We start from the raw sequence: 139185 nt of genomic DNA on the forward strand, positions 1-139185 counted from the left end.
GGCCGGCGTGTGATGGTCTTGCTGCCCCTGGCTTACCCTCAGGTAAAGCCCAGCTCCATGCCCAACGGGAAATCCAAGGGCTAGAAGGCCACCGCCACCCCGTGGCCCTTTCATGCTATGTGGAGAGTACAAAGTAACTCCTAGAAGCCTAGGCCCTTCCACACAGCCTCATGCTTGGCCTCCCCTTCCTGAAGTGAGAATTTTAGAGCAAGGGGAACTTCTGGTTGCAATCTGAGGTAGAGGGGTGCCTGGGTGACTTCGTCCGTTAAGTGTCTGCCTTCGGCTCAGGTCATGATCCCAGGGTCCTGAGATCGAACCCCCGTCATCAGGCTCTTTTCTCGGCAGGGAGCCTGCTTCTCCCTCTCCCTCTGTCTGCCGCTCCCCCTGCTTGTGCTCTCTCTCTCTGTCAAATAAATAAATAACATCTTTAAAAAAAAAAGAAGAAGAAATCTGAGGTAGAAATAGGGGCAAGAAGATCTGGGGGGAAAGTCCAATGTCTGAGGACAGATAACAGGGGGCGCCTGGGTGGCTCAGTTGGTTAAGCGGGTTAAGCGTCTGCCTTTGGCTCAGGTCATGACCCTGGAGTCCTGGGATCGGCCCAGGCTGTCTCAGGGCTCTGTGCTCAGTGGGAAGTCTGCTTCTCCCTCTGCCTCTGTCCCTCCCCGGCTCAAGCTTTCTTTCTCAAATACATAAATAAAATCTTAAAAAAAAAAAACAAAAAACGGTGGCAACAGTTTGAGACCCGGCTGTGCTTTGCTTTCTGGCAACGGGAGGCCACAGACACTGAACTCTGTCTACCCGGCAGCCCCTGCAGCTCACTGGACGCACCCCATCCCTGCCAGTCCGTACAGGAGTTTGAGCGCACGCCCCCCGCCACCCTCCCCACAGACAGCCCAGCCTTCCGCCCTACCCCAGGGCAATCCCCCTGCCAGGGACCATTCCAGCCCAAGCAGGCCCTGCTCCCCCAGCCCTTGGTGACCTTCTCCGGTGACCCCGCCCCCAGCTGTGCTGGCGGCGGTGGGGGGGCAGGGAGCTGCCTCACCAGGGCACCTGAGGCAAGGTGGAGGTCCCCGGGGTCCCTCACTCTGCTGCCCATATGCAGCCTCCGCCCATCTGTCAACCCCGGAGTCCTCCCACAGAAAAAGTGGAGTCCAGGGCAGGGAGGGGCCTCCACATTTTATTAGGAATAGGGCAGAAGCAGAGGCTGGAAGCAGAGCAGCCGAGTTCTTAACGACAGATAAATTAACCGCAGTGCGGGGCTGGGGGGTGGGGACTGGGCCAGGCGCTTCAATATAAAAAAACAACAGAAAGACAGACAAACGGACCCCAAAGACATGGGGGCAGGGGAGGGCAGCACCATCCAGACAGCAGGGAGGGCCAGGGCAGACAGAGAGAGAAGGCAACTTGACCCTTCGCCCCCAAACTCCACCTGCACGGGGACTCTGGGCTGGTCCCGCGGGGCTCCAGGGCGGGGAGCAGCCAGGTTGGGCTGAGATGGCACAGCTGGGGGGCAGGAAGCCCAGCACCACAAGATGGCTCAGCCCGAAGGGGTAGCTGGGGGCCGGGACGCGGCGACCTTGAACCCCCAGGCCCTCGGAGGAAGAGCCTGACTCCAGGTGAGAGAAGGGACCAAGGGCGGGGTCTCTCCCTGAGCTGAGAGCGGTCATCTCCTCCACAGCAGCGGTGGGCAGTGGGGTGTGTCAGGGACCCCCTTCACCTTCTGATCCATCTGCCTCCTTGGTCCCTGCAGGGAGGGCCCCACTGGCCCCGAGGGATGGGGCACGAGGAGAGCTGGTCCAGTCGGTGGTCTCCAACTCCAGAGAGGGGCCGTAGTGCGGCGCAGCCCCTCAGCCCTGACTCCCACAGGAGGACAGCGAATCGTAGAGGGAGTCGCTGAGAGACTCTGAGGTCTCCAGACCTGGGGGGCCCCCACTGGCCACTCTCCCTTCCTCGCCCATGTCCGATGTGCTGGGCGTGCGGCTACCTCCAAACGCCGGGCCCTGGGGTGTGGGGGCTGGGCGGCCGGGCTCCAGGCTCCGCTTCCGGTCCACGGGCAGGGCCTGGGAAAGGAAGGGACGCTCAGGAGGAAGCTCCTTTCACCTCCCGGCCTGGCCTGAGAGGTGCTGGGCTCGGCCCCCCGATGGGGTGCTGCAGATGGGGCCCACCAAGGCAACTAGAGGCACCACCGAGCACGGTCCTACCAAGGTTCTGGGGAGGGCGAGAAACCCTTTCTCCGAGAGGGGTAGGAGAAGGGGCAGGTGGGTGGGCTGCCCAGAGGGGCATCCACGGGGCCAGACCCTTCAGCCTTCTCTAAGACACGGCTGTACCTCGTGGCAGGAACTGGTGTCCCCGTGTCATCCCTCCTGCCCTCCAGGCCTGTCCCCTTTCCCCTCTGGCCATACTCACCATGGGGGTCCTGGGCAGCCCCTCCAATTGTCGGGATGGGCATAGAAAAGGGTCAGTGGAGCTGCTGGCTGCCCTCGCGTTGGGGAAGGTCCAGTTCTTAGCCAGCTGGACAGGAGGGGGAGGGCCTGGGTCTTCACAGGGATCTGCATGGGGACAAGGGGAAGGTGGATGGTGATGGGTAGAGCTCCAGGGACGACCCACCCTGCTGCCCAGACACTCACCGTCAGGGCAGGTCTGATGGCTCCGGTGGCCCGGAGCGGCGGCGAGCAGTGCGGGGAAGGCTGGCATGCTAGGGTGCCGCCCGCTCACCAGCAGCTCCTCTATGCCTGGCAGCTCACGCTCCAGTGTGTGGGCGCGGCGGGGGACTTTGGTAAGGGGTGGGGGCCGAGCTGGGGGCACTCCGGGTGGGGGGTCCAGCCGTGGTGGCTTTGTCTTGGGAAGATTCTTGCTGGGGGTCCCATTGCTGCCATGGTCTGGGGGTGGAAAGGTCCCAATGCCACTGTCCAGGGTTCGAGTCAAGGAGCCACAGGCTGGGGAGGGGACGGTAAGTCAGGGACGTGAGGCCGCAGGTTCAGCCCCTCTGCCTTCTTCTTCCGGCTTCCTGCCCCAGCCCAGGCTCCCCACCTGGGCAGGGCCCCTCCTGGCCCAACAGGCTGTCATTCCTGCCAGTCCTCCCCCCAGCTCCCCTAGACTTGGAGGGATATGTGGGGGTGGGGGAGGCAGGACGGGTACCCAAGGGCAGGGAGGGCTTCAGTTCCGTGCAGCCCCCGTGCCTACCTGGTGCTTGGCCCCAAGATGGCACCCAGAGCCTGGCACCTGCTTCAGTGACAGGAAAGGAGTAAAGTAGGCAGGGGGTGCGGGGCAGGTCCCATCCTTGGCCCCTGACCCTGCTGACCTGTGAAATGTGAGGTGGGCACCGGCTCAGCCAGGCTGTCCTCTGAGGGCACCTCCTCCCGCCTTCCCGGCTCGCTGTTCGTCTGCGTGGGGTACAGAAGACCTCAGAATCCATTCCTTCTACCCCCACCCAGATCCCTCCCCAAGCTCTGTCATAGGACCCCTGGAGTATGGCTCTGAGCGCCTGCAGCCCACCAGCCCCCAGAGACCACGAGTACACCCAGCAGCTTCCACGCCCCAGGGAAGGAGACCCTCCAAGGGGTAGGAGATCCGGCAGGGCCACAGAGCCAGGCCCAGTACCTAGCTGCCAAGAACCTACCTTTCCAGGAGGTTTTCCACAGCCCTGAAGAGGCCCCACCAGGCCATTTCGAGGCCCACAGGCTGGCCAGGGGTTCTTGGGGTCAGAGGACACTGGCTGGAAATCGCCATACTCGGGTTTGGGCTCCCGCCAGCTCCTGGGCGGCAGCTCCTTGCCGTCCACCCTACAGCAGCGGTCAAGACGAAGGTGAAGGGGGGTCTGGGTGAGCCCACTCTGACCCCACTCCCTCCAGTGGTGCTGGGTCTAGTGAAACCCCCACCGCCCCCTGCCCCTGGGATAGGGGACACAGCCCCCGCGGCTGCTGCCATTGACTCCTCCTGATGCTGGGAACAGGCAGAGACTCCACGGAAAATCTCAGAAAAACGGCAGGGGCAGGGGAGATGGGACAAGTTCCCCAAAAGCCACACAGGGTCAAGCCTAGAGACCTCCTGATGCCATTGGCTAGTAGATGGCAACCTGGTCACCTCCTGGTCCACACATGCACACCCCGCCGGCCCCAGCTGAGCGCATCTGCTGTCCAAGCCCCGCCCCACCTGGTGCCCATCTGGCCTGGATGGAGCAACCCCAAGCCCGGACGGCCCCTTCTCTGAGCCTCAGCTCCCGCTGCGGAGTCTGTGGCAGGTGGCAGTGGGCCAGATGGGAAGGGGAGTCTCCCTGTGTTAGTCTGTAGGCTAACAGACCCCAGAGTAAAGACCTATATCCGCCCACCGTTAGGAACTCACAGGCCCTTAACTCCTGCACCCAGACAGCACTTCCCGTGCCTCGACTGACGCTGGAGACAATTTAGGAAAATGTGGGCTGTTAACTCTTCTTAAACGAGAAACTGGGTCTCAGCATGGGCAACATCAGACGGCCAGAGAGGAGGGAAGCTGGGGCACAAACCCCAGGCTTCCGATTCAAGACCCAACCTCTGCTCTGGGCCAGGCCAGACTCCCAGATGCTTTGGTGGCCTTTTACTTGCCCTCCAACCCTTTCTGCTCTCAGGAAAAGCAGTCCTAGCCCCAGATGGGCCCATGGAGGGAAAAGCGCCCCCCCGCCCCGCTACTGAGCACCTGCTGACAGGTCCCAGGCCCTCACCTGTTGAGAAGCTGCTGCATGAAGGTGTCCGCACCCTGGTACATGCCAGCCAGCTGGCCCTGCACCTGCCCCAGCCCTGTACTCGGTCCTGGTGCCGGTCCTCCGGGCCGTGGCCGGGCCCGGCTGCTCAGGTAGGCCTTCTCCTCCTCCAGGGCCCGGCGTAGGTCTTCCGCTTTAGCCATCAGCTTGGAGATGTTGAGGCTCTCGGCCTCCAGCTTCCGGGCCTCCGTCTTGACCTCCTTCCGGAGCGGGGAGCCCCCGCTGGCCCCTTCCTTGCTCTTGGCGGTCTCCGCGCGGCGGTTCAGCGCCGGCAGCTTGCTCTTCTTCAGGCCGAACCAGCTGGCAATGCTGCTGGCGTTGCGGTGCTTGGCCTCGGCGCCTGGTGCCCGCTCCTGGCCCTGGAGCCGCAGCACGTTCTCCTCAATGCCCTTCATGACCTTCTCCTCGATGGCCGAGTGTGGGGCCCGCCCCTCGGGGCCTTGGCTTGGCTCAGCGGGGCAAGGGGCGGGGGACGGAGGCTGGGCCGGAGTGCCGCCAGAGTCTGCCCAAGGTGGGCCCTTCCCCTTGTCAGGCTTAGGGGGCTCCTTGGTGGTCGGGGGAGCCACAGGTCGGGGTACCACCTTGGTGGGTGACTTGGAAGGTAGCTTCGTCGGGCTGCCATGGGGGCTCTTATTGGGCTTGCCAAGGCTGGGGGCGGAGGTTGGCACTTTGGCAGGGGTGCGGGGTACCTGGGGGCACAGGGCCCCTGCCAGCCGGCTCTTGGCCAGCTCCACTTTGGTGAGGCAGCTCCTTGGTGAGACGGGCTCCAGGTCCACCCGGGCCCCCATGGAGTGGGAGGAGTAGACTCGGGCCCCGGGGTCCCCTAGGAGCCCAGGTTCTTGCTGCTTCAGGCTGCTTGTGCCTAAGGCCACTGCCCCCCGCAGGGCCCCCTTGGCTTCTGGTCCCTCAGGAGGCCTGGTGGTGGGAGGCGCCACGTCTCCAGGGCTCTCCCCTGACCTTCCTGCTCCTCGGACCTTCTCAGTACCAGGCCTGGCTGGCACCCCGTTTTTCTCTGGCCCCTCGGGGCCAGTCTTCAGTTTCCCCAGGGCTGCCAGTCTGTCCCGCAGAGGGGTGTAGCCAGGATCCCCAGGTCGCCGCCCTGCCCCCTGGCTGGGCTTCTTGGATGAGCTGCTGGGGGTCCGGCGGCCAGGATGGGGAGACTCCGAGCCGGCTTTGTCCAAACTCTTCTCCTGGGCACTCCCATAGGAACAGGATTCTGGGAGGCAAGGGCTGGGGGGAGCTCCAGGACTTCTGAGGACCTCAGGGGCCCGTGGCACCTCCAGAGTCAATTGTGGGTAGGTGGGTACCTGCAGTGGGGATGGAGGTGGCTCTGGGGAAGGCCCCCTAAAGGTGCTCCGGGAGAGGTCCAGGATGTTCTCATAGCAGGGAGAGACCACGGGTCCCGGGGACAGCGTGGCAGACAAGGCTGGCTGGGGAGGTCTGAGCTGAGCAGAGTCCAGGGCTGCGGAGCAGGGGGAAGGGCTGGTGGGCAGGCCCTGTGCTCCCTCCGGGGACAGCTCTCCTCCACCCAGAGCCCTGCGGGCCAGCAGCGGGGATGGGCTGCCGTCAGAGCCACTGTTGCGACAGGGAATTCGGGAGTTCCGGGGAAGCTGGGGGCTGAGCTGGGGGCCTCCTGGGCTGGGGACCTTCTCCGAAGCTGGAGGCAGCTTTAGAAACTTGAGACCTCTGGCTGGAGAGGGTAGAAGGGGTCCCTGGGCTTCCCCAGGAGAAGGGGGGCCAGTTTGGAGCTTGCTTTTCACCTGAGATGAGGAGTAGGGGTGGCCAGGCCGCGAGCCCAGGGGGGCATCACCCGCACCCATGAACATGCTGAGGAAGGGGAGGGGCCCCTGGCCCTCTGAGGTAGCACCAAAGCCCGGCCTATGGGCCTCTGGGGTACCCCCACCCCAAGCGGCCTTGGGGAGGCCTTTGGACTTGGACAGCTGTGGGGGCCCCTGGTCTGGGGAAGATGGCTGCCCAGGACCTGGTTGGTCCCCGTTGAGCGGGCCCACAGCCCCGGCCAAGAAAGCCTGTAGGTAAGACTCTGTGTCCTCAAGGAGCTGGCCCAGGTTCAGCTGTTTGCGGGCCAGGGCCCCCAGCAGGGTGTCAGGGCTGGGCGCCTCGTTGGGGTCACCTGCCTCATCAGAGGAAGAGGAGGAGCTGCTGCCTGGGGCACAGGGTGGCCCAGAGCCAGTGCCTTGGGCCTGGGAGGAGCCCCTACTAGGACCCCAGGGTCGCCCAGCACCCTCTTCCTCCCCGGGGCCCCCCAAGAGGCGCTCCCAGTGTAGCAGGCCTCCCAGGCTACCAGGGCCTAGGAGCAGATAGGGGGCCCAGGAGGAGGGTTCAGGCTGAGGGGGGCCACACAGCTCGCCGTTGATGGGCTCTGGGGAGCCGGGACCCTCGCCTGGAGGCCGCCAAGGGGTGGCAGGCGAGCAAAGAAGCAAGGGGTCGGTCTCTTCCAGGGCTCTCAGCACCTCCAGGATCTGCGCTTTCTTTCGAAGGAACGGCGACAGGGCATCCAGTGCTGGGGGTGGGGCGGCCGGGGGTCCCGGGCCTCCTGGCCGCAGCTGCTGCTCCCAACACACCTTCAGGGAGAAACAACATGAGGAGGAGCCCACGTGCAGGCCCAGGACCCGAGCTGCACCAAACCGAGTATGTTAGGAACAGAGCCGGCCTGGTTTGTCCGAGTCCCCAGAAGCAATGAGCAGCTTCTCTGAGCTGACAGGACAGCTCAGCTTCCTCAAGTCACTGAGCTCTGGTTACCCCAACTCTTCCTCCTGGTGCACCTGGGGTGGGGTGGGGACCCCACCTCCCTTCCTGGTTATCCCAGCACCCCCGCCCCCACCATTCCCCATTACTATTTGGGTCAGCAGGGCTGACGCCACCTACAACCCTGATATCTATGTTTGCCCCAGGGGAGAGAGGCCTGTGCATTTTCCAGGCTCCAGAAAGAACACAGAGACTCAAGAAGGGGTTGCGATGTGGCCAAGTGCTAAGTCAGCCCCTGCCGGCAAGCCCAGGCCTTCTCAGGTCAGACAGCTGTCCTGCTGACCGGCTCCCCAGGGAGGAGGGAACTGCGATAACTCCACCGCCAGCTTCTCCCTGTTTCTGCCCAGCTCGTCCTTGGGCCCCGCTCGACTGGCACAGTGGTTAACGACATGGGCTCTGGAGCCAGACTACGTATGTTCAAGTCCCAGGTCTACCGCTCACCTAGTTTATGGACTTCAGCGTTTTTTCACCTAAGCTTCACGGCATCGTCTATACAATGGGATGGTAATTACGCTTAACCTCATAAAGGAAACCAGGGAAGCAAAAGAATAAATGAGTAACAGTTCTAGACTTGAATAAATGAGGATAGAGACCATTGTACATACAGGCCAAAAATTATTTAAAATCTATAAATGGGATCCAGGTGTGCAGCAGAGAGTGCACGCTCAGGAGATGTTAACCACAAGTCTACCGCTAACTAACTTAGCTGGCAAGGCTGGTGATCGGCAATGGGGTCCTGTTTCTCTCGGTCCAAGGCTGACCGCTTAGGGCTCATACCCGGACGAGGATCTGGGCACCGGGAAGCGGCCCTTCCTCTGGGACTCCTCAGAAACAGCAACGGATGCCCGACTGAGTAGCCAGCGAAGCCTCAGACCAGCGTGCCCAGCCCTCCTACCTCTCTCTGCCCAGCACAGTGCCCCAGAGGCAGCGAGGTGGTCAGTCCCTCGGCAGAGCTCAGGGAGGGAGAGGCCGGTGGCTCTGATGGCGGCTGGAGCGGCGTAAGGGGGATCTGCAGGGGAGAGGCAGAATTAGCACGGGGGCTGTCTGTCCCGGGTCCCCACCCCCTCACGAAGTTCGGCCTTCCCCTCCAGCACAGTTCTTCCAAGTCTGCTCCTTCAGGGACGTCTCTTGGCTTCCAGTGTGGCTTCCTCCACTGTCCCCACCACTCGGTCAGAGGAGCCTTGGGAGACCATGCATGGGTGGAATGAAGATGTGTGAGCCCAGGTGGCGGGAGATGGGACTGCTCTGGGGCTCTGGAGAAAGAAGAAGGTCCCTGGGGCAGAGGGCAGTGGGCAGTGGCAAGCCTAGTTTGGGTGCCCATGGCGGCTCTAGGACCACTCTGCTTCGTTGTGGGGGCCCCCTTCCCGATTACAGAGAGGGCCGGCCTCCAACAGCCCCTTCCTGTTCTGACTGCCTGTGACCCCAGCCTCACAGGGTTGACTGAGACTAATGGAAAAGCATTTGTTACTAGGCCCGAGAAAAGAGATGGCAGGACTTACCATCTCTGTCCCCCCCCAGCTGGTCTCTGAGGATGACAAAGGTATGACCATGGACTCACGGTCACTTCTCTCTCAGTCCCTGGAGAATGTCATTCCCATCTCTGAGGCACCTCGACTAGACAGCAGTCAGCTTTAACGTCCGGCCTCTGTGGCATTCTCCGTCTTCCGGCCCCGGCTACAGCCCACATCCTCAGTCCTCTGGCCTGGAAGCTGCTCGGCCTTTTGTCTCCCCGACCGGGTTCGCTGGCTTTACAAATCCCTTACCCATAAAGCAGAGGTATTTTTTTTTCTTTTTCATCTAAAGCATCTTTGTGCTCACAGCCTCCTGCCCGCTGCCGCAGGAGACAGGTCTGGGCCCCTCGGCCGGCTTCCGGGGCCCGGCCTGCTGCTGGTCCTTTCCTGACGCCGCCTCTGGTCCCCACTCGCTGCTCCTCCGCACGGCCTTCGTCCCAGCCCAGCCGAACAGCTCGCTTCTGCCGGGCTTTCCCTGCGGTTCCCTCCACAGGGCATCCCTTCTCCCCACCCCCAACTCTACGTTACATCGCCCGTGCAGCAAGGCCCAGGTCCGATGTCACCTCCTTCAGGCCACTCTGCTGGCCTCTCTCCCCTCTGGGCTCCCGGACGGTACTGTCACCCTGCTCCGTACTCTGGCTGCCTGCAGACCTGCCTGAGCTCAGAGCAGTCCGGCCTGCGGGTTCATGTGCCCCGCGCAGACCACAGCCCCGGCCAGTTCCATATACGTCTTGGCAAAGGCGCTGCTCACGGTAAGAGCTGCTTTAGCATTTGCTCAATGGAGCTTTCGTCCTAGCAAAGCACAACTCGAGAGTAACATTACTAATGATACATGGCTGCTAATTATTGACTACGACTCTGGGCCAAACACCATATATGATTTCATTTCATCCTCACGACAACGTGCAATATCTTAATCCTCACTTACAAGGAAAAAAACTGGGGTTCATAAGGTTACATAATTTGCCCAGGGTCACACAGCTAAGAATTAGCTAAGTTAGGGACCCAATCCAAGCGTATCTGAGGCCAAGGTTCACGCTCTATTATGTCACGGAACCGTCAGGAAAGACAGATCTGTTGCCCCAAACCCCCAAAGGTCCCAGATTTCATTTCAGTGATTTAAGGATGATCTACACCTGTTATCACGGGTCACCAAGAAAGGCACGGACAGGGTGAGCTTGGCTAGCGGGTTTAGGCCTCGGGGATTGCGGGGGGGGGACCTCGGCAGCAGGGACAGACCGAGGGCAGGAAGAGCCACAGTTACTGCCACCAGTTCAGACCCAGCTCTGCCCTGGCCTTGGGGACAGAGCCTCCCAGTGAGCCATGGAGCACCCTGCTTAAGGTGTGGGGGCCAAGAGCTGCCTGGTTTGCATGAGACAGACACACAAATTCAGGCGGATCCACACAGAAGGGTGCTTCTCTTCTTGTCAAGGTTGGGGGCGGGGTAGGATGTGCTGGCTGACCTCAGAACCCGAGGTTCACCTCAGGTCCCTGAAGCTGGTCCTGGTCCTCCCACCCCCGAATCTCACCCCACCCTCGGGGCTCCTGATGGAGTGACGGCAAGCGACATCTTTTCTGTTGTTGTTTTAGGTGGGCTCCACACCCAGTGTGGAGCCCAGTACAGAGTGTGAACTCACAACCTTGAGATCAAGACCTGAACTGAGATCAAGAGTCAGCCGCTTAACCAACTGAGCCACCCAGGCACCCCCCAAGTGACATCTTAACTGAGTTCAAGGTTCACTCCTAGTAGCCTTCTGCTTTTCCCGGGTAAGGCAGGTGTCAGGTCAACGATCAGGGACTAGCGTTAGAGGACGCGCCTGTGTCATTGAGCGAGCATGTGCAACTATGCACGCTCAGAGAATGACCGGGAGGGAAGTGCCTCTCCTGACCTCTCTGTGACACCCAGCACTGGGCGCCGTCCACCCAGCCCCGCCCCTGCCCCTGGCCAAGAAGAAGCAACACAGTGGCCAAAGGGTCCCCTTGGGAGCTTGAAATCATTGCAGTTTCATCCTCCACCCATCGCCCCACACAGGGCAGGAGCCAAGCAAGAACCTTCTCTGTCAACAAGAAGGGATGCCATCCAGCGGGGCAAGGAGCACCTGGGAGGTGGGGGAGAGCCAAGCTTGGGGGGACTCAGGGAGTCTTCCGCTCCCCATCTAAGGCTCAGATCTATCAGGTTAGATGGGCCTTCCCCAGATGGCCATAGCCCCCAGAATGGAGGGGAATGGCTGGAGGCCCGCTTCTTCAGGTGTTGGGAGCAAAGAAGGTGGTAATGCGGCCGGGGCTGGGAGCGGCAGGAAGCGGAGGTATGAGGACGGAAGGTGAATCGCTTGTGCCCACCTGAGGGAGGGAGCCTGTCGTCAGCTGGAGCTTCTGCTGAAACAGGGCGCTCAGCATCTGGTTCTGCCGTTCCAGGTCAAACACCCTCTTCTTCAGCTTGATGCACTCCTCCCGCAGGTCCTGCCACCCAGGGAGGCGGAGGGAGACAAGGAAGGATGGTGGGGAGGGGCGAGTGGTATGGCGTGGTGGGCGCTCCCGCTGGGCATGCCCTTCTCCTGCAGCCTCCTTCTAGGGGGGCTGAGCCTGCCTGTGTTTGTGGCTGTCACGTTTTCTGGGGATGGTAAATTCTCCAAAGTCTACCACCCCGGTGGGAGGTAAATCCTATTCCCTTTGGCATCTTTCCCATCCCTTGAGCCAACCCCCTGCCTCTTAGAAACCATACATCAAAGAAGGGCCCATATAAGGCAGAGGAAGACCTGGGGGTCAGAGTGGCTCAGAAGTCAAGAAGTTCCCACAGTACTTGAGTAAATATTTAGATGCCACCTTATGCTCACAATATTAACATTGCTATCAGGGCCTTCACAGTCTGGAGAAACCAGCCGGGGCCAGGATTAGGGAAGGATTCAAGCCCAAGTCAAATTTACCATGGCTCAGAGACCTGGCCTTACCCAGCCCACCTCTGCCTCCAGGTAGAATAGTGGGGACCTGTCCGAGGTGGGGAGGAGCCTTGCTGGAGGGCTGATAGGCCATTTCCACCAAGCTCCCTCCTCTAGCCCCTATGTGCGTAGGCTCACGGGTCCCCAGGAAGGGCTTTCCCTGTTGTACTCAGGGCCTCTCCACAGGGCATCTGGGCTCGGGGTGAGAATGCCTCCCGTGGCTGCTTACCTTCTGGTTTAGCAGGGCCTGTACCACATGGTTGGCAACCTGGGGACAGAGGGCCCGAGGCAGAGCTATCAACCCACCAGCCTCTGCCTGGAGCACTGACAACCCGTGCTCCTCCCCGCTTCCCCATACCCCCCTGCACCAGTCCCCTGGAGACCCCACAGACCTCATCTAGACAGCGCTCATAGGTCTCCCGCTGGTTTTCGTTGGCCTGGGCAAGCGCCGAGTTCTCTGCCTGCAGGAGGGAGAAAGAGGCCCAGCAAGGAGGCTATGGGATCATTCCTCCACCACGGCAAATTCCTTTTGGGGAAGGGGAGGCATGGAGTCTACTAGCTACACCTCTATCCCAGCTCTTGGATCTGGCTGGATTCCCCACGGGGAGGCCTACAGAGATGGATGGAAGGCAGCAGAAAGGCAAAGGTGAGATGGCTGGTTTTCTGTAAATCCCAACCTCAGTCGGAGAGGTTGGAGGGGCTGGGGAGACACATGGCCAGGAGGACCTAAGCTGGGAAGTGCCCAAAGTGATCCTTATTTCCCTGAGGGGAGGGCAGAGGAGGCTGGAGGGAGGAGGGTAGGGTCTTAAGAATACAGCGGAAGAGCCTAGTTGAGGAATCCTCGTCCTCGACCCTCAACTCCTAAGCCCTGGGTCATCTAAACCCTTCTTCCTGTGGCCTCTGTGACCATGCCTTTCCTAGACCGGCAAGGGCATGAAAGTGGGGAAGAAAAGGGGTAAAGAAGGGAGACATTTGGGGGCTAGGACAGCCCTGCCCTTGAGCATGCCTCCTGTCCCAAGCTGCCCCCCGCCCCTCCGGGTTGGAGAGCTCAGAGCAAAGAAAGGACTTCTCCGAGGAGCTCTGCTAGAGAATGTTCTGCTCCAGCCCGGTAAAGCGGATTGAGAGGAAGGTCCACCCACACCCACAAAGCCTACCCAAGCTCCCAAGGGCCCTGGCCGGCACCGCCACCCCCACCCTGCCTCGTGGCCCACCTCTAGCTCCCGAAGTCGGTGCAGGAGCTCCTGGCAGGTGCCCGGCTCCGTGCCGCTGTCACTACCCTCTCCCGGCCTTGGCTTTCCAGGACTCCCAGCGGGCTGGTCCATGGCCTCCGACATCAGGCCCTGGGAACAAGTGAGAGACGCCCTGGCAGGCTACTCCAGGGCACAGCAAGGAGGTGAGTGGAGGAGGAGGACAAAGACCAAACTCATCAGTATTCTGGAAGTCTAGTGTGACTGATGGGCCACGGATATTGTAACAACTCAGGGTCTGACTCCGGCTCTTCTGGTCCCAGGACAGACACACAGACACACTCTTCCCATTTTAAGAACGGAGACCATTGTTATAAACCTCAGTCATTGTGCTCACCCTACCACAGGTCACATACACACTGGCCAACCGCCAAGAAAGCTGAATTCTCTGCTGAGATCGGCCTCAAACCAGCACACTCGATTTACCCGGGCACAGTGGGAGGGAGCCTGCGTGCTCACCAGCTCCCTGTTCCCCGCCAGGCCCCAGAGGCCCAGTCTCTTGGTGCATGCTGTTCCCTCTGCGGGGGTCCCCTGACATCTCCCTGCTTTCCGCCCGGCCAGCTCCTTCCTACGCATCCTTCAGGGTTCCTGCTCCCAGTCCAGCTCAGGCACCCCCCCTGCACGGATCTGTAACCCCGTCCCGGGGAGCGTTGACCCCGTGAGGGCAAGTACTCTGCATTCACGTCACTGCCCAGACTCACACTCCTTGGTGGGCTACCTGGCATGTCAGGGACAGACTGATGACGAAACCGACTCGTTTGTCACTGCCCGAGAATGGAGCAGCCAGGGTTCTGTCCTGTATCATGACGTAGAGGTCACTGGACTATTGCCGTAGTTACTGGCTGTACCTGACGAGTCTTCAGCTGCTACTGGCATTTCAATTTCTCTGCTAGAGGAAAGTCCTCATTTCCTTCTTTTGCACAAATACTATAGAAATTTCCAGTAGATGGGAAAACCGTTCCTAACGTAAAACAGACTTAGCACTTTCAGACCAAGGAAGAGAGGAGCCCTCTAGCAGCTCACCGGCCAGGCATCTGAACGATCCCTCCCCTGCAGTGGGGCACAGGGGTGCCTCTCCCGCCCCCTTCCCTCCTCCTCCAGTCCCCCCACCAGCATGCACAGCCTCAGAGCCCCTCACCTGTCTCTGCCTCCTCGCTCAGGCTGGCACACTCACTCTAGCAGCCAGAATGGTCACCTCGCCTATGGAAAAAGAAGGAGATGTCAGCCATGCATTCCACAAGCAGTTATTGGGCTCCTGCTGTGTGCCAGGGACTGGGCCTTGGGGATGAACAAGCCAGAGAAAGCCCTGCCTTTAGGAAAGCTTCCATTCTATTGGGGGAAGCAGATCATACACAGATAAACCAATGGACATACGTCGGGTCCCAATAAGGCACCAAGAGGTGACACCAAAGCAGAAACCTCGGGGATGGCCAGATGCAATCCTGGCACGGGAAGAGCCCTGCAGGCCGAGAAAAGAGCCAGTGCAGAGGGCCGCACGCACATCACTCAGACACCAAACAGGAATGAGCGGCAACACATGAGGCTTTATGGTCCTTCTGGAACAGATGCCGGCTTCTTCGGTCCTCACAGCCACAAAGGGAATGAGGTGCTCTCCTCAACACCCATGCCTGAGATGAGGAAACCGAAGAGCAGGAAATCACTCGCCCAAAGCTGAGTGTGTCCTGTGTGCCAAGCAGTGCACTGGCCCCGCCCCCGATCCTCCTAACAGCTTCACGAGGGGGGCAGCAGCCTGGGTGAGGGTGCCGTAGCTGCAGGCAAAGGGTGCTGCCCGAGCCACACGGCTGGGTCACAAAGCACGCCGGACAGGCCTCCCTTTCCCCCTTCGTAGGCGGCCTCTGTACACACACAAGTTGTGCTGTAAGCCCCTTATAGTCCCAGGGCTCCTGGAGCTATGCAAACGGGACAGGTCAGGGTGAGAATCTGACTCTAGACAATCTGTTTCCTCACCGATACAGTGGCCACACGGATACTTAGCCCAAATGGTTGCTGCTGGATGAAATGAGACAATGTGTGTAGACGGTCTTGCATGAACTCAATAAACGGAGACTTTTCGTGATCACATCCCGACAGAGGCAAAGTCCTGCCTCATTGCCTGCTGCTGCTGTCTGTTCATCTGTAAGAACCCTGAGTCCCTGGCTCCCCCTGCGGGGTCTGGGCCGTAGGGGCACCCGCAGATCTGACGTGCCGCCCGCTCACCCCTCACCCCTCACCCCGCGTGCAGGGCCTCCCCTCCTGCTCCACCCCTTCCCGCCAGCTGCCCGCCCAGCCTTCACCCCAGAGGGAGAAAGGGACAATGGCAAACGGAGGGAACCTTCTCTCCCAGCGAGAGAGACCGTGTGCCCCTGTATGACAGCGGAAGGTGGCTTCTGAAGACGGCAGGAAAAGGAGAAACTTGTAATGCTTATTTTTAAACACCCCACAACAATCTCAAGTCCTTTGTTATTTTAACATCATGAAAAATGTATTGAGAATAACTTCATTTGCTCGTGACATTATCGTGTTTGATATTTTTAGAAATGGACGGGCTTGGAAAAAAATGAAAAAAATTCAGGAAATATCCTCCTTCCCACATACATAAATAGGGGTTAAAACCAAAAAAGGCCTCGGGTTACCTCCACCACTTGAGTTAAACCCCACCCCAGCACCCCAGCAGGCCCATCTCCCGCTCCGTCAGAGGCTCCCAGTGCCCCCAGGGTTCCCTAGCTTTCCCCTCAATCCCCTCACCCTTTCTCCCCTGCGGACACCTCCAGGGAGCAGCGGGGGATGGGAGAGACAAAGTTGAGGGTGAAGGAAAGCAGCTGGGTGAACACGGCAGTGTCCAGGGCCAGAAAGGGAGGAAGATAAAGACGGGGAAAAGCCCAAGTCTTTGTGTTCCCAACAGCGACAGCAAAAACCAAACTAAGGGTGAGGATGCTTTGGGAGAATACCTTCCTAAAAAAACAAAAATAAAAATACCTCCAGGAGGCCCAGACCGTGGGGACTGGCTGTGGATCACGGCTGTGGTTTCCTGCGTGTTGAGGAGGGTGGGGACCCGATACGCTCCCCCCCAGGAGCTGACTGCCACCACTCTCTCAATCTGAGCTTCTGTGGATCCCAGGGTGTGGAGGCCTGAGCCCCACTGTGACCTGGGGGAGACCCTCCAAGTGATAAGCCACCCAAAAGCAACAGCTCTGTCATGTGGGATGGTCTCAGCCTCCCCGGCTGGGCTTCGGAGAGGCTCCGGAAACGAAGACAGACTGTGACTCAACCTCACTTTGGGGAGAAGTTTTCTGCCCTCAGTCGAGGCCAACCCGGGACCAGAGGCCTTCTCTCCGTCTACAGGGCCACAAGCAGAGGACAGGAAGCTGGCAGCCCGGATTGCCTGAGTCACAGGGAAGAGGCCTGCATTTAAACTTGGCGCCCGGAGCAGTGCACGCTGTGAGCAGGACCGCAGTGGGAGTTCAAGATTTCTATGGCGAGAACACCTCCTGCAGCCTCACTCTCCTCTCGGGAACACGAGGAGATGCCACCACCGCCAGCTCCCAATCTGAGTCTATGAGGAATTCCACCCATCACAACCTGGGTTTTCGGCCTAAATCTCGTGGGGAAAAAACCCCACCCACGTTTGTTCCCCAGTGGCTGTCCCTGCTGGGTGTCAGTGGGGCCCCTCTCCTGGGGGCTGCACACCCTCCTCCCCCCTCAGCCCCACAGCCCCTACTCACAGCTTCTGGGCTCAGCCCCACCCCGGGCCCAGAAAAGCCCCAACCTGGGTTCTTCAGGATGACCCCACGCTGGTCCCACGACACACCCGGATGTCGGATGTGGGGTCTGGAACACATGATGCAGGCCACGGTGGGTAGAGACGGAGCTGCAGGAGGTGGGAGCTCCAACTTGAACTGGAGGCTTCTCCCGCCAGAACTGCCAACGGGCAGCCCCGCCCCCCACAAAGGCCTGATTCACAGGGAGGTGACCTCAGTGCCGAGGGGAGGGAGGGAGAGGAAGGGAGGAAGACCAGGGCCTCCCGGGCCCTTCTTCAGCGGGGAGTGGGGGGCAGTTTGCAGCTACCAGGGACAGGGAAGGGGGAGCAGCTGCCCAGGGGGCTCTGGGTAACGTGGGGACACGCTAAGTGACTCTGGTGACTCTCTTCAGCCTAGTCAGTCACAGGGCCCCAAAAGGGAGCGGACTGCCCAGGCCCTTCAGTCAGCCAGATCAAAGGAGTAAGGTCTGCAGTGTCCACCGTCTGCCCAGCCAGGGCACAGGCCAGACCCCTTCCTGAACTCCGGGTCCAGTCCTGGGAGGAAGGGACTAGAGAGGTGGCAGCAAGCCTGTCTTCCGCGCTCCCTCATCCCAGCTCTTAGCCAAGGGCTCTGGGCCCTGATGAGCCCCTCACTCACCAGCTGTTCCCCCCAGAGTCCTCGAGGGACAGAAGCCAAGGACCAGGAGGTGGGGGAGGGTGGGCAGCTGTGGGAAGGCAGAGATGGAAAAGCTCACTTTAATAACAGAATCATCCGTAACAACAACCGTTCCCCCGTGCTCCCCCCATCCCCCAGCTGCTTTCTGGAATCCCCGTCCACACCCAAGAGTCCACTTGTAAACAGCAACTTCTGCACCCATAACCAACACTGCTTTCCAGACGATATCAGCCCTGGGATGCTGTGGGCGTGGGGAGGGAATAAGGGGACTGGTGCCCCAGGGCATTCTTGGCCTGAAAGTAGCCACCTTAATCCCTGCCCAAAGCATCGTTTAGCCCTAAGAATTCCAACTGGTCTCCTCCCCCCTCAGGGAAAGAGGACAGACAAGAATTTCCTTCCCTCCTCCTGACAACTGGCCCCAAGACACAATAGCCCTACTGAGAGGCATGTGTCCATGGGGAAGGGGCCCCTGCGTCCCCTTCCAACTTCCTCTTCACAGGCACTGCAAGAACCTGCATGCCTTGGTGTGGGATCTTTCTGACCCACAGTAGGCTCAGTCCCCGGCCTCTCCAGACAGGCAGGAGGAACGACAGTTGTGTTGAGCCCCAAAGTCTTACAGGCCCCAGCGCCCCTCACCTCCCCTCTCCCTGCTCTTCCACGCTCCCAGTCCACAGCATAACCCAACCACAAAAAAAGCAGCTGCTGGTGGTGGGGAGAGGGAAGGGGCTCAGACACAGACACAATGGGTTTATTTATAGGGCCACATGGCCGGGGGCTCCATAGCCAAGAAGCCTCGTCCGTCCGGCACTCACCAAAGCCTAGCTGGGCCCATTCTAGCCAGAAGGAAGATTTAGAGTCTGGTCCCAACACTGCAATTTACTCGCTGTGTGGCTTTAGGCAAATCACTCAATCTCTCAGGGACGAGTTCCTTTGTGCCAAATAGAGGCTGTTCTAGAACAGTGGTTCTCAAAAATATGGTCCAGGCACCCTGACGTTCTTCCAAGGAATTCAGAGTTGAAACTATTTTCATAATACTACCGAGACATTATTTGCTTTCTTAACTCTCATTCTCTCATGAGTCTACAGTGGCATTTTCCAGAGACTACGTGATATGTGATATCACAACAGACTGACTATAGAAACAGATACGAGAATCCAGCTGTCTTTTATTAAGTCAGACATGACATATATGCCAGAACATATATGCCATTCTTTTCACTGTTTTTTTTGTCCTGGAAAATATGTAGTTACTTTTCATAAAATATGTTAATATATAATGGGTTTATTATTATTTTAAATTAATTAAATGTTTAAAACTCTCAGTTCTAATTTATATGATAGTAAATGTCAGGGCGCCTGGGTGGCTCAGTTGGTTAATGTCTGCCTTCAGCTCAGGTCATGATGGGGGGGGAATCCAGCCCCCTGCTCAGCGGGGAGCCTGCTTCTCTCCCTCTCCCTCTGCCGGGCCCCTACACTCATGCTATGGTACATATGCTTTCTCTCTCTCAAATAAATACATAAAACTAAATCTTTAAAAAAAAGAATAAAAAGAAATGCAGCTACCTCAACTGAGGAAATGAATTTTAAATTTAAATAACCACATGCAGCTTGTGGCTATTGTACTGGATGGTGCAATTCTAGAAGATCCCTGGGATTCCTCGACTTGAGCCTTCTAGGTCAGTGCTCTCTTTCCACGGAGCCCAGAGGCTGGGGATGGGACAGGACAGGACTTGACACTCACTTCTGTCCCCAGGCTTTCACTCACACTGTTTCGTATTCTCTCCTCAGCAAAGGTAAGCCGTCCCAGCCAGCTCATCAGTCCTGCCCGGCACCCCCACCAAGGTTTATGCTAGAGTTGCACCCACACCACTCCACTCTCCTCAACTGCCTGCCCTCCTTTCCCCAGAGCATTACAGCCAGCGGAGGGAAAACCCCTCAAATCTGCCACCGTCCTCCCCGCCCCATCAGAACCCTTGTACCTCCCGCTCTCCCCATCTCCTCCCGGTACAGCAGAGAGGCTGCCGTCTTCCCAGTCAAGGCCAGTCCCTGCCCCGGCCCGTCCCCACTTAGGTCTTCCTGAGGGGACCTTTCCCATCTGTCCCTAAAGCTTTTCAGGTGTCTTTCATCTGTAAACTAATTTCCCCCTGACACTTCCCCAGACTGAGCCGTGCCCCCTTCTGCCCTTCTAAGCCAAACTTCTAAAACAAAACACCCATCCTCACTTCTCACTCCTTCCTCAACCTGGTCCAACATAAGCAGTTAACTGCCACAAGGCTAAATCCAAACAAGATTTTTCCAGCCCCGTCGCCCTCTCAGGCACAAGTGCCTCTGGTGGCCACTTCCTCCTGGACTTCTTTAAGCTTCGAAACATAGTTCATATCCCCTATGACTCACCCATTTAAAGTGTGCAGTCTAGTGGTTCAGAGTGCAGTCACAGATCGATGCCACCGTGACATCTGCAGAACATTTTCAGTCCCCTTCGGTTAGCACCCCCAAGCCCTAGGCAAGCACTCATCTATTTTCTGTCTATAGATTTCCCTATTCTGGACCTTTCACAGGAATGGACTTGTAGAACAGGTGGTCTTCGTGACCAGCTTCCGTCACTTGTGTCACGTCTGCAAGGCTCATCCATGTTGAGGCACGGATCAGCACTGCGCTCCTTTTTATGGCCAAATAATATTCTTTTTTAATTTTTTTAATTTTATTTATTTTTTTATTTTTTTAAAGATTTTATTTATTTATATGACAGAGAGACAGCCAGCGAGAGAGGGAACACAAGCAGGGGAGAGGGAGAGGAAGAAGCAGGCTCCCAGTGGAGGAGCCCGATGTGGGGCTCGATCCCGGAACCCCGGGATCACGCCCCGAGCCGAAGGCAGACGCTTAACGACTGTGCTACCCAGGCGCCCCCCAAATAATATTCTGATAAATAACTGATGAGCACCAGTGCTTCTCTCGTCATCTACTGATGGACATTTGGGCTGTTGCCACTTTTCGGCTCTCGTGAGTAACGCTGCTATGAGCATTTGTGTGCAAGTTTTTGTGTGGACGTAGGCTTACACTTCTCTCGGGTGGACACCTAGGAGTGGGCTTGCTGGGTCACATGGTAACTGTAGGTCTACCTCTTGGAGGAACTGCCAAATTGTTTTTCAGAGTGAATGCCCCATTTTACAGTCCCGCCGACAGGGAATGAGGGTTTCCATTTCTCCATGTCCTCACCACTGGTTATGGTCCGATTTTCGAATTCTAGTCACCCGAGGAAGCGTGAAGTGATCCCTCATGATGGGCGTGATTTATATTTCCCAAATTAAGGGTGTTGAGCATCTTTTCATGTGCTTATTGGCTATTTGTCTAACTTCCCTGGAGAAATGTCTATTCAGATCCTTTGCCCATTTTTAATTGGATTATGTGGGGTTTTTTTAAATCAAGTTGTAAGGATTTTTTTTTATATATTTTGAATACAAGACTCTTATAAGATATATGACTCTGCAAATATTTTCTCCCATTCTGTAGGTTATCTTTTCACTTTCTTTTTTCTTTCCTTTTTTTTTTTTTAAAGATTTTATTTATTTGACAGAGAGAGACATAGCGAGAGATGGAACCACAGTAGGGGGAGTGGGAGAGGGAGATGCAGGCTTCCCACTGAGCAGGGAGCCCCGATGCGGGGCTTGATCCCAGAACCCTGGGATCGTGACCTGAGCCAAAGGCAGACGCTTAATGACTGAGCCATCCAGGCGCCCCTCACTTTCTTGATGGTGACCACCTTCTCCTGGATGACTTTTCCCTGGTCTGTGATGCTTCTCTTCCCCCCGCCCCAGGTATCTCGCACCTCTACTTCTGTGTGTGTGTGTGTGTGTGTGTGTGTGTATTTTAAAACTTTGTATGGTTTTGTATGGTTGTGTATATACATACACACACACTTTTAAAAAACACAGACATAGCACCATGTTCTCGCCGTTCTACATCTTTCTTTAGAAGAACAATTAAAAAAAAAAAAAACCCGAAACCAGAGACTTATTTGGATCTTCCCAGTTTTTCCACTGATGTCCTTTCCACTGATGTTCTATTCCAACATCTAATCCAGGATCCCACATTGTACTTAATCACCAAATCTCCTTATTCTCCTATGACTCATGATAGTTCCTCAGTAGTCTTTCATGACCTTGACATTCTGGAAGGGAACTGATCAGGTCAGTATTTTGGAGAGTGTTCCCTTATTGGGGTTTGTTTGACGTGTTCTCGAGTTAGACTGAGGTTATGAATTTTTGGAAAGAATACCACGGAGGTGATGTGCCCTTCTCAGTGCATTTTATCAGGGATTATCATGCTGAGATGTCTTATGACTGGTGAGGTTAACCTTGACCACCTGGTTAGGTGGTATCTACTAGTGGGTTTATCCACCAGTAACCAGTTTGGGGGGCAATACTTTGTGATCACGCAAACATCCTGTTTCTCCTTCAATTTTCACCTGCTGATTTTAGGATTCATCCATGGATCTTGCTTACAGCAATTACTGTAGTGTTTCAACGATGATTTTTGATTTGCCTCATTCTTTATACATTTATTAATTAGAAGTTTTCTGTAGGGAAGAGCTATCCCTTCACTGCCACTGATTTACTTAATCACACATTTATATTCGCATGAACCCATAGATATTTTATTCTTTGGATTAGAATCCAATATTACCATCACTCATTTCATTGCTTAAATTCCAGCTATGATCATTGCGAACTCTTTAAGGTTGGTTCCTCCTCTTTCCACATGCCTCCATTTAAAAAATTTATTTATGGGGCACCTGGCTGGCTCAGTCGGTTGGCCGTCTGCCTTTGGCTCAGGTCAAGATCCCAGGGTCCTGGGATCGAGTCCCACATCAGGCTCCTTGCTCAGCGGGGAGTCTGCTTCTCCCTCTACCCTTTGCCCTGCTCATGATCTCTCTCACTCTCTCTCTCTCTCTCTCAAATAAAATAAATAAAATCTTAACAAAAATGTATTTACTTTTGAACATCTGCTTGCTTCCTGGCACCATAAGATGTTCCAGACTTATCTTCTATTTTCCCTGCCACAATCACTTTCCCAAGGAGCTCCACCAGAGCAATCCTCTTTCTAAAACCGTACATCTGATTGTGTCCCTAGTGCCTCAGACCTTCCCATGACCTCTGACTGCTTTGGGGACAGACAGAGCCCTCTGCGCAGCCCTGAGGCCATGCCCTGGCCCCAGAGCAATTCTCCTGCAAAGCTGTCCCGACCGGACACTTTTTGAAGCGCCTCCTGCAGGAGCGGTATTTGCAACTGTAATGAGCCCTGTTCTTTCGTCCTCCCCCTTCATCCTCCCCCGTGAGGAAGAGAGGACTTCCCATGCGGTTAGGAGGGGAGCTCCCTGAAGAGGAGCCCTGCCTGCATTTCTGTGCTCCCCCACACTCCTGCCAGCGAAGCCCCGACCCGGGTCATCTCCTTTCCTTCCAGACAGTGTAAGACCAGAAAGAAAGGACGGTGGGCTCCTCAGCTTCTCTTACAGACCCCCAAGTGTCCCCCGCCCAAATGGCTCTGAGGGCCCAGAGGACAAACCATGCTGAGAGGTCAGCAAGGACATTTTCAGCTTTGTCCCTAATGTTGAGAGGACCTTATCCAAGCCCTCAACCCACTGCCAGGCCTCGGTGACTCCCTCTGGCAAATGGGACTACTCTATTCATTCTGCATATACTTCCAAACAGACCACTCGGTAGGGGGCGCACGGCTGGGTACTGGGGGGCAGTTCAGAGCGGGCTCAGCTCTTCTGACCTCTCGGGGCTTTCAGTCTAGTAGGGGACGTAACACATGCAGGTAACAGCTGTACTGTGAAGGAGGTGGAGAACTTTAAAAATCAGGAGAGGAATATTAAGCCGCAGCTGCAACAGATTTTCGGAACGTAAGGCATCGAGTGAACGGAGACGTCACAGATCGGGGGCGTTCGCGCACACGGGAATGGCAAGGGGGTCATTCTAGGCAAAAGGCAGGCATAAACAGAAGGAGGCAGAACTCTCTGGGTGTGTACGGAAACGCAATGACTCAGTGCAGCTGGGCTGAAGGGCATTTGAAGGTGAGTGTTTCCTGGTCCCCTGGCCCATGCCAGTCACTAACTCCTCTCTTATCTCCCGACCCAATAGCAGAGTCAGCATATTTTCAACACCCGGGGTGTAACCAGAGAGCCGTGCTGGATCCCACAGGAAGAGCTGAGGCAGGGAGGCTCCTCAGAGCCGTGGAGGCGACTGCTGAGTTGACGCCTGAAGCGTCAGCTCTCTGCTCTCGGATCCAAGAGGAAGAGGGCCTGGGAGGCCACACGGCCGGTGGGCGCTCAGGCTGCACCTGCAGGCTACACCTTCCCAGCCCCCATGCTCAGCCCCCGGTGCTCACCGCCCCCCAGCTTCCTAGCCTGGCCTCTTTCTTCAAAGGGAACAGGCTCTGGCCAGCCAGGTGCCCTCCACGTCCAGGCCGCTTCAGTGTTGACTCGGTGGTTGCCATATGGCCAGAGCACGGAGGTGACTTCCTAAGCCACCAGCTCTGGCAGGAAGCAAATAGCCTTCTCCGGGAACAGAAAGTAGCTCCGGCTCGCCCACAAGCCCTCGCTGGACTCTGTGCTTTCTGTGCCCACAAATGAAAGTGAGGCTTCCTGGATTCCGGTGCTGAGCGACCCTGGGTGAAGCCTAGCACCCATCTGGGACTCGGTTTTCCAATCCGTAAAGTGGGGTGAACTCTCTCTGACTTTTCCTGCAGGGCATAGAAGGATGAGCTCCTGTCTGGAAAGGGACTGCAGCTGGGAAGGCAGATCCCCTCGTGTGGGGTTGGGGGTTGAAGGTGAGGAGCTGGGCAGGGTTTTAGGGAGAAGCCCTTGGTTTTGATTCTGCCTTCCTCCTGCAGGGCCCACGGGCTTCCCAGGAGAGCAGGGGGGTGGGGAGTAGGGAGAGGAAGGGTCAGCAAAGCCAAGAGCTTTAGCTTTCTTCTGGTCCCAGGGACAGGAAGTGAGGTGCCGTCTAGAGAGGAAGTGAGAAGCAAACACCCCCCCAACTTCCCTTCGGCCTACAGGGGAAAGGAAGGCTCCAGCTTTAGGAGACTGCAGGCCCAGAGCTGGGGAGAGAAGGCGGTGGGGGTGGGGAGGAGGCATTAGCAGCACCATGTGGCAGAGAAGGGGTTTCTTGTCTTGGACATAATAAAACTCAAGGAGGGGGGCCGCCTGGGTGGCACAGCGGTTAAGTGTCTGCCTTCAGCTCAGGGCATGATCCCAGGGTTCTGGGATCGAGCCCCGCATCAGGCTCCCTGCTCCGCTGGTTGCCTGCTTCTCCCTCTCCCACTCCCCCTGCTTGTGCTCCCTCTCTCACTGGCTGTCTGTCAAATAAATAAAAAAATCTTTAAAAAAAAAATCTTAAAAAAAATAATAAAACTCAAGGGGCCCGGGACACCCCACAGACTGGGGAGGGGGGAGAAGAGAAGCCACAGAAGTCAAGTTGAAAAACCCAGCTTTCCAGGTCATGTGGCACTATATTTACAGTCCTGGCCCCAGCCTCCTGCCCCCAGCTTCATGCTGTGCCCTGCCTAGTGCCTCCCCCAATACATGCACACTCCCGCACAAGCCAAGGCGGCCGGGGCCTCTGGTTACTTGCTCTTACAGTATATGCCGTTTCTCTGTAGCCTGTATCATAGCTGCGGTTCTATAACTGCTGAATTATTTGATTAAGGGAGACTTTGGGGATCACCACTGTACCCCCAGAGTCTAGCACAACACCTGGCACAGAGGAACTGCTAAGAATGCCTCAGAGGCTGGTCTTGCCCTAAACCTTGGCATCTGAATGAAGTTTAGAATATGAAGGTGCACAAACCCTGCTCCTGGCCTGGGATTGACTGGGTGACCCTGGGGTGGGCAGTAAAGATCAGAAACCAGAGAACTGCCAGGTGGCAGGAGAAATCCATGCACACCCAGACACTGACAACAGGTAACAGAGGAAGACAGTATATGCTCTCTGCTCTTTTGGCTAAGGGAGAAAAAGAAGAATAGACATTTCTATTTGTTTCACGTAAAGACATTCTTGAGGGATATGTAAGAAACGAATAAGTGATTATCTGTGGAGGGAAAAGGGGGTGGAGGTGGGAGCATAATTTCTCAACATACACCTTCTTGTACCATTTTGATTTTCGGACTATATTTTTTAAAAAGTCTAGTGAAAGGGGTGCCTGGGGGGCTCAGTCGGTGAAGCGTCTGCCTTCAGCTCCAGTCGTGATCCCGGGGTCCTGGGATCGAGCCCCGTGTCGGGCTCCTTGCTCAGCGGGGAGCCTGCTTCTCCCTCTGCTTGTGCTCTCTTTGACAAATAAATAAAATCTTAAAAAAAAAAAGTCTAGCGAAAAAATAAAACATAAAACTTAAAAAAAAAAAGTCAGAAGGAACAACCACCTGCCCAGGTGATTTCTAAAGCCCCTCCCAGCTGGGGCTATCTAGTCTCTTCCCGTATTAGGAAGTAGGGACCAGGCCCTTGGGACAAGGGAGAGGTGAGGAGGTCTGGCTAGATGAGTGTGGGGGCTCTGGCCAAAGGACAACAGTCTTCGCTCCCTGTCTTCCCATAAAGCTCTCTCTGGGCCAGGAGAGAGGCCCCGCCACCGCCGGGCTGTGGTGCGGCACGGGAGCACCACCCTGCTCGGAAGTCGGTCAGGGCCACTTCCTCCTGGGTAAGAGCTGGGTTTGTTCTAGATCCTTTCAAAGGGCAGGGGCAGAGGTGGGTGGCTGAGCAACGGGAGAGTTAGGGGCAGGTGGGAGTAAGTTGGGGTAAATCACACCTGGAGGTTCCTGCAGCTGCTGCGGGCAGGTTCTGGGGGTGTCTCAACAGAGCCTCACACAAAAGGACCAATTACAGCCCCCACATCAAGCCAGCCGGGGGGTGAAATGAATCAGCCCAAAGGAACAATGACTGCTGAGAACCCTAGGGCCACACCCCAGGAGTTCTGGGGCCCCTCACTGTCCCATCTAGGAAAAACCTCATCATTCTTCTATCCGGAGGGTCGGCGGGGAGGGACAGTTTCAAGTCCTGCAGGAGAGTGAGAACTGCAGACCAGAGCCCCAAGCAGCGCCCACCACCACTCACGCCTTGCAGGCAGCAGCAGGAGAAGCGCAATGGGGTCGTCGCTCCTTTTAAAATATCTACATAGATGTGGATATAGAGATTGTTAAAAGCCTAGTGAGTACGGGAGAACTCCCAGAGCTCAAGGACTGCCGTAAGGTCCAGGGAGCTGTGCCTGACTGGGCTCTTCTCAGAGGCTACTGGACTTTTATAAAAATCAGTAATAATAGCAGTGATAATTCACCTTAATAACAGCCTGGCCTCCTCAGGCCTCTTTCATCGTGTAACTCCCAGAGCCGGGAAAACGGCAATTACTGAGCAGGTGCCACGCCCGGGGGATGATGTGTTATTAATCCATCAGCACAGCCTGGGAAACTGAGGCGCAGGGAGGATTGCCCCTCACAAGGAACTAAGGATATAGGATCTGCGGGCCGCTTGTCAGTGAGGAACTGAAGGCGGGGAGTCCGTACCTGCTGTGTTTTGGGAAGATGTTGAAGATGGGCTGGGGGGTGGGGCTCTCCTTTCAGAGTCAGCCAGGCCTGGGTTTGGGATGAAGGGGAGGAAGACCCCAGATGTGTCCCAAGCGCCCTCCCCAGGCTGGTGCAGGGCCTCTGATCGTGAGCGCATACACTCACTCTGCCAAAGTGCTGCCAAGCAGGCCAACAGCTGCTTTGAGCGTCCCCGCCATCTCTGCAACGCATGCAGGCACCACGGGGTAAGAGAGGGCGCAGCCTTCCAGAAAGCCCATGCCACAGGCACCGTCCATGTGAAGTGGGAACAGGGGGGATCTTGCAGCCGGGGGCGGGGGGTGGACCAGATCAAAAGCATGTCAAAAAGCAGGGAGACTACTTCTTAGGGACCCAAGCCCATCTCTGCAGCCCCCTTCCAACTCTGGCACTGATCTCAAAATAATGACATCCTTCTTATAGCAAGGGCAGGGGAGGGGACGCAAAAAGTCACAAAAGACTAACGATCTTTTCCCACCATGACCACGGAGGGAAGCAGCAGAGACTCACATGAGGATGGGAGGGTAAAGACAGAGGCACGGCCTGGGCAGAGCGATCCACAGTCTACTGTGTGCCTGGTACTGTGACAGATGCTGTAACAGACACAATCTCAGCTCTGGGAAAACCACAAGGGCCAAGCCAGGCAGCAACCAATGACCTTGTCCTCCAACCTTCCAGGGCAAGGCCTGGGGAAAAACAAGGGTGTTGTTCGCAGGGATCTGAAGTTATTTTTCTTCAAATGTTAGATCTGACCAGAGCCCCTGGGGAGGCCCTGCGATAACGCTCTGACCCTCCAAGGGTCCAGCTCTCCACACTCTCAGGTTCCAGAACTGCCCTTTCTGCTTTAAATTCGGCCAGGCCCTTCATGCCTGAGAAATTAAGGCAAAGGGGGACCGTGTAACACACCAGACCACAGTCAGGAGCCCCGCCACTGACACTCATCATTGTATGAATCACTTCCCCCTCTGGACTTCAGTTTCCCCATTTTTAACACGAGGGCGTTGGACTAGATGTCTCTAGGATTCCTTCCAGCCCATGACTCTATGTTGTTTTGATGTGGTGGCAGATCCCAGATTGATTTACATAAATTTGCATGTTCAATCAGAAATCCCAAACTCTGAGTATAGAAAATCCAATCAGTCCATTAGTGCAGCCAGACTGGGACTGGAGGAACCTGCCAGGTTTGGGTGAGGATCGTCAAAGCAGACTGTGGCAGTGGTGCTGAACTGGGGGAGGGGCTGGCGGAAGCAGGGCGAGAAGTGGTGTTTGTTCTGAGAGATGCAGTTCTGCTGACCCAGGGCCGATGGAGCCAGGGTCCCCTCCTCGGCTATCAGGCAAGGGTCCTTTCTCCTCCTGCTTCTAACGGGGCCTCTGGCTGGCCAGCCTCAGAGCCACACCCCAAGAGGAAACAGCAGCCTCTGCCTAGCAACAGCCGCATCCTTCACTCTGACAGGGACTCCACCATTAACCACTTTCTGGGAAACTGACCTCCCTGGGAGCTTCCATTTTCCATTCCAGGGGTTCCTCGCAGCGAGGAAGGTTTCCTTGGGGTCTAACCTAAATGCCTCCTGCTGCAGCTTCAGTCCATGGGCAGCAGGGCCCAGGGAAGGGGGCTCCCCAGGCACAGGAGAGCTGGCAAAGGGAAAAGCAATGCAGACAGTGTGTCCCACGTCCAACCAATCCCACAGCTTCTCTAACCACCACCTCCTCTAACATCCCCCCTGGCACCTGGGAGATCAAGGATGAAAACAAACAAGGAAAACGTGAAGGTCTTTGGCTCTTGGGCTAGAGAGCAAGTCCCAACCTGGAGAGCCTGACTCCTGAGAAACCATACCCCCAGGAGGGAAGGAGGACGGGAAAGGTGGGGCTGGGGCAGTTTCTCCCTGCTGCCAGGCTGCCTTGGAAGGGCCCAGGAAGCTGGATGGGCTGGGTGAGGGCAGCAGGGAAAACTCTTGAAGCCTACTGCCTGGGGATTGGCGGGGGGGGGGGGGGGTGAGTGCACAGGTGAGGTGAGTAGGGCCAGGGAGTGAGATGGGGAAGAGCAATGGGGCTCTCAACCTCTTTCCATAAGAGGGCGGATGAGTGTACTGTGCTCCCTGGCTCAGGTCCTAAAACAAGTCCCAACAGCTGAGATGCAAACTCTCTCCTGGGAATCTGCTTACCCGGCTGGCCCTTGGCTGCCTACCCTTCTCTCAACTCCTCCCCAAAGGCCCAACTCAAAGACTGGCCTGCCAGGATATCTCAGCAGAGGCCTTGATGGGTGGGCCAAACCCCAGCCAGCAAGAGTTCATACACCAAGCCACCAGGGGTGAGCAAGACAATAGCTATTCTTAGGCAGAATAAGGGAGTCTGCACCCCTGCAACCTTGGGTAACTATGATTTTGAACTGCATCACCCAACACCTACCTCCCCAGGCTAAGTCACACTGCCAGGGGACCTTTCTCCCTTTCAGAGTCACTTATCAATGGAACCACACAATGTCAAAAAGTGAAAGGGAATGTTAGAGCTTTCTAGTCCAACTGCTGAATTTTACAGATGAGGGAAAAGAGCCCCAGAAAGGCAGACTGTCTGGGCCAAAGTCACACAGCAAGCTGGGAGGAGCAGGGACCAGTGCTGCTGACTCCCAGTCCACAGTGACAGCAGCCTGGTCCTCACACACAGTGGTTTCTGCCTATTGTGGAAGAGCCTTCTTCCCCGCCACCCAGGCCATCTGCCTCTCCAGGTTCCCACTCTGTTCCAAAGACCTAAGCTGAAGAAAGCTGCCGGAGGGCCTGAACCACCTCATGCACAGACCGGACTTTGAAAACAAAGTTGAACTATATGTGAATATCTCCCCAGACAGGAATACACATGTTTCTCTGAAGCTGGAAACCCACTAAACCTAGGCTGATCCTAGAAAGACAGGGAACCAACATGAGTAGTGAATTTTGTATCTCCCTTCTTGCAAGACAGGGTCTGCAACAAGGCAACTAGGCTGGGTTCATTTTCCCCATTAAGTACAGACCATAGATTGGTTAGACATGGACTCCCTCTCTACTGTCTCCCAGTACCATCCCTATCCCAGGCATCCGCCTCCAGCCACTACCTCTGGCAGACAACTGTGCTTAGGCAGGAGGCAGGAGGACCTGAGGGGAGGGAATAAGAGGGCTTTGCCTTTACAGCCAGGAACCCATCAGTCGAAGACCCCTGGTTCCTCAGAAAGGCGAGCATCTAAGTAGCAGCTGGCAGCATGGGTGGATAGGGCTGAGAATCTGGAAAACCAGGCCTGCGGGAGGTGAGGGACCTCCGTGCCCTTGGGGCAGTGCCAGGGCTGGAGACTTAGGACCTTGAGCCCGGAACAAGGAGAAGGGGGCTGGGGTTCGGGGAGCCGCTTTTCGAGTCAGCCTAGGCCAGGGGAGTGTCGGGCACAGATACATTCTCTGCATTCTTCTGGCACCGCAGCCAGGACCCAGAGAGCCTTTTCTGCAGGCGCTGCCCTGGCCCCACACCCTACCCAGCCCTTCTCCCTCCCTCAGCCTCTCTTCAGTGTTCAGCCTGCCGGCCCCCGCCTCTTTCCTTCCCGCAGCCCCTCAAAGCTACCGAAGGATTGTTCCTAGAGACCCTGATCTCTCCGCCTCTCCCCATCTTCCCCACGCCCTACCGCCCCAGGCCACGGGGACTGCAAGGAGGGCGAAGAGGAGCCCAGGGCTGGTCTCCGCGCCTGCGCTTTGGGGAGAGCCTCCCCCCTCCCCCCCTGCGCAACAACCCGGCACCGCTAAGCGGCACCCGGACGGTGGGATGCGGGTGGGGTGGGGTGCGCAGCTGGGGCAAGGTCAGTGCTTTCAAAGAGGGAGGGAGACCGGCCCCCGGAACATCCCCCTGTCCCGAAAGTTTCCCTTCCGGGGCCATGGAGTGTGCGCGAGGAGGGCGCGGGGGGCGGGAGGGGGTGGGGTGGGGGTGGACAGAGTCGCAGCCGGACCCCCCCCCCCCCGCGCCGGGGACAGTGCGGCGGGAGGGAGGGGCAGGCAGCGAGGTCCGGGCAGGAAGGCGCGCCGCCCCCTCCGACCCAGGGCTGCCACGAGAGCCTTACCCTTCAAACCGCCCACCCCCAGCCCACAGCTTACAGCCCCTCCACTCGCCGCCCTTTAAATCCCAAGTAGGCCTGGAACTCACCGAAATCAGGTGTTGAGCTGGGCCAGGGCAGGCCGGATCCGCCGGGTCCATGGCCGCGGCTCGGGGGCGGGGGGCAGAAGAAGGGGGGTGCTGGGGCCGCCTCTTGATGTCAAGGCTTTAAAGGGGCCAGTGAGCCCCGCCCCTCGCCCAGACCCCGCCTCTCTTCTTCCGCGCAGCCAATCCACGTTCGTCTTGGATGCGCGCCCCTCCCAGCCCCCTCCAGATGTTCCCAGGACGAGAGCTAAGTCCGCCCGTCCGGAGAGCACCGCTTCCGCCCCAGTGGGAAGGACCTCCCCTCCCCCTATAGAGAAACGCTCTCCTCGGTTGCCGTCGGGTCGGGCTGGGTAAACCTCCCCGGTGCCGGGGTAGGGGGAGCCGCGGTGGGCCGAGCGGGGGTGGAATGAGGGGTATCTATAGCAGATAAAACTAAGTAGGTGCGCGCGGAGCCACGGGCATGCGCGTCTGCTTCTGTGGAGCTGGGCGTGCACGTGTGTATGTGGTTGTGAGCGTTAGTGTTTGTAATTTGTCTTCCTGCTTACGTGTTGGGTGTAAATCTATGGGAAGACGCTTGAGTGCCTCCTTGGCCTTAAATGCTCCCTCCTCACTTTTCCTCCTCCGGATCGGTATTGGGTCCTCCCAGTACTGTGGAAAACGGGGCGCTGGGAACAGGCTCCGCTGCTTTCAGAGTAGTGCTGATAGTTTCCTCATTGGAGGAGGTAAGGCTGAGCAGAGAAAAAAATATAACCTTGTTCTCAGCCACTTGCTGTCTTGGTGGGGACCTGCCCCGTTGAACTAACCGGGTGCTGAAAAGAAGAAAAGCAAACAGCCCACCTAGGCCCCTGCAGGGTCTCAGAGCTCCCTTCGGTATCAGTCTCATTGGCCCTTGATTAAATATTTGCCCTTGTCTGGATACCCTATAGTCTTCACAATCTGCATGGTAGTGACTGGCCCGTTAATGCAGGTTCTGAATGGGGTTCTGCAGAGAAATACAAAGGGATTCCTAGCCATTGTCTCTGCCCATTTTATTAAAACTGCTTCTATTGTGGGCGTACACTGAATGTATTAACGCATCATATTAGTGCAATAAAGGAACATAAAGCTGAGGGATCTTGGGTTGCTCAAATTGGCTAGGATTAATCAAGAGTTCCTCTCTGAAGGAGGTTCCTTAATTTAGAATGGGATTTGAAGGGCAGAGAGAACTTGAATAGATTCAGGCAGGGTAAGGACATAAACAGACTCAGGAAAGAGCAAATTAGCTGCCTGGGACAGTGAGCAGATCACCTTGGCTGGGTGGGGAGTGGAAGTAGTGGAAGAGGTTTTGTATGGAGGAGATCAGAATGAGGGTATGGATTTGACAGGATAAGTGATAAAGAACTCATTTTGGGGTCTTGAGCATAGAAATGAGTGCCTGAGGTCAGTTATTATACTGGAGCTAAAAGACCTCCTGATGGTTATTCCCACCAGCTCTCTCACCTTGGGTTTAAAACAAATTTTATTGATTGGTTTATCCTTAACATACAATAAAATGCACAGATCTTAGGTGTTCTATTTGGTGAATTTCAACAATAATATACACCTGTATAACACCCAAAACAAGATAGTGAGACATCACCCCAGAAAATTCCCTCATGCCCATTTGTATTTATTGTTAACTGCCCTGCACCTACCACCACCCACCCCCTGTAACCTCCTGAAGTCCATCACCAGAGTTTTGTCTGTTCTTGGATTTCACGTAAGTGTAATCAAATAGTATGCACTTTTTTCTGTCTATATTCTTTAGCTTAGTAATGTTTTTGACTAATGTCAATCTATTCTTTTTTAGTAACGAGTAACATTTCATTGTATGAATATACCACAATTCGTTTATCCATTCCCCAGTTGATGTATATTTGGGTGTTTCCAGTTTTGGGGCTATTAGAATAAGGCTGTTCTATTCTTGTGCAAATCTCTCCGTGAACATGTTTTCATTTCTGAGAAAGCTCACCTTATTTTTTTTAATTGAAATATTATTATTAAAATACAATATCATATTAGTTTCAGGTGTACAACATAGTGACTCAACATTTATATACATTGCAAAATGATCGCCATAAGTCTAGTTACCATGTGTCACCAAAGTTAATACAATATTATTGACCATATTCCCCATGTTGTAAAATACGTCCCCATGACTTATTTTATTAATTGGGAGTTTCAACCTCTTGATTCCCTTCACACATATTGCCCACCCTCCTACCCTCCTCTTTTCTGGCAACCATCAGTCTGTTCTCTGTATCTATATGTCTGGTTTTGTTTGTTTTTCAGATTCATATGTAAGTGAAATCATAGGGTATTTGTCTTTTTCTAACTTACTTCACTTAGCATAATACCCTCAAGGTCCATCCATATTGCTGCAAACGGCAGGATTTCATTCTGATTTATGGCTGAGTAGTATACCATCGTATGTACATATGTACTATACGTATATGTATGTATACACACACACCCCCACATCTTATTTATCCACTCATTTATTCATGGACACTTGGGTTGTTCCATATCTTGCCTATTGTATATAATGCTACAGTGAACATGGGGGTGTTTTGGTTTTCCTGGAATAAAAACCCAGAGTGGAATGGCTGGATCATATGCTAGTTCTTTTTAATTTCTTGAGTAACTTCCATACTGTTCTCCATAGTGGCTGCACCAATTTACATTCTCACCAACAGTGCACAAGTGTTCGCTTTTCTCCACATCTTTGTCAACACTTGTTATTTTTTTTTTTTAAGATTTAATTTAGTTATTTGAGAGAGAGAGAGCATGAGCAGGGGTAAGGGCAGAGGCTGAGGGACAAGCAGACTTCCCACTGAGTGGGGAGCCCAATGTGGGGATTGATCCCAGGACCGTGAGCTCATGACCTGAGCCAAAGGCAGACGCTTAACCGACTGAGCCACCCAGGTGCCCCAACACTTGTTATTTATTTTTTTTTTATAATAGCCATTCTGTGAGGTGATAGCTTATTGGCGTTTTGATGTGCATTTCCATGATGGTTAGGTGATATCCAGCATCTTTTCATGTGCTTGTTGGCCATTAGTATGTCTTCGGAAAAATGTCCACTCAGACCATCTGCCCATTTTATTTTTTAATTTTTTTTTTGCTCTGCCCCCTTCTGCCAATTTTAAATCAGATTTTTTGTTTTGGCTATTCTTTTTTTTAAGATTTTATTTATTTATTTGAGAGAGAGCACGAGTAGGGGGAGCAGCAGAGGGAACTGCAGAGGGAGAGAGAGAGAAGCTGACTCCCTGCTGAACAGGGAGCCTAACGCGGAACTCGATCTCAAGACCCCGAGACCACGACCCCAGCTGAAGGCAGACACTCAACCAACCGAGCCACCCAGGCGCCCCTGCTATTCTTTATATATTTTAGAAATTAGCCCCTTATCACATATATGATTTGCAAATATTTTCTTCCATTCAGCAAGTTGCCTTTTGTTTTTTCTGAGAGCTTGCTCTGCTGTGGAAAAAGGTTTTTAGTTTGATGTAGTCCCATTTGTTTATTTTTTTGCTTTTGTTGCCCTTGTCTGTGGAGTCAGATCCCAAAACATGTTGGTCAGACTGATGTCAGGGAACTCATTGCTTATGTTTTCTTTGGGGACTTTTATGGCTTCAGGTCTTACATTCAAGTCTTTAATCCATTTTGAGTTGATTTTTGTGTATGATGTTAAGATAGGGGTTATTTCATTCTTTTGCATAAAATCGCACAATTTACCAACACCATTTATTGAAGAGATGGTCTTTTCCCTCTTGTATATTCTTGCTTCCTTTGTTGTAGATTAATTGATCATATGTATGTGGATTTATTTCTAGGTTTTCAATTCTGTTCCATTGGCCTTTGTATCTGTTTTGTGCCAGTACCATTCAGTTTTGATTACTGCAGCTTTGTAGTATGGTTTGAAAGCAGGGAGGAGGGAGGGTGATGCTTCCAACTTTGTTCTTCTTTCTCAAAATTGCTTTGGCTATTGGGGTATTTTGTGGTTCCATACAAATTTTAGGATTATTTGTTCTATTTCTGTGAAAAATGTCATCGGTATTTTGATAGGGTTTGCATTGAATCTGTAGGTTGCTTTGGCTAATATGAGCATTTTAACAATATTAATTCTTCCAATCCATAGCAGGGTGTATCTTTCCATTTATTTGTGTCTTCTTCAATTTCATCTATGAGTTATAGTTTTCAGAGACTAGGTCTTCCACTTCCTCAGTTAAATTTATTGCTAGGTATTTTATTCTTTTTGATGTAATTGTGAATGAGATTGTTTTCTTAATTTTTCTTTCTGATAGTCTGTTATTAGCATTATAGAAACATAATAGATTTCTGTATATTAAGTGTGTCTCCTGCAACTTTACTGGATTTGTTTGTCATTTATCCTTTTTTTCTTTTTTAAGATTTTATTTATTTATTTGAGAGAGAGACAGAGAGAGCACGAGTGGAGGAGGGGCAGAGGCAGAAGGACAAGCAGACTCCCCCTGGGCATGCAGCCAGACAAGGGGCTTGATCCCAAGACCCCAAGACTACAAGAGACCACAACCAGAGGCAAAGTCAGATGCTTAACTGACTGAGCCATCCAGGTGCCCCATTAGTCATTTATTCTAATGTGTTTTTTGTTTGTTTTTGTTTAAAGATTTTACTTATTTGACAGAGAGAGAGAGAGCACAAGCAAGGGGAGCAGCAGGCAGAGGGAGAGGGAGAAGCAGGCTCCCTGCTGAGCGAGGAGCTGGATGCCAGCTGGATTCCAGGCTCCTGCGATCATGACCTGAGCGGCAGGCAGCCGCTTAACCGACTGAGCCACCATATTCTAATAGTTTTTTGGTGGAGTCTTTAGAGAGCTTGATGTTAGTGGCATTTCTGGAATCTTGCAGCATTGATTCTTAATTCATTCAGTCAGCCAATATTTATCAAATAGGGATCAGTGGGCTAGTCCTGGGTTTACACCAAAAATTAGACATGATCCTTTCCTCATAGGGCTTACAAATCCAGTAAGACTCCATGTATCTACTGCATTCCAAAAGCACAGGGTAGAAAAACCTTATAGTATGCAAAGCATTTCTAACTATTTTGGGATGTTTCCAAATAACTAAATTTTGGGAAATAAACAGACCATCTGGATTTTTTTTACCTTTCATTTAGATGTTTACCATTAAAAAAAAAAACACAGCCAGAACATTTGCACTTGTCAGCGCAAGTATCTGCCCTCCTTACTCAAAGGCTCTTGTACACTTGAAAGTTTAGGCATTCAGATTTTGGCAGATTCTCTAGACTTAATAAAGCTTCATTTTCACTGACAGGAGGTTAAAGAAGTATAACTACTATTACCCCATGATCGCTTTCTGTCTCTGATGGGGCTTAAGACGCTTTCATTCCTCAGTGGTATTAGTCACTTAAATTATTAAAAATTATATAGAAGTCCTATAGTTGGTTTTCTACCCTTGTAATATACCATTCATCATGTATTTTTTTTTTTTACAGATTTGTTTATTTATTTTAGAGAGAGAGGGAGAGGGAAGAGACTCTGAAGCAGACTCCCAACTGAGCTCAGAGCCTGACGTGGGGCTCAATTTTACAACCCTGAGATCATGAGCTGAGCTGAAACCAAAAGTTGGATGCTCAACTGACTGAGCCACCCAGGTGCCCCATCACATATTGTTCTTTATGAGTTGTCTGTGTTGTAAAACAGGTCTCTTAGGCTTTTAGTTGCTATAAGCTGCTGGTAATAAAACCGTTTGGTAGCAGAGTCTAATGGTGCACATGGTGCTGACGAGTGACCGGCAGATCACTGCTCACGTCAGTCCTTCGAATGGTTTTAAGCAGGGGGTTGGCATCATCAGAACTGCATTTTAGAAAGATTACTGTGGTTGCAATGTGGAGAACGGTTTAGGGAGAGGAAGATTAAAGTCAGAGAACAGGAAGTTTTTGTAGTAATTGAGGGGAAAAAATGGGAAATGATGGACTCCGTACTGGGAAAGTGAGTGGTGATGGAGAGGAGGTCACCTCAAGAAATAGAGTACCAGAGTCAGCAGGTCTTGGGACTGGAAGGGGAGGGAAGCAGAGAGCTAGGCCAAGACTTCTGGACTCGGTAACTTGCAGATGGTAGGGCCACTCACTGAATGGAAAACACTGGAGGAAGAGCAGTTTTGGGAGATGATATGCTCACTTCCAAACATGTTAACCTTGAAATGCCTGGGGGATGTCCCAGCGGAAATGTCTATCCAGGAGGTAAGAGCGTCCCAACGGTGGTGTCTCAGGAGGTTACAGATGTGCTGTGTATTTTCTCAACCCTCAGGGCAGCACGAACTTCCTGGGAAAGACAGCAGTCTTGGTAAGGTTTGTTGCCATGAAAATACTATCATGCTTTATATATGCCATGATATGGAAAAGGTTGGAAAGTATTAATGTAAAATGCTGTTGGATAAGTAATTCTAAAGCTCAGAAGAGAGATCTGGACTAGAGATAAGAGATTTGTGAGGCTTGAGAACATCAGAACATAGGTGGTAACTGAAGCCATGGAGTGGAGACCATGTGAGGAAAGAGCTACTGGAACAGAACCCTAAGGAACAGCAACATTAGAGAGGAGTCTCTACAGAAGGAGGAAGACAACTGGCTAAGTGCTGTCACCAGAGCCCAAGGGGTTTCCAAAAAAAAAAAAAAGTTCCTGATATTACTAACGTCAGGTTGGATCAGGACTGAGACATACCTGCTGACTTTAGCCACATCATTGGTGACTTTGGCAAAACCAAATTTTGAAGGGGTGAGAAAGATGTACAAAGTAAGGAATGGAGACAAGAAGTATTTAAAGCTTTTTCAAGAATTTTGACTACGCTGTGAGGGAAAAGTTAGGCAGGTGGGTGGGGATGAGAACTCTTTTAGAAAGCTATTTTTAGGGTCACCTGAGTGGCTCAGTCCTTAAACATCTGCCTTCGGCTCAGGGCGTGATCCCAGAGCCCTGGGATCGAGCCCTGGGATCGAGCCCCACATCAGGCTCCTCTGCTGGGAGCCTGCTTCTTCCTCTCCCACTCCCTCTGCCTGTGTTCCCTCTCTCGCTGGCTGTCTCTCTGTCAAATAAATAAATAAAATCTTTAAAAAAAAAAAAAAAGAAAGCTATTTTTAGAAAGATACTGCTTAAATTTTAAAACTTATTTAAAATTATTTTTAAAAAGCATTATGTACATATGGTTAACAAATCAAATAACACAAGAGCAATTATGTGCTCCATTTCCCACTTCTAATAATGAGCCATTTTAACTTTCTGGCTGATTCTTCAATATAACTAAATATGCTCATACTATTCTTTGATTTTTCATTTTTAGATGTTTTATTACCTCCTATGTATATATTCTTTTTAAAAGGTACAAAAGTGGAATCTTACCATTCATACTTTTCTGCACCTTACTTCTTGCACTTAAAATATCTCAGAGACCTTTCTATTTTAACAGATAGATCTATCTTGTTCTTTTTAACAATTGCATAGTAATCCATTTATGGCTGCACCATATTATTTGTTTCCTACTGATAGGCATTTAGATTATTGCCAGCTTCTCACTTTATCAGACAACTGTAATGGATAACATTGTACATACATCCTTGCATATGTATGTGAGTATATCCACAGAATAAATTCCTAGCCGTGGAATTCCTGGGTGTGTGCAGTGTACGTTTTGATAAATATTGACAAACTGCCTTCCTATGGTCATACTAATTTACCATTCCCACTAACAGGGTGTAAGAATACCTATCTTCCCACATTCTCACCATCACTGTTTAAAAAATTTGTGCTGAAATATTCTTGCATTATTTTTATTTGCATGTAACTAGTAAGATTAAACAAGTTTTCAGGTGTTTATCTGCCATTATCGTTTTTTGTGAATGTCTTTTTCTAAAAGACGTGTACGAGTTGTGTTATGATGAAATTCACCCTTCGTCTGTCACATGTATTGCAAATTGTTTTCCTAGTTGGTAGTGTGTCTTCTGACTTTACTGGGTTTTCTTTTTCCTTTGCCATAGGTAGTCAGATTTATCAGTCTTTTCCCTGATGGCTTTTATGCTTTTTTTAAAAAAGTACCTTTTTTTAAAACATTTTTCCTCTGGTATGTTTATGGGTTTTCTTTTTACTTTAAACATTTCATCCAAAATCTACTTAAATGTGAAGGCCACTGTTATTTCTCACTACTGCTCAGAATGACATCTCCATTATAGACCAGCTAGTCCTATCTGTTCTCAACGTACACAACACCCATTCCTTTGCACCTTTGCTGAAAGGTTCCCTTCTCCAGGCTCACAGGGCATGCTCCTTTCCCCGTGTCCATATTGCAAAAGCTATATTCCTTTCAGGAACAGCTCAAATCCCGTATCCTCTAGAAAGTCTTCCATGCCTATTGTAGCCCACAGAGATTTTTCCTTTGCTTAAAGCTCACATGATAACGTGCTGCCTGTTGGAGCCTCTCCTTTTCTCAACTTTAACATATTTGCTGAATGAAATAAAATCTAACCTTTGGAAGTCCAGTATTTTTTAATCTACTTTTCCCTACCCCACCTCCCGAAAGCAGCTAAAAGCACACTGGGTATATGAAAGGAATTTGATAAAATACTTCTTGATTTGCCACAAAAGTGTATACATTGGCCACATGTAGCTAATGAGCATCTGAAATATGGGGGGTCCAGATTGAGACGAGCTGCAAGTTAAAATACACATCAGATTTTGAAGATGGAAAAAAAAATAATGTAACATATATCTCATTAATAATTTGTATACTGACTAAATGTTGAAATGATCATTTTTTAAAATACTGGATTTACATATATATACATGTTATATGTATATACACGTACATATATATATTTTAAGTTAAAGTATATCCAGGACCGTTGTCTATTCTTTTTTTTTTTTTTTTAAGATTTTATTTATTTATTTGACAGAGATAGAGACAGCCAGCGAGAGAGGGAACACAAGCAGGGGGAGTGGGAGAGGAAGCAGGCTCATAGCAGAGGAGCCTGATGTGGGGCTCGATCCCACAACGCCGGGATCACGCCCTGAGCCGAAGGCAGACGCTTAACCGCTGTGCCACCCAGGCACCCCCCGTTGTCTATTCTTGTCCCTCAAGAAGGCTCATCATGCTTAGTGCTGGCTCCTAAATTATGCTGATTTGAGGATAAGTAAGATGATTTCTTAGAGCCGAAGATATTCTCAGTGTCTCCAAAGGCTCTCATAAGCCAGTATGCAATCAACACCTTCAGGGTTGCAGGGCCTCAACATTATGAACACTCTAGCTCTTCTTTGAAACTAACCGCTACAGACCTCAAATACAACGGTTCCTTGCAACAGATTAGGTAACTGCTCAGCCGACAGAAGAGGTCAGGTTCAGATGCTGAAGCATCTCCCAAAGGTTTTAGTGACTGAGGAGTCCTCAGTTAACCGTGTAGATGGAGCCCCTGCCTATCCCTTTGGTCACTGGGGCCATTTTCTGCCATCAAGGAGTTATTTGGGACAGGTGCCACTTGGCTTGTAGTCTAGTCTCATTGTAGTCCGAGCCCCTGTATTAGTTTCCTGTTCCTGTTCCTAACAAATTATTACAAACTTATTGGTTTAAAAACAACACAAATTTATTTTCTTACAGGGATGGAGGTCAGAAGTCTAAAATTAAGGTGTTGGCAGGGCTGCATTCCTTCTGGAGGCTTCGGGGGAGAATCCATTTCCTTGGCTTTTCTAACTGCATTTCTTGGCTCACAACCCTTCCTCACATCACTCCAGCCTCCTGCTTCTATCATTCTCTCTTCTGCTATGGTCAAATCTCCCTTTGCCTCCCTCTTATAAGGACACTTGTGATTACATTTAGGGTCCATCCTGATAATCCAGATTAATCTTTCAATTTCAAAATCTGTAACCCTTAATCTATATATCTACACATCTGTACACATCTACAAAGTCCCTTTTGCTATCCAAGGTAGCATTCACAAGTTCCAGAGATTGGGATGCAAACATCTTGGGGGACCATTATTCAACCTGCCACAGCCTTATATACATTTCTTTGCACTGCCCTGGTGAAGGCAGAGAGAACCAGCAGCAGAGTCACAAAGTTTCAAAGTATCCTTAAGATTTACAGAGAAGTAGGTAAAGTCACATCTGTAAACACTGTGATCACTCTGAGACCATCATGAACTGGCCTCATTTCCATTAGCAACAATCATTCCCTCCCAGCATTGCTTCCTTTAAAATGCTCTGTAGTGCCGAAGCTGAACTCATCATTACTTCCTTGTCCTAGAAAACAAATTATTAGAGATAGTGAGATGCATGTTTTCTACAGAGATGTTTTTCTCATGAGCCTTTAATCTAACAAACACAGTTGTAGTCTGTGGCATGCTTACAGAGTGTCACAGCACCTTGTTGTTGTTTAATACCTGTCCACCCTCCAATTCATTTGGGCATAAGAAAAGGAAGGTCTTGTGATTTCAGTTGTACCGATGAGTAAACTGAGGTTCAGAGAGGTTAAGTGACTTGAACAGGGTGGTCCTGCAATGAGTTACTGACATCTCGATTCCAAACCTGATTCTTTCCACTGCACTTGATCTCATGGGGCTGAGAAGGATGTGCCTGGTCTCTGGATCTTAATGCATCCTGGAGGTGACCTTGGCATCCCTACCCCCTAAGCATGAAACAGACTGAAACTCACTTTTAGGAGGTCCTAACTCAGGGATCAAAGTTTGGGGTAGATTGAGAATTTCGGGAATTCAGGGGCAGGTTAGGGTAGCTGGCAAGTCAAAGGTACAGTTAGAAGGTAGTTAGGACTGAGAGAGACTTAGGGGTGTCTATGTCTGCTCTATGTAGCCGCCACCTGGTTTTCCAAAACACTCAGGAGGGCCAGACCTGTTTAGACGGTAGGCAGCACCAGGGGTGCTACTGAGGTACTCAACCTAGAGTTAGGCCTGACTTCTCTGAGGGGATTTCTAAGAATATCTGGAATAGCCAAGAGTGGCCTGGCTACGTCTCCTATTCTCACGTTTGAACACATACCTTGAGGGAGCACCGTAACTCCAAAGCTCATGCTCTTTTACACTGGCTTCCTGGAGTCTCTTCCCAGTCTTGGATTTCTGTGGCATCTCGAGGCATGGTTGCTAAGGCCCAGCCTCTGCCACTGCACTGCCTAGGTTCAAACCCCAGCTCTGCTTTGGCTTTGTTATGTTGTCTGGCACATGGTGCTATATTATTATCTCTTTTTTCCCTTTTCTCCTGTTTCTAACCAGACCTCTTTTGGTTCCTCCTTCCCCCTTCACTCAATAACAGCTGGCAGCCCTCAGACCTAGGACCTGGTCCTCTCATCATATCTATGTATTTTTGGAATTTACTACTCTTTAAACCTCAATCACTGTATATGAACAGCTTCCAAATTTTTATATCTAGCCTTGCTGTCCTATACCAAACCACCAATAGCCCAGGCCTTGAAATGGACATTTATTTTTCATTTTTATTTTTTAAAATTTTATTTGAGAGAGAGACAGAGAACACGAACAGGGAGGGCAGAGTGAGAGGGAGGAGCCAACTCCCCACTGCCTACAGAGCCCAACATGGGGGCTCAGTCCCAGGACGCTGGGATCATGACCTGACCCGAAGTCAGATGCTTAACTGAGCCGCCCAGGCACCCCAAAATGGACTTTTTATTGCAAAGATATGTTTGAGAAAATATACCTCAAACTTCCATGCCAAAGGCTAAGCTTATCTCTCTCTCAGTTTTCTAATTTCTCCCCATTTCAGTTTCCTGGGCAATCTTCTGTCCAATCATAGATCTCCCTTTTCTTCTCAATTCAGGTACACTTCTCTTTTGTTCATTCATATATTAATTCAGCAAGTACTTCTCAGCTGCCTGCCACGTGTCAGCCATTGTGCTAGGCCTCAACGTACAAAGATAAGTTAGACTTGAGGACATCAGTCTTATGGTGCGGGGCCAGAGCCATATAAGTAATTATAGTATGATGAGATAAATACTGTAATAGAGGCTTCCACGCAAAGTCCTCACTAGATTGTAAGAACAAATGCAAAGTGCTACAGGGGTTGGGGGAAGATTTCTGACAAAATGTAACATCTGAGCCATCTTTTAGGACAAACAGTTCAACCAGGCTGCAAGGTCGTAGCGCTGGGGGAGAAAGAAGGGAAATAGAGGGAGTTTGTGCTACGTCTCAGAGGAATGAAAGGACATGGCAAGTCTGACAGGGTGGTAGGTGACTTCAGTGTGACTGGTGTGTGGAGGAAAAACATGAAGACCAGTGCCGTTCAACACACCTTTCTGTGGTGATGGAAATGGTCTAAATCTGTGCTAATAAGGCAGCCACTAGTCACATGTGGCTATTGAACACCTGCAATGTGGCTAGTATGACTGAGAAGCTGAACTTCAAATTTTATTTCATTTTACTTAATTTAAATAGCAAGTGGCTACTATTGAACAACATTGGTTTAGGCACTGGATAAAGGACAGGGCTCTAGGCACTACGAAACCACTGAAGGTTTTTAAGCATAATAACTAGCATAAGTAGATACTTGATGAAGGGAACACTGGCGGTAGGGTTTAGAGGATCGATGACTTAATACAGAAATACCTGGTAGGTACCAGCCACATGGAATAAATGGGACTTACGTGTTATTGGCAGAATTTACTGGACTTTGTCAATGTGGGGAACATAAATGAGGAACGACGGGTGGATGGCAACAACAGATAGGATTAGGTTTGGAATGAGGGTAATGAGTTTGCTTTGGGATATGCTGACTCTGAGGTGACTAAGAACTATCTAGGGCAATATGACTACGAAACAGGAAAAATATTAAGCTACAACTGTGGAGGTGGGGTCACCAGTATATTTGGGTATATTAGCCAGTATATTAGCATATAGGTGGTTGCTAAAGGCATGGGAGTGGAGGAACTCACCGAGGAAAAATATGTAGAAGAGGACTGGATGGACCCTAAGGAACCCTAAGCAATCGGTGCTCTATTTTGGTTTGCAACAGAGTCACCTGGGGTTTTTTTTTAACAAAAAACCGATTCCTCATTGTGAATGTATTTAATGCCACGGAATTGTACACTTAAAAACAGTTAAAATGGTAAATTTTATGTCATATACATTTTACCACAATAAAAAAAATACAGAAAACAAAATCTAATCAAACCAAACCGATTCCCAGGCCCCATTCCTAACCTGAATCACTGTTTCTGGAGATGAGTCCAGGACTCTCCAGGTAACTTAAGTTCAACTAAAATTTGAACTAACTGCTTCAAGAGTAGAGAACAACTAAGAGATAGGAAGAGAATAAAGGGAGAAGGGCATGGTGAGGAAACCAAGGAAGAGCAGTTCAAAGAAGGGGTCAATAGTACTGAATAGTGCCATGACCCAGGAGGAAGACTGAAGAAGAAGCCTCAGGATTTGGCATTCAGGGGTCATTCATAAATGGGAAATGAGAGAGCAGAGGCTGTGGGGTCTATTCTTTTAAAGGCTTTGCTCATGTTTGGTGAGGAGAGATTGAATAAACTTGAAGGGAGACTGAACAGAGGAAAAGCTGGTGGTCTTGAAGATGAGAGAGAACTGAGCATGTTGGCAGGTGGACAGGAAGGAGTTAATGAGGCCAAGGAGACACCAAGGGGATCCTCAATAAAGCAGTTGGGGAGAGGTAGTAGAGGTTGGGATCAGGAATTTGGGCAGAGGTTATTTGGGTGAAAGCTCACTGGGAAAGTTCAGAAGTAAAAAGGAGGGAAGATGAAGGGGTTTAAGACTGAGGGCAAGAAAAGACTTCCTGACACGCAAACAAGAATGGCACTGGTTGGTCATCTGCTTACTTTAATGGAGCAGGGATAGAGTCAAGAACCTGCAGAAGGGTAAAAGTCTTACAAGAGTCACTAGGATGAAAGTGATCAGGGGCAGGAATATAAAAAGATTGAAAAGTAGTACTGGAGTCTGAGATTGGAAATGGCACCAACCACATAATTATCCTGCGCAAAATAGAAAAATTGGTTTTCCTAAATGAGGGTTTAGGTTCCGTTCTCCTATCGCTTAGGGACTGAGCTAGTTTTTGCTCTCTCATGCATAAAGCTGAAATTCTCTAGCAGGAACTTTTACTAACTTCTCCATCAAGAGGTCCAACGTCTAACTGGTGGTTCAGACTCTCTTATTCCCTATTCCTCCTTCTATAACTTCAGAAAATAATAGGATCTTAAGGAATTTGAAGCTCATCAATCTAGTCTCCCTTCTTAGCTAGGTATATTTTGTTTTCTCATCTTCTCTCCACCAAACAAATCTTTCTCCATCTTCTACTTTCCCTTGGACTCAACTCACAGGTGTCAAAACCTGACAAACATCAGTGACACCTATCCCATAGCATTAATGCTAAAGTCATCCAATCGTAGACTGCATTTTATGCTGCTTCCCTGCACATAGTCCTGCCCCCGTACTGGCATGCTTTGGCAGAGAACGCTAACAAAAAAAGTCCTGAATTAACTTACTCTCTGGTATGTTTTCCATTTTGAGCTTGGGTGAGGTTCTTTTTCTCGAGCTGAAACCTCCCTGGATAGAGTGGTTAAAAGCAGAAGTTTCCTACGTATGCCAGAATCACAGGGCATTCTCAATCATACTCAAGTCACTTTTATTGTATATAATTATACAGTTCCACTTCATTAATTTCATTTGTACCAGCTGGCTATTGGGTTCATAATTTAAATCTTTTAAACATTTTATAAACGCTAGTCAGTGCATTTTGGCCAGTATCTGTTACCTGCTGTGCTGAGCCTGGGCATGTTGGAGATTTGACCTGCTCTGGAAAGATAAGATGTTTTTCTTATTAACCCTCTCCTTTAGCCACGCCAGTGACTCTTCATTCCAGATTGTATTGTGAGGTTTTGCCTGAAGGCAGGATGAGTAAGTCCAGAAAAAGCCTGAAGAAGCCAGATTAGATTCACATTGCCCATGGAACTGATACATTCTAAGGCTAGCCTGGCCTAAGTCTCTTAACCATTAAAAGCAGCCCCTTCCATATCCTAGAACCAGGACCACTTTGTCTAGGCCATCTCAATCTGGATAGTCCAGCTCATTGCTCCACAGACATATTCTCTTCCACGATCAACTCAAACAGTAGGAAATAGATACTGATTCTTTCAACTGCACGTCTTGGACATTTTGCCAAAAGCTTCCGCCACGTTTTGAGGCTGCCTTCCAATCATGAATTAAGGAAAATTAACTTAATTCTTAGTATAACACCCTTTCAATATCTCTTTCCTGGTCTTCCCACCCTCCCATCTCACTGTCTCCAGAATCTTAATCTGTTCCTTTCTTTCCCTTCCTCTGTCAGTAATTCAGGAATCGGATGAGTCTCTGGGGTTTGTTTTGCCCTGAAGAGCAGAAGACTTCGGTCCCAGCTGGTGTTGCCAAAGCAGCATACTAATTCCATGCCGTGGTCCTGGGTCAAGATCTGCACAATCTGTTTGGCCATATCACCTCGGATGGCAAGGGAACGGAAGTGGTCAAAATCATGAAGACCCAGCTTCCGGAGACGCCTTGCAGCTGCCCGGTAACACTTCCAGGGCTGTGGCTCCACAAGGAGGTAGCGGCAGAGGGAGGAAAGGTGGGCCAGGAACTCCCACAGGCCATGGTCCCCATGGTTCAGATGAATCCACATGGTTACTGACATGCAGAAGCCAATGTCAAAAACCGAACGTCCAAACTGGCTTAAGAAAGAGTTCAAGAGTACTTTCCGGGTCGTTTGATTCATAAAGTCCAGGGTGATAAAGGTCAGGGCATCGGGAAAAGGGCATTCTTTTTCAGCTCGCTCCACCAGGACTGGATCTATGTCGCAGCAGAGTAGATGGAGTTCTCTTGAGGCATCTGAGCAGGTCTCCCCATCACGTAGGGAAAGGAAGTGTTTGTATAGAGCCACACTCAGATCCTAGAGAAATCCAAAAGAGCTTTGTCATTGCAGCTCTCAACCAATGAATGGAAGAAAAACCTCTATCTCTTATCATCCCATTGGACTGTCACTTACTCTTGGCCGTATAGGATGTGAAGCTCCTAGACTAAGGAGATTGCCCAAGAAATTTTCCACAGAGCAGGTTCTCAGCGCCCTCCAGGGGTCTCAGGCTATAACGTGTCCTCTCTACACTTTCCTGACTTCGATGGTACATTGGGTTGTATGGTTGAAAGTTACAGCCAAATGAATGCAGCAACGGAGCTGAGAGCAATCTTTTCCAGCTTAAGTAATATGCTGGTAAACTCACTTTTTTCTCTTTTCTTTTTTAAGGTATCTCAGACCCCAGGGAGGAGGAAAGAGTTCCAAGGGCATAACCAGTGTTCCTTAACGGGAAGGTGAGGAACAGAGCAAGTGCCATCTTAGTAAAATATGCTTTTCAGACTTGTGGTTGGGTAAGTCTGGATTCCAAAGATTCCTCATTTAGCCTTCACTCTGCAGCTCAGTTTTACTACCTGGCTTATGCTTTCCCACCCGCTTGAGATTTATTCTGCTTCTGCATCCATTACTCCCAAAAGTCACTGCTGATCTTCCTTCTAGCCAAGTCTAATGATTTGTGATTTTCACCATCTCCGTAACTTTTTGACTCTTTAACAAGCCACCGTCTCCTTTCTCTAATGTTGACTTCTATAACCATTATAACCAATTCAGATTTGTGTTGTTCTAATCCATTTTTTCAAGGCATTTTTATGTATCATCTTGCTCTGTACAACAATCCTGTAAGGAAAATACTTATGCCCTTTGTGCAGGTGAAGAAAGTGTGGCTGGAAGTCACCTAATGTCCAATAACAGTAGCATGGATAAATGAATGGTATATTAAGATGGGATACTAAATAGCAGTTGCAAATGAAGGAATTCAGCTCAGCGTATCAACATGGATGACTCTCACAAATATACAATGCTGAGTAAAAAAGCAAGACACAAAACAAAATACACGGCAAGCTTCCATTTATATGAAGTTCAAAAATGGGTAAGATTCAGCTACGTTGTTTAGGGATACAAAAATAGTGAGCTATGAAGAAAAGCAAGTAAATGATAATAAAAGTCAGGCTAGCTGTTCCCTTTGGGTGGAGAGGGGGGATTATGAACAGGGGAAGTGATGTAAGGGACTCATGGGGCACTGACAATATTTTATTCTTGATCTGGACAATTGTCATAGAGGTGTCTACATTATAATAATTCATAAATTGTAAATTTAAGTTTTATGCACTCTTCTATATATGTGGCATAGTGCACAAAAAATTCTGTTATTTTAAAAATTATGATTCAGAGGCTAGTGATTTGTCCAATGTCACATAGTTAGTATATGGAATGATTTAGGCTACATTAGGTTCTTTCCTCTATACCAGGCTTCTCACATTTTAATATCCATATTAGCAAGTAATGATATGCATCTCACCTATGGATCTTATTAAAATAAGGATGCTGATTTAGTTGATTGGGGGGGGGGACTGAGATTCTGTATTTCCAGGGTTTTTTAAATTAAGTAAGTAAGTAAGTAAGTAGGCTCCATACCCAGCATGCAGCCCAATGTGGGGCTTGAACTCACAACTCTGAGATCAAGACCTGAACTGAGATCAAGAGTCGGACTCTTAGTGGTCGGAGTCACGCAGGCGCCCCCTGAGATTCTGTATTTCTAATAAGCGTCCAAGTCATACCTATGCTGTAGATCAAGGACCACATTTTGAATAGGAAGGTCCTATACTATGCTGCTTAATTTTCTCCCCATTTCTATACTTATTTCTTTGCTAACTCCCTCTTCCAATCTGATCTTGGGTATGCCAGTTTGACTACTCGTTTTGTCACATCAGTCCCTCCTCCACATCTCTTCAACCTCTCCATCCTCAATTCACCTTTCCCAGAATATCCTAGAAGCTTAAAAAAGAAAATACAGGGGTGCTGGGGTGGCTTAGTCAGTTAAGCGTCTGTCTTTGAATCAGTTCATAATCCCAGGGTCCTGGGATGGAGCCCCACATCTGGCTCCCTGCTCAGGGGGGGAGCCTGTTTCTCCCTCTCCCTCTGCCCGTCACTCCCCCCGCTTGTGCTCTCTCTCTCTGTCAAATATATAAAATCTTAAAAGAAAAAAAGAAAGTACAGACGCAAGGGCTCAATCACCCAAGATTCTGAATCAGTAGGTCTAAGAGTGGGGCCTGGGAGTTTTAGAAATGTAAATAAAGCACCCCACAAATTATGGTACATCCATACAATTTTGAAGCTGCTAAAAAAGAATGTAGGGACATGAGTGACCTCCAAATTATTAAGTGAAAAGGTGAAAAATACTGTGCTACTATGTATAAAGCTAAAAGAGGTGGAATATTTATACATACATAAATGCTCGAGTACACACAGGATGCATACCCAAGAAATGAAAAACAGCAGTTGCCACTGTGTAGGGGGAAAGAAGAACTTAGGGTCAGTAGCAACTTACTTTTTATTACATGCCTATGTTTACAATCATAGGGTCAGAATGCTCCTCTAGGATATGCTAGTAGTTACAGATAGGTGTCAGAGGGACATTCCATATTCTGGATGTGATTTCACTATAATCACTCTACGCCTAAGAATACATTGCGGTAAGAAGACGTGGCAATGCCTTCCTCCGCCAGAAGGAATCCACATTCTCTCTCTCAATCCTCTCCACTGTACTCAGTCAATTTTTAAGTATTGCTTTTTAAGTAAATATTCACTTGGCTCCAGGGTCCATCCTACACTATATGGCACACGAATCTTAATTCCAGACATGACTCCGTCACCCCGGCTCATCTCTCCCAGTAAACCAATCCCCACCCTACGCTCCCAAAGGTGGGTCTCCGGAAGCCCCTTCTCTGAAGCCAGGTCGCCAGCCACGCTGGACAGGAGGCAAGTGCCAGAAGCCCCAATACGGTGGCCCTTCCCACATGAGGTTTGGTCGTGAGGCGGCGAATGCACGGGAGGGGACGCAAAAATTTGGAACGGAGTTAAAAATTATTCTTCCCCAAGATTCCTAAGACAGGTGGTGGCGGGACCCTGGAGGTCCGGTAGCAGCAGCACGGGGTTGGCCACGCGACGCCTTTAAACTCATTTTGAAAAGTCGTGATGGGTGTGATGCCACGCCCAAACCAAAGCCCCAGCGAAAGAGGAGGAAGCCAACCGCCCGGCTCCCCGACCTCCGACCCCGCCTCCGTCACTCACCCCAGAGTTACACCCCACGTCGAGCCCCAGGATCGGCCTCGTTTCGGAACTCTGAGGAAAAAGCCGGCGAAGCAGCTCCGGGGGCAGGAGGCGGAGCCGTTGTTCTGGAGGATGGAAGCGGGAATAATGAGGGAAATTTCCAAATGGGGCTGCCCCGGGTTCCAGAATTCGCGGTGCCTCTTCCGTCGCGGCCTCTTCAACGCCCCCAGTGGCCTGTTCCGTGGACGCCGCCATTAGTCAGTCTGGCCTCTGGCTCCCAGCGGAACCGGAAGTCGGAAACCGGCTTGCGAGCGGCACGGGCGGCAGCGCGCCTGCGTTGAATGACAGAGGCAGGTGGGTTTGAAGGTTGGCGTCCACCCGGAGAGCACTGCCAGCAGGGTTTGCGTTGCTTTGTTGAACCCTCGCCACAGCCTAGGGGATGGTTAGTAATATTATCCCATTTTACAGGTAAGGAAACGAAGGCAGAGAGGTTACGTGACTTGCCCAAGCTGACATAGTTTCAACGTGAGCTATCCAAAAAAAGGAGTTTGTTGGGATGTTGGAAATCAATTTTGGTCCGGCTACTTTCCTTTACAAGTGCCTTAAGTGAGATCCAGAGGGTAGAAATTACTTACCCAGAGTCACGCAAGGAATCTGTGATATAGGAACTTGCACCCGGTTCATCCCACGGTTCCAGGAAAAGGTAGCCAGGAGCTACGGGTCACTTGAAGTGTCAGAAGACCAAGATGGTCCTGACTGCCAAGTGGGTCAGGTGGATAGGAGCAACTGTAAATTGTGAGCTCCTTGAGAGGCAAGGACCTTGCCTTAAGAGCCCGCACTCGAGAGTGCTTATCGGGTGCCAGACGCCTGGCTAGGACCACTACATATATTAATTTTTCCAATCCTCACATCAGTCCTGTGAGAAAAAGACCGTAGTTATCCCTTTTTTATATATGAGGACATCGGGGTGCAACCAATTTGTAACCTGCTCAAGGTCATGCAGTTAGAAATGATGGTACCAGGATTTGAACCTAGGCAGTCTGGTTCCAGAGGATGTGCTTGGAACCATTATGTTATTCTCAGCCTTGAATCCCCTATACCTACCATAATGCCCGGCCCAGAGATGCTCAATAAATATTTGTTGACTGAAATCTCAGTATCAATAAATGGTGCTGGGAAAACTGGCTATTCATATGCAAAATAATGAAAGTGGACACTTATCTTACACAAAAATCAGCTCAAAATGGATTAAGAACTTAAATATAACATCTGAAACTGTATGATAGCTAGAAAAAAAAAGAGGAAACAGATCTTGGCAATGACTGCATGGATATGACACCAAAAGCATAGACAACAAAAGCAAAAACAGACAAGTAAGACTACATCAAACTAAACACCTTATGTGCAGATGAAATCCATTGATAGAGTGAAAAGGTTACAGATGGGAGAAAATATTTGCAAACCATAAATCCGATAAGGAACTAATTTCCAAAGTATATAAGGAACTCCTATAACTCAATAGCAAAAGAACTAATAACAACTTAAAAATGGGCAAAGGATTTAAATAGTCGTTGCTCCAAAAGAAAGCATTCAAATGAGCAACAGGTATATAAAAAAGAAGCTCAATGTTACCAACCATCACAGAAATGTAAATCAAAACCACAATCAGATAACACCTCACGTGTTGGGATAGCCATTATAGAAGAACAAAAACAAAGGCAAGTGTCGGCAAGGATGTGGAGAAAGTGGAACCCTTGTACGCTGTCAGGAATGTAAAATGGTGCAACCTCTATGGAAATTCTTCCAAAAATTAAAAATAGAACTACCATATGACCCAGCAATCCCATATCTGGGTATTTATCCAAAAGAATTTAAATCAAGTTCTTGAGGAGATAGTAGCACTCCCATGTTCATTGTGACACTATCATAAGAGTCAAGATGTGGAAACAATTTAAATGTCCCCTGAACAGCTGAATAGGTAAAAGAAATGTGGTATTATATACAATGGAATAGTATTCATTTTAAGAAAGAAGGAAATCCTGCCATATGTGACAACATGGATGAACCTTGAGGACATTTTGCTAAGCGAAATAAGGCAGTCACGGAAGGCCAAATACTGCGTGACCCCGCTTATGTAAGATATCTAAAATAGTCAAATTCATAGAAACAAAGAATATAATGGTAGTTATTAGGGACTAGGGGGAGAGTGATAGGGGGAGTTGCTAATCAATGGCTGCAAGTTTCAGTTATGCAGGATGAATAAGGCCTAGAGATCTCTTGTACAATACTGTGCCTGTAGGTAACAATATTGTGCTGTACACTTAAAAATCTGGTAAGAGGGTAGATCTCATATTAAGTGTACTTACCACATGAAGTAAAATTTAGGAAGACAAAACCAAACTCAATAGAAGCTGCAAGTAGATGACTGAAGCCAGGTTTGTTTTGAGAAAATTAGAATGGAAGGAAGAAAGGAGCTGACCTGAAACAGGCAAAGTGGGATGGAGGTAGGCAAAATGTAGGCTGAGCCAGAGGTAGGAAAAAAACAGAGCTGGTAAAGAGAAACCAAGCGGTTAGCCCAGGTAGCAGTTTCCAGTTAGAAGCCAGGATGGCCCAGAATATCCAGCAGGTTCAGCCAGGGGTCAGCAGAGTTGTGTTGACCTCTCCCCACCTGTCCTGCCATCTTAAAGGGCCTCCTGCTACATGAAGCCAGTGGCTTGCTGAACTTCTAAGGGACTGAAGTATGAGCCTGCAGATAGCACTGTCAGAGGTTAAAATGGGCCCTGTCTCTTGTTCTCTCAGTTTGTACTTCATACTTCCATCTGTGCCTCATCTATTTGGGGACATAAGTTAATGACCAAAAGTCACAGTGGAATTGAGTAAACCACAGTACTCTGAACAACTTCCAGAAAAGGGTGGGGTTGGAACAGCGGCACTGGTACCCTTTCTCTCCCCGGTGTTTGTCTTTTTTTTTTTTTTTTTTAAGATTTTTATTTATTTGACAGAGAGACAGCCAGCAAGAGAGGAAACACAAGCAGAGGGGGTGGGAGAGGAAGAAGCAGGCTCCCAGCGGAGCAGGGAGCCCCATGCAGGGCTCGATCCCAGGACTCCAGGATCATGACTTGAGCCGAAGGCGGATGCTTAAGGACAGCCACCCAGGCGCCCCTCTCCCCAGCGTTGTGACAGATTTTGGTGAGCCGAACTTACCTCTTTTTGTCACTAGATGGTGCTAGCACAAACCCTTGGCCACCCTTAATTTTCAAGGAGCTGCCAATCACCTTGCTTTTGTAAACACCTTTTTGTTTGCTTTTTTAAACACAGTATATATTACTGCCAGTAAAGTGTTTGATTTCATTAAGGACATGGGCATGTTTTTGAGTTTTTGAAACCCTGTTCACCAGAAAAAGAAAAAAAGTCACCAGGCCTAGAAGGGGAGAGGCAGGCTCCTCCCAATCCTGGGATCCTTGAGAAGCAAAGATAGGGGTGGGTCTGGTAATGTTACGGGGGACCTAAAATACCTCAGAGATGAGCCCATAAAGAGGCATTTTAGTTTGATCCATTCTGGTGACTTTTTGAACCTGTGTCCATTTTTCATTTTTGGTTGGCCCAGACGATCTGACAGTACTCAGCTCCTGGGCTTGGGGCCTGAGGCACCAGCCCCAACACCTCAAATAACTATAGCAGGACCCAAGAGCATGCTCTACGCTGCAGTTGACCAGGTTTTGGGGAGGCTGATGCTTATACAGTTGTGGGGGTGGGTGTGCTTGGTGGGTGGGGGATGGGCTAGATGGAGGATGGGGACAAAGGACGGACTGATGGCCCTTGGGATGAGCCCTGGGTGTTGTATGTAAGCGATGAGTCACCGAATTCTACTCCAGAAACCACTATTGCATGGTATGTTAACTAACTAGAATTTAAATAAGAATTTTTTTTTAAATTACAAATATAAAGACATGTAAAAGTGAATATTTATTTACAGTGAGAAAATAAATCACAACAAATTACACGTTTTTAAAAGCTCTGGAATATTAGCTCATAGATGAAAGAAACCTAATCAAGTTTTTCCCCAATTTGCTAAGGAACTAAATTTACATGACATTGCCAATAACAAATTGTGAACCTTTGGGACGCCTGGGTGGCGCAGTTGTTAAGCGTCTGCCTTCGGCTCAGGATGTGATCCCAGTGTTCTGGGATTGAGCCCCACGTCAGGCTCCTCTGCTAAGAGCCTGCTTCTTCCTCTCCCACTCCCCCTGCTTGTGTTCCCTCTCTCGCTGGCTGTCTCTCTCTGTCAAATAAATAAATAAAATCTTTAAAAAAAACAAAAACAAATTGTGAACCTGAAAGAGACTTTTCTAAACGATCAAATAATTTGGGGGTGCAGCTGGTTAAGCATCCAGCTCTTGGTTTCGGCTCAGATCATGATCTCAGAGTCATGGGATCAAGCCCTGCATTGGGCTCCACACTCAGTGCAAAGTCGGCTTGGGTTTCTCTCTCCCTTTCCCTCCCTCCCCCCCCCCCCAATAAACAGATCTTTAAAAAAAATAAAGGGAAAATTTAATCTGCCATGCTAAGAAAAGACTGAATCATCTTTTTTGTCCTCTCTAAAAAATGGTATTATTAAATCATTGCCATATGAAGAAGCAATCAAAGAGTATGTAGCCAAAAATGTAAGAAAAAAGTAATATTCAAGTGTGACTGGCATTTAATTTGTCAAATTATTATGGGAGTTTTTGTGATATTTGTGGCATTTGTCGGCTTTTAAAATTTGTCCTGTACAAAGACTAATCTTAGATATACTCTTCAAATTGACATTTACTAGCCAATTAGTCTTTGAAAACCTCATTATAATTGGTATATTATGAATTTTTTATTATCTGCTTTGATATTGGTAATTTGTGTCATCAAAAAAATATAAAGATAGGAATTCTGAGAAATTGTATTTTGAAGAGTTCCCATCAAAAAAGAAAAGAATGTATAGTACATTTATAATGATATACTATTATATATATGTTATTGAGTATATTGCCAACAGGACAAAACTTATTTTGACTAGATGTCAATATGGACAGACTGCTTATATTTTTGCACAGCTGACAATTGGAAGAATTTTCTTCAGACTAGCTTCTGGCTTTGTACATCTTCTAAGCTTTATTTTCCTCCACTCTTGCACACTTCTAGTACCAGGTGCTAAATGTAGGACACGTTAGGATCTTGATTTGAACCCTGGTCTTGCACCTATAGGTCATAACATGAGGTGAGTCAGCACGTGGGTGAATAAGAGACTTCTAGAATTATTCCTTCAGCAGGTAAAAGCTCAACTATGCATGGAAGTAATTTTAAACCATGTGAATAGATCCTAAATGGAGTACATCTCCAACTAAACGTCCCCTTAGCTGGATTCCAAAAATGCCAGTAGCCATTCCAGTGCCATATAACACAAGGGCAAATGTGAAGGAAGGGACGTCAAAGTGGAAATTGAAGTTTTAACCACCCGCAGTTAAAACACCTTATTTTTTTCAAATTTTTGCAAAAACAATGACCTTTTAGACACACTTCTAGGGCCTTAGAAGTGTTCTATGTGTGAATGAGGACCCTGAAGCTTGAGCTTCAGTAGCTCCATGAAACATTCATCTCTGCCCTGCACAGAACATATACCCAAGAACAGTTAAAATGAGGAGGTGTGTATAGAATTGGAAATAATCCAAGTCAGGAACAACTGACATGTATAACGGTTTCTGTGGCTTCCTAAGGAACCTTGTGCAGCTGACGTCCTGGCCCGTGGTCTAGTCCATTTTACTCTCCCTTCCTTCCCTTTCAAATCATGTCTTAGAGCCTCTGCTCAGTCCCTGCTCTTCCACCCCACTCACTGCCTGCATCTGGGGATCACAGGGCCTCAGAACTGAGGGGTGAGCAGGAGTCTGTGTGTTTGGAAATATCAAATCTATTTTCTCACAGAAACAATGTTCCAACAAGGGACTCCTGCCTGGACTTTTGGAACCCAACCCATCTGTAAATGGAGAACTTACTCATTGTAGTTGAGAAATTCTACGATTAGTCCTTGCAGAATTTTAAACCACTTGTAAACAATAACCATACAATTTATAAATGGAGTGTTATAGCTGAAACGCAACCAAGAGAACCCCTATTTTGAACCCCTCATTTTCTGATGAGGAAACTGAGGTCCAGGAGGTAAAGGCAGTTTCTCCAAAGATGGAGCCAAATTAGGGCAGGCTAAATAACCCCCAAATCTCAGTGCCTTACCATAATAAAGGTTTATTTCTCCCTCGTTGTCCCAGTCCATTGTGGGTCAGTGGGGAAGTGGGGAAGGGCTTTAAATATACTAAAAAATATTACATTGTACATTTTAAATGGGTGAACTCTATGTTATGTAAATTATATCTTAATAAATCTGTTTAAAAAAGAAAAAAATTGTGGGGCCCCTGGGTGGCTCAGTCGTTGAGCGTCTGCCTTCGGCTCAGGGCGTGATCCCGGTGTTCTGGGATCGAGCCCCACATCAGGCTCCTCCGCTGGGAGCCTGCTTCTTCCTCTCCCACTTCCCCTTGCTTGTGTTCCCTCTCTCTCACTGGCTGTCTCTTTCTCTGTCAAATGAATAAATAAAAAAATCTTAAAAAAAAAAAATAAATAAATAAAAAAGAAAAAAATTGAACAAACACCATATGACCCAAGCCATCACACGTCTGGGCACTTATACTAGAGAAATGAAAATTTATATCCACACAAAACCTTTACATGAATGTTCATAGGGCTTTGTTTTTGGTTTTTTTTTTTTTTAAGATTTTATTTATTTGAGGGAGAGAGAGACAGAGAATGAATGGGGGAGGGGCAGAGGGAGAGGGAGAAGCAGACTCCACTGAGCAGGGAGCCCCATGTGGGGCTTGATCCCAGGACCCCAAGATCGTGACCTGAGCTGAAGGCAGACACTTAACCGACTGAGCCACCCAGGCACCCCTGGGCTTTATTTGTAATTGCCAACAATTGGAAACAGCCAAAGTGTCCTTTACTAGGTGAATGGTCGAATGAACTGTGGCCCAGCTGCAGCATGGACTGCTACTCAGCAATAAAAAAGAACGAACTGCTGATACGTGCAGCAGCTCAGATGGATGTCAAAGACATGATGCTGTGTGAAAAAAAATCCCGCCAAGATAAAAATTATATGATTCCATTATATAACATTTTCAAAAGGAAAGAAAACTATAGAAGATGGAAACCAGATTAGTGGTTGCCAGGGTTAGGAATGGTAGGGGTGGATGTGACCATAAAGGGATAGCTCAGGGAAGACTTCTGTGTCTTGATTGCAGTGTTACTTACGTGGCTGTACGTGTGTGATAAAATGTCACAGAACGGTATACACACACACCAATGTTAATGTCCCAGTTTGGGTAGTGCACTGTAATCATAAAAGTTGATTGAATGGGACCTCGCTGCACATAGAAGTATTTCAAAACGAAAAGGTTTTTTTTTTTTAAGATTTTCTTTATTTATTGGACAGACAGAAATTCTGAAGGAGAAGTTATTTCCAACCTTTCATTGGATACACAGTCAGATGATTCACTGTGAACGCAAAATGAAGACACTTCTAGACATGCGAGAGGCCGAAAGTACTATGTCCCATTAACGCTTTCTCAGGAAGTTGTTGGGAGAGGTTTTCCACCAAAACGAGTAGAAAACCTGAGAAAGGGAAGTTCGTGGAATCTAGAATGCTAGTTTCCAACAGAGGAGCACGAAGGGGACTCCCCAGGAGAGAGATGTGGGGAGATAGCTGCACAACATCGCTTCAGAGCAACCAGCGCAGGCTAGAGAGGTCAGAGGATGTGGAAAGACGATATGGTGTCAGCAAGATGAAATTGATAGAGCATCTAATATTTTTGAACATATTGGGAGGATACTTACCCACTTAAGGTGGTGAAGAAAAATAATTAATAAGGACGTAGGAAAGTAAATGTACAAACAACTAGCAACAATAACTGATTCATCTCCAGAAAAGCAAAACGTTGTGCAAGAAAGGAAAAGTAATCACCCTATACTACATAGTCCCGTGGTCGACAGGGCTTACAGTCTTAATATGTAAATATTCAGTGCTGATCAGTTCATAATTATTGATAGAACCAAAGCCGAAGAACCCAGGAAGTGGGTGGAAGAGGAAGAGGGTGTGTGTGTGTGTGTGTGTGTGTGTGTGTGTGTGTGTGTTTGCATGCCCTGATTTCCATCTCTCTCTCTCCCAGTTTGTTTTGAATACTTTCTGTTTTTCCCTCTGACTGCCCTTTTATTTTCTTCTTCAAGCTAATGTGTTTCCCATGCTTTCAATAATGTGCATATATTAGTTTTTATAGTCAGAAAGAAAAAAAACAACACAGATTATTACAAAGAAAAGGTCAGGAATGATGTTTCTAAGCATCCCCAGCTCCCCTTCTCAACGCACTATGAACTTAGCACCTGTAAATTTTTCTAAATGTTATTTGAACCTACGTACATTTTCAGCGTGTTCTGCTGCTTGGGCATAATGAGTTTCATAAGGTCACGGTGCTGTGCAAAGCATTCTTTCACAGAATCATAGAATCCTACCTTTTCATTTACCGTCTTTCAAATCCAAGGGGCTCCCTACAGTCAAGGGTTTTGTAAGGTGTGTTTAGGACAATGTGGCTGAGGCAAGGTCTGTGAAGGGAACAGAGGGTGGAGGCCTGGGGTGCTTTGGCATTAGTGGAGGCAGGGTCGCTGGTGAAGAAACTAGGAAGAGAAGGTGAAGAACCACCCCTCCTCCCCTGTTAAGGACATGAAGGGAAGACAGATCTGACTGTCAGGCTCCCTGGTGCCTAGAGAATGAAATCCAAAGTCCTTATATAGGGCTTCTGCAACATGAATATGCAAATGATTCACCTGAACCTCTTGTTAAAATGCAGGTTCTGATTCAGGAGGTCTGGGGTCTGCATTTCTTTCTTTCTTTCTTTTTCCCCCCTCTTTTTCTTTTAGAGAGAGAGAGAGAGTGTGTGTGTGTGTGTGTGTGTGCATGTGCTTGCATGAGTGTGAAGGGGGAGGGGCAGAGGGAGAGGAGAGAGAGAATCTCAAGCAGGCTCCACGCTCAGCATGGAGCCTGACCTGGGGCCCCCTCTCACTACTGCAAGATCACTTTCTGAGCCGAAATCAAGAGTCAGATGCTTAACCACTTAACTGACTAAGCCACCCAGGCAACCCTGAGGTCTGCATTTCTGACAGGCTCCCAGGGGATGCCAAGGTTGCTGGCCCATGGGCAATGTTTTGAGTGCCTAAGATGATCCATGAGGTCCGTTTCTTCAGCTTCATCTCCTCTACCCACTCCCAACCTTTGCAGCCATGCTGAACCACTCATAGTCCCTAGTGTTCGGGGTGGGAGCTCCATGTCCTTGCACAGGCTGTTCCCTGTGCTGGAATCTACCCTCCCCCTCTGCTGCCCCCGGCAATTCCTACTTTCCTGAGACCCAGCTCATGTGTGTCCTCTTTGGTGAGACATCACCACCCACTCTTCTTCAGAAAGAGTATTTCCCTCCCTCTACCTAGATATGTGTCTTTACTGCCTTTATCATACAAGATTGCAATTTTTTATTTATTCTGAACTTACTGAAGGAAGTGACCATGTCCTGTGTTTTGTATCGCCAGCATCTGACACAGTGCTGGCAGCTAAATAAATGTCACCTAACTGAATGAATGCTTGTTTTATGAAGAAGGAATAGGTTCTCAACAATGTACAGTTTTACAAAGAGGACCCCCCCCAAAAAAAGGCTAGGAAAGGATACTCAATGCACCAAGTAGGTGATACTTGGTAACTGTCATACTGCCAGTTTTCTTCCCATCTGCCTTCCCTTTCTCCGTTCCTTCTTTCCAATCATCCTTCCCTCTTTCTTTCCCTCTTTTTTCTGTTCTTCAAATTTTTTATTATTTTTAAATTTTTCTAAAAAAAGATTTTATTTATTTGAGAGAGAGAGAAAACACACAAGCAGGGGGAGTGGCCGGCAGAGGGAGAGGGAAAAGCAGGCTCCCTACCAAGCAGAGAGCCTGACACAGTGCCCCATCCCAGGACCCAGGGATCATGACCTGAGCTGAAGGCAGACGCTTAATCATCTGAGCCATCCAGGTGCCCCAATTCTTTGAATTTTAAAAAAAGATTTATTTATGTATTTGGGGGGGTGCAGAGGGAGAGGGAGAGGATCTTCAAGCGGACACCCTCCTGAGGGCAGAGCCTGACCTGGAGCTCTATCCCAGGACTCTGAGATCATGACCCTGAGATCCTGACCTGAGCCAAAATCAAGAGTCAACCGCTTAACTGACTAAGCCATCCAGGCATCAAAATTCAAAATTCTTTGAATTTTTTTTGAAGTATACTTCATTACACAAGTTATGTAATTTTTCAGTATAGAAAAAATAGATCTAGATAAACCACAAGAAAAAACCTGAACTCTTATTCACCACCTAGAGATAACCACAATTAACATTTTAATGGAGATCCATCTAGATTTTTTCTTATTCATAAGTATACATAAAATATATGTGTGTATCTATATATATCTAATATTTAACATTAAACAAATGAACTTTTAAAATATTACTCACTGAAATGCAACTGTGGGTATAGCCTCCTTTGGAGATAACCTCAAAAGCCCACATTTCAGAACATTTTTTTAAATTTTAGATCTTTTGTACTAAGTTTTTAATTTTAATTTCAGTATAGTTAAATACAGTGTTATATTAGTTTCAGGTGTACAATATAGCGATTCAACAACTCTACATTATTCTGGGCTCCTCATAAGTGTACTCTTTAATCCCCATCACCTATTCGTTTCAGAACATTTTTAAGGAATCTAAGCCAGTTAGCTTGTGGCATATCCCTCAATTTGGTTTTGTCTAGTGTTTTCTCGTAAGACTCAGGCTTTGAGATTTTTTTTGGTAGAAATTACAGGAGCAGAATGTGTCCTTGTTAGTACATCACATTAGAAGAGGCACATAGTGTCAATTTTTTGGCTCCCCCCCAGCCTCCCCCACCACCACACACACACCAGGCCTTTGTTCAAGCTGTTCCTTCTGTCTGAATGGCCCTCTTCTCTCTTGCCTGCTTGACTAAAATTTGCTCGTCCTTTAAGATCCAGCTCAAAGTTCTCAGAGAAGACTTTGCTAACTCTTCATCTAACTACAATAGTGTGGCTCTTACCACATGACCGTCACTTCCCTGTCATCTCCACACTGCTATGCTGACTTCCCTGGGGACAGGCTCTATGTCTTAAGGTGGTAGATCTGTCATTCATCAATCTCCTGGGAGCGATACTCTGATTTTCCCTTGGGGAAACATCCCTTCTTTGCCCTACCCCCATCCACGAGTGCAGCTCAGGGCTGAAGATATGACCTGGGACCAGTCGCTCAGTGCATTCCACCCCAGTGCCAGAGGGATTGGTCCAGTGACGAGCTAGCTTCTGGATCAAGGAGGGCCCATATGGGTCAACCAGGACTTCTGCCAGAATTGCTGGGCCAGAGAACTCATGGAATGCACACAATAGCCCTTCCATCACATTCCATTAGTCAAAGAACTGTGCTCGTTGTTTTAAACTGCTCCATTCCAACCTCTGGCCTCATGCCCCTCCCAAGATCCCCCAAAGTTTCATTCCCCTACAACATCAGGCTTAGGCCTGAGGTCCAGAATCACCTCTAAACCAAGTCTGTGTGCACGTGAGGCTCCTCAGGTTTGGTTCCTTAGGTAAGGCTGCTCTCAATCTGAGCTAAAGACAAGGTATTTACCTGCACCCACCTACACACACACACACACACACACACACACACACACACACACACACACACAGCATATAATAGCAGGACAGGCAAAGGTCCAAAGTCTTCTTCGTTTTGTATGATTTCTCTCCCTTTCAGGTTGAGCTGGTGGTACTTCTACCAATACAAGTCTTTTTTTTTTTTTTTTTAGATTTATTTATTTATTTGAGAGACAGAGAGAGGGAGAAAGCGAGAGAGCAGGGTGGGGGAGGGGTAGAGGGAGAAGAGACTCTCGAGCAGACTCCATGCTGAGCACAGAGCCTGACGTGGGCTCCATCTCATGACCCTGAGATCACGGCCTGAGCAGAAACCAAGAGTCGGAAGCTCAACCAACGGTGCCCCCGCAGTGCACCCTCCCCCAAAATACAAGTCTTAAAAACTCTGGTTTTTCCTCTGAATCTTACTGGGGCACAGTTACTAACTTCACTCGACAAGTTGCACTCATAAATCTAAGGCAAGGCCTCCTCTGTCCTGGGCCCTCAGTGAGGCTGCTGAGGGCCAGTATCTTTAAGATCTTGAGAAGCCCTAGTGGGGCTGTGCAAAAAACACCTTTAAGACTCTTAGGAGTACCTCTGTCTGTTGGGAAGATTCTATGAGGCACCATATTAGATCTTTCTGAGGTCTTAACAAAGAGCTTCGTAATCACACTTTTGGCCTCATCTTTACCAGGAGACCGTGTTTTCCTGATAGTGTCCTGGATATGATTTTTGCAATGGGGCCCTTTATTACTTTGAGAATTCTTTGCTGGCTCAAAAGACTGTCATGGGCTTTTTACGTCTCCTCCAAGTTCTGCTTAAAAACAGAACAATTCCTTCTTTACCTCTCCTCTCACTATCTGTTTCTTAGGATACAAAGCCAAGATAAGCCCGGTGACACTTGCAACATTCTGCCTGGAAATCTTAGCCAGATCCATCAGTTCATGAGGTACTTTTTCTGTTTTTCACATTAGTGCAGAGAAAAGTTTTGCCAGACTTTCTACCATGACTCAACAAGGGTCTTTGTTCCTCCAGGTTCCAAGTACATTTTCCTCAACTTTCCTTTGAACTTCCACCTGCAGTCTCCTTGAAGCCCTTCTAGTCTTCCCTAACAGACTCATTGAGGCCCGTCAGGCATCTTCTATCACCTGGAACGCCAAAGCAATGCCAGATGTTTTAAGTTTTGTTATGGCAGTGTCTCACTTCCGGAGACCAAATTCTATTCCAGTTATCCGTTGCTGCAAAGCAAACTACTTCAAACTTAGTGGCATAAAACAGCAACTATTTTATTATGCTCATGGGTCTTGGGGATTAGGAATGTGGACAAGGATGGTTTGTCCATGTTCCATGATATCTTGGGCCTGAACTGGGAAAACTCAAATGGCTGGGGGCTGGAATAGCTGAAGTTAGGAATCTACTTCCAGAATGGCCTCTTGCCTCCCATGGCTGCCTCTTGATGGGCACGGCTGGAAGACTGGACTCAGCTGGGTCTCTTGGCTGGAGCACATGGCCTCTTTCGTATGGAGAAAAAGGAGCTAACAAAGAGAGGGGCATAGAGCTATTGAAGGACAGCATAAAGCTCACTTCTTTTGGCAAGGTTTTCCCAAAAAAGAAAGCAGAGATCTTGGAGAGGATTTGAGGATAGTAGGCTGGGAAGAAAGGGTCTTAGCTTTGTGTGTACATGTGTTTGTGTGTGTGTGTATATAATCAGCAAGAGGGCAAACACTAGTTTGCTGGGAGTAGCCAGACCTGAGTGAAAGCAGATGGCATATTTATGAGCTGGGTTAGGTCAGCTCAGCTCTGTAATTTCTCCAACCTAATTTAGGAACCTGGGAATGCAAATGAAGAGCCTTGGTGTGAGGACCATCCCAGGGGTGAGGGTAGGGGGATGTGCTTGGAGGCCACCACTTAAAACAGTAGCTGCCAGAAGGGAATGGATGGTATAGTGGGTTGTACAGTGATATCCAAAAAGAGATGTATAAGTCCTAACACCCTGGTACCTGTGAATGTGACCTTTTTCAGAAATAGGGTCTTTGTAGATATAATTAAAGACCTGGATGGGGCGCCTGGGTAGTGCAGTCGTTAAAGCGTCTGCCTTCGGCTCAGGGCGTGATCCCGGCGTTCCGGGATCGAGTCCCACATCGGGCTCCTACGCTGGGAGCCTGCTTCTTCCTCTCTCACTCGCCTGCTGTGTTCCCTCTCTCGCTGGCTGTCTCTCTGTCACATAAATAAATAAAATCTTTAAAAAAAAAAAAAAAAAAGACCTGGAGGAGAGATCATCATCCTGTATTTAGGATGGGCCCTAAATCCGTGACAGGTAGCCTTATGAGAGAAAGGAGAGGGAGATTCAAGACACAGAGACACAGGGGAAAAGACTGTGTGAAGACAGAGGCTGAGACTGGAGGGCAGCCACAAGCCAAGGAACAGCAAGGGTTGCTAGCAGTCACCAGAAGCTGGAAGACAGGCATGGAATGGCTTCTCCCTCAGGGCCTCCAAGAGGAACCAACCCTACTGACCCCTTGATTTCAGGCTTCTAGCCTCCATAACTGTGTGAGAATAACTGATTTCTGCTGTTTTAAGCCACCAGTTTGTGGTAATGAAGAATGAATGGGCCGAAGGCAGAGTGGGGCTGAAGGGCTGGCAGGAAGCAGGAGGAGGGGAGGGAGCCCAGTGTTACCAACCCCGCCCCCCACCTCCTGCGTGGACTGCCCTCCCTCCCCTTCCACCAGTGCCCATGCCCAGCCTTTCATGCGCTTCAGACCCTGACTCAGAGACCCCCCGCCTTGCCACTGTTCCACATTTCCTCAGTACTTGCTTCCCTGCCAGGCCTGCTTTCAAGAGCATTTACTTGGGACCATGAACTAAGTGGCTGGGAGCTGTCATGCGTATTTTCTCTCCTGCAACACTGCTATCTTCTCCCTCTCCTATCTTTGTTATCTATGGAAGTGCTTTGTACACAGTGGGTGCCTAATACATGTTATTTATTCTCTCTTCAGAGTCCCCTGAATATTGCCCTGATCCTTCCCCTGCTGCGGCTGAATTTATACCAGAACCTTGTCACAGGCGAGGATAATGTCCCCCACTGTGTCAGTGTGGTGTGTCCCCCTCCCACACAGCACCCTCGGCCCCAAGTTCTCTGAAGGAACCAGGCAACGTAATAATCATCACCCCATGTGCCTTCTAATCCCACTCTCGTCTCTAACTTGTGTATAAACTTGGACAAGTCACTGCACTTCTGCTCCTCAGTTTCCTCTTAAGTAAAACAGAAAGATTGGAGAAGATCCATTCATTCCTCCATTTATCCAAAAACCACTTACTGATACTACTTGCCATAAGTCCTGTGAATTCAAGGGTGAACAAGACACAGTTCGTGCCTTCAAGGAGCTCAAATGTCATACATAGAAGCAGATAGGAGGAGAGGTTAAATGCAGCTGGGGTGGGAGAGGGCAGCAGGGCTCCGAGGAGGGGGTGGCCAGGGTACCTGGGGGAGGACAGAGAAAGGCTTCATAGGAGAGGCGACCCTTAAAGCTGCTCTCTATTGGGGATCTGTCCAGCTACAACATAGGCTTTCCTTCTAGGGACACAGATTTTGGGTCAAAATAAGGAAGATTCTTCTAACAAAACTACACACAAAGGCTTCCAGAAAGGCCCCCTGTTGGGAGGCACCTCCAGCCAGGATGTGACAGGTGCAAGCATTCGGAGACCTTCTGTAAAGGGTATATATTGGCAGGAAGACCAATGTTTGTTTGTTTTTTTTTTTTTCTTTTTTCTTCATTTGAGAGAGAGAGAGAGAGAAAGAGACCGCCGCATGCGTGAGTACGAGTTGGGGGAGGGACAGAGGGTGAGGGAGAGGGAGAAAAAGACTCCCCACTGAGCAGGGAGCCCAAGCAGGACTGGCCCCCAGGACCCTGCGATCACGACCTGAGCCAAAGACAGCCGCTTAACCATCTTAAACATCAGGCGCCCCAGTGTTTCCTTCTCCGCATCAGGATAAGTGTGGAGATTTAATTCACACTTAGCTACGCTGGGAGAGACAGCTCTGGTGTGAACCTCTCACATCGAGTCTGAGCTAAACCTCCCCGGCCATCTGAGGCGACAAGCAAAAGGCAGGCGAAGGAAAGGGTTCAGATGTCATAATTTTATTCTTATCTCCTGTCAGTCACGGACCAGGAAAGTGAGGCCAGGGAAGGGGACAGGTGCGGATCCTGGGCAACTGCGAGAAGCTGAGGCCAGTGTGTGGTGGCCGGTCTCTGCCCTCAGTCACTTAGGAGAGAGCTCTGGGGCCGGGCGGCGCAGGGTGGTTTCCAGCAGACAGGTGCACAGTGTCCCAGGGATGTGACAACGGTTGGACTACAGGGAGCAATCGGAGGCTGATGAGGAGGAAGGTCTGGGGAGGTCTGAGAAGGGTCATGAATGAAAGCCAAATCCGGCCTGCAACCTTACCGCCCTTCGTCTTCTCGCCCGCAGAACCAGGCCCTGCTTTTCCTCAGGCAGCCACTGAGGGGCAGCAAAGGGCTGGTGTGAAATCCAGCTTGCTGGGGGAACCCAGAGGTCCTGGCCTTGTCCCAGGAGGGCCGGGGAGGGAGAGGCAGAGCCTTTTGAAATAAGGGTATCTGTTGGTTCCTGACTCCCCTGGGAGGAAGAATCCAGATTCAGGCAACACAGGAGCCACACACACGCCTGGGAGTTGGGACAGGACTCTGGGGAATTGCATGTGCCTCCCGGGACCCCAGCTGCAATCCCAGGAGAAGATCTCTTGATCTGTCTTCCTCTTGGCAGGAAACCTCCAACCTCACATCGCAGATGGTCAGATTCCTGGCTGCCTGGAGCTCTATAAAATCCAAGCCACCCTCTCCTGGGCCCAGCCCCACCCCTGCCAAAAATGCGAGGGGCCCTGCAGCTTCTCCTCCCCCTCTGCCGATTGTGGCACCTGCTCAGCTCCGGCTTCTCGGTTTCTCCTAATCCTGCATTCCTGTTCCTCAGCCCTTCCTCCTTGAAAGCCCAGCCAGGTGTTCCTGGGGCTCCTCCCGGCCTCAGTGTGGCAGGACACAGGGCCCCCAGCCCGGGCTCTGCGGCCTGCTCAGCGGGTCCCGGATCCCTCACAGGACCCAGAGCGGGAGACTCAGCAGCATCCTCTCCCAGCCTGGAGAAAGCCAAGTTGCTGGGTCCTGCTGTTTGCTGCTGAGGGCTTACCTCCCCCCACTCCCCACGCTTTCAGAGCTCGGCCTTGGATAAGATTCTCCATCCTATTTCTGCATAAACTGTCCTAGGAAAAGGAGGACTTGGACAAGAGGATTCTGGGAAGCATGACCAAGGCCCAGGCTGAGTGAGCCCTTTGGAAGTGGGACCAGAGATTAGGAGAGGAAGTGAAGGGACCTTGGAGGAAAGGTGGCAACCGGATCAGGAAGTCAGTAGAAAGTGTTTTGGCGCCTCTCCCTGCACTGCCCAGGGCTTGGTCTTCCATCTCGCTGATAGGTAACGACTCACAACTTACTACCATGAGCCCGTCAGCAGTGAGGCTGGAAATCAGACACCAGAATGCCCCCAGCTTGTGTCTAGAAGGTGGAAACGACAGAGAACAAAATTTGGTGGGGGTAGTAGGGGGCAAGGGGGTGGTGGGGGGTGGCACAGAGGCCAGCAGATCTCCAGAGACATCAGGAGATGTCTGGCCTGACCACCCGGTCTCATTCCAGCCCCAACCCAGGAGGTTCGCTGTATGACCTTTGTCTTGTTACCAATCCTCTCAATAACCTCAGCTCTTCCCTCTGCGATCGGCATGTGTGGACTTCTCCCTTTATAGGATTGCTTTAATGGATTAATTTTGACCAGAACACAGTAGGCATCTAGCCACACTCCCGTTGCCTTTGTCTTATACACAAACACCACCATCTGTTCTTGTTTCCCTCTTTCCTCAAATGCCCAAGGTGAAACAAAATTTCAAATATTTCTGCAATATTTCTTGAAAGCTGAAAACAGGAAGGGTGGAGAAGGAAGAGTCAAAAACAGATTGGTAACATACCTAGTCATTCTCTCCAAGGGCAAAAGAACCCCTGGCATAGAGGAGAGAGCTGAGCCCTGGAGGGAGAGGCCAAGGGAAGGCCCAGGTATCTGACCTCGCTGACCCCACCCAGTAACTTTCCACTGGCCCAGAGCTGGCTGCGAGGTGCCCGTGACACACTTCCCCCAGGTGTAGCCCCCTCGTCCCCTCCCCAGCCGGGCCTGCAGGGGGCTGGGTGGCTGACGCACACCCTGCCCGAGTCTCAGCTCTCAGCTGCCTGGAGGCTGATAAGGAGACCCGACCTCATCGCATGGGACCAGCCGGAGGGACCGGCTCTGGCTGTTAGCATCAGCTGAACAGCTTCCAAATTGGGGAGATAAGGAGATAAGGAATGGAGGGGAGCTTAGGATTCTGGGCTGAGTGGCCAGAGAAGCCAGGGGGAGGGACATGGGCACTGCCAACTGAGGCCTCAGGAGGCCTGGCTTGGGGATCAGCCAGCACATGGCAGCCGCCACGGATGGGGGAGAGTTTAGGGAAGAAGTGCAGAGAGGCCTCAGGGCAGGGCAGGATTCCCTCCCAGTGGGGCTGGTTCAGCAGCTAGTACAACCCTCCCTCTGTCGGAGCATCCAATCCTCTAGGGCCCAAGCACTCCACTCAGCCTCAGGCCTAGGGTGAGGGACAACCCAGGGGGTCCAGAGAAGAGGGTGAGAGGTCAGTCCTGCCAACCTCAAATGCCCCCCAAGGAGATGCAGGTCTGGGTGAACTGGTGCCACTACAGAGCCCGCGCCTCCCAGAGGGCTGCCTGCTCCACCTCCCTTACAGCCCTAGGACAGGTCCCCACGTAGGAGCAGGGCCCCCTGTCCCCACCTCCTGCCCCAACAGTGCTCTGTCATGACTCTGGAGGGTAAACCAAGGCAGGGGCAGAGGGTACTGGCTTCCTGTCCCCCTTCCATGGACCCCAGGGCTCAAGTGCCTAGAACGTGCTGCTAGTCTCAAAGCTGCGAGGGTGGGCAGCCTGGGACAACCATTTGGTCCACCCACATCCCCCCACCTGCAGAACAGCCTCACCTCCTCGCCCAGCTTCCTCCCACCCCCTTACAAGTGTCAGTGCCTGATCTGGAAGGAAAGAACAGAGGGGTGGATTGGACATAGGACAGTGTGTCCCAAGGTCACACAGCTGTGGCAGCCTTAGGAGGAACCTCAGTGGGGTGCAGGCCTCAGCTAGGCTTCCTGGGGTCTCTTTCCCACATCTGGAATCCTGCTGGGCTCTTCCCACTCGTCCCTTGGGTCCTCAAACCCAGGGGAGGCTCCAGCCTTGACTGTCCACTTCGAGAGACGTAAGAGGGGGGAAGGGGCAGCACAGAGGGGGGGGATGTGACCTCAGTTCCGCAGGGCCCCTAACACTTGGACACAAGCTGCAGAGGGTGAGGGTGGGCATCGGGCTGAGGGGAGGCCAAAGGATGGGCTGGCAGCTAGTTTTATATCTGGGCTTGCAGGAGCACAGGGAGGGTACCAGCAAGGGGACATTCTTGGAAGGAAGGAAGGCTCCTCATTCCCGGTTGGTGCCAAAAAGCTGCAGGAAGAAGGTGAAGATGTAGACGATGTCTAGGTAAATGTTGAGGGCTCCAAAAATGTACTCCTCGGGGCTCAGCGAGTGGCGTCGGTTACCCATCAGCAACTGGGTGTCAAATGCCAGGAACTGAGGGAAGGGGGAAGAGAGAAAAGTCAGAAGGTCCAGGCACTGTGACACCGACCAAGGGGCCCAGTGTCCCCCCCCCCCCCCCACACACACATTTTGCTACCATCATCCGCTGCTTGGCTGCTCAGTGACCCTCCTGGAACGGCCCGGAATCTCGAACTTTCCCAACACCTTCCCTCCCTAATTAACACCTATTTCCCCAAGCACCTACTATGTGCCAAGCACAGGGAAATAGTCAAGAAGAAGACAGGCAAGATCCCGGCCTTAGAGTCTAGAGTGGAAGTAATCATTAATGTGAATGAAACCAAAGAGAAATGGGAAGTGTCCCAGGAGGGTGGCTAATAATAAGGAACTTGACCTATGTGAGTGTGGGCAGGGAGCTCAGGAAGGCTTCCTGGAGGAAGGGACCTTCAAGCTGAGGCCTAGTCTTCTCGCCATTGCCTCAGGGCCCTGCTCTAAGCAGATGAACAAGTGGTTCATTTAACAGTGAGCAGAGAACAGGCACTTCTTCTGTGTTTTGTGGACATTAGCTCACTTAGTCCTAATAACATCCCTTGAGTAGGGATTATTCCTAGAGGAAACCATGGCCCAGAGGTGTTAAGTTCTTGCCTGAGGTCCCAGAGCTGGGAAGTGGCAAAGCTGGGATTCGAACCTGAGCAGGCTGGCTCCATAGGCCCCAGCTTAGCCATTCTGTTTTGCTGTTTGTAAGCAGCACCAGGGCTTAATGCGTTTCCTGCCAGGAAACACTTTCTTCCCAGGGCACCTTCTTGGCCTAACACTACGAACAGTGATTCCCTCAGAGACAGCTCCTCTCTGCCCCCCTGCTGCCCCATGTCCACACTGACTCCTACTCCTCCCACTTAGCTCTTCTCTGGGGTCCAAGCATAGGAAGCAGAATCCTCTAGAAATAGCATATGACGCTTCACAGGCACAGTGGAGTTTTCTGGGAGAAAGAAGCCTGAAAGTTCCACCAGTGTCTCAAAGGTTATGAACCACTGGCCCACATGGGATTGGAATTCTTTAAATCCATTCACATTCTTGCTAACTGGGCTGTGCCCAGCTCTTCCGTCACTCGTGTGTGGAAGACCTGTGCACCTGGGGTCCTCTGGAACATTCATTATGCAATAAATATGTATGGGGCAAGAGTTGGTGCCAGCAACTTGCTGGCAGAGACACCACCATGCCGTGCCTGCCTTCTGGGGCTCGCCACTTAGGGGGGAACACTTACAGATGATTACAATAAAACTCAGCAAATGCCATAATTAGGGCTGATTGAGCAGGAGGCAGGTGGCCCAGGAGAGGTGACATTTTACCTGGGGCTTGAAGGACAAGTTGGAGTTTGCTAGACTGAGAAGGCCTGGGGAGGTGCGGGCCATGGTGTGAAAAGTGAGGAATTCAGTGTGGCTGGAGCAGGGGACAAGGGGACAGAGGGAAAGGGACTAGAGCCCAGGGGCCAGAGGCTCCGATAGGGAGCATCGCCAGCATGTGGGACATCAAGGCATGGCACCCTGGAAAGTGGGGAGGTGGGGGTGAATACGAGCACAGGCTTGGAAGTCAGCCCGAACTGAATTGCAGCCTCAATTCCACTCGTCACTCGCTCCGGGACCCTGGGCAAGGCAGTCTCCCTGAGCTGGAGTCCACATCTGGAAAAGGGAGACGAGGGTGCTTGCCTCCTGAGGTTGCGAGAATGAGGATGAGACCAAAGTGCCCGGCCTGGTGCCTGACACGTGGCAAGAGCAGAATGCATGCTGGCTATTAATGTGGGTACGTAGTTATTACCTGCAGAAGGAGAGGGGCCCCCCTGAGACCATGTCATAGGCTGCTGCCAAGACCCAGGCATCTCTGGCGGCCCGTCAAGGACGCGGAAATGTTACGAGGGTACGCTATGCAGCCTTAACAGAAGGAACAGGGAGAGCCACAGCAGGGCCAAGGGGGGGCTCGTGCGGTGCAGGTCGGGCTCCCTGAGCTCAGTGGCGTTGAGGGGAGGGGGCATGAGAACACAGGACAGGCGTCAGAACACTTGCGTTTGAGCACTGGTTCTATCCCCCCCCTTAGCCATTGCCCACCTGACCTTAGCGTCCTCATCTACAAAATGGGTCAGTAATAATGACCACACCATGGTGCGGTTTTGCGGGTAAACATAGGACAGTGCACGTTTCTTTTGTGTCGTGTCCCTTCATTCTGCTCTGCTCCTTCTGGTCTGGATTTGGATTCCCACGGAAGTTTTCGCTCTCCAGAGAGAACGAGCAAGGAGAGGGACCGACTTGAATGCTACAGGCTGCTTAGCGGTCATGCTGCCAGAAGTTAATAAATTGCTGCTCTGGCTTATCCATCAGTGGCGTGCTTCGCTGATTTCTCGGAGCCCAGTCACCCCTGGCTGAGCTAATGAAATTGAATCTCTCAACCTAGAAGGCTTGGGCCTGACCAGGGAGCACCCCACCCAGGAGGCCTCCAGAGCAGCCAGCAGGCTTTGCTCTTGCAGAAAAGAGGAATGAAATGATTTCTGCCCCTGCCCTTGGCCTGTGGCCATGGATGCTTATCGACGTGGCGCTACCTGGGATAGCCTGCCCCAGAGTGCAGCTGCGCTGCCTGGTACCACCCAGCACTGCAGCCTCACGCCTGCACGTCAGCTGATAGCTTTTCACTCACTTAGTCCCCACAGTATTTATCGAGCACCTACTATGCTCCAGGGAGCTTGCCTTCAGACAACCGACGGTCTAATGAAAGCAAATGATCAGAGATTCCGGTATGAGCATGCACTCTACGCAGGGGAAAGGAACCTCATGACCTTGGGTGATGGTGAGCCTTGTTAACTAACGTCGTCGCTGAGAGCAGCTATCTTGGTGATAGTTGACATCCTGGCAGCTAAGATCTTAGTTGAGAGCTAATAGCTGGGTTGAACGCTGATGCCTGGAAGGTCACAGGTACTTGAGCTGGAAGCCAGCTGGGCACGAGGAGACCCTGCCGGAGGAGCACGTGGGAGGAGAGGCTCGGGGCAAGAGGCAGAGGGGGACTAGGAGGCTGCTTACATCTGAGTCACCCTTTCACACACGAATCCTTTATCTCACCTCACCTCATAGGAAGTGGGTATTATCATCACTATTTTACATACGAGGGAAGGTGTCTCGGAGCAAGTGAGGGGCTTGCTGACAGTCATTTCCCTCGTGCTGGATCCAGACCATCTGTCCCTATTTTGATGGAGAAGCAGGTCGGGGATGGGGGGAGGTGGGGGAGGGCGAACACAGAGAGCAGAGGAGCCAAAGGCGAGCTTGCCTCGTCCGCCCTGTTGGCCAGGCAGGGCCTGGTCAGGGCCCCCTGGCCACACACTTGGCCTGAGCCTGCTGTGTCCAGGACCTAGGCTTATGTCTGCTATCCCTCCCAGAGGCGAGGCCGAGAGGCACCGGGGGAGCCATGGCATGGAGAGGCCAGCTCAGAGCCATCAGCAAACAGGCACTGAATACAAAAAGCTGGGGTTATCATGTGTTGAATCAGCATAAAAAACTAACATGTGGACGATGTCCATCCTACAGAAACGCCAGTGTGGGTGTGCAAAGCAGCACACACCCAAGGCCACTCGCAGCAGTGCTGGTTCAAACAGTGAGGGACTGGAAACCCCGAACGCTCAACCAGGGGTTGGTTAAATAAATTGTGGGCAGCAGTACTGAGGCAGAAACATCTCTGAAATAGGCCATCATGAGAAAAGAGCAGGCTGCAGAAAAATCTACATCATAAAATCCCTTTTCTATAACAAGAACAACAAAACCTGCACAGAACTATGGCAGAGAAGCCTCGGTAGCAGATGCCTATAAAATGCATATAGAAAAGTCTGGAAGGAGAGACAACTGACCACGGCACTTACCACTGAGGAAGGTAGTGAAGGACATGCAAATGACATTTGCTCTATCTATATTATGTGAGATTTTAGAAACTGAAATATATGAATAAATGTATTCATAAGTTATTTAATTAGAAACTTTGAAAAGAAGGATTAAAGTAACACACACAAAAAGAGTTGGTGAACCTTTTCACTGAATCCTCACACAAGCCTCTGGGACAGGTGTTCCGTTACCATGTCCATCACGAAGCTGAGGAGTCTGGGGCACAGAGAGTGTACGTGACTTGCCCACTTCGCACAGCCAAGAGGACAGACCCCAAATCCTGTTCTCCTTCCACCATGTGGCACTGCTTTGGGGCGTGTGTGTGTGTGTGTGTGTGTGTGTGTGTGTGTGTGTAGAAGGCTGGAAGAGGTGGGAAGAGAAGCACAAACAGAGCGCAAGGCCAAGAGCGCTGTAGGCTTCCTGGGGGGCTGTAGGGGGAGCCGGGCCCGCCTGGCCCTGCCACCACTTTCTGGGCTAGGGGGTGAGCCTGGGCTTGGGGGATGCTATAGGAAGAGGCTGCCAGCCTTAAGCCCTCGTGCCCTTGGCCAGGATGCGGGGCGGGGGCGGGGAGGGGGGAACAGGGGAGTGGAGGAGAGGCCGTGAGTGGAGACCGGGGGTCCGTTGTTGCCTGGTGCCAATAGAAGATGGTCATCTTCACAGGCCTGAGCGTCAAAGGTGTCAATGGCACAGACAACACGTGCATGCAGCCCTGGGTCCTGGGGGGCACCTCCAGGCGGCCACTGAAGGAACAGGGTCTGGCAGGTACGTGAGCCGGAAAGCCTGGCCCAGGATAAAGGCAAGCAGTGTATGAAAGTGTGTGAAAGAGCCCATGTGTGGTCCTCTGAGGAAGGGCATGAGTGTAATACTGTGCTTAAGAACGTGGACTGGGCAGTCACGCAGACCTGGGTTCAAATCTTGCACCTGACTACTACTACTACTAAGCCCTTTCTAAGGGCTTTGCATATATTAATTCACTTGCAAGTCACAACAACCTACGACGTATGTACTATTATTATCTGCATTTTAGAGATAAGGAAACGGAAGTACAGGGAGGTGATATGATTTTATCAGTCCACACAGCTAGAATGTGGCAGAGAATGGATTTGAACCCCAGGTACTCTGCTGCAAATTTTGGTGCTCTGAGTTACAAGGTTAACATTTACAATAAGGGGGGCGCCTGGGTGGCACAGCGGTTAAGCGTCTGCCTTCGGCTCAGGGCGTGATCCCGGCGTTATGGGATCGAGTCCCACATCAGGCTCCTCCGCTATGAGCCTGCTTCTTCCTCTCCCACTCCCCCTGCTGTGTTCCTTCTCTCGCTGGCTGTCTCTCTCTCTGTCAAATAAATAAATAAAATCTTTAAAAAAAAATTTACAATAAGGGTAAAAGCTATCATGGTAGTTGAGAAGGCACCAAGGTCCAGGTGCTAGGCTGTTTTCACTTTCCCTTTCATATCTTGCCTTATTTATTTATTACCACAGCTTTGTGCAATAGTTCGTATTAGCCCATTTTACAGATGAAGCCACTGAGGCACAGAGAAGTCAAATAACATGCCCAAGGTCACGGTGGTAAGAGGATGAGCTAGATCTCGAAAACTGTTTGGGTAGTGCGCATGTGGGCACCTAGAGAGCGCCCCGGCCCTTCTGATAGCACCTCTTCCTGGCCCTGCTCTGGATAAGAGAGCAGCGCCCTGTGCCTTCCCTGCCCCAGCATGCCAGTTAGACACTCCTTGGCCCTGCTCCCTACAGGAACCCTGAACCCCCCTCTCCCTCAGTCCCCCATCCCTGGGGGCTGGGAGGGGGGCTTCTTTCACCTTCTCCGGGTCAAGGTGTCGGTTTGAAGGGCTTGGTTTGAGCAGGGTGTTGGTTGCTGAGGATTAGGGCCTCAGGAAGTGAAAATGAGGAGAGTCCTGGGAGGGGGACGCCAAGCGCACTTTCCCCCTGAAGGGGCAGTTCCCTGGCAATCCACCCTCCCACCTGCAGCCCTCAGAGGAAAGCGCTCAACTTCTAGAGGGTTCAGATGCGGCCTCAGGTGAGGTGTTGGGGCTATTTTAGTGGCCGGAGGGTGGATGGCGGAACAGAGAAGGTTCTCACGAGATCTTTCAGGCTCACGTAAGAAACTGAGGCAAAAGAGCCTCTAAGCTCTGAATGAAATAAAGATAAGACTAAAATAAAATCATATCCTACCTTGGGTTTGTGTAGCCCTTTTCGCTTTTCAACGTGTTTCTCTAACGGTAAAGAAGATAGGGCATGTATCATGGCCCTGACTAGAAAAGCAGGGAGAGGGGTGGGGTGGGGGCAAACAGGAGTCTCTTTCCAGAAGCCTCCAGAGCCTGGAGGGATGGCCTAGGCCAGTCATGGGGACACAGGGGACACAAATTCTCTGTTGGGGCTGGATGGAAGTAACTGCTAAAAGGCCCGGTCTCAGAGGTTGAGAAAGCCTCTCTGGGTCCTTCTGCTGTGGAGGCAGTCAATCTGGAGGCCTCTGTTTTCCCTGCGAAATGGACAGAGGTAGAGTTGAAAGAATATTGGGCTGAGAGTCAGAAAAGTGGGGCTTTCATCCAGCTTTGGTGGGTAACACTGTGTGCCTGTGTATGTGTGTGCGTGTGTGTGTACATACATGGTGTGTGGTACATGTGTGGTGTGTGTGGTACGTGGAGGGGTTGTTGTGTGGTGTGTGTGTTACATGGGGGGTTGTGGGGTGTGTGTGGTATGTGGGAGTGTATGTGGGGTGCGGAGCATGCTCTCTCGAGGCCTCAGCACAAATAGGTCCATGCCAGCTCTGAGGACTCAGTCTCTGCCCTCCTTTCTTCCAGGGGCTGAGGACAGATGGCTGTGTGCATCTTCCCCACGGTCACCCAGTGTTGGAGGCCCAGCACCTCTACAAACACAGCATCTTCCTACCTAAGCTTCACTCACCCAAACACCATTGGGCCCTGAAGCGTCCACTTCGGACCAGCACACGTTCTTCCTGCCACCCTGTCCCTGACTCTGGGACTCTGCAGTGGCCTCTTAACTGGCCTCTCTGCCTCTGGCCTATCCACACAGCTTCTGGATAATCTTCCTTAAAACCCAGAGACTGTGATGTTTTCTGGACTCCCCAGACTGGCCAGGCTGGGCAGGGGAGAGTTCCTTTCCTACTGGGCTTGTCACCTAGTTTCTTCCCTAAGTCTCCTGGCTTGTCCTCCTGATTTAGGTGGCTGGGAGACCTCAGCTTCCCGAAAGAAGGGCCAGCTCTGTGGTAGAGCCATATAAGCACAGAAGCTCGGCCACAGTGGGAAACCTGCTGGCCAACCCTCGACCCGACCCGCTTTCTCTCTCCCTGCCCCGACCCGCCTGCTCTGTCCCAGCCCCTCCACCTTGCGCCATCATCCCACCCAGCCAAACCCTCACGCTCCCCTGCCTGACCTTCCATGAGCTTCTACATGAAAGCACCCAAGAAGAGGGAATGAGGGGGTGAGAAGCATGAGGCCGCCCTGAGGTACCTGTGGGCTGACTCACCCGCTTCTATTGGCATTTGGGTCTGGCGCCCAGTGGGGGGTATGAGATAGGGGTGAGGCAGAAAAGCCAAAGCCTCTTGAGAATGCACCAAGGCTACACAGGTGAGGCCTAGGAGGGGCCTGTGCCTCAAGGCTGGACCTCGGCTCGAAGAAACCTGGGCTCCCCACCCCAGGCTCAGCTTCCTCCAGCTTGGCCGCTCTGCCCTCCCAGATGACAGAGACCGTCAGCGAGGGGCTGAGGTCTCTAGGAGACGAAACCATTTGATTGTAGCAGCCCTTCCAAGGCCCCGACTGGGAGGATGGGGTGGGGGAGGAGGCTCCTCACTGGGGGTCCAGACCCTCCTCTGACGCCTCTCTCCTTTCTCACCCATCCTCCTTGCGGCAGCTGGGCAGGGATGCTCTGAGTGCTGTCTTGTCTTTCTAGCTAAATGCTGGGAGGGCCCCTCATGGTGCAGAGAACTCTCCACAGGCTGGGCTGGGAGTTGCCAGGGTGGGCAGATGAAGAGACTAGGGAACCGCAGCTTCCACAGGACAGAACTGATGCAGGAAGCAGGGTCAGACTGAGGTCAAGGACATTCTGAGTTGGGGTTAATGGAAAGGCCCCGAGACAGTTCTTGTGGGGCTGGGCCTCTGATGGCCTCTGTCCACTGGAAACTCAGAGGAGGGAGGAGAATGAATCCAGGGCCCCCTCTCAGATCTTCCCCAGGCGCCCTGTGGCCCATCACCCCTCCTGGTGACCCACGTGAACAAGGGGCAGGGGACGGAGCTGGGGGAGCTGGGGGAGTCGCACCTCGCTCCTGACCATTGTTTACATAATTGGCAGGAGGAGCCAGGGCCTTTCAGTGTGTTGCTGTCCTAATGAGACATTAACTGGTAATTAGGCGCCGTGGTTCCTCCTCCCCTGTGACTCACTGTGCAACTGCGGCTGTCTTTGCTCTGCTCTGACCCGCGCCTCGGCCAGCCTTGGCCCCGCGGCCGGCCGGGCCTCTCAGGCATCCATTCGTCCCACACACATCAAGGGGGTACCTACTGTGTGCCAGGCACTATTCGAGGCACTGGGGATGCAGCGAAGAACAAACCAGATAAAAATCTCTGCCCTCGAGGAACTTAAATTCTGCTGCTGGGAGACAAACGATCAACAAAAAAATCAGAAAAATGTAAGAGTAGGTCCAGATGAGAAGTGCCATGGCGAGACATAAAGCAGGGAAGAGTAGGGAGTGTGTGTGTGTGTGTGTGTGTGTGCACGTCACACAGGACTGTAAACAGAGCGAACACCTGAAGGCGGGGACGCAGAGAACTGTGAATGGATCCGAGGGGACAGACAGAGGCAGCTTGGGTGCGGAGGTGCGGGCTGGCCGTGAGCCTGCCATGTCAGGGGGGTAGCGAGGAGGCCCCGGTGGCTGCAGCAGAGTGGGGGGAGGGGACATGGGAGGAGGTGAGGTCAGCAGCGGCCTGCAGACCGGGGAAGTGATCCCTGGAGGCCAAGCAGAGGGATGATCTGACCTCACTCACACTTAACAGGATCCTTCTGGCTGCTCACACCGAGCAGAGACTGTGGGCTCCCCCCCATTGGGAGCAATTCGGGACATGGACCTGGGAGTAGCCACGTAGGTGGGGATAAGTGGTCAGGTTCTGGCTAGAAGGTGGAGCCAATAGAATTTGCTGCGGGGCCAGATGTGGGGTGTGAAGAGAGTGGAGGAGTGGAGGATGTCAGCAGGGCGTTTGGCCTGAGTGACTGGAAGGACGGAGTTGCCATTAACAGAGACGGGGAAGCTGTGGGAGAAGCAGGGGTTCAGGGAGAGAGCAGGCGCTCGGTTTTGTACGTAATAGGTTTGGGGTGCCTCGTAGATTTCCAAATGGGGATACCGGGTAGGCAACCGGAAATTCTAGTCTGGAATTCTGGGCTGGAAATCAGTTTTAGGGCCATCAGCTTTACAGATGGTATTCAAAGTCTTGAGACAGTCTGAGGTCCCGTAGGGACTGAGGGTAGAGAGAGAAAAACCGATGGCCAGATGGCCCGATGGCGCTCAGTGTGAGCAGGGAGGCTGGAGGAAAACAGGACAGCCGGTGGCCAAGATGCCCAGGGCAGAAGATGCACCTGGGTGGAGGAATGAGCGACCGTGTCTAAGAGGCTGAGTCTGGCAAGGTGAGGGCTGGGAGATGACCTCTGGATTCAGCAACATGGAGGCCGTCGCTGACCCTGGTGAGAGCATTAATAGGGCTGAGAGAATTGGCAAAGGATTGGAGGAGAGAAGGGAGGAGACGAATTGGAAATACAGGTACCCCCGCTTGTCGAAAACTCAAGTTACACCATTTCGTTTTCATGAAGGACCTGCAGTAGCCCCCGATTTCACTAACCAAAAGAAATCCAAAGAGGATTTTCACTTTTATAAAAAAACAAAATAGCCAACACAGCATTCAGCATTTGCTTTGCAGTGAGCTGTTCTAGAGGCGGCATGCACCCCAAGCAACGAGGCGCCCCCAAGCTCCTTGCCTGGGAGCTATACCCAGCATCTTGGCATTAAGCCGCCGCAGCTTGCAGCCGTGTCTGTGAGCTCCTGTGTCTTATCTCTATTTATTTTGTGCATAAGGTCAGCAAGATGTGTCCTAAGGGAGCAGAAAAACCTAAGAGAGGTTATTTTGGGGCTCTGGGACACTCGAAATCTCTTCCATATAAATGAATGGTAATGGCTTCTTCACTTGACGCTGTTCCAGTTTATGAAAAGTTTCATAGGAACGCTCTACTTCTAGGGGGAAGCCTGTAGTCAGTGTAGGTTCCCTTATTAGAGCTTCTTGCTCTAAATGGGCGTGCTAGAAGAGGATGTGTGTGTGTGTGTGTGTGTGTGTGTGTGTGTGTGTGTGCTTCCAGACGGGAGAAATTACAGCCTGTTTCCACACTCATGGGAACAATCCAGAAGAGACGGCAATGCTGGTGGGGGCAGGGGCAGGGAGAGTTGGTAGAGGGTGGGTTGCTAGAGAGAACTCCCCAGCTTCTTCCCGACTCCGAGCTAATAGGAGTTGTCGTCTTTGAGGGGGACACCGGGGTGCTGGAAATGAACCAGGCTGGGCACAGGACCCCTGGGTCCTGTCCTAGATCTGCCCCTTACTGGCAGTGGAAACCTGTGGAAGCCCTTCACACCCAAGGCTTCAGATGTGGAAAGCAGGTCTTAAAACATCAGCCTCCCTCCCTGGGCTGCGGTGGCGATCCAATGAGGTAACAGGTGTGAAAGTGTTTTGTAAAATGTAAAGGGTGGAAGAGATGACTGGCATTATTTTTATTATTCTAATAACACAGGGGATTATTAAACAAATTTAAGAGATTACTGTTCATTTAGCCCTACTTGTATGTACAGCCTTCCCGCTTAGCTGACATCCGAGCTGCGACCTGATCCGCATGAAGCCAAGTAACGTCCCCCACCCCCACTGATGGTCCCCCACCCCCACTGATGCTCGCCCGCCTCCGCTCTGCCCTGCAACATCGACCCCTCCTGTTCCATTTGTCCCTGGCAAATGCTGCCCTCCGGAGCCTCCCAGGCTCGCTCCCCGCAGCGCGACCCTGCCTCTTCCTTTCCTCCTGGCCCTATTCCCTACCCCTTCCTCTTCACTGACATGTTTTAAGTAGGTCCTGCCGGGAGGAGAGAGCTCTGGTGCAGGAGCCAAGAGAAGGAAGTGCTGTACGGTGACCAACCTTCCCGATTTGCCCAGGATTGAGGGGTTCCCTCAAAAAGTGGGACTCTCAGTGCTCAAACTGGGGAAGTTCTGGGTAAACTGGGATAAACTGGTCAACCTAGTCATGACCAAGGCCACGGTTAGTTGATATGCCCTTATCTTGCCAGGAAACGAGACCAGTCATTTAACTTCTTTGTGGCCCAGTTTTCTCATCTATGAAAGGAAGGGCTTGGAGTTTCGCTAGATTCCTTTTCAGTCCCTTCCAGACTCAGGTTCCAAGCCTGAAGGTCATTTCCTCATTCCACAGATATTTCCTAAATGTCACTATGTGCCATGCACTGTGCCCCTCCTGTTGACGGTGGCATCCTGGGCACAGAGCACAACACCTCACACATAGTAGCTGCTCAATTAAGACCTGCCGTGAGGAATGGGTGACTCTACCACACCCCGTTCCTTATCCACACCCCTCAGAACATCTGCTCCTAGTTCTGACCCTCCATTTTTTCCAGTCCATCACCCACAAGCCTGCGGAACCTGTGAATAAGCCTCGAACTCTGGCCAGACTGAGCTGAGCTGAACATTCCAATGAGGGAGGGACAGGAGGGTCGGGCCGCCGCTCGCACTGGCAGTCGTGTTTACCTTGGGCGCTCCCTGAGATGTCTCTGAGATGAGCTTGCGCACCTGGGGGGTGGTCCTGGACTGCCATCACATTCAGGGGCTTGGAGCCCACTTGAGCAAAGGGCCCGTGGTGGGCAGTTCCAGGCAGATGTTTGCCCCTGGCTACCTCCTGTCTCCTGGCCATCTGCTTCCGGCCGCCCCATGCCCCTCCCCGTGTGGCCTCACAGCCAGAGCGGGGCTCTGGAGCCAGGCCAGCCGGGTTTGCAGTCTGGCCCTCCCCTTCCTAGGATGTTGTGCGAACTTGGGCAAGTCGTTTAGTCCCTGAGTTTCAGGATCCTCATCTGAATCTGATAACAACAGATCCTATTTTGTAGAGTTATGGTGAGGATTAAATGCACACGGAGGGTTTGCTGGTGCGGGGAAGTGCTCAACAAATATTAGCTATTACTGTTATCATCACCGTCGTCATCAACATCATCTCAGTGCAGTGAGAACAACCAAGAACAAGCCTGAACTAAGCGCATCATCTCTCACACTTGGAAGCGCCCTGGCTCCAGGAAGCCTTCCCAGATTACCCCACGGAGAGCAATGACAAATTTAGTCCCCGTGGCCACGCTCATTCTCCCACCCCCACGAGCAGCACTGACCCTCCCCAGGACCCAGGGGTGCCTCTTCTCAGCTCTGTCTAAAGCTCTAATCCTGTTGTTACAGCCTCCCTCCTCCCCTGCCCAGAGCAGCTGGTGTGTCTTGGCGACCAGAGTTCCCTGAATGTGGCATTGAGCCCTGCCCCACCCACAGGTGTCAGGGAGGAGGACTGTGAGGAAGACAGGGACAGTGAAGGGACCTGGGGAGGTGATCAGAGGCGGAGAAGGCGGGGCACCCCAGGGAGCCACACTCACCAACGTAAACACGCCCGCTCCCAGCACGGCATACACTGCGTGCAGCCAGGGCACCTGTGGAGCAGACACGAGGAAGGGTTTAGGGCAGTGGGGGCCGAGGGGCGGGGAGGAGGGTTTAGTCCAGAGACTCTCAAACAGACCTCCCTAGGGCATTCCATCTCTCACAGCTCCCCCAACCCTCCCCCAGCAGTTCCTAAGAAGCCCCAGAACAGGGGCGCCTGGGTGGCACAGCGGTTAAGCGTCTGCCTTGGGCTCAGGGCGTGATCCCGGTGTTATGGGACCAAGCCCCACATCAGGGCTCTTCTGCTATGAGCCTGCTTCTTCCTCTCCCACTCCCCCTGCTTGTGTTCCCTTTCTCGCTGGCTGTCTCTATCTCTGTCGAATAAATAAATAAAATATTAAAAAAAAAAAAAAAAAAGAAGCCCCAGAACAGAGAGGGGTCCTTGATTCTCTGTGGGCTCAGGGTGGGTCTGGGGAACCCAGGATAGCAGTGATGGTGGAGGGACTGGCAGGGCCGTTTCCAGCCGACTGGTACCTGTTCCCTGCACACACAGCCCCAGACTCAGGCTGGATGAGGGAGACTCATCCTGTGGGACCCCTGTCATCCTCCAGGCCTGAGCCTGAGGGCTGCTCCCTCCCCCCAGGGCGAACTCATCCCTGTCCTGTGTGGGGTCTGCCTGTTCCTCTGTAGGGGGAACTCCCTAGCTTTGCCTGAAGGGGTAAATGGCTCAGAGGTGTGGGGGGGGGGGGTGGGGAGGTTCTCTGGAGTCCCAGCCAGCTGTGTGCATGATAGGACTGCTTACAGAGACTGGAACAGCACCCCTGCCCAACCTTGGCTCCCCATACATCTCTGGGGCACCCAGGTGGGTGTGGAAACTGCAAGTTTCAGTCATGCCCCCCTCCATAGGGCCTTCCCCCAGAAGATTCCTGGAAACACAAGCAACCCATTAGCCTGCCCTGAGTCAATATAAAGGGTTCTTTGCAGCTCTGAGGCCCCTTCCTGTAACCGCGCCCCCATCCTAGATACACAGAGGGCCCCCAGACCAGCTCCGGTCCCTCCCTTCGTCAACAGGATCCTGGGAAGTGCCAAGGAAATGCTAGAACCAATCCTGATGTCCTGGATTTAGAGCCAATACCCTGGGGACCAGGGCTGGGCAGGATGGGGTGGGGGAAGGGGAGAGGGAGGCACGCTGCTCCCAGCCTGGCGGAAAAGGGGCAGCGGGGGGATCATGCACCTAAGGTGGCTAAGAGGAGCCTTGGGTGGGGGCTGGGGAGTATAAGCACTGAGCCTTTAGCAGGGCTCTAATAGCTTCATCCCTTGGGTCCCAGGATTAGATCTCAGGCCCCTCCTGGGATGCCCTCAACCTGCCCCCTTCTCCATCAGCAGCAGCCTGACTGCCTCAGTCACCAGTGAGCCCTGTGCAGTCCTAGTTGGATTTCCCAGGGCCGACTGGACAGCTGTGATTTGGCTGGCCCCACTGATACTCTAATGGGACGGGGTATGCGCAGAGCCCCACTTCCCTACCTCCTGCCTGCCTGGCCAGCCAGATTCTGTCTCTCTGGACTTGGCTGATCCCTCAAGAGCTCCAGGGGGCCCTTTCTTGGGGCCCTTCTGCGCCTGGTGGCCCTCTGGAGTTCCTGTGCTCCCTTCGCTGCCCAGGGTTTAAATGTGCTGTGCTCCCCGCCTCAGCCTCACCTCCCCCCTAGAAGGGAGGATGAGAAAGGTGAAGCCGGATGTGGCTCACGGTGCAAGCAGGTGCCCAGGCCTGCCAAGAAAAGCCTCGTTGCTTGTTTGCTTGTACTGCTAACAAGCCCAGGGCAGGGGCCAGGAGGGTTGGACAGGATGGCAGGCTGTAGGCCTTTGGCTCTGGGCCTTCCCTAGAGGGCAGGGGAGGAAAGGGCACCCTTGGGCAAGGTGGGCTCTCCCTCCCGCCCCAGGGCCCCAGTGGGAGACCCGGGAACTCACATATTGGAAGGGCAGGAGGATGGCCAGGATGAGTCCACTGAAGAAAAGAGTCATGAGCAGCACAAAGATCACACCCTGGCAGGAGGTGAAGTCAAACTGCAGGGATGGGACGGGCGTCAGCCTGCGCAGGAGGGCTCGGCATCCCCGGGGGGCCCAGCTGGGCAGTGTGCTGGCCAGAAGGCGGAGGCCTGCACAGCAGGCTGCTGCCTCATGCTCCCCCCTAGAAGCCGGCATTCACCTGCCAGGGGACCTCCCCAGACCCTGCTCACCCCTTTCACCTCTCCCTAGCCGGGGACCCAAGCTTGGAGCCTCCCGTCCCATAGGCCTTGCCCTGCCCACGAGCCCCAGAGCTGACCTTAGTCTGGAAGCTAAAGACGGTGACCGAGAGGCAGACGAGGGCCGTGATACCCAGGCACAGCAGCACAGACGTGGTGTTGTAGTAGCTGCGGACGCAGGGCCGGCTTCAGGCAGGCCTTCTGGGCTCCCCGGCCCTCCCCCGGGCCCACCCTCCTCTGCCAGACCTGATCCCTTGACCTCCGGTCCCCCCTCTCCCCCCTGCCCGGGGTCCTCCCTCCCTCTGCTTTCCCAGCCTCTTCCCTGGGCCCTGCCCTCCCCAACACGCTCAGATTCAAACTCCCGTTAGAAGGGTCTTGAAGAGGTGCGAGTGGAGGGTGGGGAGGGCTTGGTGCTGCTGCCCGGAGGTGGCTTAAGGGAATGGGGTGATCACCCAGCCTGCGGTCTTTCAAGCTGCAGCGTGAGAGAGGTCACCGTGCTCCCCTCCATTCCCCACCTCCACCCCGCTGACCTGGCCAGGTCCCGCTCTCACTGTTGAGTGGAATGTGTGAGAAGAGGGCTCCAGGCCAATGTTTCCTGCCTGCCTGAACCCCCCCCCCCATCTGAATGCTCTCTGAAGGGATGCGTTCGAAACGGCTCCCTTCAGTGTGGCCCGTCTCCCTCCACCTGTTCCCTTTACCTGGACAACATCCCAGTGAGGTAGGCCATGGACAGGGTCTGGAAGAAGCAGGATGAAGGAAAGCTCCAGAACTCAGCCTTTGGGGGCCCAGACACCTTCAAGGCCCAGCCTGGATCTCCACCCCTGGTGCACACCCCTCAACTCTGCACCTGCTCCCCCCCCCACATGTCCGCTTCCACAGCTCAGGCCTGCGCTAGCTGTCCCCTTCTTTCTTTTGCAGCCCTGCTTCCCCCCCTTTCTACGACCCACTCTTCATTATCCAGAGCTCCAGGATGCTTCATTCAAACCTCTTTAAAACAACATCACAAACAAAAGAGACAGTGGGTGGAGTCAGGGGGAGACTAAGCCCATTTGGAGAAGTGGGGTGAAAATACTCCTGCCTCCACCAGGGACCTCACATTGGACATCCCCAGCCCAGACTTCCTGGCCTTCGAAGCCCACCTTCCTTCCCTCCTCCCACCATCTCCACTCAGCACACGTCCCCAGCCACCCCTAGATGACTTACGAAGATGGTCAGGAGAATCAGGTTCCATGGGAAATGCCTCCTGCAAGGCAAGCCACTGAGTTCAGAGGGGAATGAGGGATACCGACAGCCACAGGCCAGGTCAGTGTGGTGAGCAAGGGGTCTCAGCCTCACCCCATCCCCAGTCCTTGGAGCCCCTTCCTTCAGCCATATGCCCAGGTACCCCCATCAGTGGATCCACACCGCCCCATTGCGACCTCAGAGGCTCCAAGAAAAGGAGGGAGGGGCAGGCTTGATGGAGCCCAGAGGGTAGAGCCCTCTCAGAGGTGCACAGCACACTGGGGGTGGGCAGGACTGGGGCCAGAACTTTCAAGATCCTGCTCGTGTTCTCACAAGTTGCTCCTCGAGCCGTCACATACCTAGGTCCAGAACAGCAGGCCAGGGTCAGATAGGTCGCAAAGAATACAGCGCTGTGAGAGACAGATGGATGGGCCAGTCAGCCCGTGCCCCCCAAGGCCCCTTCACCCAGTCCCCTGCTCCTTCTCCTCTCTGTCACCCCTGCCCGCAAGTGCCAGGCTGTAGGATCAGGTCAGGGGGGTGTTTAAGACTACAGTTATCCTAGAACCTGGCAATGGGCAGGCTGCTGGTCCAATCCCCAAAGACAGAAATGGGCATTGGACAAGCTTCTGGAAATACTGAGTCTGGGATGCCACAGGACAGCTGACCACCTGATCCAAAGTGGCCTCCCCAGATACTCTCAATACTTCACCCAGAAAGTTTGTATACGGGGGGGGGGGGGGGGCTGTGTGGCTCAGCCATTAAGCGTCGGCTCAGGTCATAGTCCCAGCCCCGCATCGGGCTCCCTGTTCAACAGAAAGCCTGCTTCTCCTTGTCCCACTCCCCTTGCTTGTGTTCCCTCTCTCGCTATGTCTCTCTGTCAAATAAATAAAATCTTAAAAAAAAAAAAAAGAAAGAAAGAAAGTTTCTATACAGTGTTTTCTATGTTTCTAAGTGCTTTATGACTACGAATTGATGTAATCCTCACACGTTCTTGCTCCGGAGTCCTAGCTTGTAACCACTGCCCCACACTGCCTCAGTCAGTCCCTCCCACCCTTCTCACTACCTGTAATCACCGTGTTACTTTATTGTCGGTCTACCCTACTAGACTGCAAGCGACCCAAGGGAAGGGCCCTCATCTGTCCTGCCAGCACCTGGCACAAGCAGGAAGCACCAGTGGCGCGAATTTCTGGATCAGGTGGCCATGTCCAGAGGACGACAGGCCGGGAGCTTAGGTGCCACCCCGAAACAGGGGCAGAGGACTGAAGATTTTCTAGAGAACAGTGGAAGTGAAGGCCAGTCTAGGCAGTGGGAGACGAGGGGCTGAGGACCCCCAGGGGGATGCTCATATGCCTACCCAGATTGGTGCCACCATCAATGCACGCTCTCCAGCCCTCAGTGGGCCCTCAACATGGCACCTGCCATCCTTGCCCTTCTCCCTCCTCGGTTCGTCGCCTATCCCCCTCAGCAGCAATTCCAACCATCCTCCCCCACCCACACACCTCCCAGGCTGCCTCACTCCTGCACAGTCTGGCCTGATGCATCCCAGAAAGATCTGAGATGATGTGGGGCTCCCTTGGCTCCCTGCCTGCCACCTGCAAACATCGTTATGCATCTACACACCCTTTTTCCTGTCCTTCCATCCCAGGTCCATCCCCCCAGCCTGGGCTCTGGGCCCCACGCGCACAGCTGCCCCACCATCTCTACCTCTAAAACCCCACCCTTTCTACTGGCACCTCTCTTCCCACACAACCCTCCTCAGCTCTTTTCCATCTTCCGCCAACGTCTTCCCCAGTTCCAGCTGTTGCTACTTCATCCACCCTCACAGATGGGCTTCTTGAAACAGCTGTCCCCACTTCACGGTCTCCTTCTCCATCCCCGCATGACTCCCCAAGCCCGCAAACCCAAACCCAGCCCCACTTAATGAGAGCCGGCTTTGCCACCTCCCTGTGACCTTGTTGAGTCCAAGCGACACTTATCAGTCCCTGTCTTACCTGACTTTTCAACATCTGATCACTCCCATTGTTCCCCTGGTTCTACAATGACACCCTCTTGGGTCCCTTCCTACCTCCCTGGCCACTCCGTCCCCGTCTCCTTCAGAGTATCTAAGTATTCCCCGTTCCTTTGACGCAGAGTCCCACCCGGCTGTCTCCCCTCATGCTCTCCCTGGGGGCCCGCTCCTCCACAGGACTTCCTTCAGCAGGGAGACGCTCATGGCTCCCACACCCTTGTTTCTCATCTCCATGTTCCTTCTCAACCCCAGACCTGAATAGGCAACTGCCAACTCCGCAGACATGGCCAAGCAGAAACGTGCCAAACCCAACAGGTCAGGAGCGAACTCGCCCTCCTCCCTGTCCCTGCTCGTGCGTCTCCTATTGCCAAGGACGTCATGCCCATCCAAGTGGCCCAACCAGAGAGCTCAGCATCCTCGACTCCCACCCGGCCTCGCCCAATTAATCACGGGGACCTGCCGATCCTCCTACCAGGCACTGCTCAGATCCTTCGCCTTCTCTCCATGCCCAATACCACCCTTTTAGGCGGGGCCACCTCTCTCTACCTGGTCCTGCTGCCTCCAGCCCTACCTCCCACCCTCCAAGCGACAGATGGATCCGACCACGGGACTCCCTTGTTCAAATTTCCCAAAGACCTGGCAAGGCCCTGCTTGATCTGCCCCACCTACCTCCCCCGGCCCTCTGCCCCCTCATAACGTGCCCGCCCCACTCTGCTCCTGCTGGAAAAGACCGGCTGGCAGGGATGCCCGAGGCCTGGGTGAGAGGGGCTCCCTCCATGCACCATGCGCGTTCCTCAACCGAGACCCGCAGCCACACACCCTGAGGGGCTGTTCATCTGAACCCCCGCCCAGATGTAGCATCTGGCGTGACCTACTCATTTTGCGTTCCTTCAATTAACCCGGGGCCTGGCAATGGTTAGGTGACCTTTAAATACTTCTGGATGAAATGCAAAAGCATAGGGGGTGTACGGACGGAGAAAGGCCTATTGGATCTGACAAACAGGACCCCTCCATCTTCACCTTCTCTTATGCTTCGGTGACTCTCAAGGGATGGGGGACAGTTGTCACAGTGATGGAGGGGTTCTTAGTGCCAGGGACCCATGAGGGACAGTAGAATCATCCTGCCCCAGTTGAGAAACACTCCAGGATCTGCTCTCTTCTGGTCTCACTTGAGTCACTGGTCGGTCACGTCAGCGATATTGATAATAATAATACCCACGTCTGTGTGCATCCTGGGTGTGGGTCCTGTCCCCCTGCCAGACTGGGAGCTTCTGAAGGGCAAGGGCCCAGTCTCCTTTCCTCTCTGGCCCACGGCTCCTCAGCCGTCAAGACCAGGGCTCAGAGGGTGGGCAGAGGGACATCACCCGGGGGTCACGGTGCAGCTCCGGAGCCCGACACCCGTATTCTCAGCCCAGCTCTGCTACTTTGACTGTGTGACCTTGAACAAGCTCCTTAACTGCAGAGCCCCCTCGTTTCCTCCTTTGTAAAACAGCACTGCTGGCACCCATTCACGGGCTGTAGCAGGATTGACCGAGAGCACGCGAGCACGCGAGCACGCACCTCGCACAGGGCCTGGCATGGGCTAAGGGCTTGAGAATGGAGTTATTACAAATAGACTGACAGCCTCCTGGAGAGGCCCTGACCCACCTCTCCCAGCTCTGCTCTCACCGCTTCCTCCTCTGCCTGGCTCCCCCCCACCCCCAGCCCCAACTCCTTCCTGCCACCAGGGCTCAGAGGGAACAATCAGACAATATGGCAAGAGCCTGCTAAGGGAGATGACTGGGGCCTTGAGAAGGCGGTGAGTGGAGGGGGTTGCTGGAAGGCCGCCATCCCAGGGGGCAGAGCATGAGTCACAGAAGTGAAAGAAAGACTAACTTGCCCGTCAGAGCCTGGGCCCCAGGGCCTGGGCTGGAGCCTCGCTCTGTTTACAGAGTGTCGGAACAGGGGAGGGAGGCTCAGGTGGAGGCCAGAGTTCAAACCAGCGTCCTCCCTCAGTGTGTCCTGCTGTAGGCCGATGCGGGGCCAGCAGGGAGGCAGCAGAGCACTGAGGGGAAGTGCACAAGCAAGGCTGCTTGGGAAGCAGTAGCGTCTCTGAGCCTCACGTCCTCATCTGGAGGACGGGGTAATCATAGCATCTGCCTGGTAGGGCTGTTTTCAGGATCAAATGATAAATACCTGGAAAGCACTTAGCATGGTGCCTCACACATAAGGGAAGAGTGGTTTTGTTCTTATTGCTACTAAGGGCTTGGTATGTGGTGGGAGGTGAGACCCACTAGGTCTCAGACCCAGAAGCAGATACAGGGGGCAAAGTGGAGAGAGTTGAGGGGTGGGGGTAGGGCAGGGGAGAGCCATAGGCTGGCTTTCCGGAGGAAAGGGCAGCATCTCGGTGGTGGAATTCCCGAATACTTCCAAGGCTTTGTGACACCCCACAAAAAGCACAAGGTCCATGCCCACTCCCAAGTTCTCTCTGTCCCCACCCCTCCCCCTCCCCAAGCCAGGGGCCACATCTCTGCTTTCTGTCTAGAGATGTTGAGGAGGAAGGCCGTTCAATCTCGCCATCCACAGGCCAGATTCTCAGGCCTGCCCTCAGTGGGGTGGACTCTGCCCCGACTTCCGAGCCCGCTCATTCCTGGGCTGTGCCCCTGCCACCATCGGCTCGGGGCGTGCAGACCTGCCGACCCTCCCCCAGAAGGCCTGGTGAAGAGCCTGGGGACTCCATCCCCGAGTCCTCAGGGCACCTGAGTCTGCCAGGCGGTGCTGACGTGCTGGGAGCCATGCCAACCTGCCGTGTGGGCTGGCCCGGCGGGCAGTCCCTGGGGTCTCATTAGCTTACCACACGGTGCCTCCCGGTTCCCCAAGTTGTATGCCTTCCCTGTCTGGTCTGCAGACAGGCCCTCCATCCTATGCCCTAAGAAAGGCTCCAGGTGTGAATGTCTCCTCCCCTTGGACTCCCAACTTGACTGAGCCACCCCTCCACTCCTCTGCTCCTCCAAGGAGCCCCAGAGGCCAGGCTGAGCCTCCTTCCTGTCGGCTCGTGTTAATTCAAGGCTCACTCTAGGACTGTTCTGGACTTGGGGTGGTCCAGGAGGCTGAGCCATCATCTCCGCCACATCGCTGCCCGAGAGCAGGCCTAGCAGAGCTGTAGAGTGCAAGCTCCTCGCCGGACATTCAGAGCTTCCACCCCAAGGCTCCACGGCTCACTGAGGTGTCTTTCAGATTCTCTTACACAGAGCCTCCCTGTCCTCCACCAGTCCCACCCCTTGCTTACCAAATGGACCACGGGCAGTCCCGCTCCTGCGTTTTTGCTTGAGCCACTCGAGTCCCCGAAGTGGACTGAGGGCTTGGGTGTCTCGGGCTCATGCCTTCTGGTCTCCTCTCCCACAGCTGCTCATGCCCGGGCTGCTTTGTGCCGCTCTCTACCTTCCCCTACGGAGGCCTTCTCCCCAGCCACCCCAGCAGCCAGGACAGGGCTGGGCTCCCAGGCGGTGCTGAGGAAGACTTAGGTGAGAGCGGATCTGATCTGAGCCCAGGGTAGTCTGGCCTAGAATTATCCAGAATGACCCCTAATTGCCCAGATAAGAGGGTCAAGAATCACCTACACCATCAAACTTCTTAGGTTAGCCGCCATGCTCCTTAAAAAACATAGGACAAGCAGGAGCCAACTGGCAAGAGAAGAAGGGAATCTGCCAAGCAGAGTGATGACGAGCACAAGCCTCAACCTGAATCCTCCACCAGTGACTAGCTGTGTGACCTTGGGCAAATTACTCAACCTCTCTGAACCTTCGGTTTTCTGAGGTAATCCTACCCAGTTGACTCGAGGATCGAATGCAATAGGACAAGGCCCAGCCCTTATTAGGCACTCTATAAGTGGTAGCTATTATGATGAATAATTCATAGGCATTAATAACAACATTAATAAGGGTAGCAACATCATCATTAGGGTGGGCCAAGGTGTTCCAGCCCCCCTCCCCCTCGGGGCCAAGGTCTGGGTCTCTCCAGCCAGGGCCCCAGCCCCACCCTCCCCTCTTGGTGCAAGCTCTAGAAGCTATGCCTGTCTTCTTCCCTCCCCCTCAGATCCAAACACCAGAAGGGCCCTTCTGGCCATGCTCTTGTGAGGACAGTCTTTCTTTAGAGTGGAGAGGGGCCACGGGCTTGGATTCTGTCCCTGGAGACTTCCCACCTTGTGCCACTGAGGGTTCTCTGGCGAGAGGCCTGGAGGCCTGGGGTATACTCACTAGGATGCCCAGTACCATCCTGGGTTGGCCTGGACATAGTCCTTTACGGGGTCACTGCAGAGAAAGGAGGGGGAGAGAATCAGAATTTGCCCTCTGTCTCCATCTCCACATCTGGCCCCCACGGTCCATAGGACTTGCGAGGAAGAAAGGGAGAAGGCACCCCCGGTGGCACAGGGAGCCCCAGCCACAGTCCCAGGCTGGGATGGGGAGGTGCCTGGCTGTGGGGCTGGAAGATTTGAGAGGATGACTGCTTCACAGACCCCTGCTGGCCCAGAAGGCACCAGCCCCCCCACCCCCCACCCCCCCCAGGGAGTGGAGGACCCCTCCGTGGGCACTCCCTGAAGTTCCTCCCCAGCATGAGGGCACCCGTTGCCCCCACACAAACCTCTTCAGGCAAACGTTCCAAGAGCAGCCTGGCCTCGCCACAACTGCCCCGGGAGATGCCCGGTCCACATTGACAACTCACCAGAACGTAAAAAGAGCCACGACGCCCAAGGTCACCAGCAGCTGGATCAGCAGGATTGTATAGACCTAGGGATGGGAGGAGTTCTGTTCAGCTTGGGGAGCCCCATTTGTGGCCAGGGAGACTTGGCCCCCCCAGTGCGGCTCAGGGAGACCCCAGCTTCCCAGTGACTCAATCTCCTCTCCAGACCTGAAGCTTGTACCCTCCACTCTCCTTCTCAGGCATCACTAGAACAGCCCATCCCCCAGGACGAGGGGCCCCAAGTATCCGAGAGAAGAGGACACAGTGAGTTTAGGCATAGCAGGGGGCAGTGGGGTGAAACCTAAGGACACACTCCCAGCAGGTGCTGTCAGCTAGGTGGGGAGAGGGATGGCCTCTGCAGGAATCTGCAGACAGAGGGATGGGCCAGGGTCTTCTCAAGGGACTCCCCCCACCTCACGCCCCCAGTCCTGGAAAGTTGGGGGAGGTGGTTACCTTTCTGATGAAGACTCGGCGAACTTTCTGGTCATCCCAACTGAAGGTGGTGAAGAGCTCATGGTCTCCAGCGGGGAAACCGTTCTCGTAACTGGAGCTGCCTGGATGGACAAGGGGAGGGCCATGAGGGCTCCCATACATTAAATCACTTAAATGCCGCTCCCAAGGGCCACCTGCTCAGAGCTGACTTTTGTCAAAGTGGCTTCCTAGACCGGACAAGCCTTTCTCTCCAGCCCCGTTCTCAAAACTCTCACCCCAACCCATCCCATCCCCGGATCTCTCTCCCCGCCTGCTTCTCCTGTCTGAGTCTTGAGAATAAATTGTCATCTCCCCTCCCCTTCCTGCACGCTGGCTGGGGCTCCCTGGGGCCAAGCTCTGCCAAACAATTATGACCCCTTCCTCTGATGTCCCCCACTCTCCTTCCTGAACAAGCTGGCTCCCTTGTGGCTAAGAACCAGAGAGGAACAGTCACTCCCCCCGGGCCACCTAGCACATCCCAGGGTCAAAGGTCCTACCCCAGCTTGCTCTGAGGCCCTTGGGCTGAGAACTGGGGACTAGCTGGGGAGGAAGGATCTGCTGGTTCTCCAGCTGCGAACCAAGGCAGGGGGGAGCCTGGAGGGGGAAGGAGAGCCAGGACAGGGCAAGGAGGAGGGTATGGATGGGGATGAAGTTTGGTGGCCTGCTCCCCGAACTCAGAACCCAGATATCAGGCCTTGGGAAGAGCATGGCATCCACAGTCAAACAGACCCTCACGGGGATCCTTCCTCTAAGACCGGCTAGCTGTGCAGCCTCGAGCAAGTCACCAGCCGTCTCTGAGTCTTTTCTATGATATGGGTCAGTGATACTTACCTCATGGGGACAAAACTAGAGGAAAGTGAAAGCCTATGGCCCTGTGCCTGGCGGGGACTGTGCTGCCCTCTCCTTTATACCCCTCAGCTGGGCCATTCCTGAGGCCTCTGCTCTGTTCTCGTCCCCTGTCATTTCAATTCCCATTCTCTTCCTGACATTTCTCCACGATCTTACCCTCCTCAGCAAAAGCGTCAGTCTTGGTCTTTCAAAGCCGACCCTGCATCAAGCTCTTTGTTGCCTCCCCACTGCCTTTTACTCAAGTTCAAGTTCCTTAACAAAGCGTCCACAGCCTCCCCAGAGCCCTCAGCCGCCATGCACATTCCTCCCTCCTACTTTTCTCCAGCCTGACTACTTTTTCAGCCATGAAACATACTTTTTCTTGCCTCTGGGCCTCTGCACGTCATATTCTTTCAGGCTGAACACTCATTTCCCCGTCTCTTTCTTCAGAACTCGATGTGGAGACCCCTTCGTCCAGGCAGTCTTCCCTGACTGCCAGGTGGGTTAGGTAAGCTGTCTAGGCCTCTATCACTGCATACTTGTCTATATAGTCAGGTCTGTGAGGGCAAGTCATGCAAATCAGTACATCCCCAGAAATCTAGCTGCGTGCCGGACACCGTGCTTGGCACACGCTTAGAAATGTTTGTCACATGTTGACCAACATGGGCTTCCTTCCTGCCCTGACAGTTCCCTAGAAAACATTACTTAAGGCAGCTAGTCTTGGCAACCTAGAAATGGAAAATGTGGAAGGGGGAGAGAGGGGGAACCCGCTGCAAACCTGGGGCCTGGAGGCCCTTACTCTTTAATGCTCCACTTCTCTTTCTCGTTCTGTCTACAGCCCCTGCCAAAGCCTGAATGGCCAGGCCACAGAGTGGGAGAAGAGGAGAAAGAAAGCAGTCCTGCGGGTATCTGGGGCAGTGAGAAGCGTTCCCACAAACACCAGACCTTCATTGGCCCTCCAATAGGTCACGGTGGGGTAGGGCTGCTTGGCTCTGGGTCCAGGGGGTTTGTGGTAAGGGGTGCGGACCATGGTGGCCGCTCCTGGTGAGTTGAGGCTCTGTCGGAGGCATTGTTCTTGAGATTCCTTCTAGAATTCTGCTGGGGAGGGTGCGAGTTGATACAATGGGGTGGGTGGGTGGGCTCGAAGAGCTGCTGAGGGGGGCTGCAGGGGCTGAGGAAGATTTGAGGGGGGCCCTTCCTTATAGCTTGTGGGGAGCTGTATGTTCCCAGTCCCGAGGCAAAGCTCCCACAAGCTGCTAACAGCGGGGTTGTGATTCTTGGCCTGTAAGGAGCTGGCGTTCGCCTGGGTGAGTCTGTCAATGAATTATGCCTGGCCGTGAGGGGCACTGAGGCTGGTATCCACATACCTTCCCCCCATCATATCCTCCTGTCCCCAACAAAGGCTTGGAGAAGGGAAGAGAGACAAGGAAAGTGAGGGTGAAGGGATCCTCAGACCCCTGGCCCCAACAGCCCTGGGGTCTTCATGGGGACATGTCCCCACTAAGGTTTCAGATCAGCCCGCATGGAAACACACAGCACCCCCACTCACAGGGAGCCAGCCACAGCTTAATACTGCCCCATCCTGTGTCCATTCTCCCCACCCTTTTTATGCAGCACTTTGTTTGAGGAGAGCCTTTCTAGAATAGCCCCTGCACCCCCCTCCATCCCCTCTACTTGCCCTAGCTTGGTGACTTGAAAAAAATCCCCGCTTCCCCATCCAAGAGTACTGTGACTGCAGACATTGTGTCTCTCCCTTTTCATGGAGTCCTCCTTGACCTACCCTTGGAATAGCCCTCCAGATCCCAAGCCTTTGACAACAGAGCCTCATGTAACAACCACACAATGCATCTATTTATGGGCAACTTCCTCCTGCCCAGGTTTTTCATCTGGGCCCACCACGCCCCTTAATGCTCCTGCCTCCAGGAGCTGAGAGACTTACTGGGGTCCACATAGGCCCAGCTGGGATGGAGAGGCACAGCCGAAGGTGCTGGGGGGAAGGCCCCTGCCTTTAACCCCTCTCCAGAGGTGGCCTCCTCATAGGAGGGCGGGGCTGAGGGCACTGCTGGAGTCTCCTTCTTCTCACCATTGGCCTGCTGCTGCCCCTCTGTCCCGGGGGCCTTGTTAGCCACGGAGATCTGGGGAGTAGAGGCAGAGAGAGACGGTCACCGGGGAAAGGGTGCCTTCCAAGTCCTCCTCATCAGCCCCTAATTTCCGAGACTTTCTCACCTGCACTAGGAAGGGTGGGGTGCAGACAAGAATCTCCCTATTTAATGCAGGATATGAAATATTATTCAACCTTAAGAAAGAAGGAAATCCTTCATTTGCAACAACATAGGTGAATCTGGAGGATGTTATGTTAAGTGAAATAAGTCAGACACAAAAGGACAGAAACTGCATGATACCAGTTATATTGGGAATCAAAAGTAGCCAAACTCGAAGAAGCACAGAGAAGAATGGTGGTTGCCAGGGGCTGGGGGGTGGGGGAAATGGGAAGATGTTGGTCAAAGGGCACAAAGTTTCCATTGTGCAGGATGAATAAATTCTGGGGATCTAATCTACAGCATGGTGATTACAGTTAACAATACTGAATTGTATACTTGAAATCTGCCGAGAGGCTGGATCTTAAGAGTTCTCATCACACACGAAGAAAGGTAACTATGTGAAGGGGTGGGTATGTTAACTAGCTTGATTGCAGCGATCATTTCACAATATATATGTATATCAAAACATCAGGTTGTGGGGGAGCCTGGGTGGCTCAGTCGTTAAGCGTTTGCCTTCAGCTCAGGGAATGATCCCGGAGTCCTGGGATCGAGCCCCGCATCGGGCTCCTCCGCTGGGAGCCTGCTTCTTCCTCTCCCACTCCCCCTGCTTGTGTTCCCTCTCTCGCTGGCTGTCTCTCTCTGTCGAATAAATAAATAAAATCTTTTTAAAAAATCGAGTTGTGTGCCTTAAATATGTATAATTTCTATTTGTCAATTATACCCCAATAAAGCTGGAGTGGGGCAAAGACTCTCCCTTTTTTTATAGATGGTTGAACTGAGCTCCAGGAGGGTCAGGGCTGGCCCATGGTGCACTGAAGCTGGAATAAAAACTGAGGAAGGAGAAATTCCTAGGAGAGTATGCTTCTAACGCCTCCCTGGGGTCCAGGGAAGGGCCTGGCACAGAGTAGGCCCTCAAGAATATTATTGAATGATTCTTTCATTGAATCTCCCTGCTACCTTGCTAGTTGTATTTTCACCCCTATTTTAAAATGAGGGAACTGAGGCTCAGGGAGGGAAGAATGACTTGTCCAAGGTCATAGGGCCACAGGAGCCCACGGGGCTGCAAAGCCCAGGAGCCATCCACTGGGACTGGTCTCCTTCTGTTGGGCTGGAGATGACACTAGGAAGGTGGGGACGGGCGAGCAGGGAAACAGAGAGGGGTAGGGGCAGACACGAGGAAGAATGGGGACTGGAGGAAGGGCAAGAGGTCCCTGGTAAAGGGTCCTATTTTGGCCTTGCGTATTGGAACTTCAGCCGCTCTTCCAAACCAGAGCAGAATCACAGGCTGTCACTGCTACAAGGGACCTCAGAAAGCATCTAGTTCAGCCCCTTCCTTCATTTTACAGATGAGGAAACTGAGGCCCAGAGGGAAATGTTCCATGGCAGGTTGAAAACTGAAGTGTATTTACACTCAGCTCTGCTCGCTGCCCCAGAGTGCCCACTTAAGCTCTGGTGAGAGGACGGAGCTGGGGGGGCCTGAATGTAGCCGAGATGGAAGCCTGTGGGGGAGGGGCGGCATGAAAATGGAACCGACAGCAAAAAGATTGGACCTCAGAAAATGAATGGGCGGCAGGCCTGGCTTCAGAAAGAATGTGTTTGACCTGAAGGGCCGTAGAGCAAGGCCGCAGAGCTCCTTCTTTGCAGGGTGCTTCTAGCTGAGGTGGCCCAGAGGTGGGCGAGCACCGGAAGATCTCTGCCTCCATGCAGCCCTAAGGACCACTGAACTGGAAGGTTCTTTTCCATCACCAGAAAGCCTGTGAGCAAGCTGGGGGTGAAAGGCAGAGGAGGCAGGGGCAACACATTGTGTTCACCCCGGGACAGGAAGCAGTGTCAGCAAAGTGACTGGGAGGAGGGGGATGGAATGGGGGGGGGCTGGGGTAGTGGGGGGTGAAAGTTCTTCATTTTCACCATGGTGAACACCCTTAGGGAAGGGCCTTGCGGAGCCCAGGCGTGTGGGAATGGGGCCCTGGCTCACCCGCTGCCCTCCCACTCCCCAACCTCCTCCATCACCCAGACCAGAAGGGTCACATCCGGGAAAATCCAGTTCGGCCCACCAGAACCAAGGTGCTTTGAGCCCAGACCCAGGAAATGGATTATCACCTCTGACTTCAGCCCGTCCAGAACAGGTCCTCCTCACCAGCCCCCCACCCTGCTGATCAGCCCCAGAGCCACCAGGGCCCTGCCCCCATACACACACACACACACATCCGGCATTCCCAAGTGAGGTCTGCCCAACACCAGGAGGTGGTATCACCCAATGACATCATTTTGAGGTCTCAGAAGATTAAAAACAGAGAGAGGAGGGTCCGAGAGCCCAGGGAAGGATGCCATTGGCTCCGAGGCTCATCTTGGAGAAAAGAAGGGGGAGTGTAGGGGAGGCTCCTCTTCTGTTTCCTCTGCCCAATCCTTAGCACTCCCAAAACAGAGGGCCAGAGGACCCTCCCCCTTTGCCCCAGGCCCTGGTTGTATAATTCCACAGGCTGTTGACGTTATGTAACCACACTAGGCCAGCCAAGTCTCTGCCCCAGCCCCTCCCCTCCATTTCAGGCTTCAAACTGGGAAAAAAAGAGAAGACGTTTTATTTGGTCCCATCTAGTCCCATTCCCAGCCAAAACAAAAACAAAAATTAGAGCACCCTGATGCAACGTTGCCATGATAAATGCCTCCCCACCCCAACCACAAGGGATGTGTCCAGATGTGGAATAATGACGGGGAGTTGGGTGAGGGGTGTTTCTGTGGGGGTGCGAAAGATGTGCATAATATGGTTGGGACTGGGATTGGACCAGAGGAGGGTGCAGAATAGGCACGGCCCCCCGGGGGCTTACCCAGGTGCCCTCCACCACTCCCCCCACCACACCCCGGACACCCAGGCTGCATCCTGAAGGGCACCTAGGCACCTGTGAAGGGTCCTGAGATGCCAAAGTCCCCCGGCGGGGGGGGGGGGGGGGGAAGGTGGGGAGGTGGGCCTGTTGGGCAGGAAGAAGCCCCGACCCATTCCTTGAAATGGGCCTTTCAGTCCTCTGACTTCAACAAGGACCACAGAGGACCTTCCCACAAGCGCCAGGGGAGGATGCTTATAATGGTCCAGAGTGTTTGCTTGGGATGACAGGGACCTGGGAGCCGAAGGATGGAGGATGATGCAGGTGGGGGAGATGCCAATACCTTTCCTTGGGTCATGGTGCTGTGTCTCCTGGAAGGGGTCCCTGAGGCAGGGGCGGCCGCTTGGGTCACCGCAGCCTGCCTGCGTCTCTTCCTTCCTCCGCGTGGGTTCTAGCAACATCCACTGCAGCCGGGCCAGGCGGACCGGAACGTACCATTCCGGCGCGGGAGGAGGAGGGGGCCGGGGGCGGGCCGGGAGGCCGCTGCGGAGGCCGCTGCGGATTTACAAGCCCAGCGGGAGGCGGCGCCCCGCCCAGCCCCCCCCCCCCCCCCGTCCCCTCCTCCGGTCCCCTCATCCCAGGACCAGGGAGCCCGCGCTGCGGAGCCGCCCAAGTGGATGGGTCCGCAGGGCGGGAGGAGGTGCGGGGACGCCCGTGACACCCGAGCAGCTGATGCTGCCTGCCTGTAACCAGAGCTGGGTGTCAGGGCCTTATCTCACCACCATCTCTGCTGCTGACAGGCTCTCTCCAAGCCTCAGCCTCCCCCCTCCCCGCCTCTGGATGCAGCCCCAGATTTCTGTCTCCATCTCCACCTCCCTTCTCCTCCGTTTCATCATCCACGGCAGAATGGGAAAGTCTCCCACGGCTCGTCTACCCTCCCTGGCTTCTAAGAGGGCCCCTGGGCCCTAAATGCCTATGGGCCTTTCAGCAAGCCATGTGGGCACCTCTCTTGCCTCCATTTTCTGGCCTGTGAAATGGGAGCAATGGGCCCCTCCCCACCTTGTCCCAGAGGCCTAGTGTGGGAGGATGCCTCTGCTGTGTTTTTCAACCCTGCTGGACCATTTGACCAGGCCTTTCCAGAAAGACCTCTAGTTCTGTCTTAAAGCCTCTCCAACCTCCATCCCTGCCCCCTTTCTGCCTCCACTCTCAGCCTCCATCACCCCTGCCTCCATCTTCCCCCCATTCTGGAGCCTGTCCCATCCCCTTTCCCAGGCTTGTCCTTAGGAACCGGCCATCACCAGGCTCTGTTTTCCAAAGCTGCCACAGTGTCGCTGAGGACTTTGCAATCTCGAGAGTTGGGCTGGGTCCCCAGTTTAACCGCGCACTGGCCTTGTGACTTTGGCAAGGCCTTGATGTCTCTGAGCTGCATGCAGCATCTCCTGCAGAAAGGAGGAGCTCTGTCCATCCCGGACAGACTGTAAGACGCGCGGGCTGAGGCAGCGGAAGCACGCTGAAGGCCACAAGTGCTGCCAGGATGTGAGTTGTTATTAACTGAGGGAGCCTCTCTTCCGGAGTGTCTTGGGCTGCCCCAGGGCGAGGACTCAGAGATCTGCCTTAAAGGATCCGAACCTCACAGGGTGGGATGGGAAACCAAGACCCGATGTAGGGGTGGCCGCTGACCTTCTGCTTCTCCGTCGCCTCCCAGCTAGACCCACCTAATGACGGGGAGAAAGCAGGGCCCTGGGTGGGCAGGTAGATTACCGAATCTTGATTCCAACTCTGCTCACTCTTTGTGCCCCACCCCATAGCTACCAACTGCCCACATGCTTGCTTAAGCCCGGGCCTCCTTGTATAGAGGCTCTCAGCCCTCAAAAACCCAAGGCCACCCCCCCATCCTCCTCCCTGTCCCCTCACTATCCTCCCCAGCCCTTCTCCCAACCCCTTCCTCCTGCAAAATGTTGTCCTAAGTCCCCACCCCCACCCCCTCACCACTGCAGCCCAAGGGCTGCCTGGCTTGCCCCTCCCCTCTCCGAATCTGTGTTCTGGAGTGGTTTTCTTCTCCTGTTTGACAGCTCAAGTGCCACCTCCTCCAGGAAGCCCCCTTGGCCCCTAGTCCAGGTTAGATGTTTTCTTCTGTAGTTTCATAGCACCTGTCACACGGCACCATGGAGTTTCTTTGTTTGTCTCCCTGGTAGATTCTAAGCGATCCTGTCTAGCAGTTTTTATGTCGGCAGGACTGAGTACTACTGCGTTAGGCATGCAGAATGTGCTCAATAAATCCTCACCGGGACTACTACCCAGACATATGGTGTTACACAGAGCCTGAATTTATGTAGGCCTGAGTTTATTTGTAAATCTCACTTGCTCCTTCTCTCCCCGTTTACTCCATTCCTGCCGCACAGGCATCTTGGCTGTTCCCTGACAGGCTAAGCATGCCGTTAGCTCAGGGCCTTTGCACTTGCTATGTTCTCCGCCTGGAATATCTACAGATTGCTGCATGGTCCCCTCCCTCACTTCCTTCACGGCTCTGCTCCGACATCACCTTGTTGGGGAAGTCCTCCTGATCCTGTATAAGCAGCGATGCCACCAAACTACCCCCAGCCAGCTCATTGGACAGTCTCTTCCCTGACCCAGCTTTATTTTTCCTTCCTTGGGAATTGTCACCTCTGACACATGCCTTTTATTTCAATTTTTGCTTTCTCTCTCTCTCTTTCCTACCAGAATGTCAGCTGTATGAAAGGAGGCACTTTGATGGGTCTATGCCCACGGGTTAAGATACTACGTGGCGTGGATGGGCCAGGTGTCTATAAATGTTTGGATGACCAAAGTACAACAATATACAAAATCCCTATGTTCCTCAGACATTTCGACATTGTCGGAGCTGTGATGTTTTCAGGTGTTGGACTCTGTTATCTTGACATCATTTATGTGTCCCCATTTCGTGGTCTTTGGCCGTTTCCTGGAGTTTGGAATGTTTCCTGGAGCTGGCCTCTGGAGGCCGTGAGGTGTGGTGTCAAGAGCACAGACTCCAGAGTCAGGCGCCTGGGTTCCCTAGTGAAAGCTCTGACTCTGGACAAGTCAGTCCCGCTCTCAGAGCCTCAGTTTCCTCGTCTGTGAAACCAGAGATAGTGATCGTACTGACTTCTAAGATTATAGAGGGATTTGGGTCATAATATAGAAGGAGCACTTCACACGGTACCCAGCACAGGATAAACTCTCAGTGTCAGCCGCTAGTGTGAGTCTTAAGGGTTTCACAAATGTTGTTTAAAGATTTTATTTATTTATGTATTTGATAGAGAAACAGCACAAGCAGAAGCAGCAGGCAGGGGCAGAGGGCGAAGCAGGCTCCCTGCAGGGCGCCCAATGTGGAACTCAATCCCAGGACCCCGGGATCTTGACCGGAGCCGAAGGCAGACGCTTAACCAACTGAGCCACCCAAGCGCCCCACAAGTGTTGTTTAATGAAATAATTAACTTCCACCTTCATAAGGCAGCTCAGTTCCACTGGTGTTCATTCATCACGTGGGTCGTGCCTGCCTCTGTGTGACACACTGTGTGGAAGCTTGGGTGGCTCAAGGAGGGCTCAGACATGCAGTCTTTCTTCCAGGAGGGAAGGTCCACTCAGAGCTCACCCCTGTGCGGTGCTGGGGCGGGAGCAGGTGTGGGCAAGACCGCCAGAAAGAGGGGTGCCTGAGGGGAGCCAGGGACAGTGAGGGGTTCCCCAGGGGAGCTGGGAGCTTACTGGGGTCACATCCTTGACTCCCTTGCCCAGAGAATGGGCTTTATTCTGTTAGCATGAGAAGTAGGGGCAGGAGGAAGTCTCAAGGGTTTCTGAGCGGGGGAGTGGCAGTTTTGAAATCATGGTTTCGAAGGACCAAACTGCTGTAGTAATTTTTGTTATTAAAGCCTTTTTTTCAACCAGAAGGGAAGAAGGATCAGTCTGGGAGCAATGCGAGGAGGGCCTGAAGCAGGGCGAGACTGAGGTGTAGTAAGGAGCTTGCAGACTCTGTGAGCGCCCGCTCGCTCGTGACAGCCGGGAGCCCAGACTTTGGGGCAGGCTGCCCCAGCTCAAATCCCAGCCCCGGGCAAGACACAACGCTGTGCCTTCATTTCCTCATCCGCAGAATGGAACCTGTGAATTAGTTTGGGTAAAGCGCTTAGAGCAGAGCCAGGCGTTTAACAAGTACTCCATGCATATGTGATAATTGAGAAATCAGACAAATGATCCAGGGACCAAAAAGATGGAGAGAGGCAGACGGCTTGAGGCAGGATTGACAGGACTTGGGAAGAGGCTGGTTGTGGGGTAAAGGGAGAAGGGGGGTCAGAAGAGATGGCGCTTGGAGGCTGAGTCCCTGGGAGAATGGTGCCCTTAGTGAAAGGGAGGTTGATGTGTTTGGGTGGGTGGTTGAGTTTGTGATGCCCGTGGACATGTAGGTAGACATGTCCCATAGGCAGTTAGCTAGAGGCTTCTGGCGCCCAGAAGAGAGGTCCAGGCAGGCAGACCCTTACAGAGCTCAGGGGACACCCTGCACTGTATTCCAGGGAAATGCCTTGTCCCTTCCTGCCCTGGAGCCCAGCTCTGGGGCCTCATCAAGTTGAGCAGTGCTGCCGCACTGGGACTGGGCTGGATTTGGAGGTTTGGGACTCCGTGGTCATCAGCTGAATAGTGGCTGAATCACAGAGTATGTGATAACATCCTGCACAGTGAGGCCAAGGAGAGAAGAGGGGGAGAACAGGCCCCAGTCAGCGCCTGGGGCTGGTGGTGAGGAGTCAGAAGGAAGTTCTTCCCTCTCTCCAAAACCCCCTCACCGTCTCCAATGACCAGGCCGAGGTGAGAGGGAAAGACTCAAAGACCACCAGTCAGTGTTGCCAGGGCCGCCTCTCAGGGTGGGGGAAGGTGTGGGCCCAGAGTTTTCTCTCCCTTCCTTTCAGGCCAACGCAAGGCAGCCCATCCCCACCTTTGCTCTGCTCTGCTCACCAGCCAGCTCTGTCTGTGGCAAGTGCAGGGAGGGGAGGGGTGAAGGTGTGGACAGAGGCGAGGCTTCTCTTTTTACAGCCATAGCAGCAAAAGGCCAAAGAGGGTGTGTGACTACCTCAAAGTTACATGACACGTCGGGGGCCAAGCCAAGATGAGAAGAATGCACACGACCCCAGCTCTGGGATCACCAGGCCAAGAGTGTCTCAGCGACACTTATTTGGAGTGTAACGGGGCTTGGGGGGTTCTGAGGCTCCCTAGGTGGGCAAAAGCGGAACTATCCAGGCACCTCTTCCCAGATCTTCACTCATAACCACCCTCCAAACCCTGAAAAGCCCCTGCCCCCCAGGGATGGAGAGAGAACCGGAGGTGGTGAAAGTGGCGGAGGTGGGCGTTTGAGGCCAGTCTGGGGGAAGGGCAGAGGCAGGGGCTGGAGCCCAGGTCGCTCACAGCAGGCAGGTTTCTCAGGGTGGGCTGTAAGAGCTGGAGGTCCAGGGGAGCTCAGGCATACCAGTGCACCCTCCCGGCTTTACCCGAGCCTCAGCTGTGGCTGTCCCCCTTGACAAATTTCAAAGCCTGTCATTGCCCTGCAAGTTCCTGGCCCCCTGCCCCTCTCACTGCTACCCGTATAGGCCCTTCCTACCTCCCTCTCTAGCAGCCCTGCAGCAAAGAAGCGGACCTCCTATCCTGGCCAGCCGTAGCCTGATTGCATAACTCCTCTGTGCTGGGGTTTCCATTCCTGCCTCCCGACCCCCCTCCCCCATGACACACTGCCTCCCCAGATACGGTCGCCAAAGCACAGGGATGGAAAACCTTTGGCAAGCATCAACACCCTGAATCACCCTTCTTCCAGCTGCAGGGATTGCTTGCAGGTGTGAAACCACATTCCTGCCCCTCTCCTCCTCACCTCCCAACCCCTGGGCTTTTGCTGATTCCTGGGATGGTCATGGGTTCTGTTATGATCCTGTGTTGTGCCACGTGATTTCTATATGTGCATTTCTGCTTCTCCACCAAATGGAAAGCCCCGTAAAGGTAGGACCGTGTGTCTCAATCCTTCCAGCCCCCACTCCTCTTCCACCTGGTAGAGCTCTACGATAAAACAGGTTCTGGATTTAGGTCTATCTGGGGTGCAAATGTTGGCCTTGCCACTTGGGCAAGTCATTAAAGCTCTCCAAGCTTAGTTACCTCATCTGTAAATGGATATTCATTAATTAATTCACTCATTCAGCCAATATTCATTGAGGTCCTGCTACATCTCACGCGATTGTCTATATGCAGCAACTAACACAAAAGACACAAATCCCTGCCCTGTGGGGCCTGCTGTTTGGTGGGGGATATTAGCAGCTGTCTCCAAGGGCGCCTGGGAGGGCTCGATGAGCTCACTTAGGACGAGCTCAGTGCAGTGCCTGACATAACAGGCCTGACAGATGAGAGCTGTTGTCGTGAACATCCATGCAGAACCCCTTTTCGAGAACTTGCTGTGTGCCAGCTCTGTGCTGGGTGCTAGGAGACAAAGAGGGAGAACAGCCATCCTCATCCTCAAGGAACTCACGGTCTAATGCCCCTAATGTGCGTTGAATGAGCACTACCCTCATCATTGTTCAGAAGCTTATAACAAGCCCCGGCCTGTATTGCAAACGACAAAGAACCATAAAATTCTAGAGAATTCTAGAGTGTCAGGCGTGGCGCAGAGGGGTGTTTTTCCCCGATACCCTTCAGACTAAGTCTAACATGATGGATGTGCTTTGGGGAGGTTCAGAGAAAGGAGTGGTTCTATTCGGTTAGGGGGATCAGAAAGGATTTGGGGGAGGTGGCTTTTTTGAACTGCATCTGGAAGAAAAGAATAGGATTCCACCGAAAGAGACCGTGGTGGCGAGCAAGGAAGGGAGGCCCTTCAGGAGACCAGGATGGCACACCAATTAAGGCTTGGAGGGAGGAAAACAGGAGGCACCAAGTTTGTGCTTAATCCCAAGGTGGCTTAACCCAGGGTAAGGATGGAGGTCGATCCAGGCAAGGCAGCTGTGTTCAGGAGCACAGGAGGCAACCTTCCAAGAGGTGGGGTTTGAGGGACCCCCTTCCGAGCCCTTTGCTTTGGCCAAGACGACACCAGGCTCAGGATTCCACTGTTAGAAATTCATTTCATCAAGCACGCATCAGCTTCCAGGAGGAGCAAACCATCCCCAGAGGAATAACACACAAGGGAGGTTCCGGGCTGAGGAGGGAGTCTGGGGAAAAGAGATCTGGTAGCCGTGGGGAGTGGGGCAATGACAGGAATGGCTAACATTTACGGAGCTATGCTAGACACTGAGCTAAGGTGCCGCCTACACTGTTTCCTTCAGTCCCGACAAGAGAGGGAGGTCCCCTTAGTGTCTCCCTCTGACAGCCGAGGAAACTGAGACTCAGGACGTTATGTGACTTGCCCAAGGTCTCCCGCAGTGCCGGTCAGCAGCCAGACCCCGACGCCCAGCTCTCAACCACCACGCAGGCTCGCCTCGCTCAGGTGCCCCACCAGTTAAATGGGGTTAGTGGGGGCTGCTTCACGGAGCCGCGAGGCCTCCAGGATGACAGCAAACCCCCCCCCCCCCCGAGCCGGGTGACATGTCGTAGATACTTCACACGTACCGCGTGCCTTCCCTGGCTCCTCAGCAGAAAGCTCCGTGTCCTGAGCCAGGAGACTTGTAAATATTTCAGGGGTGTCTGTGTGTTGGAGGCTGTGAAGCCCGTTCTCCGCAGCGCTTGTGACAGTGAGGTCTGCGACGTGTCTCAGGCCCGGTACGAGTGTTTGATCAGCCTCGTGTTCAAAAAAAAGACCTTTCCCCGAAACAGTTGACAGTCACTGGCATGAGACAGATCTGCAGACTTTTTCTGGAAAGAGGCCAGGACGTGAACCAGCGGAGGGTTTCATCTTACCAAAGAGGCCAAGGCCTGATGGCCACGCGTGGGCTCCCCACCCCCACCCCCACACACACCCCCAGCCCAGAAACTGGGCCAGGCAAGGGCTCTGCCACACTGGGGTCCCGGAAGGACTGCAGGGAGCCCAGGAAAGAAAACAAGGGAAACAGGTACACCCCTACAGCAGGAGCTGAAGCTAGAATTGAGGGCAAGTTGACCTGGGTCAGTGCCTTTGAATTCTTTTTTTTTTTTTATAAATGTTTTACTATGATAAGAACACTTAATATGAAATGTACCCACTTCCATTTGTAGGTGCACAATACAATATTGTTCTCTATAGGCACGATGCTGTATAGCAATCTCTAGAACGTATTCATCTTGCTTAACTGAAACTTTATACTCATTAAATAGCAACTCTCTATTTCCTCCTCCCCCCAGCCCCCGGCAACCACCATTTGACTCTTTGCTTCTATGAGTCTGACTACTTTAGAGACCTCATAAAACTGGACTCGTGCAGTATTTTTCCTTTCGTGGCTAGCTTATTTCACTCGACATAATGTCCTCAAGTTTCATCCGTGTTGTTGCAAGTGGCAGGATTTCCTTGTTCTGAAGGCTGAGTACTAGTGCACGGTGTGTATACCGTATCTTCTTTATTCATGCCTCCGTCTGTGGACATTGACCTTGTCTCTGCATCTTGGTTATTGCGAGTAATGATGCAATGGATGCAGGGGCCCAAATATCTCTTTGAGACCCTTTTGCTTCCTTAATTAACTTTATTTCAAGACATTTTATTCCTTTTGATTTTATTGTAAATGAGATTGTCTTAATTTCCTTTTCAGATACTTTGTTGTTAGTGTATAGAAAAGCAACTGGTTTGTAGGTTGATTTTGTATCTCTTTACTGAGTTCATTTATTAGTTCTGATGGGGTTTTCTGGTCTTCGGGGGTTTTCTACATAAGAGATCATGTCATCTGCAAGCTGATAAATTTAGTTCTCCCTTTCCAGTTTGGATGCCTTTTTATTTCTGTTTCTTGCTAATTTGTTCTGGCTCAGACTTCCAGTACCATGTTGAATAGAAGCAATGAGTGTGGGCATCCTTGCCTTGTTCTTGATCTTAGAGCAAAAGCTCTCAGTCTTTCAACATTGAATGTGATATGAGTGATGAGATTTTCATATCTTGTTTTTATTCTGTTGGGATGATTTCCTTTTATTCCTAGTTTGTTGAGTTTTTATCCTGAAAAGGTGCTGAATTTTGTCAAACGCATCTACTGAGATGATGGCCATGTGATTTCTTTTTAAATCTTTCATGCTGTCCATGTGGTGTATCCCATTGAATTCTGTACGTTGAACCATCTTTGCATCCCCAGGATAAATCCCACTTTTAGTGTGTTGAGTTAGGGTTGCTAGTATTTTGTTAAGGACTTTAGCATCTATGTTCCTCAGGGATATTGGCCTGTGGTTTTCTTTTCTCCTATCTTTGTCTGGCTTTGACATCAGGGTACTGCTGGCATGATCAAATGAATTTGGAAGGGTTTCTTTCTTTTCACTTTTTGGGAAGAGTTTGACAAGGATTGGAGTTAACTCTTCTTTAAAAGTTTGGTAGATTTCACCAGTGAAGCTATATAGTCCTGGGCTTTTCTCTGCTGGGAGTTTTTTGGTTTTTTTTTGTTTTTTTTTTTTTCGGGGAGAGGGAGAAAGAGAATCTTAAGTAGGCTCCACACCCAGCACAGAGCCCAATGCAGAGCTTAATCTCCTGCCCTGAGATCATGACCTGAGCCTAAATCAAGAGTGAGACACTTAACCGACTGAGCCGCCCAGACACCCCTTTTTGGAGGTCTTTGATTACTGATTCAATCTCCTTATGACTTATAGTCTGTTCAGATTTTCTGTGTATTTATGATTCCATCTTGGCAGGTTGTGCGTTTCTAGGAATTTATCCATTTCTTCTAGGCTATCCAGCATTTTTGGCATTGGGGGACTTTGAATTCTGACATGCTCACAACTTTCCCAGGTTGGACCCAAGTGGATAAAGCACATAACGTACCCAGGAAGAGGGAGAGGCGAGGAAGGGAGGGGTATGACCCAAGGTTCACACCAGGGACAGTATGAACACTCAAGGTGTGTCCCTGGCACCTGTGGACTTTGTGACTTGATATATTGGGTGTTGGAAGTCAGGGAGCAGAGTAGTTTGGCTGGTCACCACGAAGAAGGAACAGTAGGACATTGTCGAGCCCTAAGGTGTCCGGTCCAGTCGGAACCCTTCAGGCTCTCGCTTGCATCAGTCATCCATTCGACAGCGGGTAGAAAGCCCCTGCTAGGTGGCAGACGTGGAGGCAGGCCCTATGGTGATGTCAAGATGCAGACCCCACCCTCGGTAGGCTGGACAGGAGAGAAGATGGGCCCGTGGTTACACTCAGGACTGGCCAGGCTGTAGTAAGAACTGTAACAGAGGAAGGTGAGGCAGAGGGAGGCCTGGGGAGCCCTCAAGGGAGCTGGCATTTCAACTGGTCTTTGGAGACCAGACAGGATTTGCAAAATCTATATATTAATACAGATTTCTTTTTCCAGTTATATAAGTCATTGAAATGTGTTCGTAATTTTAAAAATCTTAAGAAAATATAGAAAAGTTAGGAAAAAAAAGAGTGACCTGGTTCCAGAACCCACAGAAAATCATAGTTAAAATATAGGTATGCTCGGGCGCCTGGGTGGCTCATTAGGTCAAGCGGCTGACTTTGGCTCAGGTCATGACCTCGGGGTCCTGGGATCCCTGGGTCTGTGCCTGGAGGGGAGTCTGCTTGTCCCTCTCCCTCTCCGTCTTCCCCTCCCTCTGCTCCTGCTCTCTCTCTCTCAAATAAATAAATAAAATCTTAAAAAGATATATCGGTGTACTTTCTTCTGGTCTTTTCTCCATGTTAGACTGCTTTCTCACTGGATTTTGTAGCTTCAGCATTTCGAAGGTAGCATTTCGGCAGATGCGGCTGGAGGAAGGAGTGGAAAGGCATGCGGAAGACCAGAGGCCGAGGGCGTGCTGTCTCTGAGCTCTACATGTGCCCACACTAGGGTTGTCGGAACCCACGGGCAGGCCAGACTCTCGAGCTCCCTGGGCCCCTCCGCTCTCCGATCTCTGATTGGTTAATGGGCCACACCCTTGGCCCTGCCTCAGCCCATTTTCCTGCCTGGCACCCCCGGGGCTGTGTTCTGGGCAGGAATGTGAGGCTGCAGCTCCCCTTCTTCCCGGCACAGGAGACAGAGCCTGTTTCTTGGGTAATGGAGTTGAGTTTCCAGCTCCAGAATGAAGTCAGGCAGACCAAATCCCAAGACTGATCACCTAGGTCCATGCCGTCCAGTATCGTAAACCACTAGCCACAGGGGATATGCGAACAGTCAAACAGAGATGTCCCGTAAGGGTACAATACACCCTGGATTTCCAAGAGAGTATGAAAAGTTAACAACATAAACGGTCTTCTTCGTAATTTTTTTGTATTGACTACATGTTGAAGGGATAATACTTTGGGTCTATTGGGTTCAATAAAATATATGACTAAAATTAATTCAATTTGTTCTTGTTGCTGTCTTTCATGTGGATATGAGAACAATTTAAATTACAAACAGGACGCTTGCGTCTCACATTTCTTTCTGTTGAACTATGTCAACATAGACCGCACCGTTCTAGCCTCTCCCCTCTTCTAAGGGAAAGCCCACCGGGAGGTGTGGCGGGAGGGAGCCTCGCAGAGGGATTGTGACCCATCCGGAGAGGCCACAGATGGCTCGCCAAGCCCACGGGGCTCCCCGGGAGAAGGGCGTGTGGAGCAGGTGTTCTCTGTGTCGCCTTCCTATTTCTCCTGCCTCCCTGGCAGACTGTGAGCCTCCTGAGAAATAAAACCTTATTTGATTCACCCTTATGTCCTCAGCGCCAGGCACCATGCCTGCCATAGAGTAAGCGTTTGAAAGCACGCACTGAGTTAATGAAGGAGGGGAGGGAGAGGACGGGGAGAGGGTTGGAGCAGCAGAGAACTGTGCCAAGATGGCGCCGGCCTGCCTGGGTGGCCACAGCACTCAGAATATTTGGCGATTCTAATTCTCCAGTCCTTTCTATTGTAATCTCCAGAGAGCTGGGAGGCCAAACTCTTCCATGCTTCTCAGTCTCTGAGAACAGGCAGTGAGGACACGGCAATGTCATCCTCTCTAGCCTTCTGCCTCCTCCCCCCCTCTCAGAGGGGAAGATTCTTCCCATTCCTGCAGTCAGCCTGCTGGCTCGGGTCTGGTCCTCCCCAGAGGCACACACACACCTAGGTGAGGGCTCATCGGGCCTCCCCACTTAGGCTAGGGTGGGAAGGGCTGCCAACGCAGCCTGGGGAAGGAGGAAATGTTCCACGACTCCTGCCTGGCACAGCTCTGCCCCCACCTCAAGCCAGGGCTCCGCCCTTGCCCAATTCATGGGTCAGAGTCTCAGGAGCACTCTTCTCACACACCTCCACTCTCGAGGTGGGGTCCCCCTGGCAGGTTCCCACGGCGCCCGCCTTCTTCTGTCTGGCAGCAGGCAAGGTAGGGAGGCAGGAGGGTCAGGGAGGGCCTGTGAATACGGAAAGCACCCCTGGAGGGGCTCCGAGGGATGGACGGTTCAGACCGCATGTGGAGGCCTCCGGCGGAACTTAAGCACCGGGGCTCTGGAGCTGGAATGCCTGAGCTCAGACCTCAGGTTCTCCACCTCTAAAATGGGCACAATACAGGCTTCCTGCCCTTACAGTGGTTCCGAGATTCAACAACTGAGAACAAATCGAGGGCCTAGCACTGTGCCTGGCACGCGGCAGACCCTCAGTGTTACAAACAGTCTAGCTCCCTCGCTTCATGGCTGGGGACGTGAAGCCCAGGGAGGAGCAATAACTAGACTCTGTTATAAAGACACAATTATTTTGTATCATTTGGGTTTTTTCTTTTAGTTTTTATTATGGAAGATTTCAGCCATATAAAAATGGAAAGAATAATATAGTAAATTCCTATGTACTCGTTATCTCGCTTCAGTGATTATCAGTGCATGGCCCGCTGAGTTGCATCTACAGCCCTGCCCTACCCCCGGGTTCTTCAGAAGCAAATCTCAGCCATCACATCATTTCATCTATAAATATTTCAGTACGTATCTCTAAGAGATAAGGACTTAAAAATAGTTCTACTGTCACTCTTACACCTAAAAAATTTAACGACAATGTGTCAATGTCATCAAATATCTGATCGTTCGAAGTCTCCGGTTGTCTCATTTGGGAAAGAATCTGCTTAAATTGGGGTTCCAAAGACAGTCTATATAATGCACATGATGGATGCCACTCCTGTCTTTTTTAAAGGACAGGTACCCCTTTTGCTCTTTTCTCTCCCCTTGCACTTTATTCGTTGAAGAAACCAGGTCAGTTGTCTGGTAGAGTTTCCCACAGTCTGGAGTTTGGTTGCGTCTCTCTCTGTAGAAACTTGATGGGATTCAGGGTCAGCACCTGGGACGATGACCCCGCAGGTGGTGGTGTGTTTTTCCATCAAGAGATACACATGGTAAGCAGCTGTTGATAATCAACGCTCAGCTCCGTGATGTCATTAGGGGTTGCAAAACGGTGGTAGTCTGTAATTCCTCCTGCACCTGCTAGCCGAAACACCTGGACTAAGAGAAACCTCCCTCTCTCAACTCCTTCGTTAACCTGAGTTAACTTTCGTAAACTATATGGGAAAAGCAGATCTGGGCTTGATTCTTTTCCCTTTATTTACGGTTTTCGAAATAATGAGTTACTTTCTTAACATCCCCAAAAGTGATTCGTCTTTTAAAAAAATCTTAAGCCCATGGATTTAAATATATTTGGAGTGCTTCACCTCATTGTCATTATACCTAGCATGTATTTTTTCATTGTTTTCTGGCTTAAGTTTATTGAATGAAAGCAATAAAAATAAGGGGCAACATGGGAAAGCCAAGAGAACTCTGACTTTGGAGCCAAACAGCCTGGGGTGGAATCTTGGCTCTAGCAAATCAGAAGTTTGGTGACCTCGGTCAAGTTACTTAATTAATTTCTCTTTTCTTCTATCTCTTCATCCCCCAAATAGAGAAGTGGTTAATAATAACTAACATCTGTTGACTGCTTGCCATCTTCCAAGCATTGTGCTAAGTACTTTAAAGACGTGATGACATTTCATCTTCATATCAGCTCAATGAGGTAGGAGCTATTCTTATCCCCATCTCAGGAGGAAGAAACTGAAGCAGAGCGGTTGAGCGGTTTGTCAAGGTTACACACTTAGAGGGGCACCTGGGTGGCTCAGTTGGTTAGGCGTCTGCCTTCTGCTCAGGTCATGATCCCAGGGTCCTGGGATCGAGCCCCAACTGGGCTCCCAGCTCAGCGGGGAGCCTGCGTCTCCCTCTCCTGCTCCCCCTGCTTGTGCTCTCTCTCTCACACTCTCTCTCTCTGTCAAATAAGTAAATAAAATCTTTAAAAAAAAATTTACACACCTTGGGGCGCCTGGGTGGCTCAGTCGTTGAGCGTCTGCCTTCGGCTCAGGGCGTGGTCCCGGCGTTCTGGGATCGAGCCCCGCATCGGGCTCCTCTACTGGGAGCCTGCTTCTTCCTCTCCCACTCCCCCTGCTGTGTTCCCTCTCTCGCTGTCTCTCTCTCTGTCAAATAAAAATAAAATCTTTAAAAAAAAAATTTACACACCTTGAAAGTGATAGAGCAGGGACTTGAACCCAGGGCAGTCTGGTTCCAAAGCAGGCTGTCATCCAGTGGTTATTGTGAAGATTCGAGGTGATGATGGTCATCATTCACCATATGCCTACTACATGCCAAGCATCAGCCAGACTCTTGGCCCAACTCCACCAAAGCCCAGTCTCTTAGCTGGTCCCCTATTTTCACAGTGCTGGCCTGTAGTTGCATACTTAGAATTATCAGTGGTTGTAGAAAGAACCCCCATTAGAGTGAGGGATGGGGCAAGGAGCTAACCAGGAAAAGGGCAGGCCCTGACAGGTGGGAGGTCAGGGCAGGGTCCAGAGCTCACGCAGGGCTGTCCTTGGCTCTTGGCACTTCCCCTCAAAAACAGAGGACAGTCACACGGGGGAAGGTGCAAGTCTATCGCAGCCGTGGTCTCTCCCTCCCCGGCTTCCTTCATCTGCTGAGACGGAGATCTCTTCTCCAAAAATGCAGCTGACCTTGGCCTGTTCTATTTCTACTGCCGTTATGGCTTTCATCCTAACTGCCTTGTTCGTCAGTAAGGGCAGGAAAGTTCCCCCTGCTTTCCCAAAGACTTCCATCGGTAGTCTTTGAGGACAAGCCAGGACCTCCCAGGCTGGTGGGGAGGGCAGAGATCCTGGGCGCAGCTGGGATGCAGGAGGTATCGATAAGCACACTCCGAGTAGCAACACTAGCTATCATTCCCGAGCACCTGCCGTGTGCCAGGTGGGGGTCTGGTCCCGGGTTATCTCAGTTCATCCTCACAGTGCCCCGAAGAGGTGGGTCTTGTTATGATTTCTGTTTTGCAGATGAGCAAACCGATGCTAAGAGAGGTTAAGGAACTTTGCCCAAGGTCACTCGGCGGGGACGGGTGGCAGAGCCAGGAGCCTAACCCAGACTGCCTAACTCTACCTCGGATATAGGGAGACAAGCAAGCAGGTGATGCCAAGGGAGGGGGGCATTCCCAGCAGGAAGAACGGTCTGTGCAAAGGTGTGGAGGCGTGAAAGGGTATGGCCTGTTCAGGGTGGTGACTAACTCCGGCCAGAGTGAAGGGTGTGTAGGGAGGAGTGGCAGCACGTGGGTTTGGGGGTTGGGAGGTGCTGGGTAGAAGAACCTCAGCTTTCAGGACTGCCACTTCGTTCTTAGAGGGCTGGGGGGCCATGGGAGGTGTTGAGCAAGAGGGCTGATGCAGGATAACTTGGGTTTGTATGATGATCTGTGGTTTGCAAGGAACTTCCAGGGGTACGTCATCACGTGGAAGCCTCATGTGGATCCTGGGAGTTAGCCCATTTTACAGATTAGCAAACAGACTTGGAATGGTTATGGGATATGCTCGGGCCACAAAGCAATTAATGACCGGCCCCACGCCCGGTGCTCCAGATACCATAGGACTTTCCCCCCATCAGGGCATAATGAAAGAAAGAGGCAGAGACATCCTTCAGGTCCTGATTCCTCCAGCCCTGCTTCTGCTCAGCCTGGCTGGGGAGTGCGAGATGAAGATCAGCTGGGTTGATGCCTCAGTTCCAGGCATCGCTGCTTACAAAGACTGTGACAGTAAGTAATAGGAACCAACTCCCTGAGTTCCATGTGCCAGGTTAGGTGGGTTAGGAGAAAGCTAAACAGAGATCAATACCACCGGGGACTCTGATAACTAATATTCTGACCTGGGGGTCCCACACTGGATCAGGAGGTGCCCAGACCTGCCTAAAGAGTTAGAAAGGGCCCCAGTGGGAAAGAATTGCCAGAATGCTGGCTTGGGCCCTAACTATGCCCTTCTGGGAGCCTGCCTTGCTGAGGGAGGGGACGACAGCAGAGAAGGGGCTTTTGTATTAGAAGCCGTAGGGAGCATCTCAAGCGCACTCGGAAGGTCCAGGGAAGGGACTGTGATTGGGGTATTTTATTTTATTTTATTTTATTTTTTAAGATTTTATTTATTTATGTGTTAGAGAGTGAGCAAAGCAGGGGGAGCGGCAGGCAGGGGGAGAAGCAGGCTCCCCATTGAGCAGGGAGCCTGACGCGGGACTGGACCCCAGGACCCTGGGATCGTGACCTGAGCCGAAGGCAGATGCTTAACCGACTGAGCCACCCAGGCGTCCCTGATTGGGGTATTTTAATGAGCTCCATGGGAAACTCTGAAATAGAAACAACTAGATTATCAAGGTCCCTTCCAAATCCAGTTCAACAAGTTCAATACGACACACTTTTATCGAGCACCCACTATGCCAGGTGCTATTCTGTGGGTTGGGGATACATTAGTCAACAAAGCAACAAGATAAATAAGTAAAATTTCTGGGAAGGAAGAAAGGAGTGCCGGGCAAGGGCGATGAGGAGCATGAGCCTGGGAAGAAGTTACAGCATTTGGCAGCGTGGGCAAGGGCCAGGCCCACTGAGAAGGCGATGCAAAGGAGGCAAAGAGTAGCTGGGTGGACATCAGGGGGAAGGGCATCCTGAAGACTCAAGAGTTTGCGAAAAGGCCCTGACGTGGGAGGATGCATGCAAGGGAGCCAGTGTGCCCAGAGCCGGTGGGCAGGAGTTGGGGCTGCATGGGGGAAGGGGACAGTCATGGAATCCTGCTCCAACATGCTAAGACATATTCAGCCCTTCCTGAGCACCTTGGCTCTGATCTCCATCCTGAACCATCCCTGCCCTAGCTCCTCTCCCACTGAACTTTAATTTTAGGGACCCACCCGTATCATAATTGCCAGAACTGCTAAATCGACCATAAGGTTATGTGCCTAGGTAAGCTTTTGGTATTTCACCTCCTTAATCCTGAGTGTCTCCAACCTGTCTTCTGTCCCACCCAGGTATCTGCCCTTCCCTTCCTGACTCCTCTGCGGCCTGAAGGTAAGGGAGCAGAGCAGCTGGAGAGCAGTGGCCAGCGTCACCCTCATTGCCCCAGGGAAGCGGTGGCTTAGGGTAGGACATCCAGGAAAGAGAGGACCCCTGCGAGTAACTTGCCCTGGAACACACATTTACTAAGGACCTTCTCTGAGCTTCTGCCTGGGAGTCTCAAGGGGAGTAAGACTGTCCCTGCTTCCTGGGGGGGCCCAGCCTCAGGCGAGGTGGGGGGGGTGAAGCTGGGTAGGGAAGGAGACAGACACACAGAAAATTCTAATTCATATACAATGGATTGCTTAGGATTATCCAGTGGCTGGCATTGTGAGAAGGAGGAGAGGTTGGTGACCCCCAGGGCTGCAGAGCTCAGTCAGCCATTACCTCCAACTGGAGGGCCCTGTGCAAATCCATTAACCTCTCCTCCCAGGCCTTGAGAAGCACGGAGCTCTAGCCATATTTTTAAATGAATGCACTGCAGCTTCCTTGCACGTAAGTGGAAGTAATAATATCCTTGACTGAGGGCTTCCCAGAGCCGGACTCCACCCACTTCCAAGCTCACTCTCCTGTCGTCAGCCTCTGGCTGTCCCCTGGGCAATGCCTCCACGTCCCCCCACTGCGGTGTTCAGTGTGCCACCAGCTCCTATCTGCGACAGGAGGATCATACCAGCTGGCGGAAGTGACCTTGGCCGCAAAGGGCAGCACGCCGCTGATGCAATGGTCATTAAAGTGTGCTACAAATGTAAGCTGTGATGGCCACAATGGACATCATCGTGATGGCCCATCAACGGTCAGGGTTGCCAACTTTAGCAAATAAAAATCCAGGCCACCCAGTTAAATTTGAATTTCAGATAAACAACTATTTCTTTAGCGTAAGTGTGTCCCACAAGTATTTGGGACCGCAGAATTCTACCTCCTGCCTCATAGGGGTGTTTGGCCGGGCCTGAGATTGAGATCGACATGAGATAGGATGAACGGGAGCAAAGCACACACACATATGTAAGTTTTCCAGGACACAGGAAGCCTTGTAAGGAAGTAAAGACCCCAAGCAACGGCGAGACCACATGCTTTTATATTGGGTTGAACAGAGAGACGCAAATGGGGAAAAGTAACCAAACCAAAACATGGGAAGCCAAGGAAGTGAACTTATTTTAGCAAAGTCTCTTGGCTTTGACTCACCTTGGAAGAATGTTTCTTGTTTTCCTGGTACAGGGAGGACATCTTTCACACGGGAAGAAAAGGGAGGTGAGGCTGCTCTCCTTGCGTCTGCTGTTTTTCAAGGGCTCAAGGTAATCTTCACGTCAGAGTGGCATCTTTGCGGCTGGCATGGTCTGCCACCCTTCAGGACATATTTATACAAAAATATGATTTGTTTGTCTGAAATTCAAATGTAACTGTGCATCCTGGATTTTATCTAGAAACTGTTTCGATGACAGTTTACTGCCTGGCTGGGCATGACAGGGACGTGAGGCCAGGAAGCAGCTCGGCAGGGGCTGTGTGGAACTGAATCGAATGTGAGGCTGAGTTGCCAACACTTCCGCTCGGGCCCAGGCGTGATTGTCTTAGGCCCTCATCTGTTAGCGAGCCCCTCACGCTCAGGCCTGCTTGGGGCTCCCAGTCAGCCTCTCTTCCCTCCAGGTCTGGACGCCCCGTCCTGCTCTCACCTACCGGGATGCTCACTCACCAAGAAGGTACTGGATGGGCACATTAAAACCACTTAGCACGTGCTCGCGGACGGCCAGGCGCCATGCTGGGTGCTCTAGGGATGTGAGCTAACAAAGCCCAGCTCTCTCCCCGGGGCAGCACGCTCTGGCCTGTTCAAAGACTCGAGCATCCAGGGTGGTGAGGGAAGGAGCAGGAGTGGACATGAAGTACCCTGAAGTGGCCTCCCACCCTGTCCCAGGCACCGTGAGAATTCATTGAGCTGTCACAAAAATCTTGGGAAGTTCATTCTCCAGGACACTCTGAAAGTTAAGAATCTTGCCCTAGTTCACAGAGAGTAAGTGATGGAGCCGGGATTTGAACCCAGGTCTCACCTCAAAGCCTAGGTAATTTTGCTCTCCTTTGAGTGCATGCATCGTGGGATGACGCATGTGCACACTCGCGCATGTGTGGTCACTTCTAACTTTCAGAGTAGGGCTTTCCAGGCCTCTCCAGGTCTTCCTCTCTTCTTCCTGGAGATGGGCGCACTCCGGCGGTCCTCTCCCGGGGCTGGTTTTCTCAGGGGCTTGTGCCATCTGCCCACTGACCCTCAATCAGCAGCTTCTCTTGGGCCTTGCCTTCCATGCCGGCGTCTTTAGAGATAGCAGGTAGTTGGGTCCCAGGCCCTTGGGCCTTGGACAGAGGAGATGGGGGCATGAATGGGGAGGAGATGGGGAGTGTAGGGTTGGCACTGGAGAGACTGCACACCATGGATGCCTCCAGCCCCAGCTCTCACTTATGCTCTTGTGCACACGCGCTCTCTGTAATGCCTGGTATCAAACAGTATTAAAGCGGGGAGGGAGCTTAGGAACCATCTAGTCTTACCTGCTCATTTTATAGAGGGAGGAACGGAAGCCCACAAGGCAGAAATGGATTGTTAAGATCCCTTACCTAGCTAACGGTACAGAGAGTTGGGACCCAGGTTGTCTACCTCCCAGTCCAGCACTCACATCCACGCCTGTCCCTTCTGGTACATTGGCCTCCATCCTGACATATTAGGACCAAAAGGAAATTCAGGTTAGGGAAAGGGCTGGGAATGCTAGGGTCTAAGCATTCCCACTTCAATCAACAGAGAAGAGAGAATATTCATGGTGTTAGGAGACCTGAATTATTGTTGGGGGCAGTAATAAAGATGAGGCCAAAACAAGTTCTATTCTGATCAAAGACTGAAGTGTAATAAATAAAACCATAGAAGTTCCACAACACAGGGTGGGTGAATTGATTTGTAATTTCGGAGTGAGAAAGCTTCTCTAACACTATGAGACAGGTGCTATTATTATCTCCACTTTTTTTTTTTTTGAGATTTTATGTCTTTATTTGAGAGAGAAAGCACGGTGGGAGAGGGGGCAGAGGGAGAGAGAGAGAAGCAGACTCCCCGCTGAGCAGGGAGCCCGACACAGGACTGGATCCCAGGACCCCGGGATCATGACCTGAGCAGAAGACAGATGCTTAACGGACTGAGGCACCCAGGGCCCCTACTATCTCCACTTTATAGATGGGGACCAAAAAGCAGTTTAAAACGATAGTCAAAGCATATAGACAAGTAGTTTACCGAAGAAGACCTATCAATAAAGCAATAAAAATATCGATATATTTACTATAAATAAAGCCAATAAACATTATGAAGGATGCTTGATATGACTCATAATTGAAGAAACACAAAGTCCAACTAGAATTTAGGCATGACTTCTGCACCTCTCTGCTTGGCCTCGTTTGTCCCACTCAGGCTCTGATGGCTTGGGGAAGCACCCTGTTCTGTAGCCGTTCCTCTGCATCTTCAGAGTTCTACGTTGGTACCAGTTCATGTCAGCAGAAAACTGCACAACTGAACCACGTCAGCTTAGCTGATCATATGCAAAGACGGCTCAGCCTTTAGTTTAATGTTATACTCAGCATCCATTGATGTTTGGTGGAAGAAATGACCATGTAAAAATCACTGCATTGTTTTGTCCTGGAAAAACTACCCCTAAAGGCATTATCTACTCTGGTAATCTATGTCACGTATCGAAGGACCCGCACAGCAAATTGTCTTTATTATTTACTACCAGGAAAAAAATTATCTCTCCCGAAAACCTGATATGTTTTATTTTACCAGATAATGGTAATTATATGACCCTTCCCGTTTCTCTCTTTGCCTTGGCTACCAGGAAGCTCAGAGCCATATGTTATGGTCCATTACAATGACATCATAACTAGGGAAGTTGACATCTGACTTCTTAACCCAATCTGACCTTATTTCAGCTCTGTTTTTCCCTCTCTCCTTCAACTGGTTTCTCTCCTTCCACCTGCTTTTCAATTTTCTGATTCTAGTTTAACAAAATTATTGTAAATGTGTGATTAGTTGGAAACTATCTCAAAATCTTTTGGAAGAAGGTAGATGTAAGTAACAAATAGTCAAATCCCCTCATTTTATAAATGAGAAAACAAGTGCTTTACTCCAGTCACTCTGTAACTTAGTGTACAGGTGACTCTGACACGCTACTGTAAGCTCTTTAGAATTGTATTTATCTTTGAGATCCTGATGGCCAGCTGTAAGCCAGGTATATGGTAGGTGCTCAATAAATGTACATCTTAGTTGAAAGCAACGAAAGTGCTATGAGGAAAGAGACCACTTTTGCATGGAGCAAGTGCTGGCAGGTAGTAGGTGCCCATGAGAACTGAATTAGCAACAGGGCAGGGCCGCAGCCTCTGACCCCATCCTGCCACACCCTAAGGCCTCCATCAATCAGGCCTCTTTGGGCTGGGACCCACAACAATCAATCTGCCTCGCACTCCAACTCCGCCGTGATCTCCGCCCTTCTGGCCCTTTTGCCTGGTCCAATCAGCTCCCAACTCTTTTTGAGTTTCACGCTGGGTGGAGACAGGCCCATCTGACCTCCTGGTCTCCTGCCCCTGAGATGCCTGAGGGGTAGGAAATGGCATCACCTTTTGAACCTGCGTAGCACCCAGTAGAGGTAACCGGTGATGATGACGAGGAGAGGAGGAGGAGGAAGAGGAAGAGGAGAACCCAAGGTCATGGCTTTCTCTGTCCTTTTAACACTCAACTGATATGTGTTGAGCAGAGGGGACAGCAGAGGTTGACGGGTCACTCTTCTGCCACTTCCTATCCTTCCTTCCGGACTGGGAGGCAAAAATCTGAGACACAGCGAGGAGGTCAAGCTGGACCGTGAGGATGAGGTGAAGGGGACAGGGCTTCCTCTGCCTTGCCATCTCCTACAGTGCGAGACACTGAGCTGGTTTCCCACTGGGGGCCCCCCCGCCAACCTCCTCTATCCCTGCCCCCCCCCCCCGGCTCTTTTCCTCGCAGCCTCGGTGGAGATGTGTAGAAAGAGAGTTAAGGTCTGGGCAAGGCCTTCTGACCCAGATTTCCTGGACTGACAGGCAACCCGTGTTGAGAAACTGTGTCCAGGCAAGCTCGGGGAACCACACCTGGCGAGCCACAGGGAACCTCAGGCCTGGAGCTCCCTAACCAGTTACAGCCGAGACCTAGCCCCACGTCAGCACATGATTGTGCTCAAGGGAGATGCTTGCCCTTCATTCTCATTCTAGACCTCATCCTTGCACCCCACGTGAGAGTGCAGGGGGATGGGAGGAGTGTCCCAGGTGGTCTCCCTGTCCTGGTCTCTGCTTGTATAAAGTGTTTGCCTCCAAGAGCTTCCTTGTGTCTGGATGGTGACTTCTCACACTGCTCAGGCCAGTCCAGGGCCACGGAAAAAGCAGTGAGCACCGCGATTCCAGCTGAGATGTGGATTCCACACCTTCTTCTCCTTTGTTGGTAGCAGAACTACCAGCTTGAGTGAAAAGTGGCTGATGGCGGGGGGTGGTGGTGGATCTGAACATTCTGGAAACTCTTGCCAACTTCTATAAGAAATGATGACCCAGCGTGTCGCACCAGGCCCACTCTGAACTTCTGCGGGACCCAGGCAACGTTCCCAGACCATGTGCTTAAATATGGAAAAGTCATCAGTCAAGCGGACAAAGTGTCAAAGTGTTAAATAAAACATGTCCTATCAGCCTACCTTGATGATATACTTTCACACGGACAAGGAAACGTTTAACTATGTAAAGCTATGGTTATTATAGAGCTGAATATTGACAAAACATTGGAAGACGACATTTAATTATTATTGGGCTTGTCTGGGAGTGCTGTTGATGGGCTGGCAGTGCTCGGCTGAGTAATAAATGTATACGTGGTTCTGCAGAATTCATAAGCGGTGACACGTTGGTTCAATAAAATTTATTTTTCTTGCCTTTGTCATAGGAAGATCACCAATTATATGGCTATAATTGATATTTTGTGTTCTGTTGGCAGTCATGCCAAATTAGACAACCTTCCCTGAGTCATTATAGTTCTTAGTTTTTTATTAACTTCAGTTTGAAGAAACTTCACTCTGCTGGGCCTGGAAATTATCAATATAATTCTCAAAGCGATACTTGGATTCAGAACTGAGCCACAGATTTTAATGTATCGTGTACGAACTAAATAATGGGATGGCATATGATGGGTGATCACGGTCATAAAAAATTACAAATTTTTTATTTCGTTATATAAGCTGCTATTCTTTATATGGTGAAAATTTCTTTTTTTTTTTTTAAAGATTTTATTTATTTATTTGACAGAGACAGCCAGCGAGAGAGGGAACACAGCAGGGGGAGTGGGAGAGGAAGAAGCAGGCTCCCAGCGGAGGAGCCCGATGTGGGACTCGATTCCGGAACGCCAGGACCACGCCCTGAGCCGAAGGCAGACGCTTTAACGACTGCGCTACCCAGGCGCCCCTGAAAATTTCTAAAAGTAGTATCTAAATCTATAGAATAGCAGTTTTAATTTTTTTAAATGAAGATTTTATTTATTTATTTATTTATTTATTTATTTATTTATTTATTTATTTGAGAGAGAGAGTGCAAATGGGGGAGCAAGCCGATTCCATGCTGAGCACGGAGCCCAACACATCCCATGACCCCGAGATCATGACCCGAGTGGAAATCAAGAGTCAGACTCACTGACTGAGGCACCCAGGCGCCCCCTCAAACATTTTAATGACATCCTTTACATTCTTAAAAATTATTGAGGATTACATGTTTATGTAAATTATAACTATCAGTATTTATCATATTATAAACTAAAACTGGTAACTTTAATTTTTTAATTATTATTATTTTTTTATTTTTAAGTAGCCTCCACGCCATGAACCCACAACCCTGAGATCAAGACCTGAGCTGAGATCAAGAGTCTGACGTTTAACCAACTGAGCCACCCAGGCGCCCCAAAACCGATAACTTTGAAAACACAACACAAGCACACATTCCATTAGCCGTCAGAGCAGTGATAACATCACACACCAAGGAGCCTCTGGGAAACACTGGACACACACGAGAGAGTTGGCGTGAAAAGGGCAACTAATGTCTTAATATTATTATGAAAATGGTTTTGACCTCACGGACCCTCTGGGAAGGCTCAGGGATCCCCAGGAGTCCTTCGACCACACTTTGAGAACTGCCGCAGTCGAACAATGTAAAGAATTGGTATCATGCTCCCTACATGTTAGGCCTAGACATATAAATATACAAATATATTTATATATTTAAATATATATTTATTTAAATATAAATATATAAATAAAATATATACGAATATACAAATATATATACAAATATACTATAAATACACAAATATATTTATTATAATAAATATATATATATTTAAACATAAGAGTTTTAAGAACTAGTCTCACTGGGGCGTCTGGATAGTTCAGTCGGTTATGCTGCTGACTCTTGATTTCGGCTCACGTCGTGATCTCAGGGTCCTGGGATCGAGCCCGCCATGGCTTAGCGTGGAGTCTGCTTCGGGTCTCTCAATCTCCCTCTGCCCCTCCCTCCACTTGTATGCTCTCTCTCTCTCAAATAAATAAATTAATTAAAAAAAAAAAAGAATCAGTCTCACAAAACATTCCCCACCTGCCACGTGCCACATTTGTGAATAGGGCACTACTCATGCGCGTATGCAAAACCACGAATAGGAACGCGAACAGAAGCAATGGACGTGTTTTCACGTGCTTTGTCATCTGTCAAAAATTCAGAAATGCCTCTCAACCTCTCAGAGCTTCAGTTTCCTCTTTTGTGGAAGGAGGGTGGTGTCCCTCTATGCTTCCCACCTCGCTCTGGGAATTGCTTGACCACAGGCCCTGCCTTAGTCTCCACTCCGTCCCCAGCACCCAGGCAGGGCCTGGCCCAGAGCAGGAACTCACTAAGCATTGTCAGGGTGGCCACATGTCTCATGGCTGACGATGAAGGCTGTCCTTACGTGCCCCTTGGAGTCAGGCCGGTCAGCAGGCGGAAGGCCCACCACTTCCAAACCTAGAACTCTGGGTAAGCCGCTAACTTCTCAAGAGCTCAGTTTCATCATCTCTACAAGGGAGTAGTAATACTAGCAATGACCTTGTATGGTTGTTGAGAGGAGCACGTGGGATGGTCTGTATAAAGGACTTGGCACATGACACATAGAAATCACAACTATTCACTCTACTAGTAGGCAATTTCAATATGGGGCAGATAGATTTATTATAAATCAACCCCTAACTGGGCAAGGGCAAGCACCGTTTCTCAAGTACAAGTGAACAGTAGAATTGAGCTCGGGGCCTAATGCATAGCAGCTGCTCGCCAAACAGGCGGATGAATGAGTGAACAAATGAATACATGAATGGATGAAAGTTCTTTCTTATGCTAAAGTGTGTGTGTGTGTGCTTTTTTTTTTTAGATTTTATTTATTTATTTGCCAGAGAAAGAGAGAGAGCACAAGCAGGGGGAGTGGCAGACAGAGGGAGAAGTAGGCTCTCCGTTGAGTGAGGAGCCCAAATCAGGACTCAAACCCAGGACCCTGGGATCATGACCTGAGCCGAAGGCAGACGCCCAACCAACTGAGCCACCCAGGCGCCCCTCTTATGCTGAAGTGTTATACCTTCTGCCTACCGGCAGTATGGACCTGCCTAGCTTCTTTGGCTCCCAAATACTGAGAATCGTGTTCTTGCCTTGGTCCTCTGAACTCCTGGCTCTACCCTGTTGCTGAAAGTAAAAAGCAAATTGCTTTTTTTTTTTTTTAAGATTTTATTTATTTATTCGACAGGATAGAGACAGCCAGCGAGAGAGGGAACACAAGCAGGGGGAGGGGGAGAGGAAGAAGCAGGCTCACAGCAGAGGAGCCTGATGTGGGGCTCGATCCCGTAACGCCAGGATCATGCCCTGAGCTGAAGGCAGACGCTTAACCGCTGTGCCACCCAGGCGCCCCGCTTTTGAATTATTAGGTGACCTGTTGACATTGCCTCCCGCTGCCCCTGGATTCACTGGATTCTCCCATGAGGAACCAGAAAATTGACAAAATGGGATTTTTTTTCTCTACCATTTTATGGTATTAATGATTCTCTTTATGCTTTTAATGAATACATGTTCATCATAGAAAAATAATTTTTAAGCAGAAAACACGAGACGAAGAAAGTCAAGCTAACTCCACCAAGCAGAGAACCATCAGTTACATTTTAGCTCATCTATCTCCACTCATATATAAAGATGGGAGTTATAAATAACTTTTTTTTAACAAAATCAAGTTCTTACTGTGCTTGCTTTCCCCCCTTAATGTATTGTGATCATCTTTCCACGTGACATCCTCTCCTACAACTGCAGAGCTCCTCTTGTTGGACACTGGCGTGGTTTCCATTTTCTCTCTGTCGTAAGTACTGCTGCCACCCCCATTCATTGCTTACTGTGCGTACCCATTATGAACGCTTGCTGGTTTACAGTAAGAACATATTTTCAGTATTCAATGGGACGGTGACCATCACTGGAGCCTGCTTCTCGCCCAGGTGATTGTATGACCTCCTAACTGGGGCCAGCTTGGTCTCTCCAGAACACTTCATGGCTCCTCCTTGTCCCGCATGTAGTCTAAACTGGCATATAGGCCCTCCAAAGGTATGTGCCAGTCATCCCTGACACTGGCTATACTCACCGCATCTTTTCCTGCCTCCTTTGCTGATGTGTCCCCTGGCCCGTGACATCATCCAGGTGAGAACGTAGGAAGTGCTTTTTCTTCTTTTTAAAATATTTGTTTCCAAACTTACTATGATAAGCATGTTGGCGAAGGTCATCAAAAAGATGTGACCACCAGTTGACCCATGATCTGGACCCAGGTGATCAGAAGCTCCTTCCCTCTTCCCCTGTCCTTGGAATGTGGTTCTGCTTACCTTTCCCACTTCCAGAAGCAGCTCCAAGGACATAGCCTTGAGATAGAGGTGTTGGAAACACCCACGTGATATATGGGACTGAGTCCAGTTAAGGCCTCCTTATAAATTTTTAAGATTTGGTGGGCAGGTGCAGGGACCCATCTTTCTTGCTGCTGCCCAACACAAGCCTTGTACGTAAGTTCCCTTTGCTTATTAAAACCACCACCTTCCAACCTAGAGTGGCCTGCCTCCACACCGGGGGCCAGCTTCAGTTTCACCTGGGAAGCTCCCAGGAGGGTTATGAACCAACTCTATCTCTTTTTATTTTTTTATTATTATTTTTTTAAAGATTTTATTTATTTATTTAACAGAGATAGAGACAGCCAGCGAGAGAGGGAACACAGCAGGGGGAGTGGGAGAGGAAGAAGCAGGCTCACAGTGGAGGAGCCTGATGTGGGGCTCAATCCCATAACGCCGGGATCACGCCCTGAGCCGAAGGCAGACGCCCAACCGCTGTGCCACCCAGGCACCCCAAACACTATCTCTTTTTATTGATAGACAATTCATATAACATAAAATTCACCCTTTTAAAGTGCACAGTTCGGTGGTTTTTAGCATATTCATAAGGTCATACCACCATCACCACCTTCTAATTCCAGAATATTTTCATCACCCCAAAAAGAAACCCTGCACCCGTTAGAAGTCACTCCCCATCCTCCCTCTCCCTGGCCCCCGACAACCACTCATATACTTACTCTCTCTGTGGATTTGCCTACTGGAATATTTCATATAAATGGAATCATGAAATAGGTGGCCTTTTGTGTCTGGTTTCTTTCGCTAGCATGATATCTTCGAGGTCCATCCATGTTGCAGCAGGTGTCAGAATTTCCTTCCTTTTTAAGGCTGAATAATATTTCATCATATGGATGGATTACTATGCTTATCCATGAAGCCATTGATGGATGCTTGGATTGTTTCCACTTTTGACTGTTGTGAAGAACGCTGCTGTGAATATTGGCACACGGTGATCTGTTCAAGTCCCGGTTTTCCGTTCTTTCGGGTATGCGATCGCTGGATGATATAGTCTATATTTAATTTTTTGAGGAGCACCACGCTGTTCTCTACAATGGCTGCACCATTTTATATTCCCATCAGCAGTTTATGAGGGTTCCAATTTCTTCACACATTGTTAACACTTGTTATTGTCTGTTGTTTTTTATTACAGTCCATCCTAGTGAGTGTGAAGGGCATCCCATTGTGGTTTTGATTTGCATTTTCCTAATGACTAATGACTTTGAGCACGTTTTCAAGTACGCATCAGCCCTTTTCTGTATATTTATGGGGAAATACCTATTCTCCCTCTCTCTATATAAATATTTTTAGAAAACTATCTATTCAAATCTTTAAATTGGGTTATTTGTAAATGTTTTTTAAAGATTTTGGATACTAAACTCTTATCAGATAGATGATTTCAAATACTGTCTCCCACTGTATCACGCTGTTTTTATTTTTATTTTTTTTCATTTTCTTGGTGGTGTTCTTTGAAGCACAAAAGGTTTTAATTTTTTTAAGGATTTGATTTATTTGAGAGAGAGAGAGAGAGAGACAGCAGGAGCAGGGGGAGGGGCACAGGGAGAGGGAGAGCAGGGAGCCTGATGCGGGGCTCCATCCCAGGACCCTGCAATCAGGACCTGAGCCAAAGGCAGACACTCAACCCACCGAACCACCCAGCACCCCAAAAGTTTTTAATTTCAATGATATCCGATTTGATTGACTGATTGTGCTTCAGATGTCATATCTAAGAAGCACCTACTCCAAGGTCAAAGAGACTAACCCATATGTTTTCTTCTGACAGTTTCAAAGTCTCTTACATTAGGTCTTTGACTTAATTTTAGTAAGGGGTCTCAATTCATTCTTTTGCATGTTAGACATCCAGTTGTCCCAGCATCATTTATTGAAAGATTATTATTTCCTCGTTGAATTGTCCTGACACCTTCACTGAAAATCACTTACCCATAAATATATGGGCTTATTTCTGGAGTGTCAAGACCATTCCACGGATGGAACCGCACAGTCTTGATACAGAATGCCACTGCAGCTTGGTAGGAAGTTCAAATCAGGAAACGTGACTCCTCCAACTTTGTTCTTCTTTTCCAAGATTGCTTCAGTCATGCTGAAGCATGAATTACTTTTGCAGAAAGAAAAAAATACTATTAAAAAAAAAAAACCCTACCTATTTAACTCATTCCAATCCCAAAGCCACCTCCTCCAAGGAACTTCCCCCAGACTCTCCTTTCCTCAGCCTTCCTCTGGACATTTCATCAGTAGAGTACTTCTCTTAAAGCATCTGGGAGCATTGAGAAGCTCACTGAGGGCAAGGATGGTGTCTCCTTTACTTGAAACTATTTCCCATGGCCCCTGGCATGGAGCCTAGGACTGTGGTGGGGTCAAGTACATGCTGTGTGCATAAACGAATGAGTGGACAAAGAAATGAAGGCTATTGAGTCACTCATATAGTTCCTATTCTGATCAGAACCTGGACAAACCTCTTTTACAAAAGACTTAGGAAATGCATTCATTAAATTCACGGTTACACCTCTATTGAGAAGTGTAGTCATGTGTTGTTTCACCCGAGGTTTCCATAGTTTATTAGAGTCATTATAATGCTTGTCAATAAGAGAAAAATGTGCCCAAATTACTGGAGGCATTATGTGTGAATTGCATACTCAGGCATTCCACAGCCAGGGCCTGGCTTCAATCAATACTGTAACAATGACAGGTCTAATCGAAGCATCAGAACTTGCTTAAACTAAAAGATTATTAGCCTTTGAATTAGCACTCCAGACAGGGCTCTTAATTAATCTGCTAATGATTTTCTTTGTTTAGAGGGATTAGCCCTGATCAATCCTAATACACGCTCCCAGAGCTATATGCATGCATTTGTCCCTTAAATGGTCCTTAGGAGAGCTGGGGTTAGAGTCCCTGCCCTCGGGAGCACGCAGTCCAGGAGGGGAGCTGGCACCAACCCCACTCTTCTGAGTCAGGGGCCCGCGTGCTGGCTCACACAGGGACCCGGAGCAGGAGGGCCGGAGTCATTGCGGCTGGGAGCCAGGGAGGCGTCAGACCACATCAGGCCTTCGAACTGATCCTGGATGCCTGCCTAGGATGTTGTCAGGTGGAGACCAGGACTGGAGGCTTTCAGGCAGGGTGGACAAGGCGTTCCAGGCGGATGGAACGGCTGGAGCATAGGCGTGTTCACAGACACACGCAGACACCCATACACACTCTTGCGCTCAAATGCATCCTTCTCCCAGGAACTGGGCAAGTCAGAAACTGTCTGAAAGATGTCATTACGTCCACCTGAGTCAGCACACAGCTCCGATTCCCACCAGGCTCCGGATTCCAGCTGTCCTTTCCTCACGAGGGCTTCCAGTGTCTGCCATCCCCTGCCTTCCTTCCCATCAACGCAGGCCCACTCCATCACCAGCTGGACATTCTCCTCAGGGTCCTTATGCACTGCAAACTTTGGCACTCTCCCGGGAGATCCGGGGGGAACTGGGCCAGCGGTTACCAGTCCTGATGAAGCTTGGGTGTTGCAAGATGCGGCCTTTTCCATCTGCCCCTGCCGGGGCCTTTGGCTCACCGGCCAAGCTGTGGGGGCAGGGAGAGCCTCCATAGCGCTATGAATCCCTAATGGAGGCGGGGGGGGGGGGGTGTAGCTTTGTCCAATATTTAAAGCATTGGTTAGAAACAATCCCAAGTGCTTTTGTCCATCGATCAATGACAAGTATTTATTGATCACATGCCTTTTAAAGTTTTTAATTGGCATATTACAAACAGACATTAAGATGCACGTGTCGTGGGGCGCCTGGGTGGCACAGCGGTTAAGCGTCTGCCTTCGGCTCAGGGCGTGATCCCGGCGTTATGGGTTCGAGCCCCACATCAGGCTCCTCCACTATGAGCCTGCTTCTTCCTCTCCCACTCCCCCTGCTTGTGTCCCTCTCTCACTGGCTGTCTCTGTCAAATAAATAAATAAAATATTAAAAAAAAAAAAGATGCACGTGTCGTTAGTATACAGCCTGATGCATTGTCACCATCTGAACACACCTGTGTAACCAGAACCCGGATCCAGACAGAGAACATGACCAGCGCCACAGAACTCCTCTCGTTCCCTCCCCAGCACCACCTACCCCGAGGATAACCACCGTCCCGGCTTGTGACAGCATAGATCAATTTTGTCTGATTTTGTATCTTATGTAGACGGAATCATATGGTATGAGCTCTCTTGTCACTTACTCTTGCTTTTTCAACTGAGATGTAATTGACCTATAACATTATGCTAGTTCCAGGTGTACAACATAAAGATTTTATATATATTATATATATATTGAAGACTATATATATATATAATTGCAAAATGATCGCAAGTCTAATTACCATCTGTCACCACGCCAACTTACCATGTTGCTGTCTTATAGTGGGAACTTTGAAGATTCAGTGTCTTAGCAACTTTCAAATACACAATACAATATTCTTGACTACGGTTACCATGCTGTACCCTATGACTTAATTTATTTTACAACTGAAAGTTGGTACCTCTTGACCCCCTTCACCCATTTCACCCACCCTGGCAACAACCAATCCATTCTCTGTATCTACGAGTTTGGTTTGGTTTGGTTGGTTGGTTTTTTAGATTCCACATATAAGTGAAATCATATAGTAGCTGTCTTTCTCTGACTTATTTTACTGAGCATAATACCCTTCAGGTTTATCCATAGTATTGACTTTCTCGGCACTTTTTCTTTTATTGAGGGATGATTGCCAGATAACGTTATACTAGCTTCAGGTGCACAACAAACACCTCGATATTCGTGTGTGCTGCGAAATGACCACCACAATAAAGCCTAGTCACCAGCATCACCAAACCGACGCACGAACGTTTCTCTTGTGGTGAGAACTTTTCAGACTTACTATTTTAGCGATATGTAAATATGCAGTACAATAGGGAGGGACACAGCGGCTCAGTGAGTTCAGCACGGACTCTTGGTTTCAGCTCAGCCCGGGGCACAATCTCAGGGTCGTGGCATCAGTGTTGGCATCGGGCTTCTTGCTCAGCAGGAAGTCTGGTGGGATTTTCTCTCTCTCCATCTCCCTCTGCCCCTCTCCCTGCTTATGTGCTCTCTCTCAAGTAAGTAAATCCATCTTTTAAAAAAAAAGCAAATAGGGGCGCCTGGGTGGCACAGCGGTTAAGCGTCTGCCTTTGGCTCAGGGCGTGATCCCGGCGTTATGGGATCGAGCCCCGCATTGGGCTCCTCCGCTATGAGCCTGCTTCTTCCTCTCCCACTCCCCCTGCTTGTGTTCCCTCTCTCACTGGCTGTCTCTGTCTCTGTCGAATAAATAAATAAAATCTTTTTAAAAAATTAAAAAAAAATTTTTTAAATTTTTAAAAAAGCAAATAAATATGCGATACAATACGATTGACTAGGGCACCATGCTTGAAGAAGTAGATGGGTCAAAGACTCTGAGAGGGTGTTTGGGAGACTGACTCTCATGAGGAACAGAGATGCACAAATGTAAAATGGAGTCGATCTTGTGTATTGGGGGGTAGTCTCCGTGCTCCCTGGGAGGAGGGAGAGGGCAGGTGGGCCGGTGGAAAGTGCTCTGGTCTAGGAGCTGGAAACTTGGATTCGAATTTGATATTTATCGGCTGTGCCACCTTGGAAAATCTCTTTCCTTCTCTGGACCTCAGCTGCAGCCTCCGCAGGATTGGCATGGATAATAATATCCTACCTTTTCACCACCAAACACACCTTCTGTTATCTATTCCTACCTCGCGCTGGGGTCAGGGACGTCATGCTTTGAAAACTGTTTCCAGCCGGGCGGACCACTTTTAAGTAATGATTAATTTGTTTCCTCATTTTTGGTTAACGGGAGATGCAGGGAGCAGACTCAGACCAGCAGCAGATAGAAAGCCGTGCCACCCCGGCGGGATGGAATTCCAGGAAAAAAAGCAGAGGCTCTTTATGGCTGAGTTACTTGACGGCAGCTTCATGTCAGGGAAATGTCCAGAGCCTGGTGCGCCTGATGACTTACGGTGAAGAGCTGGAGACCCCCATCCCAGCCTTCGTGCAGCCCTGGGCCCAGGAACCACCGAGGAGACAGGCCACCACCAGCTCTCCTTCGGCTCTCATGAGCCAAGGGACTGCGCGTTGCCCAGCTCCCCTTGGAATTGACTGCAGAACTGTGGAGTGGGGACCCCCTCGCCTGAGGAGGGCCTCCTTCCCAGGGCGACGTCACCCCCCCAACCCCACTCTAGACAACTAGACAAGTCCTCAGGGGCCCAGGGCTCACGTTGCGCCGGGGGGGACGGTTTGGAAGGTGCTGATGGAACGTGAATCCCAGGAGTTCAGTGCTCATTGCCCTCTGGCGCTCCAGGCATCCCCCTCCAGTCTGGGGAGAGAATTTCAGTGTTCTCTTCAGCACTGTGACCTGCCACCTCCTTCAGGGACTGCCTCCTCCTCCGGTCCTAGCTGCTCAGAGCTCAGGCTCTGGGGCGTCACTCCATTTTGTGCACCCCTAAGAGCTCTCCACTTTCCAGCCCTGCCCCCATTTCTGTCCCTGACCCGGGGATGGGGGGAAGCCTGCTTGAGGACAGGACTTGCCCTTGCTGATGGGACATAGCACCACACCCACGAGAAATCAGAACCTGTCCAGGCCAGGGAGGGAGCTGGGAGGGGTAGAATCTGGTCAACTTCTTGGCAGAGACGTGACTGTGGAAGGAGGAGGGGGCAGAGCTAATTAGAACGAGGTGGTGTGGGGGGTCATTTGGCTCGGACAGCCTCCATGCAGGATTCCGGGCAGGAATGAAGTGACCAGAAATTCTCTAGGCAGCAGTAGCAGTGGTGGTCATGGTGAGGACCCCATGGCATAGAGCCTAAGGGCAGCAGTTTCAGAACTCAGCACACCTTGGTTCGAAGCCCAGGGATGCTTGTTATCACCTCAAAGGTGGCCCAGAACCCAGCCTTGAACAAGCAGTTTCTGGGGGGCTGGGAGGTGCGAAGGGTCAGCATCCCCCAGGGAGCTTTCTCAGTGTGTAGGGGCCACACCTCCCCATTCTCACCCAGACGGAATTCAGACAATCTGACCTCTGGGGCGGTTGACAATTGTATGGTGAAAACCCTCCAGGGAATTCTGATCCACCCCTGACACTCTGTCTTTCTCTCCCAGAACCACTGACCAGGAAGGCCGCTGGAAAAGGAACAAGACACTATTCCTTTGAACTAATTAGACCACCAGTAGCCCAGCCCAGCCAATTCAACCAGCTAGTATATTCATTCAAGACATTTTTATTGAGCTTCTCCGCTGGGCCAGACCCTAGCCCCAGTGTTGGGACCCAAGACCCAGCTCTTGTGCCATCTGCGGTGGGGAAGGCAGGCCAGAGCAGACGCATCACAGTGTTCTGACGGCTCTGTGATAAGGAAAGCCCAGAACACTCTAGGAACACCTAGGAGCGGCCATCTTGGATCACTAGGGAAGGCTTCTTGGGGGAAGAAAAGGATGGGGCCAGGAGCCAGCTGGGAGGGTGGAGAAGGCCTTTCAGGAGGAAGCTACTGTGCACAGCCTGGAGGCGAGAACGGAGACTGTTCAGGGAAGTAAGGTAGTCCCAAGCTCTGCCTGTGCTGTGTGAGAGGATTGGGGGGATGGGGGGGGGCAAGGGGTGGAGTTCATCCTGTAGGGGGTGGGGGGTGCAGGCAGCGAAATGTTCTGAGGGAGACTACAGGGCCAAGGTTGCTCTGGGTAATAGATGGGCCTGGAAAGAGAAGTCTGTGGGGTCAGGCGGTAGATACATTGGCTGTTTGGGGGGTCAGAGCAAAAGATGCTGAGGGCCTGAATGAAGAGAGTGTCCATGGGGCCAGAGAAGAGGGGCTGGGTTCCTCAGAAACACAACTCCAGCTGTGGCTGACCCCTCCTGAGAGGCCTGCTTCCCCCATGCAGCAGGGACCCCCAGAAGAGGTTGTTCTGGAAGTCTTGTATCCAGTCTTCACCATTCGAGCTGCGTCCACGCGGCCATCCAGCTTTTCCCTGCTTTTTCCTCTCTCTGCTTCTCCTCCCTCTCTCCCTCCCCAGTCTCCCTGCGTCCTCCGCTGCATCCTTAACCCTCCTTTCCACCTGCTGGAAGCCCAGCTCTCCTCCTGTGTAGGGAAGGTCCACCTCTGCCCTGTTCTCTAACCTTCTCAAACCCAAAGGCCTCCCCATCTCCACCTCGGTCAGTCCCTCCCATAGCCACAGCCTGGAGCTTGTCCTTCCTTAAACGCGCGCACTTCTCAAAGCTTAGGTTAAACACCTGCTTCAGGGGCGCCTGGGTGGCACAGCGGTTAAGCATCTGCCTTCGGCTCAGGGCGTGATCCCGGCGTTCTGGGATCGAGCCCCACGTCAGGCTCCTCCGCTATGAGCCTGCTTCTTCCTCTCCCACCCCCCCCCTCGCTTGTGTTCCCTCTCTCGCTGGCTGACTCTATCTCTGTCAAATAAATAAGTAAAATCTTTTAAAAAATAAATAAATAAATAAACACCTGCTTCATTGGCCATGTGCCTCTGTGCTCCTGATTCTCACGCCCTCATTCCTGCCTCCTGTCCCAGAGTCCTGTTCGCCTAGACCTCCACTTGCCCAGCCTCCACCTCCTCCTCTCGCCCCAAGACCCTCCGGTCTTCACACCCTCCCCAGTCCCTGCCCGGCTGCCCATTGTCCCCACCTGGCACCCGCAGGGCTGATGAGCCGGCTGCCCTCCTGACCTCTGTGCCTTGGGCTGCCCCTTCCAGCTGGAGAGCAGCACGCCCCCATGGAGATCCCGGCCTCTTACCCCAAACAGGCCCTTTCCACGGCTCCCCGCTGGTCCTCTCTCCACGCTGCACTGCAACTCTTTCAAAGCCTCTCCAGTGCCCTCTGGCCGCCACCTTTCCCAGCCCCTCCGAGCAGCTGACCTGCCTCCTTGCTCCCAAAGCAGAAGCCTAAGATGGCAATGCCCTCAAGGGCTTGCCGCACAACCTCACGTTCAACATCCCCCCCACAGCCTGCCTTTCTCTCTTCTGAGACCCACATTTCCCTCCTCCTGACAAGGCCCAGCCTGGGGTCTGGATCCCAGCTCCCCCCTCCTCCTTGGGCACGAAGCACTTGTTATGCCCTCCCTCATCCCTCTTTCCAACTGCGCCTTCTTCCCCAGCTCCTCCCATGAGCCCTGAAACCCCCTCTGTCCTCCCCTCCTGGCTCCCCTCCCATTCGCTCCTACCCACTGCTTTTGGCTTCTGCAACTCCCCCAGAACCTTCTTCGAGCCATCCCAGAAGCACCTCAACATCCGAACCCATCTCATCATTTCTCTTCCAACCTGCTCCCCCTTCAGGGCTCCCCATCTTGGTAAAGGGCAGCAGGGCCCAACTACACACCTCGAGTCACTCTGTCCTCATCCCTCCCGCGACCCCACATCTCACCACCCACCAAGGCCCCTGGAGGCTCCTTTCTAATGTGCCCAGAACCCATCTTTATGCTCTGTTATGTGCCCAGCCCTTACCCTGCAAGTTCTTGGTTTATTCTGTCATGCAGTCATTCAACAACCATTTCCTGGAAAGCCCATCCTGGTCAGCACCGACTGACTTGCGTTCACGGGTCCAACTCAGACAGATGCCCCACTTGCCGTCCGACTTCTCTCATCCTAATACCAGTGATTGACCTGAACTCCACCCTTACTGACCAACCCTGTCTTACCTCCTAAACTGCCTGGGAGTTTGGCTGTTCCTCCTCGTTGCCATGTCTGGTTTCTGCTGGCCTCATCCTGACTGTCTGTGGTGATTGCATGAGTTGTGGTGGCCTTGAAGGCTCAATGGTGGCAGTGGCAGTAATGGGGAAGCCATCTGAGCTGGGGCTACTGGGGGGAATGACTCGATTAGAAGTCCCTTATCGAGTATGCTCTCGATAAATATTTATTGAGCAGCTACGATGTGCCAGGACTGAGCTAAGCCCTAGGGATACATCAGGAAGCCAACCACATATAGGTTCCCCTTTCTCTCCAGAAGCTTACAGTTTAGTGGGGGAGACATTCATCATATAAACGTCATAATTATGACCAAGACATGTGCTCCACCAGGATGGCCCATGGTGGTCGAGCTGGTAATAGGGGGCTTGATCCCCTCTGAGGAAGTCACAGTTACACTGCGATCTGAAGGATGAACTAAAAGAAGACAGGAGGGAAGAGAATCCCAGGTAGCAGGACCAGCATGTGCAAAGGCCCTGGGGGTGGGGGGCGGGGAAGTAGAGGCAATACATGGGACAAGAAGTCCCCCACAGCTCGCCCTTTTGTTTTTTAACTGTAAAATAACAAAACACAAAATTCACCATTTCAACCATCTCAACGTGTGCAACTCAGTAGCGGTGGGTAAATTCACAGGGTTGTGCAACCGTCACCGCTCTCCTGTTTCAGAATATTTCATTAACCCCACAAGAAACCCTATACTCACCAAGCATGCACTCCCCCTTCCTCTCCTCCCCCAGCCCCTGGCAATCACTCCTCTGCTGTATGTCTCTATGGACTTGCCTCTTCGGGACATTTCAGATCAGTGGACTCACTAGTTCGTGGCCTTTTGTGTCTGGCTTCTTTCCCTCAGCAACAATCTAAAAACGTTCATCCACGTCATAGCACCTATCAGCACTTTGCTCCTTTTTATGGCTGAACCCTAGTCCGTTGTGTAAACAGACTGCATTTGGCTTCTCCACGCATCTGTGGATGGCCATCTGGGTTGTCCCCACCTCTGGTCTGTCGTGAATGGAGTCGCTATGGACACGGCGCGCACAAGTTCTTGTTCGGACGCCTGTTTCATCTCTTCGGGATGAACACCGAGGAGTGGACGTGCAGGGTCATGTGGGGGCTCTGTTGAACTTTTGTGGGAACAGCGTGCACTGATCATTGCACCCGTGTGACATGACTGAAATTCGAGCTGTGGCGGTAAGATGGGGGCAAAGGTGACATCTGAGAGGAGACACTGTGATTTTCCAATATTTTCAGTTTCTTTTCATCTCCTGTCATTCACGTTGTTTAATGTGGAGGAGAGGGGCTCCTGGGTGGCTCAGTCCCTTAAGCGTCTGACTTGGGCTCAGGTCATGGTCTCAGGGTCCTGGGATCCAGCCCTGCATTGGGCTCTCTGCTTAGCAGGGAGTCTGCTTGTCCCTCTCCCCACTCATTCTCTCTCTCTCTCAAATAAATAAATAAATTCTTAAAAAAAAAAAAATGGAGGAGAACAGGCTGGGAAAGGCCAGAGACTAAACCTCCCCTCAGACTGAGAAACCGGCCCATAGAGTCGGCCCTGCCAGGCAGGGGATCTTTGTAAGTTTTGTTCCCTGAAGTATCTCAAGCCTAAAGCAGGGGTTGGCACACAGCTGGTGCTCAATAACTGTCGCATGAATGAATAAATACAACAAACTGTTTCAAGTGCCCTAAAATCGCAAGAAAATGGACATTCGTCAGCTAGAACCAGAGAGAATGGGCCAACATTGCAGCCAGAAGGTGGGTGGTTAGATAAGGAAAGGACTTCCCAGAGCCATGGGCCCTCGGTCCCCGGGGAGGTGGACACGCACCACGTGCTGGCACTTGACATGTGTTTACCTGGACGCTGGGAGAGCCTGTGCGCTTTGGCTCCATAGCCGGGCAGCCTCAGAGGGGGAACCGGGATCCACCCCCAGGCCGCTGGACACCCAGGCCTTGCTCCCTTGGTGGGGCAGCCGTCCCTCCCTCCCAAGGTCAACGCTCAGCTCTCAGCTCAAGCATGCCTGGGGGCGCGATCAGCCCAAGGGACTTCCAGGGGGCCCTCACAGGTGCTGGAGGGAATCCTCAGCTCTCCCCTCCCCCAGCAGAGGCCGGAGGGAGGAGGGTAGGATGGCAGCAGAGCGTGAAAATTGGAGGCGAATATTGAATTGCAGCAAAATGAGCAGAGGATTAGATGCCCCACCTGGACCCACCCCCGGAGAATACCAAAGCCCGGGCTGGCTCTCGTGAGAAGCTGGCAGGCCCAGGACCAGGCGGAAATCTGGTTGGATGAACAGGGGTCACGAGGAGGTGGCTGAGGCCACAGGCAGGAAACACAGTTGTTTTGGCTGAGGTCTTCCTACCCGGGGCCCCCCACCCAGGCCTGGGCATCCCACATTTACAGAGCTCCTCTTAAGTTCTGGGGGCAGAGCTGGGGGGAATCAGAACTAGGCTGGGATGCCGTCCCAGGACCTGCCTTCAGAGACTGTGGGGGAGAAGGGGCATACGAACACACCAAACATCCAGGATTCTGGGGAGTGGGATGGAGGAGGCTACCTTGATTAAGTCAAGGAAGGCTTCCTGGAGGAGGGTGAAGGGTGTGGGGCTGGGTTGGGATTCAGGAAGATCTGAGTTTGAGTTATGACTTAGCTACTTTCTAGCTATTTTGACCTTGGGTAAACAGTTCATTCTACAAACAATCTACTCTATGCCGATCACGTGCTAAGCATTGCGACTACAAAGGTGAATTTGATATAGTTCCTGCCCTCAGAGCTTAGCAACTCAGCCAGGACAGCATGATCTGTGCTATCACGGAGGTGAGGCAGGGGGCTATGGAGTGGGGGCAGAGGAGGCAGGAGCCAGCTTAACGTCCTTGAGCCTCCCTTACCCTAATCCTTAAAATGGGGCTGGTACCCTCTTCACACAGTTGAGATGGCCGGTTGAGAGGAGTGTGAGCCCAGCACTTCGCACAATGCAC

At 51.4% G+C, this 139185-nt stretch overlaps 3 protein-coding genes and 1 long non-coding RNA gene across 9 annotated transcripts; 1 reads left to right on the top strand and 3 right to left on the bottom strand.

The window, feature by feature from the left end:
• Positions 1-1156: 1156 nt before the first annotated feature.
• NCKAP5L (NCK associated protein 5 like) lies at positions 1157-31450 on the bottom strand. 6 transcript variants are annotated; one of them, XM_045801102.2, is made up of 13 exons: positions 31343-31450; positions 14334-14395; positions 13160-13288; positions 12341-12409; positions 12178-12216; positions 11353-11472; positions 8397-8510; positions 4697-7317; positions 3620-3782; positions 3184-3301; positions 2628-2936; positions 2407-2549; positions 1157-2060 (listed from the first exon to the last, which is right to left on the bottom strand). In XM_045801102.2, the coding sequence occupies exons 3-13, from the start codon at positions 13280-13282 to the stop codon at positions 1848-1850; spliced, it is 4032 nt and encodes a 1343-aa protein (XP_045657058.2). In that variant the 5' UTR covers positions 13283-13288; positions 14334-14395; positions 31343-31450; the 3' UTR covers positions 1157-1847. The 6 variants fall into 6 exon arrangements, with proteins under 6 accessions (XP_045657058.2, XP_045657056.2, XP_045657060.2 ...); XM_045801100.2 differs by having other exon boundaries at positions 13160-13318; XM_045801104.2 differs by lacking the exon at positions 3184-3301 and adding an exon at positions 3302-3383 and having other exon boundaries at positions 13160-13318.
• Positions 31451-45972: 14522 nt separating this feature from the next.
• BCDIN3D (BCDIN3 domain containing RNA methyltransferase) lies at positions 45973-50788 on the bottom strand. Its single transcript, XM_045801099.2, has 2 exons — positions 50535-50788; positions 45973-47285 (listed from the first exon to the last, which is right to left on the bottom strand). The coding sequence occupies exons 1-2, from the start codon at positions 50766-50768 to the stop codon at positions 46641-46643; spliced, it is 879 nt and encodes a 292-aa protein (XP_045657055.1). The 5' UTR covers positions 50769-50788; the 3' UTR covers positions 45973-46640.
• LOC123794766 (uncharacterized) lies at positions 50737-65525 on the top strand. The gene is made up of 4 exons (XR_006780238.2): positions 50737-50867; positions 53516-53702; positions 63165-63242; positions 63329-65525. It is a non-coding gene; the product is annotated as an uncharacterized LOC123794766 (long non-coding RNA).
• Positions 65526-66416: 891 nt separating this feature from the next.
• On the bottom strand, positions 66417-99602 carry FAIM2 (Fas apoptotic inhibitory molecule 2). The gene is made up of 12 exons (XM_045801098.2): positions 99462-99602; positions 95978-96173; positions 93193-93293; positions 92722-92786; positions 92256-92309; positions 86372-86422; positions 85995-86034; positions 85490-85527; positions 84872-84959; positions 84517-84612; positions 82551-82604; positions 66417-69990 (listed from the first exon to the last, which is right to left on the bottom strand). The coding sequence occupies exons 1-12, from the start codon at positions 99474-99476 to the stop codon at positions 69841-69843; spliced, it is 948 nt and encodes a 315-aa protein (XP_045657054.1). The 5' UTR covers positions 99477-99602; the 3' UTR covers positions 66417-69840.
• Positions 99603-139185: the final 39583 nt, after the last annotated feature.

This window comes from Ursus americanus, chromosome 25, assembly GCF_024610735.1.
Source record: "Ursus americanus isolate L20-20 chromosome 25, mUrsAme1.1.p, whole genome shotgun sequence".
In the NCBI taxonomy this organism is placed as follows: Eukaryota; Metazoa; Chordata; class Mammalia; order Carnivora; family Ursidae; genus Ursus; species Ursus americanus.

What these genes read in the sequence shown, in the direction of transcription:
- NCKAP5L (XM_045801102.2), bottom strand. Translation starts at nt 13,282, where the DNA reads ATGTCGGAGGCCATGGACCAGCCCGCTGGGAGTCCTGGAAAGCCAAGG. An exon ending in AGGCCCTGCTAAACCAGAAG is followed by an intron (nt 11,473 to 12,177) that starts GTAAGCAGCCAC and finishes CCTGGGTGGCAG; the next exon opens with GACCTGCGGGAGGAGTGCAT. An exon ending in ATGCAGCAGCTTCTCAACAG is followed by an intron (nt 3,783 to 4,696) that starts GTGAGGGCCTGG and finishes CCGCTGCTGTAG; the next exon opens with GGTGGACGGCAAGGAGCTGC.
- BCDIN3D (XM_045801099.2), bottom strand. Translation starts at nt 50,768, where the DNA reads ATGGCGGCGTCCACGGAACAGGCCACTGGGGGCGTTGAAGAGGCCGCG. An exon ending in ACGTGGGGTGTAACTCTGGG is followed by an intron (nt 47,286 to 50,534) that starts GTGAGTGACGGA and finishes GGATTTCTCTAG; the next exon opens with GATCTGAGTGTGGCTCTATA.
- FAIM2 (XM_045801098.2), bottom strand. An exon ending in GGATGGTACTGGGCATCCTA is followed by an intron (nt 86,423 to 92,255) that starts GTGAGTATACCC and finishes TGTCTCTCACAG; the next exon opens with CGCTGTATTCTTTGCGACCT. An exon ending in TCTTTAGCTTCCAGACTAAG is followed by an intron (nt 84,613 to 84,871) that starts GTCAGCTCTGGG and finishes CCATCCCTGCAG; the next exon opens with TTTGACTTCACCTCCTGCCA.